This window comes from Heteronotia binoei, chromosome 7 (genome assembly GCF_032191835.1).
Source record: "Heteronotia binoei isolate CCM8104 ecotype False Entrance Well chromosome 7, APGP_CSIRO_Hbin_v1, whole genome shotgun sequence".
NCBI lineage: Eukaryota > Metazoa > Chordata > Lepidosauria > Squamata > Gekkonidae > Heteronotia > Heteronotia binoei.
This window is the reverse complement of record NC_083229.1, coordinates 103,858,375-104,002,553: the sequence shown is the minus strand read 5'-3', so window position 1 is coordinate 104,002,553 and position 144,179 is coordinate 103,858,375.

Below are 144,179 nucleotides of genomic sequence, written 5' to 3'. Positions count from 1 at the left end.
TAGCTCTGGGCCCACAAAATAATTTAAAACAGCATCAAATAAAATCAAGACAAGTCTATTCAAAGAACCATATGTTACAAGCAGGAGATCTGGTAATACAACTAATAAAAACTCTTCAGGGAAAGGGGATCAAAAAGGCCTTGGAAAATCAAAATGTCTTTGGCAACTAAAAGCTCGTAAATTGGGCACCAGGCAAATTTTCTATAGGAAGGATATTTTAGAACTTGGGCAGCATTGCAAAAAATGGTTTGCATCTGGTGCTTACCCAGCAGGCCTGCTACAGTGTCGGCACATAGACCAGGAACTCTGATGATTATCTTAATGGGTGAGCATATTCACATGGGACCCTGGTTCTGACCATGAAAAGCTTCATACAGGTCAAATTCAGCATTTTAGAGCTCTACCTAGAAGCAATCCAGCCATTATTGTACAGTTTTTAAAACTGGCAAATTATGGTACATATAACTTGAACCCGATATCAGCCTAGAGTTGCCAGGTCTGACTCAAGAAATATCTGGGGACTTTGGGGGTTGACCCAGGAGGCTTTGGTGATGGAGCCAGGAGCAAGGGCGTGACAAGCATGACTTACCTATGAAGGGAGTTCTGGCTATCACATTTAGATGCCTTCCTTCCATTTGGAATAATGAAGGAGAGGAGCACCTTCTTTTGGGGCTCATAGAATTGGATCCCCTGATCCAATCTTTTTGAAACTTAGAGGGTGGTTTGAGGAGAGGCGCCAGATGCTATGCTGGTTAGGCACCACAATGCAGTTAGACGTCACTCCTCATTGTCAAGATGATTGTGAAGCCCTATTCCTGTGTCTGTCTGTCTTGTTGTCTTGATGATGTCTATGATCTGTTTTGGTGTGGCTTCTAGCCAGATTATGAACATATGAACATATAAAGCTGCCTTATACTGAATCAGACACTTGGTCCATCAAAGTCAGTATTGTCTTCTCAGACTGGCAGCGGCCCCCCAGGGTCTCAAGCTGAGGTTTTTCACACCTATTTGCCTGGACCCTTTTTTGGAGATGCCAGGGATTGAACCTGGGACCTTCTGCTTCCCAAGCAGATGCTCTACCACTGAGCCACCGTCCCTTTCAGTTGTTACATAACTAGCTAATTGATTGGCCAATCCTGAACGTGATCTAATTTAGAGCTTCAACTAACTCTGATCTAGATGACATGCTGTCAGAGTTAGATCTAAATTATCTACTGTCAAATGGACACAATACATACAGGTATGACTAATTAACCTGGTATCTAATTAGGTAATTGCCTGCTGTCACAGCACACTCTCAGGTACAAATCCTGATGCCACTTAAATAAGATGACATTGTCTAACACAAACATTTATACATACTGGATGAAAGATCAGTTTCTTGACAAGGGGATAGGGTGGCTGGAGGTCTCCTGGAATTACATAGATAATATAGATAAATTCCTCCAAAAAATGGTTGCATTGAAAGGTGGACTGTATGGCATTATACCCTGCTGAGGTCCCTCCCCAAACTCTTCCCTCCTCAGGCTCTATCCCCAAAACCTCCAGGTATTCCCCAATTCAGAGCAGGCAACCCTAAAAGGGGGTAAGAAAGCTACTTCCATTTGGCTTTTTTTGCTTATGAATCCATTATTCATTTGATTCAAATGGAATATAGTCCACCCCACACACAAAAAAAAATTCTGGTGAGTGTGCATAAGGCACATACTTGTACAATAGAGCAAATGAGTTACTACTCTTTTCAGAATCAACCTTTAGCTATTGAAAAATGCTAACAAAGGAGAAAGACATCTAGTTGGTAGGGCAAGTCATGAGCCTAGTTCAGCCAGATAACAGCTGCTATGGATGAATTCTAAGGCAAATACAATTGTGTCTTGTAAATTCCTCTGCCTGGTGCTAGACTCAAACTTCGTTCTCACATCTGTTAACTCTTTTTTTATTATCTGTATGCTAATTTGCTGCTATCCACAGATCTTACCAACTGTGTTAATCCAATCTTAGCTATACTTATTGCCTGGACCTTACAGTAGGCCCTGTAATAAGAGCCCTGTAAGCTCTTGGAGGATTGGCTACATCAGGAAGGTGTGCCCTAATATGGCAACGGAGTTTCTGCTGCCAAAAAAAGCCCTGATGATAATAATAATAATAATAATAATAATAATAATAATAATAATAATAATAATAATAATAATAATAATAATATTTTATTTATATCCCGCCCTCCCCGCCTAAGCAGGCTCAGGGCGGCTAACAACATCCATAAAATTATACAATGCAGTAGTTATACAAAACTTTAAAATCAACATTATCTAAAAACCATTCTAAATGTACATTTAACATAACTTGACAGTAACAGTGGTGTTCCTGGTGCTATTCTGTCAGTTTACATGATAGCGAAGATCCCTGAGGCAAAATCATTTTGGCGGATCCATTTGTTCAGCGATAATTAATCAACAAAGGCCAACCTAAAAAGGATGGTCTTGCAGGCCCTGCGGAATTGGTCGAGACTCCGCAGGGCCTGCACCTCTTCCGGGAGCTGGTTCAGTTACTTATACATTTTGACTTTAATTAGCCCTTCCTGGCAACTAACACCCTCCCATACCTATATGTAATTCTTGAGGGAGTTTATTTTAATGTATCTGAAGAAGTATGCATCAACATGTGCTAAACCACTCATTTCTTGCTTAAACCCAGCATTAAACTTTGTTGGTTTCTTCAGGCAAGGACATGGTTTGGGGGAAAGAACTTAACTGATTGGCTAGAAAGGATGGGGGGAGGAGGTCATCTGACACCACCTGGGAGGACCAACGTACTACACCTGACTCAATAACCAATGCAAAGGAGAAGTGATCGGAAAACACGCATCATGGCACTTTAGAAAGGACAAGGAATGATCTGACACTTTAGAAAGGACAAGGGGACAATCCAATTGGGAATGCTAGATTTTGGCAATATTCTGGTGTCATGCATAAGTACGTTGGTCCTCCCAGGTGGTGTCCTTTTGAAGGGCATGTTGACTCATATCCTTCTTTATATCCCCCTTTCTAGCTCCAAGGTATTTTGCCAGAGAGAGAGAGAAATGTAGCAAGGCTCCAATCAAATTATTTTACAATAGCTGAAACATTTAGGTAGTTAACTCCTCTTTATAGATAACCATCTTGAAAGACAGCCAAAATAGCACATATCCATTATTTAAATTCCTGGATATTATAAAGCTACAAATACAATAATATACTCCAAACTAATTAGTCGTTTCAGAAAGAGTTAGATATTAACTCATCCCTTATCTCAGAATGTGCCATTTCCATTATTCAATTTAATGAAACACAAATTCATCAGAGCAGTAACATTCATGGGAGGGGGAATACATATTTACAAGGGAAAATGGAAATTGCTAATGTGATGATTAAGTTATTTGAGCAGTAATTATGTAGCTAAAGGGACCTGATTTCCATAATGCACTTGCAGTCTTTTATATGGTACCCATTAAGGTAGCAGCGATATATTTAACAAGCAAAGCCAGTTATGTGCATTGGTGATATGCATGTGTGGTTTGTGTTGCCTCTTTCTGTATTTTTAATGTTGTCCTTTCCTCCTACCCCATCAGACCAGAAAGATAAGATACCATTCCATTTGGCCAAAAATAAAGTATTTGTCTTCAATGCAATTCAAGAAAACAAAGGCTAATGAGGAAAACCCTGGTATTTGCAGGTCCTGGGTACAATAGAGATTGGCCTCTCTCTCTCTCCTTTGCCACACAAAATAGAAGGAAACAAGGGTGCACAGAAGTCAGAGAAACCAATAGCACCAATAAAAAAAACAGAGGGCATTTTCGCACTGACCTTCAAGTGGCGCGACCACCCTCTTCACACTGGAGGATCTGCGCGGATTTCGCACAAGAAGCACCGGAGCACCCAAAAGAGCCGGTGACTTCCGTCGCAAAAGCCGCTCAAACGTTTTCCTGCTTCTTGGCGGTTTCCGTTTGAGCGGGTTTCGCGACGGAAGTCGCCGGCTCTTTTGGGTGCTCCGGCGCTTCTTGTGTGAAATCCGCGCAGATCCTCCGGTGTGAAGAGGGTGGTCACGCCACTTGAAGGTCAGTGCGAAAACGCCCACTGTGTCCGCAAGGCCTCTGGATGAAAGGGAAGATGCAAATCTCAACCTTCTGCTGCTTGCTTGCTTTCCTAATTAAGGCAAAAAAAAAGATGAGGTGCTGTGAAGGCCAAGAAACAAAAAGAGTAGTAAGCAACAAGAGAGTTCAAAAATGACAGTTTCTTACTGATTATATAAAATCAATAAGAAAAATCTAACGCATTTTGACAAGTCTTCCTCAGAGGCAACGCTTTTTATATTTTTCACTTCCTGTCTTTTAGCAAAATAGCATTCTTCTGAAGGGAAATTTTCTTGTAAGCTTGCCACAAAATACGTTGTTTTTCCACTTGATGTTGGTCTTTCAAGAATAAAACATCATTTTGAGTACCTTCCCCCCCACGACCTAATTAGTTTAATTACTGATAAACTAACTGGCAAGAAAGAGGGAAGGCAGCATGTTATCACCTGATCCTATCAGATCTCAGAAGCTAAGCAGGGTCGATACTCAGATGAAAGACTACCAAGGAAGACTCTGCAGATGAAGGCCATGGCAAACACCTCTGCTTCTCACTTTCCTTGAGAGCCCCTTTCTGGCATCACCATAAGTAAGCTGCAACTTGACAGAACAATTACCAACAGAATCCCCTGAAAACAAGTTCCCAACAAATAGTTGGCTTCTTGCAAAACTAAACTCGAAGTAATAGTAGGTTCAGCCAATACTCCCTTCTGATAACTGAGAGACATCCTCCAAGGGTAGAAACTCTCTCAGCAGAAGAGAGTCTTTAGTAGGGATGGGCATGGACCAGCCCTTTGTTCATGATGATTTTTGCTCATGATGAATTTTGTTAATGATGAATTGTGGGCTCTTCGTGGTTCATGAACTGAAGTTCTTGAACTGCAGTCTGGTCACAAACCTCCATAAACTTTTAAGGAAGTTCATGGGTTTGTTGAGGTTCATGGGTTTTTCTCCTCCCCCCACAAAACCACCAAAAGATTGGAAACAGCTAGCTGTGGGGGCATTTTGCTCCCACTGTTCAGCTGTTTAAAGGGGCTTTTTGGGGCAGCTAGCTAGAAAGTCCCCTTAAATGTGGTTTTAAATGCTAATAGGATGTGGTTTTAAATGCTGAGAGTTTTAAATTTGTTTATATGTATATTTTATTGTTATGACTATGTTGTACCCTGCCCTGAGCCCATTTGTGGGATGGGCAAGCTAAAAATCAAATCAATCAGCTGAGCTGTGGAAGCAGTCTCTAAACAGCTGAAACCAACTCTATGAGTTTATGATTCTAGTGTAGAAAATCAGTTTGGAGACAGGGCTGAACCAGGATTAAAGGTCTAGTGCAGAATTGGCCATGGGTTTAGAGTGCGAAACAACTGAGCTGCAGGAGCACACTTCCCCTTCAGCTTAGCTGTTTTGGGCACAAATCTCACAAACTGATGTGGACCAGCTAGCTACCTTCTCTTCTGAAGAAGAGGAAACAGAAGAGTCAGGCCCAACACTGGCGGAATGCCCACCTGAGCAGCTGGATTTAGAGGCAGAGCCAGCAAAAGATGTGTCAGGTGATGAAAGAAATGGGCAAAGGTCAGAGCACCAGTCTCCATCTGTATCTCCCAAAACAGCTGAGCATGGGAGATGTCAGGAATGTTTGGCAGCTTAGGAGAGACAGTGTGCCTATCTAATCGCTCAACAGCAGTCAGCACTAGCAGATGTTGTGGAACAGCCCAGGCTCTGGAGACAGCTCTGACTCCTCTGAGGAAGAACAGCTGGATTCTCTGCCTATCAGCTACTAGCCAGCTGCAGTTGAGCAGTCAGACAAGGAATCACAGTTGGGAGGCTATGAGGTGTGTGTTTCATCCCCCTGCCCAGAGCTGACAGTCCAGGGTCATCCAGATGCCCTGTCTCCTCCAGGATCTCCAAGTCCACAAGAGCAACATCAGTACAGGTGTAGAAGGGATTTACAGTTGTGACACAGGTCAGCATGCTTCAGAGCTCAGCACCAGCAGTTGCAGAGGAAGGAGCAACATCACCAGAGGAAACATGAAGCATCTGTTGCAGTCATGACATAAAGCTTGAAGCACATAAAAGTATGGGAGAGGAGCCTTCAGAATGGCTTCAATGAGTTCTTTTTAGACACTGGCCTGCTGCTGTATCTGTTTACTAAAATCTGGCATCTTGCCTCTGATAACCAGCTCCTATTAGCTGCCTGAATTAACTCTGTGTATGCCAGCACCTGCCTGAAGCAGAATAGTTTGAAGCTACCCCAAAATATGGAGGGAGATGCCACTTCTTCAACTGACCTTGCTGCTCAGAACCAGCTGTTGCAGACACAGGTACATCAGTTAATCAATGCCATAGCCCTGTAGCAACAGCAGACAGCTCTGGTGCTGGGGCCTGTCCCTTCCCCTCCTGGGAAATTCCCAGTTAACCCCCCAGCAACATTTGAAGGGAGTACTGAAGGGTTCCCTGCACTTCTGACACAAAGGCAGGTCTGTATGGAATTTCAGGCATGGGACTTTCCAGATAAGACCAAGGTCTATTTCATAATAAGCCTTTTCAGAATTAGCATCTATTTGATAAAGCTACCAAATGGTGAACACCCTTGCTGCTCATGAACTCTCCATTGCTAAGCAATTTTGCTGGCTTTGTGGCACAAATGAAGTGTGCTTTTGCAGACCCTCTGAAGGATGAGAAGGTCAACCAGTGTATTCTATGCCTGTGTCAAGGGGGGCACTATGGCTGACTACACCCCAGAATTCCAGTTATTGGCACAGACCTACAGTGGAATGAGACTGTGTTCATGGACCAGTACTTGGAAAGATTGCTAGAGGAGATGTTGGATGAGGTGGCCCAAGATGAGCATCCTGCAGACTTCCAAGCACTGATATTGCTCTATCTAATCATCGATGATCATCTGGATAGCTGGAAGCAGGCCTGTGAGGAAGTATGCCCTCAACTTGAAAGCCAACAACTGGTTCCAGGTTTCCCCCACTTGCCCTGCTCCAACAGGCACTGTGGCCAAAGGCATAGGGCATTTTGCCAACTGCCCAGAGAAGAAGAAGCCTCAGCTGCCAGCATTAAACCCCAGGCCCCATGTGGGCACAGTCTCTGCCACTTGGGCACATCTCAGAGCATGAAGGCCCTCCTGATACTGGCCCCCAGCATCTCCTGGTCCCAATGAAGATCTATATACCAAAGGGGTGCTGGTTATTGGTGAATGCAATTATCAACTCCAGATCCTCCCATTTGGATGCCAATTTTGCCAAGCAACACCAGGTACCATTATATGTTAAAGGGACACCTGGTACCTGATGCGCCCTTGCCTACTGGACAATTGTACTTCCTGCCAGAACCTGAGTTGGAGATCCTTTTGGAGTTCCTGGCCAAGAATTTGTAGAAGGGCGCTTAGAACAAATAACATCAGCTCAACTCCAGAAGACGGTGTTGCTAGGAACAGAAAAAATCCTGTGAAGATCCCCCTGCATTTCCCAAGAACTTGGCTAGATCTTGAATTGCAGAACACCATTGACCAGCCAAATATCTGAATGTGACAATGAAAATAACAACCAAAATAAGCAAAAAAGGGCCCTTGCCCCAAAGGATTTACACTTGAGATTTCAATAGTGACAGAACAAAGGAAGAAGAAGAAAGAGACTAAAGTGATAATTCCTTTGTTGACTTAATATACAATGGTATAAGACTTTACAGGATTGTCAATTAAATGTTGGTTCAGCAAGCTTTGGAAATGGGACAACAGATGTGTCTAGTCTATGATTCTAGCCTTTGGTTGGAAAGGGGAATATCTAGAAAAATATCCATGCTATCAGGCCCTTGAGGCTGTTTTTCATGCCTGCCAAATGCATCTCAGAATCTGCCCAGAATTATACATCCAGTCCCATGTAATCTCTAAAAATTCTACTAGACAGTGTGAAAGAGTGCTGATCTCAGGCATCCTGATTTCCATGAAAGTTGTTCAACAACAATGCCAACATAAATAAAGCTCTGCAGTTTGAAATTCTGCCTGAAACACAGAGACTTTTTCCCAGGCGAGGCCTGTGGTTGTGATCTGTGAAGTTCTTTGTTTCATTCAGTGGTGCTCTCCTCCTGCTAATGCCTAACAAAAGAAGCCATTTTGCACTTTTAATGATCAAACTCAGCATAACGAAGGCCCATTTTGTCAGTCATGAAGTTTCTTGCTTTCACTCTCATGATATCGTTTCTAATTAATGAGAAATGGACAACTATGGGATAAGAACTATTGTTAGAAATTGAAGTGATAATTTCATCAAAACTACTTCAATAAGTGGAGGAGTGGGGAAGCAAACCCCGTTCTCCCAGATTAGAGTCCACACACTTAACCAGTACATCAAACTGTCTCTCCTTCACCAAACTCAGAAAGCGTCACTTGCTACATGTCAGTCCATTGTTAAAGACAGAGATTCTAGGCCAGGCCGAAGAAGAAGAACAACAAGGCAGCGACCCATAGCCAATGGCTACAAACTCAAAACCAAGCATCCAGGCAGACTAAGTGTGCTGAACTTTCTTGATATTCAGCCTACTGAAATGCTTTTCTTTAATACTTTCTCCTCTCCTCACAGTGCAACCCTATTCATTGGTTTATTTAAAACCCTTCATGACCTGAGTCCCACATACTTGAGTCCATGCTTGGTACAGCAGTACCACCTTGTGAGGGTGGGTTTCATCCCTGCCTACTTGCAGCCTTTCTCTGCAGCCACTCCAGCCCTATGGAATAGAGGCCACATCCATCTCAACAAGATGGTGGCCCATTCCACAATGCCAGCAACACCACAGAAAAAGTTCTAGAATGGGATGAAACTGGTCTCACTCTCATATATGTAGGAACATATAAAAGGAGCCACTGAAAGGAATGGGGGTGTTGAGTGGGCATATATAGGGGTAGGAGGTCTTTCTGATATGAAGAGCTTTATTGGTCAAACTTGATGTATTAACTGAGACTGGAAACAAATACACAGCTGATGCCAGCCCTTTCAAATAGGCATGGTATGAATTAAGTGGCTTCTTCCAGATAGTAAATAGGCTGTCTGCTTTGAACCCACTGAAGTCTTTGAGCTGTCTTTAAGGGTAACCCAACATAAAGTACATTCATTCTCAAGGACCTGGTTGAATCAGCTCCCCATAGAGATCAGGGCCTTCTAGGACCTGTTATAGTTCTGCAGGGCCTTTAAAATGGAGCTGTTCCACCAGATTTTAATTGAAGAAGTGGACATCAAATATGATCAGCCCCTCCTGCTTAATCTGTGTGTTAAACTATTGGCACAAAATGGCAGGAAAATGTTGGTTGTCTGCCTATGATAATCGGAAATCCCGCTGATCAGACCCAATGATCCCTCTAAGCTGTAGAGTCTTGTGAGCAAAAATCCTACTTTGTGAGCTACTGGCATTAAAGTTGCGAGCTACTGCATAAATTAGTATGCTCTGGGGTCATCCTTCCTGAGCTAAGACAAACATCTGTGAGCTGGAGGCTAAAAATCTGTGAGCTCGCTCATGCTAACTCAGCTTAAGAGGGAACACTGATTCAGACCTGATTAGAACTTGAAGCAGACTTAGGTCAATACGATCTAAATGTTTTTGTACTATAGGCTTTAATCGATGTAATTTCAGTTTTCAGATATGTCAAATAGGTTGTGACCTGCCATGAACCCACTTCGGCTGGAAAGGTGGGACAGAAATTGATAATAAATGAATAATTAATCATAAATTAATTAATAATAAATGAATAAGGTGGCAGAGGCTGGATCAGATGAATCCAAAAGAGTTGCCAATCTGTGCCCTGATATAGATCATAAAAAGGACTCTTGGCCTGATTCTCCAACAATAGTGCTGAATCTGAGAATACTCTTAACACAGTTCGACATAGGCTGTGATCACACACTAAGTAATGTACTTTCAATGCACTTTCCAACTGGATTTTGCCAGTTCACACAGTAAAATCCAGTTTCAAAGTGCCTTGAAAGTGGATTATTTAGTGTGCGTGATCACAGCCATAGATAAAGCTACTCATCTATAGTTGGCAAAATAATTGTCTCCAAGACATTAACCTTATTGACCAGAATGACCTTGCACTGGCAAAGCATTACAAATGGAAAACATGAATGCACATTATCTTGTAAAGTGTCACTGCCAATATCACATACATGCTGTCTATTATGAGGGGTGGGGGGCATAGGTTTCGCCTGTATCCAGAAAGTTCATGCCAAAAATGTCCTTAGTATTCAGGCAGGCAGAGAACCAGAGAATGCAAGCAGATGCAAGTAGGAACTTCTTCGTCTTATATAATAGACTAAAAAAACCCTTTACCAAAAACAACTGGAGACACAACAATGATTGGTGGAAGGTGAAAGTGCTATACACAGAAGGTCTATCATAATGACCTTGTTAAATGGGAACATCTGTGTTGAAGACTCAGCAAGATTATCTGTTCAGTCCCTTTCTTTCTTCACTGACTGTCCCATTGCCCTCACCTCACGTATGTCTGTTTGTATACAGTGTTCTCCTAATTCTTCTACTGTCTCAGTGGTTTAGAAAAGACTATGATCTGAATTTGATATGATCTAGCAGCATGTTGGGGGGGGTTTACTGAAATCTAGTATTTACACATTTTCATTCTATAGTTTGCTTTGCTTTGCTGCTAGCAATCGCTTGCTGCTCTACTGAGTGGTATTGTGCGAGAGCAGGACTTTTGGTGTAGAAAAAGCCCAGCAGGAACTCATTTGCATATTAGGCCACATCCCCTGACATCACCATTGTTTTGCGCAGAGCTTTCTGCAGAAAAAGCCCTGTAGAGGCTCATTTGCATATCAGGCCACACCCCCTGACACCAAGCCAGCCGGAACTGCGTTCCTATGCATTCCTGCTCAAAAAAAAAGCCCTGTGTGAGAGTATGATTTATTGTAGCCAGCTGTCAAAGGAGTCCTTGGTTGAACCCCATGGACCCCCAGAGCAGATGCACACAAGTGAGCAGACGTTTCTTTAATTTTAAAAGTGTATATTTAGAGAGCCAGTTTGGTGTAGTGGTTAAGTGTGCAGACTCTTATCTGGGAGAACCAGGTTTGATACCCCACTCTTCCACTTGCAGCTGCTGGAATAGCATTGAGTCAACTATAGCCCTTGCAGAGTTGTCCTTGAAAGGGCAGCTCTGTGAGAGCTCTCTCAGCCCCACCCACCTCACAAGGTGTTTGTTGTGGGGGAGGAAGATAAAGAAGACTGTGAGCCACTCTGAGATTCAGAGTGGAGGGCAGGATATAAATCCAATATCTTATTATTATTACAAGCAACACATTATCTCAAAATCATACAGCAGGAAAACAAGAACACTAGGTTAACTATCTAATAGTTTCAAGGATTTGCATTAGATGGCACAAACCTTAAATCCAATAGTCAAAAGCATTCTCTATGTTGCAAGCAATTTTGAATTCAAGTGTGACATAGTTCAGGCCTTAAGTACATCAGAATCTAAATTAGCTTTTTCCTCCAGGTTCTCAGCTGAATTATATTTTTTTGGTCAAGCAACATCAGGTGATGATGACACCCAATAAGCACACGGCCTTGCTGGAATCCTCTAGAACAGTGTTTCCCATTTGCAGGGTCATGACCCAGGACCGAGCCACAGAAGCCTCACTACCAGATCACAAGAAAAGCCAAACCTAGCCCCACCCCCAGAAAAGCCTGAGCTCTGTTTGGCTTCCTTCCTTTCCCTGTCTCTGTGTTGTGCAGCGAAAAGCTAGCCTTGAAGACTGACACAGGCTGCAAAGCCTGAGCTCTGTTTGGCTTCCTTCCTTCCCCCGTCTCTGTGTTGCGAAGAGAGGAACTGGGCTGCCTCTTCTTCCTTCTCCCCCCTACCCCAGCATTTGAGAGAAAAGCTGGCATCCACTGGTACTTTAAACCCATGAAGTGTTCTTCAAGGTATGAGCTTTCATGTGCCTTGCAGTATGTTCTTTCTGTCCCTGCAAGTGATGCTCTGTCTGTATTCTTGGTGCGGGGGGGGGGGGGGGCGGGGAGCAACAGTGGGAGGGCTTCTAGTGCCCTGGCCCCACTGGTGGACATTCTGGTGTTTTTGGGGCATTGTATGAGTGAATTTTGGACTGGATAATCCACTGACCTGATCCAACATGGCTTCTCTTATGTTCTTTCTTTCCATGTCTTTCTTTTCCTTAACTTCCTTTTCATTGTTTCCCTTTCTCTTTCTTTCTTTCCTTCCATTTTTGCTGGATGAAACTTTTCTTTTCATCATACTGTTGTTGCAGACATAGGAGCTCTGCCAATGAAAAGTTGGCACCCCCAGTTGTAGCCAGGTGGCCTTCTATGAGATTTCTGTGTGAGTGAGTGAGAGTAAGAGGTGTGGGGCAGAAAGAGATTATTGGAGATTACTGCGGTATATCCCAACAGCACTGGAAGAGATGGTACTATGAACTTGGCACCATTTTACTGGTCCTGGTTTTAACAGCTGTCTGACACCAAAATTAAACTCCTCCTATAGATATTAAAAAGGATGAAAGAAGTTCACTGGCTAAGTATCTGCACAACAGGTTGCTTTTAAAGGCATGGAAAAAACAGCCAGTAAAAAGCTGTAAGCCCCTCATAAATATCCTTTTTGGGATAACTGCAGAAAAGCTTGTATGAACTTTATATAACTTGAAATTAATTCATTAATTGCAGTACAATTCTTTGCTACCTTTCACAGCAATTTCCCAGTGTTTCAGTCAAGGAAAAGTATGAAAAATAGTTGTCGAAAGATTTTCTTGAAATCAAGCAAGCTTGGTTGTAGCTTGAGGCAGGGTTCCAATAGTAGCAGCTGAAGGAAGGGTCTACTAAATGTGTTACCATATTTTGAGGTAGAGCAGCTGCCAGGACCCAGTGTGGGTGGTACACAGTGCTGACATTCCTGATGGCAATGGCACAGCACTCCCAACTGCATACACTGGCCAGTGCTGTTGAGGAAGGGGTGTGTAGTTGGGGCAGATAATTGAACATGGGCATTAGGAGTGCTTGTAAGCTGGAGAAGAACACAGATAGGTGTGTGCAGGTGTGTGGGTGGAAAGAGAGGACCCTGGGAATGTATGAAAAAAGTTTCAGACCATCTACTTTCCACCCCCATTTTGGCTCAGCATGAGTTTCAGAGAGATTTTTCTGAAAATGAAGTTACTTCAGAAGAAGAGGCAGGTTTGGGGGAATGCCCTGGAAGGGACATCACAGGGAAAAGGTGGAGTTTTGGTTCAGTGTGCCCCAGAAGTGACATCACTTGGCCCTTGACCTGGAAGTGACATCACAGGAAATGACACAATTCCTGTCTCCCAATTCCACCCACAAAGTCTCCTGGCTCCACCTCCAAATTTTAGTGGGCCACAAAGGAGAAGTGTAAAAATAACCGGGCCACGGGAAAGAAAAGTTTGGGAAACCTGCTCTAGAAAATTGCCTCACCAGCCCTGAACTCCCCCATCCCATCCAATGACTGCAGGCCCTTGTGAGAAGCTAATTACCACATTTCCAGCACTGGCCTTGTGTTGACTATGTAGGACTATGTAGATCAATTGGGAACACCTGCAGAGTGGACAAGCCCATTACCATTTAAATTAACCTTTAAGGAGGAAAAGTCAGGTGTGCTTTGCCTCCTACCTACTTATGAGCCAATACTGAAATTTAGACAGTATATGAGATTCCCCCCATTCCTTCCATTTCATTTCAGTTCCAGAATAGTTTTCTAGGTATAGTCTCCACTGTGTATACAAGTGTTACTGTGATTATTTGTACAAATGGCAAGGTTGCCAGGTCTGTGTTGAAAAATACCTGGAGACTTTGGGGGTGGATCTGGGAAAGGGTGGGGTTTGGGGAGGGGAGGGGTCTCAGCATGGTACAATGCCCTTCAAAACAGCCAATTTCTCCGGGGGGGGGATGGGAATCTCTGCCAGCTGGAGATCAATTGTCAAAGCAGGAGATCTCTAGGCCCCACCTTGAGACTGGCAACCCTAAGTGAGTTGTTGGGACACTAAATTCAAGTTTCTGCCAAGTTACTTTTACCTGACCTTTTCACATTACCAAGTATATCAGCTTTGGGATGTTGTGTCTAACCTATCTCCAGGGCCTACTCTATGAACCAAAATTTTGCCTATTAAATATGGACCCTTTTATCTATCTGCCTGAAATTTGGCAGGGAGGATACTTCAGATGAGGGGTACAATTCCTCAAAAAAACGCATATATTGGATGGAAAGTGAACAAAAAACATACAGCCATAAAGATATTTCCCATTAAAACCAACAGAAATGGATACAAAAAATAAACATGTATAATAGACAAAATTATTGAAATTGTTAAATAATAAGCCAAACAAAAATGAATATGTTTTTGTGCTCTTTCACTATGCCGCAGGAGCTGAAATAGAAACTGGCAAAGATCCCAGAACCAGGGGTCTCTCCATAGAGCATTCAGCCCCTAAAATGGTCCATGAAGGAAACCCGGTTATTAAGAAGATTTTACACATTCAGGTAAAAAAAAGATCTCTTCAGGTAAGCAGATGTGTCTTAAAACCCTTAAGGCCCCAATCTTTATTCATTTCCTCCCCTCACTGAAAACTACAAAGGAGGTCAGCTGTAATGCCCTACCAAATAAATGGAAAATTTTGCTTTCATGAAGAGTGAGAAAGCAAGATAACCTTCAGCATCCGAACTTGGGTTTACACTGTGACGCTCATGTTGTCAAGTCTTGGTGCCTGAGAGAAAGGGGAAAAAAACCCTTGCTAACCATAATAATTAGCAAGCACTCAGCATGGCAAGTACAATAACAATGTAATCATCCAACAGTCTGAACAATTTGGACTGATTTTGTATAGTATATAATTTACAGCGAAGCCTAGGAAATTGAGAGTGCACTGTCCTTGCCTCAAGAAACTCTTTCATCCTTATAGCTACATATCACAGTGCTCAGAGACAAGCATTCAGATTCTAATTTGATCCAGATGAAGAGCAACATCTGCAAAAATAGAATACATTATTCTGTTGACTTCTTTATAATTTTATCGGGTTCCAATTCAGTCCTTAGAACAGGAGTGTAACACAACCCAACAGGAGTTTCACACAGGAGACAGGAAAAGCAATGATAAACAAACTTGTTCAGTGAGAGAAACCTACTCGACACCCATTCTTCACACCAATTCCATATAGTGGGTTGGATCCAGTGCAGAAGTTCTGCTTGTGCTAAAGCTCTTGTACAAGAAAATTACCATAGTAGTCACCTGTGTTAAGTCAGACTCATTGTATCCGCACTTGCATTTCCACTTGTGTAAGATCTTGTGCAATTACCGGTATCTCTCATGCACACCCCCACATCTTCAAGCAGAACTATGCTAAGTCTTTTTTTATGTTTCTGCTTGTATATGGCTGGATCCAACCTACTTTCTTTTGGCTGTATTTTTGGGGGTTTGCACAATTTTTAATAATATACAGTTCTCTAGCTTTATTTTTCATTTGGTTGTGCCTTGTCTAATGACTGAATTTTTTTTTTGTATGCAAAATATAAGTAAGCTATCAAATAACTATCAGCAAGACAATGATTAGAAGCTGGCACAATATTAACAAACAAAAGTTCTTTGCAGCCATGCCAAATCCAAAATGTAAGCATATTCCATGACAGCTTTTATTGGGACCAACTAAAACGACTTGAAAAAGCATGCATCCAAGTTCCCCAGAACTCTTTATCAGGTAAGTAAATATGAAGTGATGCTGTTGGTGTCAGCATGTAACCTGGTTAGAGTGGCCAACCTCTAGGTGGGGCCTAGAGATCTCCAGCTATTACATGTGATCTGCAGATTACAGATGGCTGCCTTGGAGGTGGATGCTATGGCATTGTATCCTGCTAAGGTGCTTCCCTTCCCTTCCCTTCCCTTCCCTTCCCCTCCCCTCCCCAAACCCAACCCTCCTCAAGCTCCACCCCAAAATCTCCAAGTACGTATTTCCCAACCCAGAGCTGACTACCCTAAGCCTGGTTTCTGTGAGCAAACAAATAGTGTCTTGCCACCAGTGGTCCCTATAAGCTGTGGAGTCTTGTGAGCAAAAATTCTGCTTTGTGAGCTACCAGCATTAAAGTTGTGAGCTACTGCATAAATTACTTTGCTGTGGAGCCATTTTTCCTGAGCTAAGACAAAAATGTGTGAGCCAGAGGCTAAAAAACCCTGTGAGCTAGATCACCCTAATTCAGCTTAGAGGGAACACTGCTTGTCACAGAAATTACAAAGGCCAGCAATTTTCTTGTAATTCTCTGACCCCAAGCAAGATTCACAGATCTCTTGTAGAGTGACAGCAAATAAATTTCTTGGTAGGCATAGTATTAGCAGTCCTGTAGGGGAAGGCAATGGCAAACCACCCCGTAACAAAGTCTGCTGTGAAAACACTGTGAAAGCAGCGTCACCCCAGAGTCGGAAACAACTGGTGTTTGCACAGGGGACTACCTTTACCTTTAGATTTATTTAAGGGGATGCATGAGCTGTAAAGGCTTTTGAATCTTTTTGAAGTTGTGTACTTTTATCTCATGCTGTAGGTAAATTTCCACATGCACTGTCTCTTAGTAGTCCCATTCTCCTCCAGTCAATACATTCCATTTGGCTGAGTATTAATGTTAACAGACAATATTAATAGACCATACGTAAAGCTCAAATGAAACACAGTTCACCACTGTCAATTTCTTATGATTGATGTGCTCAGTTCTGCAAAGAAAATAAATTCAGCCTTGATGACAGTCATCATCACCAATGGTTGATGTTTTCACCAAAAACAACATTCTGTAAGACTTACTGGGTCAAGCTGGCATATGACCAAGCTATGAATGGATGACATAGTCCCATCCCTACAATCTGCCTTGATGTCACATCCCTCTGTTCTTCTTTAAGTGGCTCAGTTTGGGTAAATTTTTATATTCCCATTTGCTGACGGCACCAGAATGAGGACCACACAGTAGAATCTGCTCACTACCTGAGCATAATACCAGCTCTAGAGAGAAATCAAACAACATCCGACACAGAGCCCTCAGACCCCAAATCAAGGGCTCTCTGCTATTAGAGTATGTTTAATACAAAGGATCTGGTTGCTTTCCATGCATGTCTTAGAAGAAACTCATTTGCATTGCCCGCTAAAAGCTTCCCAATCCAAAGTAATCTAATTTGGACTGCGGAATCTCCTGCCAAAACTTGTATTCAGGGAGTAACCAAGAATGCTTCCCTTCCTCAATATCTCTCTTCCATTCATTATTCCTAGGGCAGGAAGTCATCCCCTTCTGCCCATCTGTTCATCTTTTACCTATCTGAGACACCCACATACACACACATCCCTCTTCTCCAAACCCTCTGGTTTTAACTCAAGCCTCTGGCCCTATGAACGGAGACAGAATTTGTTCCTGAAAGGGTGCACTCACATTTTTCTATTGTACCCTCGCTGTGTATCTTGAAGTCTTTTGTTTTGTCCTGTGTGCTTTTTATTTGCTCCCAACCATTGGTGTTCATGCAATAGCAAAAGTACTCAGCTGCCATGGATCTCACCCTGTGGACCATTATTTGCTGTCTTAACATTTGGCCCTGTGCCTGGGAAGTCAGTCCTTGCCAGACAAGGATGGAGTATAACCAGCCAAGTGGGCTTTAACCAGCCAAGCCTCCTGTCAAGTTTCTCTGGCCTCTTGCCTTTCAGTTTCTTAAGCAAAACACAGTGTGTGGGCGGGGGGTGGGGGGAGGATTTGAAATATTTACATATTAACATGGACTATATAGTGTTGGATAGTCTTGCTGTATGCTGTACTATAACGGCTTGAGTTAACTAATTATTCCCCTCAATAAATTCTCTCTAATTTTGACACATCCAAAGTCTCAATATTTGTTCCAAATGTGTAAAGGAGCTTTGTCATTAGAACCCTTTATTGCTGTTTGTATGGACCAGTGCCCAGTCTGAGTGCATTCCCTTAAATGCGTGAAAGTCATCAGTCCCTTTGGCAAAGGAGCACGAGGTGTCAGAAGGTTTTCTTCAATAAATTCAAGATAGTTAATTTTGCACTGAACTGAAAAAGTGGGCCACATTCAACCTGACTCAGGAACCTACTCAGCCACACAAACTAGCAAACATTGGAACCTGGTTATCCATAACATCTACTAGCATGCAATGCATTTTTACACACCCCCACTTTCCAAATCACTAATCAGATGTATGTCAAGATTCACCTCATCTGTGAATCTTGACATACATCTTCCTAGGTAGAAATTGAAGATTATCTATTTCCCAAGTAATGCCAGTGCAATGTGTTACTATATGATCAATGGCTACCCATATTCACCCTGAAAGTATGGTGCTCCCTTTCCCTTTGTCAACCAACCCCTCACCTCTTCATAGAAGGCCCGGCTAAGCTTTTGCTTAACCATACCGGCAACCCTTAACACAGTACTGACTTACTAGCTGCCCTTTCGAGAGCCAGTGTGGTGTAGTGGTTAAGTGTACAGACTCTTATCTGGGAGAATTGATTCCTCACTTCTCCACATGCACCTGCTGATGTGACCTTGTTCCTCTCAAGAGCAGTTTCTGTCAGAGCTCTCTTAGCTCCACCTACGTCACAGGACGTCTGCTGTGGGGAGGGGAAAGGAAAGGAGATTGTAAAGCACTCTGAGACTCCTTTGAGTAGTGAAGGGTAGGCTATAAATCCAATCTCCTCCTCCTCTCCCTCTTCTTCTTCTTCTTCTTCTTCTTCTCCTCCTCCTCCTTCCCAAAGCTGAGAGTGCTGAAAATCTCTAAACTCGGGGTACGAGTTTTTGCCTGGGATCACACACACTAAATAATGCACTTTCAATACACTTTCCAACTGGATTTTACTTTGTGAACTGAATAGAAATACAATAGAAAGTGGATTGAAAGTGCATTATTCTTTGTGTGATTGCAGAGTTCATGAGTTACTACTCACTTCTTTAGATAAAGTCAGTCCTGTCTACAGGCAACAGCACTCTGCCTGATTTTTGCAGCCTGAGATGCAGGGGATTGAACCAAGGACCTTCTTCATACAAAGCTGCTGCTCAGCCACTAAGTCATGGTCCCTGTTGTGAACTAGAAGTGTTAGGAAATTAATAATGATAATGTTCATTTATTCAATTGTGTTTCTCTATATAAAGCATACATTCAATGAGGCAACAAGAAACCCCCCATTGCAAGCATTTTCTATGAAAGCTTTGTTCCAGTTACTAGGAGCCAAGGAGCCCCCACCTTTTGTTCCTGACATTTGAAGATTAACTATGAAACAAAACCCACCAGTATAACACCTGGCCTATAAAACCAACCACAAACACAGGAGCATCTGGCTTATGCTAGTTTCCTGTGACTTGTGGTTAAGCGTTTCCTCTTAAAAGTTTATTAATAGCTTGCTAAACATATGTTGCCTATTGCTTCTTTATAGATTTTAGCTCTATATAATTTTAGATAAATATAAATGCTTTTTATTCATTTTAAGGCTTGCTAAGAAACAAGGCAGAATCAATATTTAGCATGGTAAATGAATAACTAGCAGAGACGGCAAAGTATCGCTCCTCTGACCTATTAAAACTATGTACCTATCTCTCTGCTGATAATTTCCGGCCTTTGTCTGTGGGTTGTGGTAAGGCCGTTTCCTCTGGAAAGTATCATAGCAACGTAGAAAGGAGAGTTAAAGATTTGTTTTAATTGCTTTCTATTCTTTATGGGTTCAGTTTAAAATGTATTAAGCAAAGGCATTTTTAGAATCTTAGTAAGCCAAATCAGTATGATTTTAACAAATAGGCCATTAGGGCAGGTATTAGTTGTAGAGTTATATTAGGTTTAGAACTTTGAATTTAATAAAATAAAACAAAGGGAAGATGATGCTGAAGGATGTTTACCTTATATGGTTATAGGATGTTTGTATTTGATGTGGTCATAGCCTGCGTCAGCGGCCGTAAAAGTTAGACTGTACCTCCTGCGTTCGATTGGCTATTTGCCACAGGGGAAGGTAGGGACTTTGTGACGTCGGGAATGGATAAAAACCCAGGCTGGACCACGAATTAGCCAGAGGGAGGCAGCCATCCAAACTTGATCTCCCTCTCCACTTTTGCAAAAGTGAAAATTAAAACTGTTTCTCTGAACAACGTCTCGGCCTAGTCATTGGAATCTGGAAGAAGGAGGTTTTCCTCCAAAAACCGGTTGACAATTTTCTGGTGTCAGAAGTGGGATAAATATAGGCCCCTTTTGGGGTTGGGCCTCTGGTCCATTGGAGAGCAGGGCGAACACTCCTCTCCTGTGATTTTGGAGGGATCCCCGGCCGAGTTTGGCTGCCAACTCACTGTTTGAGGCGTGGCACTCTGCTCCCCAAGAACCCACAACGAGACGTTCAGCTGAAAACAGCCCACCGGAGGAGTCTGCTGTGTGGAACCGGTGAGTAGAAAATAAAATTGGGTAGAGAAAATTAAAATTAGTTTTGGGTATTGAGGCTTGTTTGTTGGTGTGAATGGTGTGCGTGTGAATGGGATGGAAACTAAGACGTCAAAGGTGAAAAAGGAAAAGGTACCAAGGTTGGTGGGAAATTCCGTTGGGGACGCCCAGATCACTGGAAAGGAATGGCCAGGGTCAGGAGATTTCCGGAGACTGCCGATGGAAAGGCTGATCTCCCACTAGGATGGGGTCTCTACAGGGTATGAGACAAAGGAGCAGGAGCCCAGTGGGGGTTCCTGAGAAACTCCGCCAGATGTATGATAGAGATATTGCCTGCATCAGGAGCAGGAGCCCAGCCCTGCAGTGGGCAAGGGGGCACTTTACATTTGTTATGGGTGTACTTCATAGGGAAGAGAACTGATATCCCCCCCATTTAAAGGCAATTAGACAAGAAGAAACCTATGAAAGTTACACCCGTAAAGGACAGAATGTCTATCCACCCTTGATCCTCTACTCTATGTCATCCCCACTGCTCCCCCTCCTTATCAGCACGGCCAGGTACGATGAGATCTGAAAAAGGGTCAGACAGGCCTGGTGGGAAGGGACTCGGTGCCCCTGGTGAGAGGAGGGAATGGAAAAAGCAGCGACGGGGGGACATAGAGGAGGATTCACAGAAGGTACTCCTCCAGCAAGTTGGAGAGAGAGATGAATAAATTAAATACAACACTTAAAATTGTACCCCAAAAAAAACAAGAAAAAAAAAAAGAGGATTTAAAATTTAGACAAAGAAACAGAGGATTCATTGAGGCAGGTCCCAATAAATGAGGGAAGGTAAAGAATTACTTTCTGCCTGCGGCTTTCTAACAGTGCTTGGACGATGGAGAAGGGAAGGAATTGGTCCCTTCTGCCGGCGGACCTTAGTCGGTTCCGCATGCAGCCAGTACATTAGGGTACTTGGTGCATTCGAAAAAAGGTTTAGGGAAATTGTGTGTTTAATTTGTTTTGTCTGTCAGGTTAACCATAATAAAATTATAGTCTGGGGGACGCCCTTGATGACATAATTAATTGTACTGCTGCTATCATTATATTGCTGCTATAACTGTATTGCTGCTAAATATTGGTAAAAGAATTTTAGACCTCTGGTATTGAAAATTTAGGGATTTCTTTTTATAATAGGAGAGTTCGGGTACATGACCACTCTCCAGGGATTTCTTTTTATAATAGGAGAGTTCGGGTACATGACCACTCTCCAGGGAGATTGCCTAGGCTCCCGCACATGTTCTCCTCTTTCTCCTTTATTTTTTTTTTGTTTTTTTGTTTGTTTCTTGTTTTAGTCGCTTTGTCGGTTTGCCATAAAGACAATATAGCCGTATGCATTCCCCACCGGACTTCCAGAGGGAGGACCAGCCTCATTGGAGCCCTCGCCGGAGATTCAAAATGTTGGTTGCCCCCTGGGTCCACACTCCAGGTTTGCTGACCCTTTGTTGGCGCACCCCTGGACACCATGCCTACATTGTTTCCCTGTGGAAAGGGGAGCAAGGAGAGGCGACCGCTTGGTTGGTAAAAGGTCAAAATAGGAGATTGGATGAAAACTTGGGGAGATTGGATGAAAACTTGGGACCCCGCCGCCCCCGGTGGTGTTTCCTGAGGAAAATTGGGGACGACCCCCCCCTGGTTTGGAGAATAAAGAATCGAACTGCTATTCCAGGAGGATTCCCGGTGGAACCGCTTCCCTGGGCAGGGCCACCACTAAGAATCTGAAGGGGCCGGCTGCCATTGTTACCAGGTTCCCCCCCCCCTATACGATCCCCTCTGAGAGGCTTCCAATTGACAGGACCATAAAATCTGTTTTACATAATGTAAGATATTTCTTTTGTGTAATGTTCCCATTTATGTTTTAAAGTGCTTCCTGAGGAAGAATGGGGAATATCAAGCAGCGTCCACCAGCTGTAAGATCCCGAAGTGTAGGATCCCGAAGTGTATTATGGAAGAAGAAATTTGTAGTTGTCTCCTTTGTGTTTGTAATTATAATTGTTATCATTGTAATGGCTGCCAAAGAAACGCGGCCATGCTCGCCACACCCTTTTCTTGGTAAAACTGCCTGTCCACAATACTGGATTGGGTATCATGGGAAATGTTATTATATGTCTAACACTGAAAAGGATTGGAATAGTAGTGAAGCTGAATGTTCCACATTTGATGCCACGTTGGCCCTGATTGATTCGCTGGAAGATATGCATTTTCTAGTGAATCTGACTCGCCCCGTGCATCATTGGATTGGCCTCTCCAAACAGACAGGCCTAATGTGGAAATGGCAAAATGGCACAGAGTTTGATGATCAGTTTCTTGTGCGAGGAGATAATGCGTGTGCCTATTTAGATGACACTGGAGTGAGTAGTACCAGATGTTCTCTGGAAAAGAACTTCCTTTGTAGCCAGCCAGATGCCTGTGCTGGAAGCAAAAGGAGAAATTAAGATCAGAGCAGTCAAATGATTCACTTTGCTAAAAGCAGCAAGGTCATGTAAAGACTGTTCTAGATAATGTGAAATATGTCTGTGAAATTGAGTAAATTTGCCTTCACTCAGAGAAGGGGAAGTGCGGGCGGGTTTGTCTTTTGTGTTTGAAATAAAATTGTCCTGTTTAGGTCATGATGATCCGGCGACCGTGCAGTACTTGAACTTGCACATGGGTGTGTAGTTTGAGTGGGTATATAATTGCCGGATGTATCATTACTGAATAAGTATTTCTTGGACAAGGCACCTTTGGTTGAGGTGCCCTTGGGAATTAGATATTGAGATATGGATTGCGGAGTTGCTTTGGTCCCTGCTACCTAACGGTATGGAAAATGTATGGGGAAATCAAAGTTGCTCTGAGGGTTGTTCCCTTTCATTTTTGCAATAAACTTCTACGGAAGCGTAGATCAATTTAGTGTAGAATTAGAGCGAGTATTAAAGGGAAAGGTTTGGAGGCCATTGGTACTTAGAACAGTCCCTGAAGGGTTCCTGCTATCACTGTGTTCACCTGGGAAATATAGTAGATCCTATAGTGGGCCTGGCAGCCAAGGAGAGTGGACTGACTCCTGCCAATTTGAGGAAAAGGGACCGGTCGAGACTGTGTAAATGTTTGGATTGACCCCTTTGGAGTTTGGCAGGAGGCGGCTCAACCCTGAGGTCCCGGCATTTGTCCCCATTGAAAGTCAAAACATCTTCTTGGCCAGTTCCCCTCCTTTATCTTATGACCAGTCTCTTGGTCTAGCCTTCACTGCCACTATTTTTGCAGCCATCAGATTTGGCTCAACTAACTTGTCTAAATAAGTTTCTTCTTGTGCAGTTTATTGAAAGTGGTACTAGACAAGACAATCGGGAAAGATAAGAGAGAATGGCATCATCCCCTCCATCATCAGAGGCCCAGAGTGACGGATGCCTTGATTGGAGTAAGGACCCGGAAGGAGGCTGGTCCCCTGAAGTTGGTTGTAGGGGACGAGCCGATGAAGCAGTGGTTCCAGCCGAATACGACCCCGGAGAGAAGAACACTTTTGAAGGTACCTACAATCTCGAGATCAAGGGAAAGAAACGGTTCGAGACGTTTAGAAAGTTGAATGAAGCCCTAGAGTTTCAAGAAGCCTGGAAAAGCCTCCAAAGAAGGAAGAGGACCTCGAGGGGTCGAGGTAGGGCTAGGCGGCCACCATTACCACGTGACGAGTGCAGCTTTTGCCACGGAAGGGGCCATTGGATCCGTGCCTGCCCACACGCCCCTCCCCAAGTCCGAGGGAGAGGAAGAGGCCAAAGAGGAAGGGCGAGTGACAACTACTGGTGTGAGAGTCGAGAACCTAGAGTCATGAAAGTGGCTACGGAAGGGGATCTCGACCCCTACATGTGGAACCACACGGCTGGAATCGAGGTCTCACTTAGTGTAATTGAGGAGACCCCAGAGGAAAACAACCATGGAGAAGAACCAACCCCGAACCACATGTGAGTCCATAAAAGCCTCTCCGGGAAGAAGTAACGCCTTCTGCTCTGCTAAACCTCGAAGGTCCCAATTACAAATACTCCAATGTGATGCCACAAAGAGGGGACCCTCTTTGAAGCAACTTTACTTTGCTTTGTCTGCTGTTTGGTATTTAAAATAATGTGTTTCTCTCCTAGTAGAAGGTGGAAAGATCCCTGGGAGAGTTGAGTGACAAAAATTGTATCAGAAAGCTAGTTTTAGCCTGACGAGATTGTCCAGAGTTTTGTTCAAAAGGCCGTGCCTCCTGAAAGAAGAAAAACCCAGTTTCTAAAATGAAAGAGTATATGCTATCTTGACTTGTTTTGAACTTGTGCTGTTTTATTTGTGTAGTTTTAATCAAAGTTTCCTAGATAAATTTTGCAGGTGCAGTTTTTCTCGGATCTGGACTGAGCACCAACCTCTGGACCTCACTCACCGGCAGTAGTGAGGTTCCACAGGCAACTCCCTCTGGAGTCCGTGCTTACCGGAAATAGCAGGATTCCACAGGCAATCAAGACGCCCCACAGGAGCTGATTGTTTTACGCTCGGGAGAAGAAATCCCTTGAATAATAACCAGCGAGTTGAGCTAAGGAATCCATGATCGGATCAGTTCCAGGCTCAAGGACTGGAGTAATGAAATGGTGCAGCTCTTGGGCCAGGGGCAGACCTGTTCAATGGTTGCCAGAATTATTCCCAGAGATGTTTTCTTAAGTATTGGTTAATGACAATGTGTGATTTCTTGTAGAAAAGGCTACCAGACCCCTAGCAAAATGGAAATCCACTTGAGTGCGAAAGGAAGGAAATGTGAATAAATGAAGAGTTTATAAAACAAAAGGGGGGATTGTTAGGAAATTAATAATGATAATGTTCATTTATTCAATTGTGTTTCTCTATATAAAGCATACATTCAATGAGGCAACAAGAAACCCCCCATTGCAAGCATTTTCTATGAAAGCTTTGTTCCAGTTACTAGGAGCCAAGGAGCCCCCACCTTTTGTTCCTGACATTTGAAGATTAACTATGAAACAAAACCCACCAGTATAACACCTGGCCTATAAAACCAACCACAAACACAGGAGCATCTGGCTTATGCTAGTTTCCTGTGACTTGTGGTTAAGCGTTTCCTCTTAAAAGTTTATTAATAGCTTGCTAAACATATGTTGCCTATTGCTTCTTTATAGATTTTAGCTCTATATAATTTTAGATAAATATAAATGCTTTTTATTCATTTTAAGGCTTGCTAAGAAACAAGGCAGAATCAATATTTAGCATGGTAAATGAATAACTAGCAGAGACGGCAAAGTATCGCTCCTCTGACCTATTAAAACTATGTACCTATCTCTCTGCTGATAATTTCCGGCCTTTGTCTGTGGGTTGTGGTAAGGCCGTTTCCTCTGGAAAGTATCATAGCAACGTAGAAAGGAGAGTTAAAGATTTGTTTTAATTGCTTTCTATTCTTTATGGGTTCAGTTTAAAATGTATTAAGCAAAGGCATTTTTAGAATCTTAGTAAGCCAAATCAGTATGATTTTAACAAATAGGCCATTAGGGCAGGTATTAGTTGTAGAGTTATATTAGGTTTAGAACTTTGAATTTAATAAAATAAAACAAAGGGAAGATGATGCTGAAGGATGTTTACCTTATATGGTTATAGGATGTTTGTATTTGATGTGGTCATAGCCTGCGTCAGCGGCCGTAAAAGTTAGACTGTACCTCCTGCGTTCGATTGGCTATTTGCCACAGGGGAAGGTAGGGACTTTGTGACGTCGGGAATGGATAAAAACCCAGGCTGGACCACGAATTAGCCAGAGGGAGGCAGCCATCCAAACTTGATCTCCCTCTCCACTTTTGCAAAAGTGAAAATTAAAACTGTTTCTCTGAACAACGTCTCGGCCTAGTCATTGGAATCTGGAAGAAGGAGGTTTTCCTCCAAAAACCGGTTGACAGAAGGAGAATACTTTTTTAATACCATGCTTTTCTCTACCTGAAGGAGTCTCAAAGTGGCTTACAATCGCCTTCCCTTTCTCTTCCCACCACAGGCATCTTGTGAGGGAGACAGGGCTGAGAGAGTTCTAAGAGAATAGTGACTAGCCCAAGGTCACCCAGCAGGCTTCAGGTGCAGGAGCTGGGAATCAAACCCAGTTCTCCACATTAGAGTCTGCCACTCTTAACCACTACACCACTCCAGTTCTCAAGTCCATGTGATTATGTCAATCATTTCATTTTGGGAAATAGAGGAAACAAAATAATAGTTCCGCAAATATCACAATGTAAGGAAAGCCCAAGAAATGTGATTAAAAACAAATTAAAATGCATTCTTCCTAGGACCACGGATGAGAAACAGCGCAGCATTGGAGAGCACATACAAAAGGTTCGGTTGGCTGCTGCTTCTAATAGGTTTTCTTTTCTAATAACCATTAGAAGCAGCCATTAGAGATCCAAGCGCTCCTAGTTCAGTTGGGAAGGCTTTCATTTCAAAGATCTATTGTACTTTGTATTATTCACTGGGGTGATTTTTTTTTTTAGTGGAAGGCCACAATGCAATGCAATGTCAGCACAATTGACCTGAAAGCAATAAAAGCTCAATCCGGCCTTTCAAGCTTTTGTTCAGCTGCTTCCACCTTGCTGTTTGAAGTGATTGATCAAAAATAAATCAAAAGGGCAAGCAGGTTGGGCACTGGAGTTCACAAACATGGGTTCACAGCTTGGCGCCACTCAAAGGAGATCCTGATTTGCATATTATTATTTGATTCTGTCACCAAGAGTTGTAGTGACTACAGTTCAGCCACACAACAGTTCCAGTCTGCAGTGAAGCTGTATAATTAGTAGTATTAAAAGGGGTAACTGGAAATACAATATGCATTCAGTTCCAGGTAGATTGGGTGAGTATAACCCTGACTGATTCACTGATCATTCCAACTAAGTTATGGAAGACTTCCAAGGCACTAGTTGGTTCCAGCAAGGACCAATGTGCATGATTCAAGTCATGCATATTTTAAAAATAACTCAATAAATTAAATCTTGAATCTCCCTCTATTATTTTTGTGGGTTATTAATTCTAATAACACAAGCACTGCCACTCCATACTCAACACCTTCCACTGCATAAAAGTTGCATTGGTTGGGGTTGATTTAATTTTCATTCCAAATAAAAGTCCAGGCAAGGAATAAATAATAATCATCTCTCCCAGCCATGCCTTTTAAAAAATGCAATGGATAAACACTTCAGGTCAAAGTCCCAGTTTTAAAAAATTGTTTTCAACATAGTAAATCCCAGCTATTTTATAAAGGGGGCAGGGCTTCCCTTTATGTCTTGACAACTAGAACCATCTCCATGAAATTTTAAAGGAACCTGATCTGTATCTGCTTCATATGGATGAGAAGACTACATCCCTGTGTGAAAGAGATTGTATGGAAATAAATGCCACACGGGATAGATTTTCTATATAATTCCCATAGATTTAACACTATTTCTAATTATTTAAAGTAGCTTTTGTAGAAGAAAGGTGTGAAATGGTTTTAAAGGTAAATTTTAACAAGCATAGTATATAGGGCTAGCTAGGCCCCGGGCCAGACGGGGTTTCTCCTGCCCCGGAGGTTCCCAACCTGCCAGCCCACAGTGGGCCAGTATGATTCTGAGTAGATTGGTTTAGGACTTCACTGTAGGATTGCACTCCTGTGTAGGACTCCTGTGTAGGACTCCTAGTAGACTGAGAAAGAACATGCATGCACAAAATGCTGCTAATTGCATTGTACTGTAGAGAGAGAGTAATCCACTGCACAGGAGGTTGGCATCTCACAATGAACAGATCAGGTGGGACCTCTTAAATGACAAGCTATGGTTTTCCATCATGGGCCGCACACCAAAGCCATGCTATGCCAAACCCAGCTTTAGCTTTATGCTGAGTGCTGTAAAACCAGGGTTGATGTCACCGGGCCAGCTGTAAATTTTAACATACGGTAATTGTGACTCATGTTTCAGACTGCATCCTCAACAGAGTCTGGATTCACATCTCTCCCTGTGGACAGGGACAGAGATGTGACAGAGTGTTGGTTGGATGATATGAGCCATTGGCCTGATCCAACATGGCTTCTCTTATGTTCTTATCTTGCCCCTGCAGTGAGGTGTCAGAACAGTCCTTTTGGGGTGCCCAGTCCTCCAGTTCTGGCATTAAAAAGGAGGGAGGATCAGGGACCTCTGATGTCTCAGCTGTTGTAACTACCAAGTGATTCCTTGGGGCCCCTGGTGTTTGATAGTAGTCTGGCAAGAACCCTGATTTGCCTACAGCCCCTGTTGCCCCTATTCACCTGGTCCCTCAATAGGCCACTGCTCAATATCTGAGGGAGAAATTTGGTACAAAGTTCCAGATCCCCTTTACAGGTCCCCTCAGTCTGTGCTGACCTCAATTCCACCAGGCACCTGCTCTTTGTGGTGGCAGTAAAGGTTGTCAAGGTGTATGAAGTGGGCTGGGTAGCAGGCCCCTCAGAAGCTCCACCTATCCCAAATCTGGGGGTATTGAAATTTGAACTATAATCACTCTTTCAATCTCCTTGAAGTATTTTTTAATTGACATTTACATTTAACATCTGCCTGTTCTGAAGTAATCTGAACATTTAGGGAAATTTTTTTTACTAAAAAATACTTTATAAGAAAATCAAGTTTGTCTTTGCTTCCAATTCATAACTAATTTCAAGTAGAAATATTGGGGAGACAGCACATTACTTGAAGGCTCAGAGAGATCTAATTGTCCAAGAATTTTTAACAAGCTGGGTCACTACAGTACCTAGAAATTCATTTCATACAAATATTGTTGCCTTTCCAAAGACAGTGGGACACTTCATTCAGCCCTGTAATCATATCTCCTACATAAAATTTGGAACAGCACAATTTACTCAAAAATCTCCACTTTAATTGCTTCCCTTTGTGTTCACCTGTTCAGACTTTTTCTAATCCAAGATAATCAGTTACTACTTTCCTGACTTTCCCAGCTATCAACATCTCTAGAAAATTATGTTCTCCATCTGTCTAGCATCAGCTCCAACAAGCAAGAGAATAAAAGGAACAGTCCAAATGGGGAACAACTGATTTGAAATAAAGAACCAATTAACAATTAGACCGATAGTGGATAATTAGAGTTACCAGATGTCCTCTTAAGTTAGGAATATTCCTAGTTAGTAGCTTAAATAGTAGGGGTATTTAAAATGAGATCTGTCATAGTGATCACTTGTTTGAAGTAGTCAGTCAGGAAATATGTCCTCTTTTTTTGCTTTTCAAACTATGGTAGCCCTGGGATGGTATCAGCATACTATTGGCAAGGAAACTCATACTATAAATTTGGAAAGTACATGTTTTGCTCCCATGTGCAAATTCAAACCACTGAGTTTTTAGTGTTCGATATGAAAAGGAAATCAAACCCAGTTGCAGGAGGACCAGAAGTTGCGACAAACAGATGCTAAAATAATGAACCTCCATGTGCAGATGCAGTGCCCAGGGACAACAATAGGGGTTGGCCTTGTCCTCTGTGCCCCTGCTTATTCCTCGGGCATTTGGCTGATCACTGCGGGAAACAAGATGCTAGACTGAAATGGAATTTCTGTCTGATGCAGCAGGGCTTTTTCTTATATTGTTATTTTCTTCTCTTTGTGCAAATGTGCATTACAAAAAGTACAGCCAGCTGAAATTGTTGGAAAGGTGCTCCTTTATTAGCAAACTGAAACACACTGACACCCTCTATCCAGCTGGGGAAAACTCCATATATTTCCAATGTAATCTGGGATACATTTTTTTCAAGTCCTTTCAAACACTGTCTATCTTTGTTGTTGACTAATTGGGTTGGAAAATAGAGAGGAACGTACAACATTCTATCTGCCAGCAGAAGCCTAATATGCTAATAGTTTTATTTAGTTTTATTATTTCAGAAAACATGCACAACTGGATTTCAGCCTTTCGATTACATACTCTCTCTCTCTCTCTCCTTGTCGCTCTCTTTCAGCCTAATGGCTTTTCAGGTGGCAGTTACAGTAATTCAGTCTTGCAAATAATTCAATCTGGCAAAGACATGTGTAATAACTATAGCAAGGCTTGCTTGCAGAAGTAGGTCACCTAGCCATATAATGCTGCTGCTGGAGACTATGGTGGGAATTGCTGTTGAATGTAGACTCACACTGGGCTTGAGGAGCTCCCAAAGTTCACTCATGCCATCCCTCCTGCATCGTAGCATCTGCCGGAATCTATTTTTAGACATCGAAAGCTCAGGCAAAATCTACAGGGGTGAACACTTGATAAATGGCAAGGTAAGCACAAAAGGACCTTAACGCCTTGTGCAGGAGCTGACATTTTTGGTTAAAAATAGATCTGGAGCTGTCTAGGAACATAACAACCATTGGAGCTGGCTCAGGCTAGGAAAAGGAGAGATTTACAGCATAGCCCTATAACAAACATTTCAATGGAGACAAAAGCCTGATATTGGGTGCCTGGAAGCTAGGGGTGCCAACCTCCAGGTGGGAGCTTCTTTCTGGCTCCAGAGCACTATGCTTTACTTTCAGGCTGAGAAACTAAGGCTGTAGTCAGAGAAGAATATTTTTCCTCCAGATAGTTAAAGGTTATCATCACTCATCTCACCGAACACATTCCTGCTTCTTTGTTTCAAATAGCCATTTGACCAGTGCTGTCAATGGTCTTGGGATATGAAGCTTCTCTCAAACCATTTTAAGCTTTCTTACAAACTATCATCTGACTCCAGCTGTGGGCCAGTGGTACACGATATGCAGAAAGGCCCAGGTTCAGACTTCGGCATCTCCTATAATTAAAGGCCTGCAAGACCAAAGTGCTGGGAAAGACCGTGTTCTATCTGAGACTCTGGAGAGCTGCTGCAAGGAGCTATTTTTTATTTTTCACATATAAAGCCATGTATACTGCTTATGAAAAAGGAACAACATATACACAATGCTAAGTGGATCTACAAAATCCACAGATTAATGCTTTCTGGATATTTTACAGTTTTACTTCGGGTAGAAACAAATATAGGAAGACTCTCTGTGCTTTCCATTTGTCCATGCTGAGTTCATGCAGATATAAAACTCATTTCCCCTTTCTTCTTTTTTCCTCCACCTCTAGTTTTCATTTCTGCTACACTGTAGTATTCTAACAGGGGGGAAACTGTATATTGCAGTATGTTGCACCGATGGCAGTGGCAAAAGCAAATAAATTAATCTGCAAGGACTCAGGAGAAAGCAAATTTGCAGAAAAACTGGTTCCACATGTGTGGAATTTTTTAGCAAAATGATTGATCTCCCTAGTATAATGAGTGACCCTTTGCACCGGCAATTCTATATGTACTGCTGAAGAAAGATTGCTTTTCTTCCCCCTAGTGTACAGATTATTCTGTGCTTGTCTCTAGAGTGAAGCTGTATCCTAATGGAGGACAAGCCTTGAAGGACAAAGAAGGCCTAAAACCCTTTTTACAACAGCAGCCTCCAAAAGTGATGGCTACAATGGCATCATCTATTTGGTTATATTTTGGAGTACAATATTCCCCCTGTAAAAGTCAGCACCGCAAGGGATCAATTTCTCTTCTGCTCTCAGTACCAAAGTAGAAAATGTATCAAATGAGTACTGGCTTGAATCTACATATAACTATGGTCAGCCAGAAATCTGCATACATTTCATTTCAGCAGTGCATATAAAGGTTTGCACATAAAACTTAACATAAAAGCTGGCACATAGATTAGCAGGACTGAATGCATGCCTTTTTTTCTTACTAACTGGCTGTCATTAGTAGGTAGAGGTTGTGGAGGGGAAATTCTGTTCTGCAGGATTCCTAAAACTGTTGCAATGTAGCTTTCTACACAGTACGTAAGAACCAGAGTTATCATCATTTTCTGCCTAAAATTTGAAGGCAAGTTTGGATGTTTGGATATTCTTTCATGGACAAATTCCAAGGGAAGCTAAAAGACTTTGGGTTAGATCCAACCAGCTTTTTCACTCAGTCTCACCTAATTCCCCTATTTACTGCAGTCCTCGACCCTCATAATCCCAACATTTTTTGAGTGGTCAAAGGCGACCCCACCCCTTCTTGCTTTTTCACCAGCAGAAAAACTGGTTTGAGTCAACCCTTTCAATCAGATTACAAAAATTGGCAATAGCATTCTGTGCCTGTTTAACAGCTCTCCTATAGCAAAGCTCTAACTATACCACACTGCCTCATGTGTATCTAGTAAATACAAAATAAAAACTGCCTTCTCAGATTACAAGCAGAACAAAGTGTGCAGACCCCTGGAGACATGCTACAACACTGTAGAAGAGCAAGATGTGTGCATGTCTAATTCCAAGAAATCAGCATGCTAGCCTCTAGGCTCTAGGTCAGTTCTGCTGTGGAAGCCAAGAGGAAACCTCTGCTTTGTTTTGTTTTTTACTGGCCAATGGAGCTGTCCTATATCCTTCTGTCAAGATGCTTTATATGCTAGTTTGACTTTTCTTCCACAGAACAGACCAAGTGTTGAAGAACCTGTGTTAAAAGATCAGTTCACATTCAGGAAAGCTGCCAAGAAACATCAGGGGGGCCCCAAACAAAGTTTTCCACTAGGCCTTCCCTCATATCATTCATATCCAACCATCATATGATGACAAAACCACAAGAATTGCTGTTAGTAGATAAATAGGCTAATTGTTTCTATGTGCACTATACACTTTTTCCTTTACACATTCATAATCCATGCATTCTCCAAAGCAGTCTTCATTTTTATCCTCACAAAAGCCAAGGTTAGGCTGAGAGAGAGTTCCTTAAAGGAAAAAGGTTGCATTTCTCCCCTCTCCCTTTTAAAAAGACAGAGAAGTGCAAGCACCAGTCATTTCTGACCCTGGGGTGATGTGGCTTTCACAACATTTTCACAGCAGACTTTTTATGGGGTGGTTTGCCAATGCCTTCCCCAGTCATCTGCACTCCACCACCACCACCCCCAGCAAGCTGGGTACTCATTTTACCGACCTCGGAAGGATGGAAGGCTGAGTCAACCTCAAGCCGGCTACCTGAACCCAGCTTCCACTGGGATTGAACTCAGGTTGTAAGCAGAATTTAGGACTGCAGTACTGCAGCTTTACCATTCTACGACACGAGGCTCTTTCACCCTTTTAAGGGTATGTCAAATATATGATCCATACACCAATGGTTCATTGGTGCACTCCCTAGGCCCCAAAATTATGTCCCTCCAAGACCCTTCCAAAATATACAGTAGCCTTCTAGGACAGAGGCATAGACTAAACTGGCCTCTACCAAATAATCTCCTATTTTGACTTCCACAATGAAAAACAGTGATTTCATGGGAAGAAACTATTTCCCCAAATATGTTTTGGTAATGAGAAAAGTATATCTTTTTTAAAATCCTGGTGTTCGGTATTTTTCCTCTTTCTGCTATCACTCCAGTATTGTTTCCCCCTTTTGGTTCCAGTTTCCTTCTTTCTGGATTGGCCACAGGTGGACAATCCCTGCAAGGAATCATGCAGCAAACAGGATATTCTGTATTATGCTATACAGTAAATCATATTTGGCTAAACTATGACATCACTGAGGGCAAAGTCAACTCAGAGAGAAAATAACAATTCTGGGATCAACTACACAGAGAGACCCAGCCACAAAGTTATCTCGAGGATCATATCAAGCATAGCCTTCACTGTGGGCAAATTAAGCTAATACAGAAAGAGAACAAAAAAGAGGAATGAAAACCAACAGGCAAATGTTTTATCAAGGACTGATCACAGAGGAGGGGAAATGATGACATGTCAATCTTGTTTTCTGAAAGAATGAGCTCTTTCAGCTTAGCCATGATCTCTTGGAAATCGAAGCAGATAATCTCAATGTCCCTCTTTATATGACGGTCCAGTAGTGTTTTCTGCTCCTCCTCTACTGTTAGTCACAACTGCCTTTTCTTTCACCATGAGACAATCCTAGGAATGTCAAGGAGGATGTTCAAGAGCAGCAGGCAGAGGACATAGGCCCTTTCTTCACTAGCCGTTTGATCCTCTCTTTGTGTGCATTCCAAAGCTACCTTCTACATTACATTCCGCCTTCAGTTCTGTCTTGCCTTGCAGTTTCTTCTAGCTTCTACATTTGTTTTGTGTGAATATATACCGGCACCACTTTCACCCTGCTTTTGACCCATGGTTCTCAAAACTTGTTTTGGCCTGGAGCTTTCTCCAGATCAAGATCTAAGTCTTAATTGTAGAACTTTTCCTTTGGGTTTTTAAACTCCTCCCCAAACCTCTGTAATTTGGATTTAAATGTAAGATTGTTGTGTTAATTTACATCTCAGTGTGTGTTCCATGGCAATCTAGTTTCTAATTTTAATTTGTATGGGGATTGCAGTTCAGTCTTGACATTGGCCCCATTTTTAACATGATGAAAGAATCTGTAGAAGTTTTCAATGAGTGAAAACATTTGTCACTTTTAAACTAAGGCAAAGTTAGTTTTGTTGAATGTATTGAGTTTAAGGGGAATATTTGCAGAGGCACTACCATCTAGCTCACAGCCTATAGAACCACAGAATGCTAGTTTTAAAAGAAAAATATAGCCAGAAGCATGTTAAACAATGCAAACACAGAAGTAAAAATCCATGGTTAACACTGTTTCATTTGGAAAAGTGTGAAACAAATTTTTAAAAGCAGAATCAATTTAGGTGATGCATATCTGTAGCAGGCGGATTGAGTACTCACAAAATCTGGATCAAACCTGAGTGTAGAAATGGCCATAAAGCCAGCAGGGCTGGCTGCTCCACCACATAGGCACAGAAGAATAGGCAGAAACTACCTACTTGCCCAGATGACAGGTAGGCACTTCCCTGCATTTACAGCTGCAGGTAAGACACCAGTCATAGACTGAAATCCCACCTCACCTTCCATAAAAGCAGGCCTCTTCTCAGCAGGGGTCATTTTGTAGGGAAAAAATGTGCCGGAACTCATTAGTACAACTTATTTGCATAACTCATTTGCATATGCCACATACCCCTGACATCACCGGATGGTGTACTAAATTATAAAAGCTCACCATCTACCCTAAAATGTTTCTTGAATTATAATTGTCATAATAAAACCTTATTCCCATCATACTTTTAAAATTACTTTCTTCTTTGTGGCCACAGTAGCACGATAAAGATTTCCATCTGTCTGCTTTATAGACTTTGGTTATTTTCCCATTTTTTTGCGAGGGGAAATATTAGAAAGTTTGTCAAATCTTGGAGTTCAGCAAAATTTTCTCCAGGGCGAGGGGGGGTTGAACAATGAAGCCTAGACGCAAGTATTTGGGGGAGGGGGTAAGAAAGAAAGAACACAATAAAATTTAGAGGTTCCAGAGCTCCACTCCTGTGAGCTCCTGCCCCAAATGAGGCCTGATTCTCACTGTCGTGGCCACAGCCTCTCAGCATCAAATAATGGGGAGGGGCAAGAAAACCAGTGGCTGTAAACACCACTTGTTCATTCTTTCTGAGTAAGCGGTGGGATCAGGACCAAGAAAAGGCACTCGACAGTGGTGGCTAGAAGGAAGCAGAGCAGGGCCAGCTAGTGGTTACCCTCATGTGCCCAACTACAAATTGCCCACTGATGCTGGCCCAGATATCCTTCAGACTGTGACATGTTCATAATTTCAGCATTCCACTAAGCAAATATTAAAGCGCTTCTATTTTCTAATCCAAACAGACAAATCAAGAAGTATAGAGAGCATCTCATACATGAGCCTTTTTTCATCTGAATGCTTTTCTATTTCATTTCTTCCCTACTGTATAAATCCCTTTTTTCCCCCTCCCCTCTAGCACCATAAATGGCTACCTTTTGTCTGTAGCCTGAGGAGAATGCATTAAAAACAGCCCTAATGAGAGAGGCAGCCAGAAGCAAGGGCACATATAAAAAGATAATTACTGCTTAGATTATGACTATCAACTTTTTATTGACATGAACAAAAAAAGTGATATCTCAGAGATATTATATAAGCATTGTCTTTCACAATGAAGCATGACAGCACCAAATTTAACTCTCAGTGGCTTGTGGCATCAAATTATATGGGCTTTTCTTTCCACAAAGAAAATTGTGAAGCTGGAAATTAGAAGATATGCAAATCTTATTCACATGACACAAATGAGGACTGCATTATTTTACTTTCTTGAGAGGAAAAGACTAAAAAGCAAATAACTACAGCACAGTGGGGATCAAAGTGGGGAGGATAATTATTTCTCTTGTATCCTTATCTATATAATATCACATAAAACAACAGTTTTGCATACTACAACCTCCAGGATAAATAGGAAGGACAAGTGGTTCATATTTCCTTTTCTGCACCTCTTTGGTAAAATCCCAGATTGTGGCTTATACATTTCCCAATACAGATCTTCTGTTTTGAAGGCCCTCATACATTTCCACAGGGAGAGATGTGAGTCCATATTCTGACATCACAAAGAAAAAACACCTGTGTAATATTCAAGAAACAGTTATAGCATCCAAAGATGAATCAGCCTGTAGCATTTTATACGGGTTTATTCATTTATGTTTTGACAATTATTGGTGCCTACCTTTCTCCTTACCGAGTCAAGACCCATCCAAAGGAGATGACATTCGGGGCATAGACAGCACCCAAAGATTGTTCCAACTCCTGCAGTCAAGGTGTGTGATGTTCCAAACCACAGCAGTCTTTCTACACAAATATCATATGTCATAACTTTTAAAGCCCTATGTGGTCTGGGATCATCATATCTGTAGAACTGACTCTTCCCATATGTTCCCCAGAGAGCCTTGTAGTCCTCTCAACAGCATCTTCTGGTGGTTCTTGACCCCAAAGACATCTGTTTAGCCTCGGCCAGGGCCTTTACAACCCTGGCTCTGGCCTGGTGGAATGCTTTTCAAGGTGAGATCCAGGCCCTGCAGGAGCTGTTACAATTCCACAGGATTTGCAAAACAGAGGTGTTCCACCAGGCCTTTGGTTCCACCAGGGATGCAGCAGACATCCCTGCCCACCCTCACAACCGTTGCTTCTCCCCTCTATGGAGATAGATTATAGGTGATCAGTATCTATTGCCTGATCCTGGCCCATCTGGCATATGTTTGGTGTAATGGTTAAGTGCACGGACTCTTATCTGGGAGAACCGGGTTTAAGAACATAAGAGAAGCCATGTTGGATCAGGCCAATGGCCCATCCAGTCCAATACTCTGTGTCACACAGTGGCCAATATAATTCTCCAAATAGCAAATTACTATGGTGGTTATCATTTCATTTGTTTGCTTGAAACATCCAGATGTATTTCCAACAGCCACTGAGGATGTTGGTGAATGTGTTTGCAAATAACTTAGGAAATTAGTTTCTAGTAAAATTGTACTGTTGGCAAACTATAAAACAGGAGACATAAAAATTCTCCAGGCTGAGATATTCACATAAACACTCTTGATGAGTAAACTCAATTGAGGACAGTCCACAGTGAATACAATGCCTCTTTTACAACCTATCTGAAAGGTGACATTTTGAACAAGGCAAGGAACCACACTAGCCCAAAAAGATAGATGTGTGTTCAAAGAATTCTTTTATGGCATTAGTTCTTCTGACTAAGTGCAAACTGCCTCATCTGGACCTTTCTGGCACTGTAAGTATTGCTGGCTATTTTTTTATGTCCGGGGCTAAGCCATAATTTTTCAAGAGCAGTCTCATTAGGCCCATATAGATCTATTCATTCTGTCTAACGCACCACCAGCAGCAAATAGGATGTACAAGTATGTCAATCAAATGGAATTCAGCTGCATTATGTTACCATGTCACGAGGAATGTAACATCAGACAAGGTGCTTCTAATTGTTTGTTACAGAACACTTACCTGATTTTGAAATGTGATGAAGTGGTTGTGGCAGTGTAAGTGACAGATAGACACTACCTAATTACATTGTGTTTTATCACGACTGGGAAGGTAAATTAATAAATAATTTACTACACTCAACCACTTCAATAGGGGCTTGATTTCAAGTGGTAAAAACCCACTTGTAAAATATTGCTGGAAAAATGGGTGGCTGTTCCAGTGGCTAGGCACCCAAAAATGTTTTCAAAAATGACCTGTGACTTTACAGAATGGAGCATACATATTAATTTGACTAAGCTAAATGGATGCTCAGTTTGGATGCAAAGGGAAACCATAAAACATGCTTTGAAAAAAAAAGCCTCTGTGGATTTTATTTATCAGTTAACTAAATGGATCTGATAGAAGAAATAGTCAATGAGGCATACAGGTGAAAGAGTCTGTAAAATTAGCAGCAATCTCCAGCAATAATACCAGAAACAAAAAATACAGATTATAAACTATAAATGAAACCACCAAAGATACACCGTCAGGCTGATAGCCCAATCATGGGACAAGTTCAGAGTAAAAAGGAATCCCGATGAACATTGAGAAAGTGGAATCCCTGCCCTAGAATCATAGAGCTGGAAGACACCTCTAGGGTCATCTAGTCCAACCTCTTCTTTTTTTGATGGCATTTGAACTCTTGTTGGAGGCAATCAGACAAAATAAAGAAATGAAAGGAATTGAGATTGGCCATATTCACCACAAATTGGTGGTTTATGCAGACAATCTTACTCTTTTACTCTCTTCCCCATTACAATCGCTCACTGCTTTAAACAAACTTTTTGACAATTTTTGTTCAATCTCTCGAATTACCTTTAATAATAACAAATCTGAACTCTTTCTCATAAATTTAAATTCAAATTTAGTACAAGAAATTAATAAACTAGGACACAGCAATTGGACAAAAACTTCCTGGAGGCTTCTGGGAGTTCATATCCCAAAAGAATTTTCAAAACTAAATTCAGTTATGCCGATCTGCACAAAAGTAGTATCCGATATATTACTTTCTACCCATTCCTCCCCCCGTTACTTGACCCCCGCCGGTGTTATTTACTTAAAGTACTAATGTTTCAAGGTACCCTTAACTAATAAAAACAAAAATTAATATTCTTCTTTTTTCTAAGACTTAATCATTATCAAAAATTGTCCAATGTCCTTTTATTTTCCACTCTTTTTCTACATATCTTCTAAACTTTTTCCACTCCATCTTAAAAACTTCTAAATCATAGTCTCTTAAAATTCTTGTTAATTTGTCCATTTCACTTCATGTCATAACTTTTACAATCCAATCCCATTTTTTCTGGTATTTTTACTTGCTTCCACAACTGCGCATACAGTGTTCTAGCAGCTGAAAGCAAGTACCAAATTATAGTTCTATCTTCTTTTGGAAATTTTTCCATTTGTAATCCCAACAGAAAAGTCTCTGCAACTTTCTTAAATTCATATCCCAAGATCCTAGAAATTTCTTGTTGAATCATCTGCCAATACTTTTTTGCTCTTTCACAAGTCCACCACATATGGTAGAAAGAACCTTCATGTTTTTTACATTTCCAACATCTGTCTGGCATCTTATTATTAATCTTTGCCAATTTCTTAGGAGTCATATACCATCTATACATCATTTTAAAACAGTTCTCTTTAATACTATGGCAGGTCAAAAGCTTAATAGAGTTCTTCCACAAATATTCCCAAGTTTCCATCTGTATTTCTTTATTTACATTAATTGCCCACTTAATCATTTGAGATTTCACTACTTCATCTTCCATAGACCATTTTAAAAGTAATTTATATAATTTTGAAATTAATTTTTCATTGTCTCCAAGCAGAACTTTTTCCATTTCTGTTTGCTCTTTTCTTATTCCTTCAGTTTTAATGTTTTAAATTGTTTACTGTCTTTCACAATCGGAATAGTTTGAAACAAATACATTATTCTTGGTAGAATATTCATTTTAATTGCGGCTATTCTACCCAACAGTGGCAAATTAAGTTTATTCCACTTTAACTTATCTTCATCCATTTTACGCCATAGCTTCTCATAATTATTTTTGAACAAATCAATATTCTTCATTGTTATCTCCATGCCCAAATACTTTACCTTGGAAGTAACTTCACAGCCCGTTAGTCTCTGCAATTCTTGTTGCTTATTTATTTGCATATTTTACATAGAAGTTTTGATTTTTCTTTGTTAATACAAAGTCCCACCAACTCCCCATATTCTTGTATTTTGGCTAACAACAAAGGTGTGACTTGTATGGGGTTTTCATTTATAAACATTATATCATCTGCAAATGCTCTGTATTTGTAGGTAAATCCTTTTACTTTTAATCCTTCTATTTCTTTATCTTCTTGAATTTGCATCAGTAATATTTCAAGAGTCATTATAAACAGCAGTGGGGAATGTGGACAACCTTGTCTTGTACCTTTACTAATTATCATGTCTTCTGTAAGATCAGCATTTATACATAGCCTTGCACGTTGTTCAGTATATATTGCTTTTATCATTCTTATAAAGCTTTCTCCCAGCTTCGTTTTCTCCATTACTGCAAACATAAAATCCCAATTTAAATTATTAAATGCTTTCTCTGCGTCCGCAAAGAATAATGCTACTTCCTTTTCTGGATGTCTTTCATAATATTCTACAATATTTACAACAGTTCTGATATTGTCTCTTATTTGGCTTTTGGGAAGAAACCCCGCTTAATCTTCCTTTGTTAAATTTATCAAATATTGTTTAAACCATTCTGCCAAGATTCTTGTATATATTTTATAGTCATTATTAAATAATGACATTGGTCTATAATTTTTTATGTTCATAACATCTCTATCTTCCTTTGGAATCAACTAAATAACAGCTTCCTTCCACATATTTGGTATTTTCCCTTTTGTTCTTATCATATTCATCAATTTCTGAAGTTTTGGGATTAACTCCTCTTTGAGGGTTTTAAAAAATTTAGCTGTATATCCATCTGGCCCAGGTGCTTTTCCATTTTCCATTGCATTAATTGCTGCTTCAATTTCTATTTTTTCAATTGGATCATTCAAAACTTTTTGCATATTTTCATATGCATATGAACATATGAAGCTGCCTTATACTGAATCAGACCTTAAGGTCCATCAAAGTCAGTATTGTCTTCTCAGACTGGCAGCGGCTCTCCAGGGTCTCAAGCTGAGGTTTTTCACACCTATTTGCCTGGACCCTTTTTTGGAGATGCCAGGGATTGAACCTGGGACCTTCTGCTTCCCAAGGAGATGTTCTACCACTGAGCCACCGTCCCTCCCCTAATTTTATCTTTTTTTATTTTATTTTTATCTTTTGTAAGTACTCATCCATCTTTTCTTTCCTTATTTTAACACCTTTAAATAACTTGGCATAATACTTAAAGAATTCTCTTTTTATTCCTTCTTGATCTACTACCTCCCTTCCATCCACCACAATTTTATTAATAATTTTACTTTCTCTCTTTTTCTTCAGTTGCCAGGCCAAATATTTTCCGAGTTTGTTTGCTCCCTCGAAAGATTTCTGCTGCAATCTTTTCAGATTCCATTCCAGTTTGTTATTTAACAAATGTCTCATTTGCGTTTGTAATATTGTAATCTTCCTTATAATTTTCTTTTTCCCTGGCCTTTTTCTCAGTTCCCCTTCTTTTTTCTTTATTTCATTTTGAATGTCCAACATCTGTTTTTCTTTTGCCCTCTTATCTTTGTTATTCAATGTAATCAATATTTCTCTCATTACTGCTTTATAAGCATCCCAGACCATCTGAAATTCTATATCCTCTTTATCGTTTATTTGGAAGAAAGCTTTAGTTTCATTTTCTAGAGATGTCACTATTTCTTTATTCTGTAGTAAATCTTCATTTAATCTCCATCTTCTTGAATTTTTTTTTGTAATTTTGTAATCCATAATATTGGGTTCTGATCAGCAGTTATCTTTGGTAAAATCTCTACTTTTTTAGTTATGAGGCCCAAATCTTTAGTACCCCATAACATGTCAATTCTGGAATAAGTGTTATGTCTCACTGAAAAAAAGTATAGTCTCTTACTTCCGTTGAATTTTCTCCATATATCTTCCAAATCTTCCAAAAGATTTTGGCAGTTTTCCTTCCTTGTTGTTACTTTTTTGTCCAGACCTATCCATTTTGTTCTGTATTGTTCCGTTAAAGTCTCCCATCATCAATATCTGGTCATAAGTCACTTCATAAAGCTGTTGGGTAGTGTCTTTGAAAAAAAACATCTTTTGAGCCATTTGGTGCATACAGTCCTAATAACAACATTTTCTTTGCATTTATCATTATCTCTACCGCCACATATCTTCCATCCTTGTCTTTAAATATCAATTTTGGCTCTAATTGTAGATTAATATAAAAAAATCACTCCACTTTTCTTTTGTTCCGCCAATGAAAAAAATTCCAATCCTAATTGTTTATTCCATAAATATTTGTAATCCTTTTGTTGTATATGAATTTCTTGTAAACAAATTATATTGCAATTTTGCTTTTTAATCCAATGAAATGTTGCTTTCCTTTTTTGCGGTGAATTTAGTCCATTTACATTCCAAGATAATAATTTGTAATCCATTATGGGGCAAAGTCTTTATTCTGTTCATAGAAACTACACAGATCATGTGCATTCGTAATTGTAATCCTTCTTCCATGTAGCTCAAAACTCAAACCTTCAGGTATTATCCATCTGTACCTTGTTCCATTATCACGCAGTTTCTCTGTCAGTTTCTTGTAAGATTTCCTGTCATTTATCACTTGGATTGGCAACTCTTTCATTATTCTAACTCTACTCTCTCCTACTGTCAGAATCTTTTGAAAACTTTGGTTCAAGATTTTTCCTACCATTTCTTTTGTCATAAATCTTATTACATCTCTTGGCAGTTTTTTGTTCTTGGCATATGAGTTGACTCTATACATAAAGTCATACATATTTCTAGTCCCTTCAGGATCTTCCTCCAAGAAGTCAGCAATTATTTTCACAATATATCCCTTTAAGTCAGTTCCTTCCTTCTCAGGTACTCCTCTCAGAAGAATTTGGGTTTCCATCCGTCTGCAGTCATGGATTGTCACCTTCTCTTGCAGCTTTAACAAGGTAGAAGCATGCACTTTAACTTTCTCCTCTACATCCTGGACTTTTTCCTTAACCACCGCCACCTCATTTTTAAAGTCTTCCATTTCCTTTTTAAGGTCTCCAATGTCTTTTTTAAGTTCTTTTTTACAAGCCGTTAACAACTTCTCAACTCCTTTCATTATCCTAGCTTCCATTGCTTCTAGTTGGTCTTGCATTTTTTCCAAGGAAAGAGCTCTTGCACGTGTTGCTTTTGATTCTGACATTAAAATAGCCCACAAAAATTTATGCGTCTTAAAATCAAAATCCAAATATCAGATTCAATAGCTTAATACCTGCCCTTTTAAATGAGCCTAATTTTGCTGTTCCTTGATCTTCCTAGGCTCAAATATTTTAAAAGTTTTATTTTTTTTCAAAATGGCGAACGCAATTTCTCTAGAGTAAAAAATCCTAGTGTAGGCCTTCTTCTTGTTTGTCTCTCTTCTCTTATTACTTCCTTCTTTGCTAGGAATGAAATCACGTTTTCAATGGTATCCAAATCTCGCGATCTTTGTTAGTCTCTCTTCCCTTATTACTTCCTATTTTGCTAGGCATAAAGTCCCGTTTTCAATGATATCCAAATCTCATGATCTTTGACGTACTTCCTGTTTTGCTTGCAGGAAATGCAAAGCTGTGACGATGATACATTCTTCAGTGACCGCAAGTAATCCAAACAATAATTTCTTTCCCAGTTTTTAGCAATATCCTTCTTTTAACAAAGTTCCAAATTCAATCTTTTTTTTTTCTTCTTCTTCCCCTCTCTCTAAATCACTCCTTCCCACCTTCCAAAATAATTTTATTTGCATTAAAAAAGTTCCAAAGCGACAGATTGTAATCAGTACTTTTTCACTGATATCCAGCTTAACATCGATCTTTCCAACTATCAGATGTTCACCAGTCCCAAAGAAGATTAGGATCTTGCCAAGATTATGCCAATTGAATGGCTCTGAAAGCCTCTGTAGATGATGAAAATGCCACTCTTCTCCAGGAGCCCCTCAAAGCTTCAAAAGAGCCCCCAACGGAGCTCTCCATCAGCCAAGGTAAACCCCCTCTGAGTTCTTGTGCGTATCTTGGACAAATCTCTAGCTGAGAGATGTAGGTAGATGTAGGTAGAAGGCCAGAAAGAGCCTTTTCCTACCCCGAACAGAGGCTTCAGTCTGTCTTTGTTAAAGAGACAGGTCAGCTCACCATTTCCCTAATCCCGGATTCGTGGTGACTGATGGTGGCTCCAACATCAAGGTGGCTGTCCAGCGTTAGGGCCTACAACGCCTTCCTTGCGTGGCCCACCTTCTCCACCTTCTGGTTAAGGATGCATTGGGCCAGATGAAAAGCCAGGATAGGCAGTATCTAGCCGCGACCCATGAGTACCGACTTCTGCTGCACATCACGGGTCACTTCTCATGCAGCAATACGGACTTGTATCTGCTGCGTGAGAAACAGACACTGACAGGCATGCCAGGGCACTGCCTGATCGGTGACATCAGCACACGCTGGAACTCCACCTGTGCCATGCTGAAGCGCATGATGGAGCAGAGAGCAGCTTTGGATGCCTTTGTCTCTGAGACGAGGGTCTTTTGGGATGAGAACTGTCTCACCCAACAGGATTGAGTGGTCATTTCTCAGACTGTGGAGGTTCTTGTGCCCTTCAAGACCCACACAGAAATGCTCTCATCTGACACGGCGAGCATCGCACTGGTCATCCCCATGGTTCAGATGGCCCGTGAGGACCTGGCCTCATTTCTAGTGCCAGCTCAAGGCCATGCAGACGTTCTTCCAGTGATGCGCGCCCTGGTTGTTAGGCTGCAGGAAGGGCTTCAGGCCCACTTTCAGACTTTCACCCAGGATAAGGTTTACATGATGGCGACCATGTTAGACCCACGCCTTAAGGGCACAGTCGCTGAGCGGGCCAACGAGCTCAATCGCTGGCGAGACGAGCTCTCCCAGAAGGTCAAGTGTTGCAGAGTCGGGGGGGTCCAGTGCCGGTAACTGAGGAGGAGGGGGGTGGAAGCAGCTCATCTGCCACTTCCAGTGCTGTTCATCCCCAAACTCCCCTGCTAGGCATTGTTTCCCACCAGACTTATGCCAAGAAGAGTCCTGAGATGACACTCATCAGGTGGCTCGCTGGCCCCTCTGAGAGCGGTAGGCCCCTGAGAGCAGAGACGGGTGCTGCAATGGTGAGGGACTATCTTTCGGAGTCCAACAAGTCGCAGGAAAAGTCTCCTTTGGACTACTGGGTCACGAAGGAGGGGGTCTGGCCAGCCCTCTCCTCTGTGGCCAAGGCGTTCTTCTCATACCCACCGACGAGCGTGCAGAGCGAGCACATCTTTTCGTATATGGGCGACATTGTCTGCCCACATCGCAATCGCCTGCAACCCTGGACAGTTGAGCAGTTGGTCTTCCTGAAGGTCAACTTGCCTCCGTTCGGCTCCCCGAACATAGACTTTGAGAGTGAATGAAGTGAGCACCTACTTGTGCCTGCATCCTCTCTTGGCCCGCGCTTGGAAGGTGGTTGTAAAACGCTCTCCCACTAAACATACACAAGAGTCCAAAGACAGCCCAAAAACTCACTCACAAATTGGCAGTGCCCCCCCCCATCCATCCCCAAATCAAAAGTGAACGCTGGTTTAAAATCTGCAAAACAATCCAAATTTCCCCAGTCCCCATCCACACATGCCTAATAATACTGAAAGGGCCATTGCAGGCCCCAGCTGTAACTGACAGCACTCACAGGCCCAGCCAGGATAACCCAGTTTTTTTTTTCAGGAGCAGGCGGAAGAAAGAGGGATGTGCCAGTGATGATGACAGGCAGCCAGCAGCCATACCAATGCTGAGGTCCTTCTAATGGGACAGTGGTTGCTGCTGAGCTGAGAAGGAATGGTTGTCTTCCTCTCACACAATCTGAGGCCCTCCCAGTGATCTTCCTCTTTTGGGGTGCAACTCTGGCTCGCCTCCTCGTGCGTGCACCCTGGGTAATGCAAAAGAGCCTGGACCAGCCAACCATCCATCACTCAAGGTAAGTCTAAATGCTTCTTGCTTTGTGTCAGATACAGAATGATGTTTTGCTAGGTGTGGTCCACCGCTTCTCTTGTTTGAGGGTTGTGTTGTTTGGGGCAGGGCTGGAGAGCTGGCATCTGTAGATAGTGTGTTCTGTGGCAGGGAAACTGGCATCTGGGTGAGAGACCCAGAACCAGCATGCTTGTTGTGCTTGGCTAGCTCTCCTCACGTTGTTTGGGGCAGGGCTGGAGAGCTGGCATCTGTAGATTGCACTTCCTGTGGCAGGGAAGCTGGCATCTGGGTGAGAGACCCAGAACCAGCATTCTTGTTGTGCTTGGCCAGCTCTTCCCGTGTTGTTTGGGGCAGGGCTGAAGAGCTGGCATCTGGGTTTGCTGCAGCCAGATCTGCAGAGCAGACCTTGAGCAGATTGTGTTTTGTGTGGCAGTGACGTTGGCAACTGGGTTTATATTGGTTCCAGGCCAGCAGGGTTCATAGAGTAGATAGATGGATGTAATGCATTTGGGTCCTATGGAAATTCTCTGGTGTGAAGTTAGGTTTGGCTTTGGGTGCCCCAGGAACTAGACCCCATGGTCCATTTTTTTTTTTTTTTTGGCCTTGTGGGTTTTGTGTGGGACAGTGCCCTGAAGCTGCACAGCAGTTTGGGGGGATCTCCTCAAAACCCCGTTCCCCAGAGCCACTTTTCCCACAACAATTACAGTGGGGGAAGTGGCTCTAACTGGTTTTTTCTCACAATTGGGAACAGTGTTCCTTTTGGGGTGCCCATAGATGGGTGCAGTCTTTTTGGGCCAGGGGGGTTGCATGCGGGGGAGTCCCCTGAAACTGCCCTACAGTTTTGGGGCCTCTCCCTCAAACCCCCCTCTGGCCAGAGCCACTTTCCCCACAGCAATTATAGTGGAGGAAGTGGCTAATTGGGCTTTCCCCAGCATTGGTGGCAATGGGCCTTTTGGGGAGCCCAAAGACAGGGACCCCCTGGCCCAATCTTTTTGGGACTTGGGGGTTTTGTAGGGGAGAGTCCCCTGAGAGCTCTCTGCAGTTTGGGGGGCTCTCCCTCAAACCCCCTCCCCTGCAGATGGCTTCCAATATACCCTATGTTGCCATTGATTTCAATGACTATAGGGTATAATGGGGCCGTATATTCGGAAATAGCCGCACATCTACCGTATATGCGGCTATTCTGAATACCAGTATTCGGAAATACATGGTATTCCAAATTTTTTGGCCCCGTGTATTTCCAAATCCATGTAATCCGATTTTTTTTTTTTTTTGCACACCCCTAGTTGGACGCTCAAGACTTTTAAGTTTCTCTGGTGTGAACAGATTTTGCTTTTCTTTCCCCCTGTATTTTATATTATAACATTTACCTTTACTGGAATTATCAAATTATTAGATAATAACAAAAGATTTATACTATAAAATTTTAAAATGGATCATATATAGCTTAGATAAAACAACTTATGTAAAGAAAATACTGTAGAATTATCCTTCTATTTTTGGAAAGTATTTTATGTAAAACAAGGCCAGAATGTATTGTGCTTTCATCTTTCTTTTCCCCTATCCACCAATCTTTTCTGAAACTAATAAATCTTTTGAAAACTGCAAAATGATGAGAAGTTCTCATTGTAAGTGTCCACTCATCGAAAATTCAGTAGTTGTCTCTGTATAAATTGTAAGGGGCCAAGGCAGAGAATCTGTGCATGTTTGACTCACTGAATTCTGGAGGATTTTACTTCTGAGTGAACACGGATAGGATTATGCTTCCCCAAAGGTTACACCCAGGGGTGGAATTCTAGCAGGAGCTCCTTTGCATATTAGGCCACAGACCCCTGATATAGCCAATCTTCCAAGAGCTTACAAAAAAGAGCCTTGTAAGCTCTTGGAGGATTGGCTACATCAGGGGTGTGTGTCCTAATATGCAAATGAGCTCCTGCTAGAATTCCACTCCTGGCTACACCTCAAAAAGCAAGACACTCAGTCTACTAATCAGACACAAACCTACCTGTACAATCCAAGCAAAGTGTGACATTGTTCAAAAAGCAAGTTCAGAGTAATCAGTGTATCGTGCCACAGTTCACTAGGAAACAAATTAGAAAAATGTATATGTTTTCCAAGAGACTGAGCACAAACCTTTAAAACCTGTCAGATGTTTTTTTGAAATGCAAACTTGATTCACCACCTCTCTTCTCAAACAAAATAGCCCTACATTAAAAAGACATGCATCTTTTCCCATCCACATTATACATGGGATCACAATCCATCATTCTTAAATACCACACTGAATTTACTGCTTATTAAGAGACTGGGTATCATCCCTCTTCACAGTGGGACTTCTTGTCACAAGTCTATGTATTTATCATGCACTTCTAACATATTAGAAAGCAGTTGATCATCATAAAGACAGCAGACCCGAAAGCTGAGACACGGGCAATAGAACTATGGAAAAATTAACTTGTTTGAACTACAGAAAGAACTAGGATAGTACAAAAATAAATGCCAAGATTTCCCCCAAGCACCTTGCCAATAATGTGGCAATGGAGACCTGACCTGATGAAATTACCATGGGAGATGAGAAGGTCACTGAGTCTCCATGGCCATTCATTTGTTGTCATCTTTTACCAAGCCTTCCACTTTGGGTCACCAATTATTGTCAAGTATAAAAGCTGCATCTGACAATCTGTCCCTTGGGAAATGGTCTAAGTCCACTTCTTTCATTGCCCCCCAGTTTATTCAGTAGCCATCAGATTATAATGAGTTTTGCTCATTTGCTAACAACTCATGTTGGATTTTTAAAAGTGACCTGAAGGTGAAAGGCACACTCTCCTAAGCCACTGAATACTCTACAAATTGTGTCATGTATTAAACAAGCTCATGCTGGTGTTATATTTATTTAGTGACCTCATGGTGGAGAGAATTCTTTAAGTCCTGCCAGAAAGAAACCTGTAAGTTCACAGCAGAGGTGTCAAACATGAGGCCTGTAAGCCAGAACTGGCCTGTTCAGGGCTCTTATCCGGCCTGTGAGCAATTGGTGCAAGGCAGGGAATAGGAGGCGATAGGCTTCCCAACCCTCCCGCCCTGGTGGGGGACCCCCGAATTTGCAACCTCTTCCCCCGCTCTCCAAAAATCCAGAAGCGGGGGGAGGGGGGGAACGGTGCAGTGAATGCAGCCCCTGCCTGCCGGGATAAGGAGCGCAGCAGCAGGGCCCGTTCTCCTGGGGCAGCCCGACGAGGAGGCTGGGGAGCAAGGAGAGGTGTTCCGCTGCTCAGCCAGCAGCTGCGGCCCAGCCCTTTCCAAGCCACGCTGCCTGGGTCCAAAGTTGCCAGCCTCCTGGCCGTCCCTTTAAATGTGATGGCGGTTTGCGGGGGCGGAGGGATACGCACGCGAGGGCGTGAGGTCGACAAAGGTTCTGGTCTTGCTGTTGGGCGTGAGAAGAGCGGGGAAGGGGCGGCGACTTAGCCCGAGGCAGAAGGAGACGGACACTGGCCAAGAGCTGAAAGGTCGCAACGCCTCCGTGGTGTCTTTGCAGGTTGGAGATGGCTGCAGGGGGGAAGGATGGGAGCGGCTATTTCAGCGCTGCTGAGCTGCGTCACGTCATAACCAACCTGGGTGAGAAGCTGACGGACAAGGAAGTCTGTGGCACTCATGCTCCATCGACGCTTTAGCGGTTTGTGGCCATTCTTTGCCATCTCTCTCCCCCCCCCCCCTTTACACAGGACTATGTGAACCCTTCTGCCCCCCCTGCCATGTTTACATGCTAGCACCCATGGTGGGTGCAGCTGGGACAGGGGGAGATCCAGGTGAGAAGGGGTGAAGCAGTGCTAAGATCCTAGCAAGTGGGAAGCCTGGAGGGGGGGAGTGGTGGGGGAGCCCTCTCTCCTCATTGGCTCCGTCCCTGGCTTGCACCTGCCTGTTTGCTCCTCAAAGGCCATGTCCCAGCCAGCGCGTAATCTTTGCATCCCATGGACTGTCATGTGCAGTTGACTGCAGTTGTCTTCCTGGGAGTATCTGCATATCTTGGGTATATTGTTACTGTTAACTTCCTAATTAATGGCCATGCCCCCCTTCCCTTCCTTCCCAGTGGCTTCAGGGAATGCTTCTGTTCCATTCCAGGTGGTGTAAGGTTTTTTTTCTCTCTCTCTTTTTTTCCCAATAAAGTCTGTGTGTTTCAAATGTGATGGCCAGAACTCCCTTCGGAGTTCAATTATGCTTGTCACAGTCTTGATCTTAGCTCCACCCCTAATGTCTCCTGGCTCCACCCCCAAAGTCTCCTGGCTCCACCCCCAAAGTCCCCAGATATTTCTTGAATTGGACTTGGCAACCCTAGGAGGCGAGAAGGTGGAGCCACTCGGATTATGACTTCAGTATAGCAGAACAACCCGGGCAGTCAAGCAAGAGCTCCTTTGCTTCAGATGCAATCTTGCTGGTAAACTGGGAGCCACCCCAGGCTCATTCATGCTAGCTCAGGGTTCCCAGGTGAAGTCACATGGCTCTCCACTTGACCTGCAACTCCAGGTCAGATGGCCGTGGGAACTGTGTTTGTAGACAATCTTCTGCCAGGGCCTGCTGGTGGGCAGCACTGCTGTTATAGTCACAGACACATCCCATGCTGCAGCTGTGCTTTGAACCATGCGGGGGGGGGGGAGCATTCTTTGGTTGTTTCTTCTGCACATTTAGGGCCTATTCCTGCTGCTGAACATGCAACTCAGCAGCTCAGCCTCCCTCCTCCATAGACCACCTGGCAGCCTACTGAGATAGGCAGCTATCTTATGGGGAAACAGTGCCAGCAATCTTCAGTTAATTTGGTCCCTAGGTGGCCTGGGACCTCCACCGCATAGTTGACCTTGTGGACATAGTGCCTTAATCAGACAATTGGTGCCCTTCAGCCTGGAGTGGCTGCTGCAGCATGAGGATGGTATAGCTCACCAGTGATCCCTGGCTTGAATCCTTGACATTGCGGGGGCCCCAGTGGATCACCCAGTGGATCACTCAGTAGCCTTGGCTGGTGGCAGCTGCCAGTACACAAACATCTCTGGCTTTCAGACTTTGCTCGGTGTGGGTCCCACTGTGCATGTGGCTTCACTCCTGGACTGCTGCCTCCCCCTGTTATTTCAGGCAAGGGGGTTAGTTCAGCCAGTCTTCCAGGTCCCCTTCCATGGTGGCTTGGGGACAAGTGGGAGCTCACAACACCTAGCCACTTTGCATTTTTTTCCTGGGGCCTGGGCTCACAGCTTTGGTGGTGGGAGCTGACTGGGGAAGGGGTTTGCTCCCCCTCCAAGCAACATGGGTGCATCTCTCCAATCTGTTGATGCAGGTTTTCCCCTGCATTTCCCCCCTGGCCATGGAGCCTTGTGGTGAAAACACACCAACTCTTGGATGTGAGGGCAATCTGTCTGTGACATCTGTCACCCCATTGATCACCAGGGTTGATTCGGCTGATCTGGCTGGCTAGGTGGTTGTCCCCTACCTCCCTCACTGCTCCACTTGTGTCCCTCCTGAAGCTGTGCACTCGGTGGAAAAGGATGACCATCCCAGATAGAAGGAGTACCGTTCTTTGGTCAAGGGTATCCAATAGCTGTGCTCCTCTGCTAAAACCTCCAAACAAGCTCAACACTGTACCCCCTTCCTTGTCTGATGAAGTATGCATGCATACGAAAACTTATATTCTGAATAAAATTTTGTTGGTCTTAAAAGTGCTACTGGATTCCTGCTTTGTTCTATTGCTTCAGACTAACATGGCTGCCCACCTGGATCTAAGCTCACCAACTCAGATCTTTCCAGCTGCTGTCCCTTATAAAGTTTTATTTCTCCAGTACTTGGCATTACATTTTATGGCACACATGGCCTGACCAAGTGACAGTTATGTCAGATCTGGCCCTCATAACAAATGAGTTCAATACCTCTCCTCCACAGTTTCATTTTATAGTAGTGACAGAGAAACTCATAATTTATAGGATATCCCCTGCTCATTCTTCTGGCATTTAATTCTATAAGACCCACAGCATAAAACATAAGATGTGAAAATCGGAGAGTATAAGCTGTCTCTTGAGGTCAAATATATAGTTGTTCCCAAGGTCACATTAGTTACTTGAGAGCCATAAGACTTTACCAATTAAAAATGATACAGCTATTTCTCTCGATCAGTTAGTCACAGAAGAATTATGAGAGAGTCCCAACCAGCTTTTCCATTCAAAATTACCTAACACCCCACATTACTACAACCCCCTCACGTTTTTTGTCTGTGCAGGTCTCATGATCCCAAGCATAGCTGTTTTGGTGGTCAAAGGGTGGTTGGATGCACAATCTCCCTGTCATGTTTTCATTTCTGTCTTTTTATGAAAACATATGGAAAACTCTTTCAGTGGTAATCCTAGTCATCATTTTCTTACCTTGAGAAGGAGAAATGCACCTCTGATCTGAATATATAGGGATAAAAATGTGAGGCTACTTGACACTGTGAACATGGTATAGTGAAGTTTTATGACCTTTCACAAGCAATGCTAAGAATGCCTTTTTAGGTCTTAAATTGGGGTGGGGGGGATTGAACTTGCAAATATGGATTTTTGTAATATAAAGAAAAGAAAAGGTTTTTATACCCTACTTTCCTCTACCTTGAGAATCATCAAAGTGTCTTATAATCACATTCCCTTCCCCTCTCACCTTGTGAGGTAGTTGGGGCTGAGAGAGTTCTGAGAAAACTGTGACAGGCCCAAGATCACCCAGCAGGCTTCATGGGAAGGAGCGGGGAATCAAACCCCATTTTCTAGATTACAGAATGTCGCTTTTATCTGCTATACCATGCTGTGAGAAGCAGCAGGTTTTAATTCTAGTTGTAATCCTTTAGCAGCAATGTGTTTCTCAAGCCTTTTAAGATTCATATCAACTACATGTTAATATAGAATCTTGCTATGGGCTTTCCACCTGGAAAGAAGCAGGCATAAAGTGCATCATTACTAAAAAGAGAGGTTCCAGTAATCAAACCTGTCCAAGTACCACAACATCTGCATAGAAGGCCCACCCCCTTAATCCTAAAGGTGCGGGGAGATGCTGTGGTTACACATAATGGTAAGGGGAACAGATTCTGAACATACCAAGAAAGCACCATGTTTTTATTTAATATACAATAGGATCTGATAAAACCCAGCATTGAAAAGAGTGTCTGTGGACAATTAAGCCCCATGCTATATCTAAGAGCAAGAAAACAGATTCAGATCCTACAAGTTTTGCCACTGGGGCAAAATGGAGATGGGGGCTATCTTGTCCTACCACCCTCACTACAATCCCTGTCCTGCTTGGCTATTCCCCCACGAGTATCACAATTTCTGATGTAGTCTTTCATTGGCCACCCTATCCCCTATTTCATGCCAAACAAAAAGCTGGTAGGATTCAACCTAACAATATTTGTATATACCTAACATATATTACTATTCCATGAGCATGCAGATGCAGAAGTGCCATAAATTCCGTGAAAATCATATTTTAACTCAAATGTTGGGTCTAATTACATATTGCAAGGGAGATCAGTCATCCGATCCTTAATAAAAACAGCTGTGGTGCATAATACATTTTTTAAAAATGGATATATTTTCTTCCTATTGTGGCTAACAGCAGCTGTGGAAAGAAGGGTTGGTTTCAACCAGAAAATGCAAGAGTGGAGGATTAAGCCATTTCTGGATTTGCCAGTAGTTTATTGAGCTGTTAACATTCTTTGTTGCCACACACAAACACTTGCAGCTGCCTTATGCTGAGCCAGAGCATTGGTCTCATAATGTCAGTATTGTCTCTTCTGACTGGCTGCAGCTATCCAGAGATTCAAGTAAAGAGCTTTCACATCACCTATTACTGGATCATTTCTAACAGAAGAAGAAGAAGATGATGATGACTACGAAAACAACAACAACATTGGACTAATATCCTGCCCTTCACTCTGAATCTCGGAGTCTCAGAGCAGTCACAAACTCCTTTACCTCCCCACCACCACCACCCACACAACAGACACCCTGTGAGGTAGGTGGGGCTGAGATAGCATTCACAGAAGCTGCCCATTCACGGACAACTGCTGCCAGAGCTATGGCTGACCCAAAGCCATTCCAGCAGCTGCAAGTGGAGGAGTGGGGAATCAAACCCAGTTCTCCCAGATAAGAGTCTGTGCACTTAACCACTACACCAAACTGGTTGGAGACTGAACCTAGCACCTTCTGCATTCAAAGGAGGCGCTCTGCCACTTAGCCATTGTCCTTTCCCTTAATGACAAGGCCTTCTGACAAAGCCACTTGGGCTCTGGAACTGTCAGGAATGCAGAACAGTTGTTGTTTTTATTAAACATTTATTTTAAAATGTTTCTTTTTAGTAAAGTATTTTGTTTAATGGATTGATGCCTGGTCGCTGGACAGGATTCATGTGGATTTCATTCTTTCTGTTGATTTCTCCCTTAATCGCTGGGCTGTTGTTTTATCATTGTCATTTATTTATCATATGAATATTTAAATTTTGTCTGGTCTTTTTTTTGGAGCAGGAGCTCCTTTGAATATTCGGCTACACACACCGATGTAGCCAATCCTCCGAGAGCTTACAGGGCTCTTAGTACATGGCCTACTGTAAGGTCCAGGAGGATTGGCTACATCAGGGGCATGTGGCCTAATATGCAAAGGAATTCCTGCTAAAAAAAAAAAGCATTTTGTATGTATTGAAGCTACTTCCCATATTAAAAAGCAAAACAAATATTTTTAAATAAATAAAGATGTGTAGGATTTCAGGACAGGTCCTATTAATGAATCTTAAATGTGCCTAATAATACTTGGGTGATAGTGTCCTGATCTAATGAAGTGAGCCCCCCCTTTCTGTTTTCTCTGTTCTTCCATACTATAGTGTTTAAGCATACAAGAAAGGGCCAGTTAGGGAACCATTGTAAGCACAAAATTTTTTAGCCTAAAACAACATTTAAAAGTACCAAATTGTGGTTTCATTGACTTTATATACCTTGCAATAGTTTCTTTTTTTCTCATATGGATTGTGCAGATTGCTTTTACAAAGTGAAATGGATTATTGAGGCTTGCTTCATCATGGTATTTCCAATAAGCATACCCAATTTAAAACACACAGTTAAATCTTCCACATATAGTACTGCATGCATTAATTTTATGAAGCTCAGACAAAATTCAGCCCATACTAACAGAAATAAAAAACAAGACTTCAAAGCAGTATTAAAGGTCTAGGCTGCTAGTAAGTTTAAGCGATAGTGAAGCTGATACAATACAATATGGTATAATACAAAAGATTAAATTTCTATGAAAGTCCACCATGAACATGTATTGATTTAAGTTAAACATCTGGCAGTCCAGTACACTGTCAAATGTAATGGATTTTGACATACATCGATTTTTGCAGCACAAAACAGAAGAGGACATTGCAAAAAGAAGAATTTCACTTGGTAGACAAGAATAGTCTTTAGTGCTGATGTTATTGTAAAATCAGGAACTGGAGATAGTCCTTAACATTTTAAGTAATTTGTGCTTTTAGAGTTCTTTTTTTTTAAAAGACTCCTACCAGTCTGGTTTTCGCCCGGGCCATGGGACGGAGACGGTGCTGGTCGCCCTGGTGGATGACCTTCATCGGCATCTGGATCAAGGCGGCTCGGCGGTGCTGATGTTGTTGGACCTATCGGCAGCGTTCGATATGGTCGACCATCGGCTTCTGGCGTGCCGCCTTGCCGACGCAGGGATTCAGGGGCTGGCCTTGCAATGGCTTTCCTCTTTCCTTGACGGTCGGGGACGAAGGGTGGCGATTGGGGAGGAACTGTCCCAGAGACACACGCTTGACTGCGGGGTGCCTCAAGGGGCGGTACTTTCCCCGATGTTATTCAACATCTATATGCGCCCCCTTGCCCAGATTGCCCGAAGGTATGGGCTGGGCTGTCATCAATATGCTGATGACACCCAGCTCTATCTGCTTATGGACGGCCGGCCCGCCGGCGTTCCAGAAAATCTGGACCGGGCGTTACAGGCAGTGGCTAGGTGGCTTAGGCTGAGCGGGCTGAAGCTGAATCCGGCAAAGACAGAGGTCCTTTGCTTGGGTCGCTGCGCCCCGGGAAGGGAAATCCCCCTGCCAGTTTTTGACGGCGCGCCGCTGACAGAGTCGGGCAGGGTCAAGAGCCTGGGGGTGCTATTGGAGCCTTCTCTGACGATGGAGGCTCAGATAGCAGCCACTGCCAAGTCCGCTTTCTTTCACCTTAGGCGGGCGAGGCAGTTGGCCCCCTTCCTGGAACGCGACGACCTAGCAACAGTGATTCATGCTACGGTCACCTCGAGGTTGGACTACTGTAATGCCCTCTACATGGGGCTACCCTTGTGCCGGACCCGGAAGCTGCAGTTGGTGCAGAATGCTGCTGCCCGGCTGTTATTAGGGCTCCCAAGATGGGAGCACATCCGGCCGGGGCTCCGGGATCTGCACTGGCTGCCAGTAATATTCCGAGTCCGGTACAAGGTGTTGGTCATTACCTTTAAAGCCCTATATGGCCTAGGACCTGCCTACCTTAGGGACCGTCTCTCCCCACATGTTCCCCAGAGAGTACTACGCTCGGGTTCACAAAACCTGTTGGTAGTCCCCGGGCCAAAGGAGGCCCGTCTAAAATCCACCAGGGATCGGGCCTTCTCAATAGCGGCACCTTACTGGTGGAACCAGCTGCCGGAGGAGGTGCGGGCCCTGCGGGACCTAGGGCAGTTCCGCAGGGCCTGTAAGACAGCCCTCTTCCGGCAGGCCTACAACACCTAACTGAAGACGAGAACATCTTGGATGGAACAAAATGCTTTTATAGACCGCTGGTTTTATTTTTATCTTGTTTTATCAATTGTGGTTTTAACTGTACTTGTAAATGTTTTAAATTGAACTATGTGAATTATTGTGTTGTGAGCCGCCCTGAGACACTTCGGTGAGAAGTGCGGGATATAAGTCCATAAAATAAATAAATAAATAAAATACCAGTTCCCCAAAAGACTATGAGTGACATCTAAAAAAAAATATATCAAACTATACTCTGTCATTAAGAAACTTCCCTACTCTTCCCTTAATTCCCAGCCAGAAAATACTATCTATCTATTTATCTGTCTGTCTGTCTCATACTGCTTTTTATTAGTTCTAAGCAGATTAGTCGGAATCGACTGTGCGACTGAACAACAAAAAGATTACTAAAATATTTAAAAAGCTAGACCCCAATCATTTGAATGACTGGAAAAATCTTTCACTGAGGCATAAAATTTCGCAGCTAAAAAAGCAATAGGTCTGCTACTGACTTCTACTAAAAGAGGTAATGTCTCCATATGATCTATATTTTGGAGCAAAGGAAGAACTAAAAGATTTCTAGGCTCAGAAAAGTAATTACATTCAAAGGTCACATGCTATATGGTATCTACACTACCTGTACCACAGTCACATACTCTATCAGAATATAGTATGTTAAGATACCTCCCTTGCAAAACTCTAGATGGTAGCCCATTTAGGTGACCAACATAAAGACATACCTATAGCGAGGAACATTCAAATATGAACAGTAATCAGGAAGCTCTTCAGATGGAAGAATATCAGCAAACTGAGTAGAAAAAAATATGTTGTTCTCTACTGATTGTACTGTTATAATCAGACTTAAATAGACATTTCTTAATCATTCTCATGACTTCCTATCTGGTAACTGAATAAAGGGAGTTCAAGGAAAGACTGAGGAGCTGTAGTCATTGCTTGACAAGTTTATCCCATTGGGAAACATAAGGTAGCTTGTACAGTGGGATTAGAATACTGGATCTCAATCAAAGCCAACAGTCTCTTGTTAATAAATGTTAGTTTTAACTTGCCCCACAATATAGCATGGGATACAGTATCAAAAGCTGCCTTCAAATCCATGAAGGCATCAGCAAGGATCCCTGACTCTTAGTTATATATTTGTTAAGAACTGCAAAGTCAGAAGATGACCATCTGTACCACCCTCTCGCTTAAATCCAGCATGTTCCCTTCCCAGGATTTTATTAGTGTCCAGACAGTCCAAAAGTCAATATCAAAGAGACAGAGCATAAGAGAGCCAGTTTGGTGTAGTGGTTAAGTGTGCGGACTCTTATCTGGGAGAACCGGGTTTGATTCCCCACTCTTCCACTTGCACCTGCTGGAATGGCCTTGGGTTAGCCATAGCTCTGGCAGAGGTTGTCCTTGAAAGGGCAGCTGCTGTGAGAGCCCTCTCAGCCCCACCCACCTCACAGGGTGTCTGTTGTGGGGGGAGAAGATATAGGAGATTGTAAGCCGCTCTGAGTCTCTGATTCAGGGAGAAGGGCGGGGTATAAATCTGCAATTCTTCTAAAGCTTCCTAAAAGGCTGATTGGCCTGAAGTTGGATGGATCCACTTCGTCTCCCTTCTTATAAAGTGGTATTATGATAACATGTCTCCAAGTGAGTGGCATAACCCGCATTTATGTGAGTCAATATATTTACCAATATATCTTTCTACCATGAAATATTGACTTTGAAGAGTTCTGGGAGAATTAAATCTGCACTGAGGGTCTTCTTATTCTTCACTTGAGAAATTTAAGAAAACTAATATCAGCTAGTCAAATAGAGGGCCACTCTGCTAGTTCAGCTAGGTTCCAGATACTAGCTGAAATAACAGAGGTCTTGCATTGTTTCCAGAAGGTACTCAAGCTTGGATCAGAGTTTCAAAATCGGGAAACAGCTGCTAAGTTGCCTCCTGCTCCTACTTTCCCAGTTCAGCTGGAAAAGAGCCAGCTTCTCCCTCCCCTGTTATCAGTCCTAAACAAGGCTTTTTTGGAAGAAAAAGCCCAGCAGGAACTCATTTGCATATTAGGCCACACCCCCAACACCAAGCCAGCCAGAACTGCATTCCTGTGCATTCCTGCTCAAAAAAAAAAGCTCTGGTCCTAAACCTTGAGGCAAATAGCAGATGTGCCACATACCAGATGGGGAGTAGGATGGATGATACCGCAAGATTTAGAATGGACCTGAGAACTTGTGTTCTATTCTAATAGCAACTTTCATGGCAACCTGACAACTCTAAGAACATTCAGTAAACAGTGGCTGGTATCGGCATGAACCTGATCAGGTTAGACCCTTGGTTTCTACACAAGTTCTATCTAAATTTTCCCCTACCTTCCCCAGGAGAGTTACATCAGATCTTTATGAATAATTACTACTCCAAAGTTGGGCTCTCTTTTAAGAAAGCACTTAGGACAGTATACCCTAAGTGCATGGCCACCACTGTGTGAGGGAAGTCTTTCCAAACTCTCTTGTACTAACCTCTTTTCAGGCAAGACATCTAGGCCAACATCTTGGAAACCTTAATATATGGATATTGAACTGTAGTCTCAAACTCTTCTCAAAGAAGTGTTTCAGCATCATAGGCACCACTTGGTAAATGGGGCTCCAGGAAATCAGTAACAACATCTGCAACAGACCATCTACCTCAGACGTTTAGTTAAGCCAGCAGTTTCAATTCCATATTTTAAAAGTCAGTCACAAAATTCTGCACTGAAAACCTCAGGTGCAAAATCCTGAATCCTTTTTTCCTCTGAAATATTTCAGTTGTAGCATCTGTCATTCTATCTCTTGTTAATCTGCCCTAGAGGCCAACTGTGTGGGACATTTTTCATTTGTGCAGTTTACACCTCCTGTGCATTGCACTGACTGGAGTGCAAGGTTTAAGTGGAATGAAAATGAAAACTATTTATTTATTTCATTAAATTCATTAACTGCCCTTCCCTGCAAACAGGACTCAGGGCAGTTTACAACAGCGTATACACAATAAATAATTTATATTAAAACCAATCCAGATTAAAAAATCCCTGTTTACAAAGTGGCAAAAAAGTGGCATGAGAAGAAAACAGTTTGTTTTGTGGGTATTATCTGTGCTGCTCAGAGCTTTAAGTTTCATTTGAACCACAAGCAGGGAGGGCCCAACTCACCCAGGCATGAATTTTTCAGTGGCAGGTGGTGGGGAGGGAGGGGAGAGGCAGCTGGAAACAGCCAGGGTTGTGGAGGTGGGAGCCAGCTGCGTTGGCAGTTAGGAGGTGGGGCTGGATTGCAGAGCAATGGGAAAGATCAGGCCCTTCCCTCCTCGGGCTTCAGTGAGAAGGTCCAGGTGAGTCTGGGGGGGAACGGGCCTCCCAGTAGGAAGGGGCTTACTACACTCTATAGCTCCCATTCCTTTGTCCTGCCTCTTGTGCTTTTGTGGTATTATCTGTGCTGCTCAGAGCTTTAAGTTAGGTTTTAATCACAAATATGGGAGATGCTATCCTAGTTGGCTGTTTTAAAAGATGCTGTGCATCTTAACAAAGTAAATAAATCTTGATTAACCCTAAGGATCTGTTTTTAATACAAAACAAAAAAAAACAAAAATGGAGGAGGTAGTATTTAAATAAAGCCTAAGAATTGTAGTATAATTTCCTAATTTCGGCTAGTCACATTTGGATGGTGTGGTCAGCTGCGCAAGTCCAGCTGTTGCAGTCTTAACAAAAATAAACATTTTATGGTCCACCATATGTCTAAATTTGTAACACTTGCTGGTGTAATTCAGGTCACTCAGAGTTCAAACAAATTTACAAAACATTTTTTTTTCTTGATGGATCAAATATGAGCACTGTGTAAAATGCTGGTATTGTAGCAATAATTAATTATACCAAAGGAGGTACTCCTCCTTGTTAGCTGGCCTGTTAGAAATTGGACTGATAACTCTGATCTGAGTTTGTTTGTTTTGCCCTAGAAAAATAATAAACACAAATTTATATTTCAGAAGTTAAAAAATATAAGGGGGGAGCTCCAAAGTTTCTCTATTGTGATTATTTTTATATATTTCAATAATTCAAAATTTAAAATACTGGAGGAAGAAGTCAGGAACGAAGAGGGAACTGTTGTAGAAAAAAAGGGGAAATTGTTTTTCCAATACAAGTTACAATAGTAGTACTGGAAAACCCATGGGCATATTGCATCTTGACTGCATAAAACATAACCACATCCTGCCGAATACGCAGGATGGGAAACCAGCACTGGCTGGACCCATAAATGAATGACCTTTAGCAAGGGCTTTTTTTGTAGCAGAAGCTCCTTTGCATATTAGGCCACACTAGGGTTGCCAAGTCCCATTTTAAAAATATCTGGGGACTTTGGGGGTGGAGCCAGGAGACTTTGGGGGTGGAGCCAGGAGACACTGGGGTGGAGCTAGGGGGTCCAATTCTATGAGCCTCCAAAGAAGGTGCCCCTTCATTATTTCCAATGGAGGGAAGGCATTTAAAAGGTGTGCGGTCCCTTTAAATGTGACGGCCAGAACTCCCTTTGGAATTCGATTATTATGCTAGTCACAACCTTGCGCCTGGCTCCACCCCCAAAGCCTCCTAGCTCCACCCCCAAAGTCCCCAGATATTTCTGGAATTAGACCCGGCAACCCTACTTGTGCGTGTTCGGGGTTGGGAGCGCCTGTTCTCTTCGATCCGCTCTGCTTCAATCAAGGGCAGCAGCCAAGTTAGCATCAGCTGAGGCGCAAGTCCCGCAGTCAACCCACAAAGCTGCCGCTGTAACTCGGCGCGCCCGCTCCTCTTGCGCCTTCGGGTCCACTCGGTTGGGAACTAAAGCAGCGAGACTGCCGCTTTGGGATTGGGGGTCACGTGGAGCTGCATGACTCCTCCCCTCCCCCCCGTCCAGGGCGTTGCGAGAAAATCCGGGGGGGGTGTTAGCTGGGAAGTTGCGAAAGGCCTGCGACGGAGAAGTTTGCTTTTCTTTTTTTTTCTTTTCTCCTGGTTTGCGAGTAGTGCCAGGCAGAGGCCGCTTGGCAGGCGACTGGGCAGCCAGCGGAGCGACGCTAATTCTCCCCAGGAGGCTAATCGGGTGGAGGTGGCGGGCAGAGGGGGGGAGGAAGAAGGGCAGAATCGCGCCCGGGATCGACGGACGGAGCCCTCCCTGAGTTGCTGCTGCTGCTGCTTTGCACAGGCTCGAGAGGGAGAGCGCACGCACCCCGGGCAGAGGCTCCGCGAGAACAACTTTCCTCCCAAGGGAGCTTTTGCAGCCCAAGACCGGGGCTCCTGGAGGAGCAGCTGGGGGGGGGCAGCGACGTGGTGGCGGTGTTGCCCGCTCCGGGATGGGGCGCCCGCCGTTTCCCCCCTCCCCCCGCTTCCGTTTTTTGGGGGAGCGGGGGAAGAGGGTGGAAATCCTGGGGTCCCCCGCCAGAGCGGGAGGGTTGGGAAGCCTAGGCCACACGCCCTCCCCCCCCATGTAGCTAATCCTACAGGAGTTTACAGGGCCTACTGTAAACTCCAGGATTGGCTATAGCAACGGTGTATGGCCTAATATGCAAAGGAGTTCCTGCTACAAAAAAAGCCCTGTCTTTAGAGAATGAGGGCACATTCCAGACAATGAATTATGGTTATGGCAAATGCGGGAAATATATACATCCATGGCAGGGAAATATATACATCCATATACATACATACATGGCAGCCATGTATTCAGTCCCAATATGGAGTTAACAAATGGTGTCTCTGCATTAACACTAACAGACGAAAAACACAGTAGTGGTTCCCAAACACTACTAAACTGATTGCATGGGATGTTTTAACCACCCTTAAATCATTTTAGATTGTACAGTAAAAGCTATCTTGGCCTTCAAATGGGCAATTATCCACTTGCAGTCTAACTGTCATGGAATGGTTTTTGTATACTAATACACTATTTATCAGGAATAGGCCTTAGAATACAACATTTGAATAGAATATATTTGAAAACAAATCTCAAAAAATCCAGAATATGCTTTATTTTGATATACTTATTAAGAAAGAAACTAAAAAGGCCAGGCAGAGTTTATAATATACATTTCAAAGGAGTGGCATGAGTCAGAATATTAGTTAAAGCCATCAGATGCAATGTTTTGTTATTTAGATGTGGATATCTGTATCCTAAACAGGGTCATACTGGACAGTGTACCCACACAGAGATTTGAACACCTGCCTGGTAATACATCTACTCTTTCCTGTTTAATTAGCCAAGGCCTGTTGTATCTTTTGTTAGTTTTTTGATACACACAGAAAGAAGCCCTTTCATTCCTCTTTATCAGTGCTTCCCAAAAGCCAAGACAGGTGCTTGGGGATTAAATCTTTTTTTTTCCCCTCAAAGAAAGGAAAGTGGGGAGATATCAATCCTCAACAGTTAAAATCTAAGAGCAGGGAGCAGGTGCAGAGATGTTCCATGCATCTAGTTCATTTCCTGGCTATTTTCTGAAGAGGGCCAAATATTAGCCTTTTTACTTTAGAATGACATTGGCAGCACACAGTCTCCGTTAAACACAAAGGCAGCCCCAATCTGTTTAATGCCAGGATGGCAGCCTTCAATCCCATGGCTACCGTGGTAACCAGACCTTACTTCTGTCATGGCTGCCTTTATTGGCTGTCAGCAACATGAAACAAAGTGCTGCTTGCTTGCCGTTCCAGTGACTCACACATCAGAAAAATCCTGTCTGAGCCTATCTTAATGAATTAATAGTTGCTCCATTAGAGAAGACAGAAATTGCATCTGACACAAAGCCAGGTTTTCTCCCTTGGTTTTCACTTTTGATTTCCTTTTTTCCAGCTACATATGCCCTTCACACAATCCTTTACATTACAGACTCAGTAAAATCAGTCAGAGATTTTCAAATAATTTAGCCTCAAAGCTTTAGAGGTTGTTATCGGGTGTCTCTGGATATTTCCTATGGTTGGGGCCTGATTAAAAAGATACAAATGTACTGTGCCCAACCCAGCTCAAGATTCCAAGTTGTCTTCCCCACAGAGTTGCCAGATTTTTTATATTTGAAATAATCAGTCAGAGATTAAATATTTTAATTTTTTGGAAGGAGGGGGAGTCAGAGAGAGGAAGAGAGAAGGAGTGTCAGTGAAGGATTAGGCTGGGTTTGTATCAAAATCTGATCCTTCACCAGCACCCTTCCTCTCTTTCTAACAAGAGCCCCAAGAATCATTTCACCATAGGAAAGTGCCTTAGACCAATACGGTTGCTACACACCTCAATCCTCAACATTAACTTGCCCCTATCACCTCATGCAGTAGTGAATCCACTATATAACCTGTCACTCATATCTAACTTTTTCCTCTCCCCACACATAAGCACTCATACCAAAAAAGAAAGAAAGAAAGAAAGAAAGAAAGAAAGAAAGAAAGAAAGAAAGAAAGAAAGAAAGAAAGAAAGGAAAAGAAATCCCAACCCTTTACACTCCATTCCATTTCCCTTGCAGCACAGCCAGAGAGAAATTGTTCACCAAAGCTAACCGAGAAGGAAATGAGATGAACAATGAGAGCAATTGCTCACCTAGGCAAACTGAGAAGCAAATGAGATGGGAGGAATCTCCTTTTGCAACTCTCTGTTGATAGAGGTGCTGCTACTTGAAGGGTGGTTAAGGAATACTTGATTTGGAAAACTCCATTGCAACAAAATATCCTTGGTGAAGCCACAACAGCAGAACAGAGAAAATGAGCCCCTCTTGAACCATCCAGCACATTCTACTACTCTTGCCTTATACTTGCTGACCACACTAGCTCTCCCCACCCCCCTTATAGGGATCCAAAGCAGCTTACAACATCATTATTGGACTGACAGTGAGTGACTGAGTAGCCGATCATTGCCCAATGATTTCCCATGGGACAGGGGTAAATCAGACTTGGGTCTTCCAGATCTTAGTCCAACTTTCTAGCCACTAGACCACACTAGCTCTCTATCATTGTGTTGCATTGAGTGTTGCTGGACTTATGTAGGAAAGTGCAAATGATATTTTGAGGTGGAGGCCTTAGATTCTTGAGAATGTACAGAATTTACATGCACATATCCATACGATTTCCCCCTAAATGCAAATATAGGCAAAACTTTTCTCAGAGGCCAGAGCACACCTTACAGGTTCTACAAAGATGCCATCACAAAAGGCCATTCAGACTGCTGGGAAATGTGCCCTGCATGCACTTTAGAGATTTGCTACTGGAAAGTTCCCAGTTGCTATTTAATCTGGTCCCAACCCATCCTAGGATGAGGTAAGTATGGGTGGGACTTGTGGGCAGATGTGCATGTTTGATCGCACACATTGAATCCAGAGGGGAGGCATGGCTAGGTCAGGCCAAATCTCTTGTGTGATTGCACCCAGTGAAGAACCTTGTGCTGTGGTGGCAGCTTCTGCCAAAGCAACACTTTTTAAAAAATTGCAGAGCAAATAAAAATCACCAATGGCCAATCAGAAGCCTTACTGGACAAAAGCCCCGCCTGATCCCACCCACTTTTTAAAAACCACTTGGTGGGTGCCAAAAAAAGGTGTCAGTGGGCACCATAGCATTCACAAGCATCTCACTGAGGACCCTGCATTATGCAAACACTGAATTATATTTATTTACAACAAAGCACAAGTATGGTGTCATTTACGGTCAAATGTATGCTTGGGAGATAGCTCCAAGAATCATGTACAATACACAAGTTCATACAATTCTTTTTTCAAACTTACAGAATAATAGTGCTTCAACATGCAAGTAGACTGGGCACTATCATATGACACATAATCCCCTTTTAGATCCTAATTATGAAATGTAATTTATCTAGTACACAATGGAAAAAATACACCTAAAAGGAGGTAGGTCAGCTTACCCTTTTGGCTGTCTTACATATGAACTAATGATACAATACCTGCACAACATAAAATTCCTTTCGGCATGGTAAACTTGAATAGTCTTTACACAACAATAGTTCACCTCTTGAACTCCGCTGTGTGGCACTGACTTCCTTGCAGTATATCAAACCTTATTAGAGGAAAGACTTGTCATCCCAAGAGAAGAGTATTGTACAGCAGTAAATTCTGTTGTATAGCAGTAAACTGCAACAGTAACAGGGTTATACAATGGCAATACAGTCTTTGGTACTTAGCTGAAAGGCTATGGATTTCAATGATTCTCAATCCTACTGACATATTTTGCAAACGATGGTTTCCTATGACTCTGTGGCTAATTTCTCTTTCTCCAGTAAATTAGAAAGCTACAAAACATGGCATAGCATTCAGCCGTTGGACATTTTTTATCTGCAACGATGCTTCTAAATAGGTATGACCCACAAGCATTTCCTGAATTTGTAAAGCAGACTTCCACTGGCTATAACATACGCAGTCTGTTTTTTTTAAAAAAAATATGCTCTTTTTATTTTCTAATCACACATTAATCTAATCATACATGCCAATAGCTTACAACAAGCTGAAATACAGATGTCATGAGTGAAAGCACACCTAGCTTGGGCAGAGAACAGATCTCATCTATGCAGAAGGCATCAATAGACTGTTCTACCCATAGTCCCACTCCATCCTTTCCCCACTCCTAAATTGAAGCCTTCTACCAAAAAAACCCCTCCATGCATTGACTGAATGTGTAGAAGAGAAGAGCAGGCACCAGTACACTGGCTCCACCCTCTGCCTCCATGTGGTCACCGGCTCACAAGCAATGTTCAGCAACATTTGGAAAGCAGTGTTCCTGATCACAGGGAGGGAGCATATGTGGGGAAACTGCCTCCACATTTAGGTACCATGCTTTATATAGTATATGTGATCTGAAATGTGTATAATGCATGATGTTCTTGCCTGGCTCATTGCAGCCTGTAGGACTGAGCTTGGGGACTCGGGAGCAATGGGCAATAGGATCCAAATCCCTGCTGTCCTGCTCCAATCCCGGGTCCCCTGCTGGTTTGAATGGTCCAATAGCATGCTAGCGCAGGAACCTTGAGTGTATATATGGTCGGTCCTGTTGGCCCAGTAGCCGGTCTTAGAGCACAGCCCTATACCATGCTGTGATAATAAAAAGAGCTATGATCACTACCACCTCCCCTCTTCATTGCATCGAACCCACTATATTATACTTTACAAGCTGGGAACCATGTGAAGGCAAGGGGCTGTCATGCCTGTTTCTTTAAACTCTAAATTCATACCCCTCGGCCGACTGTTTTCTGTTTCTTTTAGCACTTACCTCTCAGCTAGGCTTGCTTCGAGGTATTAAAGCTACAGAAAAATGGTGAAAACACCAAAGGATGTGGTAATGGATAGAAGGCAGTGGGCATCTATTCATTAGATCGATTGGCCTCCCCTACTATACTATCCTACTGAGCTGATTTGCTGTACTGTCCTGCTGCACCATCTTATTATATTGCCCTGCTGGACCATTCTGTTGTACTGAATATTGTAGTTGTTTTTTTATTATGATGCTGTTGTGATCTTACTTTTTATTATTTATGTTGTACTCCGCTCTGAGCCCTCATGGGGGAATGGGCAGAATATAAATAAACAAATAATAATAATAAGGAGGAACAGGTCCACTTGCCTCATCTCTACGCTCAATTACTATTTGAGAACTGATTTAGTCTCTGTTTTCCTTATGAATGGTAAGACATTCATTATTCACAAATTCAGTAATTATTCACAATTACTAAAAAAAAAATCCCTGAAAATCTTGTGCAACATGTAACAGAGTGGATAGAAGGGCTGAGAGCTGCACCAAGATACTTTAGGCCTCTCTGGGGAGAAAAATGACCCCCAAAAAGCATAAAGCATAAAGAGAGGACCACTTAAGAGATGGCCAGATATATTTTAGATTATTTTTATAAGAAATCCTTAATGCTACATGTTATTTAAGAAGGCACAGGGAGACTAGCAGTGAGCCTCAATCCATCTCTCACAGTGACGCATTTTCTTCTGGGTCATGATATTTCAAGTGAATAAATGTAAGGTTTCCAGTAATGGCAGGTTTCAGGGGGTGGGGGGAATCTGTTGCCATGGAAAGTATATTCACATTTTTCAAGTAGGTTATTCCAGCTGGCTGAAACTAACTTGCTTTCCCCCTCCCAGTATGGAGATAGTTTTCTGAGACTGAAATGCCAAATAGGCAGTAAGTTTGAAATGTCTCACAGAGACACACACACACACACACACACACACACACACACACACACACATATATATATATATATATATATATATATATATATATATATATAAAGTGTTACATTAGAAATGGTCATCCATATCAATAGGCCCCCATCAACAGGAGACAATAGGGACCTACTGTTTTATTTAAGAATTTCTTCCTGAGAAAACCACATCTGACAAAATGGTTTTCATGTTATGGGCGTTTAAGAGCAGGATTCCAGAAACAAATGCTATAGTAAGGGACCCTTTGTCTCCATACTTTTTGGACATTTTACTTTTTGGAAACAGAATTACACCCTTCTAAACCCATTGATTTCAATCGATTTGGAGAGTAACTCTGCTTAGGGATTGCCCTATAAAGTATTCAGGTTTCAATCAATGAATAAAGATGAGCTTTTAAATATATTATTTCTTTCTATTTTCATATTTGAATGTGCATGTGCCCATGCACATGTGTATGTGCACTGGAAGTTATGTCAACCTCTGGTGACTGACCCCTACTAGGGGCCTGGAGGATATTTAGGGAGGTGGCTGAATAAAGCCTGCCCCCACCACCTCTCACCTCTGGTATTCCAAGCAGGTCTGGGCCCTCACTGAATTGTTAACTTTTCGTAGGGCCTGTAAGATGGATCTATTCTGCCAGGCATATGGCTGAGGCAGCGGGCTTCCTGCTTCATCGGCTGGTACTATGTGGCGATCCATCTGTGCTATGACATAAACTTATTTTATTCACTATCCTGGTTCATATAAATATGTGCCCAACTGAGCTGCCATTTTATAATTTTATAATTATAATTTTATAATTTATAATCTGTTATGATCTGTCTGGTTTTAATTACCATTTTACATTGTTTTTAGAATGTTGTTATCCGCCCTGAACCCATTCTTGGGAAAGGGCGGACTATAAATTATCTAAAATAAATAAATAAAAACTTTCCAGAGACAACCCTGCTTATCTTCCAAGACCTGACAAGATCAGGCTTGTCTAGGCTATCCAGGTCAGGGCAATTTTTAAATATATTCTTGAGGAGAAATTGTAATCAGTGCAGGAAAATTTTCACAGTACAAGCACAGACAAATTTTGACTGTTTAATCCTTCCTTCCTATGAACTTCCTCTTCTTAGTATTTATGTATTAGCATAGGCCATCTGGCAGCTTGGCTTCACACAGCAATGCCTTCTAGTAGCTCCAGAGCACAAACAATGCCTGAAATTCAAACCCAATAGCACCTTAAAGATCAACAACACTTTCCAGGATGTAAGCTTTCATAAGTCAAAGATCTCTTCATCGGATACTTTTTTCTTGCATCTGAAAAAGTGAACTTTGACCCATGAAAGTTTATATCCTGGAAAATTTTGTTGATCTACTGGACTCCAGAGTTGTTCTGCCATTAGAGAATAACACAGCTACGCAGCTAAAAAAAAACAACAACTGCTTATTCATGGGCTTTTCAGTAGTAGCTCCAGTGTTATGGAATACTCTCTCAGAGGCCATGAGAAGATCCCCATTTCTTCTACAGTTCCAGAAGGAATTTAAGACCAAACTTTACAGAAGGGTTTTGACTCATCTGCCAGAGTGTTTTAACACTCTGCCTGTGAAGTATAAATGCCCAAACGTGTGGGGATGCTGCTCCAACATCCAATTCTGGGGGGGGGGGGGGGGGGGAGTGAAATGTTAGAAGGAAGCACAGCAGGTATTATATCAGGTCTGCCTGAGGGAAAGTGCAAGGATTGCTGCGACTGGATTAGATGACCCTGGAGGTTCCTTCCATCTGTATGATTCTTCAGAGACCCCATAAAGAAATGGATGGTAACTGCTAATATTTCTGTGCGTTGGTATTTTGCTCATGAGTGGAGTTTGCTTTCGACTGACTTTCTGGGTTTATTTCAGACAGCAGAAGCACTGATAATTTCTTATCCATCAGATCTATCTTGCTTCTAGTCTACAAAAAAATGGCAATGATCTATCACTCAGCATAGGAATAAGAATGTATCTTTCTTGCTGTTTCAAAATCAATCCTGACGAAATAACTCAGACATCACTTTCACTTTTTAAAGAGCAGAGCTAAACTCAACTGATAGCCACATTTACAGGAAACTTATTTATAATCAGAGTTTTGCAGTCAGTTACACTTCCATTTCCACCTGTTGTCCTTATTAGAATTCCAGGCAGCAGAGCCATTTAGATCTTTTGAAGAGAGACCTTAGCTAGGCTCCTTTGCCCAGACCATACCCTCCTGTCTGCTTCTCCCCCTGTGTCAACAAGCTCCAGCCATACTTCCTTTTCTTCTTGCTCTTTAGTTGCTACAATAATGTGAATGAAACTCAGATATCCCTTTTTTCCAGGTAAAGCAAAAAGATTACCACAGCCAGGCCTCAGATTCAGTGGAAGTTCACAGGAGCTCAGCTCTTGAACCTTTCTGAGAGTTGCTCCTCCTCCTTCTGAGAGTTCCACCTCCTTGTCCATTGAATAGAATTGCAGCTACATAACAATCCCTGACCAGAGCAATAGTGAACACCTACATCTGCATCAGACCAAGTTGATGTTGGCAATATGGATGCCTTATCCCATACAACTGTCAAAAATCAAAGTCAGGAAGCTCTGTCCTATGGTGCTACTGTGCCACTTTCAGGCCAAGCCTTCAACAATTTACACTATGGAGAGGGAAAAAGCCTTAGCAGTCAGAGTTCCTGACAAAATCCATAGTATGTTACATATTGGCTCTGTTCACACAGCGTGTTGAGTCCATGTTAAACTGACCCACTTCTGTTCCAATTATCTTTACTCCGGATATTATCATTTAGACTGCCATACTACAATTCGAATCACCCTGCAGTGAAACTGTCTTCTGCCATCTACACAACGGCACCATGCAGTTCTTTTTTTTGTTTCCCCACTATTATGTGCAAATGTGCATAATGCACAAGAGCACATTGCTCATATGCGCATAGGTCAGAAAACATTATGTGGTTATGCGGTTATGTGCACATCACTAAGTAGTAAAAAAAAATGGCAGCTGTAAACCAGATGTCTGAGGCTCCTTTTGCTCTTGGACAGCCTTCAGACATCTGGAAGTTGGTTAATATCACAGCAGAACTATCCAGATGGAGAAAACTACGAGGTGAAATCAGACAACTCAAAAAACACCACAAAGGAGCAGGTAACAAAATAATCCAGTTCAGAGAAGGATTGGGGGGGGGGGGCGACAATGATTGATTACCGGGAGGCAGATGTTGCTGTCTGATCAGCCACTTTTAATCCGGTAGGAAATAACAGCGACAACTGATTAAACTGTACGTCTGAATGGGCCCATTGTTTATTTGCAGTAATGTAATATTGTTTGTGAGGTATACTGATTAATTCTGCTTTGGATTTTATCACCAGGTCCAATATTTTCCCCTTAGAGCAGCATTAAAGGCCCCAATTAGACCTAGCACTGTTCTTCCAGATAGAAGGCTGGCTATAGACTTTAAAATTGAATTTGTTGCTGAAGTTCAGTTCCCATAGAATCCCCTAGTGGACTGCCAACATTCGCATGTCTTGTTACTGCAAATAGGAACAGAGGAGGTCATTTTGTATGCCCGTTGAAAGAGGGGAATGGGATGTTGACAGCATTAAGGCCCACGGGATTTCTACATCCTTGAGCAAGATCAACATCACTTCAGTGATCCTGTCTGCTCCCCTAGTTCAACTTACCTCAGCTCCTTTGGGGAAACTAAACTTTAGTTTTTTGTTTGAATTGGTCTCCACCACACACAAATATCACATTTGGGAAGTAGGAAAATGTGGTTTGGTTTATGGTTCATGGAGTGCCCAGTTTGTGAGCTGTGAACTGTCATGAACTTTTAGCCACCAAACAAACTGGTTCAGTACATGAGGTTTGTAACACAGTAGAATGGCCCTTGGCATGCTAGATATACCAGACTCATAGGGAATCTTTGGCTGATGCTCCTCTACTTGCCCACCAAGTTTGGTGATGATTGGATTTACATGGCCTGTGTTACAGCACCACCACCACCCAACACACACACAAGAAGGTGCCCCCAATAAAGTACTTTCTGAGGAAATGACAGGCACATGTTCAAGAGTGCATAGAATGGACCCTGTGCAAGCTAGAGATATCAACCTCACAGGGGACCTTGTCTTGATGCTCCTTTACATGGCCTCCAAGTTATGTGCAGATTGGATTTAGGAGGTCCAAGTTATGCCCCCCCCCAAAGAAGATGCCCCCAGGAAAATATTTTTTGAGGAAATGTCAAGTGCAGGTTCAAAAAGCCCTGTAATATAGCATGAAAGTCTTGTCCAGGTTCTAACTTTTATAGATGTACCTTGCCTAATCCTCAGAAATCTAAAAGGTCCAAAAGCTCAGGAGGTTGTTGTCTCCCAGCTTTTCTGGATCCTTTGATGGGAAACTATGGAACTGGTTTTGCTTGCTAGAGAACTTAGCTGTAGTTAAAAGGGCAAGAGTCTTCCCCCCTCTACACACACACACACAATGATTAACAGGACAGACCAAGAGAAAATTATTGGTCCAGATTATCCAGTGAGCTTCATGGCAGAATGGGGTTTTCAGTCCAAGACCAATTTCGCACTCAGCTTACCCCGCGGTCACGTTCCTCTTCTCTGCGCAGCATCCATCAAATTTCCCACTATCTGCACCGGAGTTACAGGAAGTGTTGTGGCTTTCGCGCAGCAAACGGAAACGGCTAAAAACCAGTTTGCTGGCTTTCATGCAGCAAACGGAAACCGCTAAAAACCAGTGTTCTGATGGACACTGCACAGAGAAGAGGAACGTGACCACGGGGTAAGCGAAGTGCAAAATCAGTCCAAGTCTCTGCAGTCCTAATTCAACATTGTAACCACTACACCATACTAGCTCATCCAAATAACTGGGACATACTTCCTTTTTTGAGTCATTCTGATTTTGCTTTTTTGAAGCATGTTGTTAAAGCCCACCTGAAGTTATCCTCATGCAGTTGTCTGAGGGATTTTCAACGTCAAAAAAGTCTGCTTATCTTCTGAGGTAAAAAAAAAGTCACTCCTCTCTTTTTTTCTATATTTTCACTGATCATGTTTGCTCCTATATGCCCTTACACCAGGGGTGTCAAACATGCAGTTTGGGGCCAAATCAGGCCCCCGATAGACTGTCATCTGCTTCCATCTCCCTCTCTTTTGCTTCCTTCTGCATAACAGCTTGCTTTTCAAGTCTTGCTCAATTGCACAGGAGCTACCTAATCTTAAATAGATACACACATGGCCTGGCCCAACGTGGCTCAGGCTAACCCGACATGGCTCAGCCCAACAAGGTCTCAGTTATGTCAGGTCTGGCCCTCATAACAAATGAGTTTGACACCCCTGCCTTACACAATCTGGCTAAAAATTGTGCCTTAATCTTTTCTGCACTGTGTGATATCCATGACCTCTTTTGCTGCTGCAGCCCAAGTACAGCTGGAGAGTTGAGCCCAATTGTTTAATCATTTTGATAGATGATTTCATAATACATTTATCAGATATTGATGACTGGCTGAAAACACCTGCTTTACTGGCACCACAGCTATCTGCTCAGTCCAGACAAACGTTGACTGTCACTCACCACCCCTCACTGCCAAGTATTTAAGGCTGGCTAATGGATAACTTTAAACTCTGCTGCTTTGGTCCTTCCATTTGCTTACTGAGTGGGGAAATATGACAGGTGGTATTTGATTTAAGCCACCTGTCTGCAAGGAAAGCCAATATTGACTCCTGTGAGGCAACTCCATGAGGACATTGTCCTGCACACACTTTGTTGAAACACATGAAATAAGTCCAAGAACAAACTCATGCTTCCAACGAAGCTATGGACTGCAGTGGGTGGATTATAAAGGATAACTTCCTTGAAGAATGCCCTTAGAAGCTGTAGCTAAGAGTTACAACTCTGACTATGCAGAGGGTTCACTTTCAGATTTCCAAAGGCTTTACAGTAATGCCATTTAAAAATGGTATTTACCTCTGCCATCCTCTCAGTTACCACTGTCTCAGAGAAACTACCAATTTGTTTCTAAATGCCATTCCGCTGTACTGATGACTAGCAGCAAGGTCTTTGTCTCTGAATGTTAACTGATCATACTGGCAGGTAACAAAGGATGAACTTGCCATAATTAGGGATAGGCACGAAATTTCCCATGACCCTAAGTTTATAACTAAAATCACCTGGGTCACTGTTCACAAGCTGAGATCCATGTGATCTTGCCTCAACAGCTGTCCCACAACCTTCCATGTATTTTTGGAGGTTTGGGCATCTCGTGGTGGGGCATGTTGGCAGCATCCATGGCAGATACCTCGCGCTGATCAATTATGATAATCAAAGCAATAGGGAAGATGGATTTCTGCAGCCCTGGAAACACCACTAGTGGCTCTACAAAGCTCAACAGGCAACACTGGGTGCCAGTCAGAGAGCTCCCATTCTGCTCTATAGGAGTAGAATGATATATACCCCCAACTCACATGCAGTCATTGTTTTCCATCAGCAGCATTAATTAGAGGCAGCGGCAGAAACGGAAGGGAACTGGAAGTCATTCCTTCTGTGAAAAGTGGGGTTAATGTTTTTATTATTTAATAAAATCTTTGAAATATGAAAAAAAACAGTGGGATTGAGGGTGTTAGATGCTTACTCGGGGCCAGTGTTCCCTCTAAGCTGAGTTAGCATGAGGTAGCTCACAGATTTTTAGCCTCCAGCTCACACATTTTTGTCTTAGCTCAGGAAGGATGACCCGAGAGCACAATAATTTATGAAGTAGCTCACAACTTTAATAACAGTAGCTTACAAAGTAGAATTTTTGCTCACAAGACTCTGCAGCTTAGAGGGAACATTGCTCAGGATTCTGAGATACCTGTCCTTCTGCTCACACTGAGCAGAGTGGCTACGTTTCATTGGTTCCTTGACTGAGGACCCTCCCATTGGGCTTTGTGACTACTAGCTCTGGCTGGCTGGGATTGTGTGAGGTGGAGTGGACTCAGAGCTCTGAGCCACCTGTCTCTCTGCTCATTCTGGGCAGAGGGCTTTAAGCTGCTGGTTGCCTTGTCAGAATATGCCCCCTCTTCATACTTACTTCTGAACACCTCTCCCTGGCTTGGGTTGCATTTGGTGCTAGACTCTGCCTCTGAGACACCTGCCCTTCTGTTCACACAGCATGGAGCAGGTAGAAGGGCATCCTGGGGAGGTCTGCTTTGAGTGTGATGCCTCTAGCTTGGAGGAAGACCATTTGACACACTCTTCTTGAACCTCAGCTGTGATTCTCCCAAAGAGCACTTTCCTGGGGGAACCTGCATTGAGGGGCTGTTACTTGGTCCCCCACAGCTAATCCCCACCAAAATTAGAGGGCAGGTATAGAGGCATTCCGGGGAGGTCCTCTGTGAGTTTGATGACTCTAGTTTACAGGGGGTCTGTTCAACACATTCCAAAACCTGTGGCTATGATTTCCTCAGAGAGCACTTTCCTGGGGGTACCTGCTTTGGGGAGATGTAATTCACACACACACACCCATCCAATCCTCACCAAACTTGGAGGACAGGTAGAGGAGCGTCAGCTGGAGACTCACTGCAAGTTTGGCATCTTTAGCTCACAGGGGGCATTCTTCTGTATGTCAAACCTTGTAAAATGAACCAGCTTGGTAAACAGGAAAGTCCATGAAGGTTCATGGTTTGTGTGGCCTGACAAATACAAACAAACCTCCATTTTCCCAGTTCTTGCCTATCCCTTGCCATAATCACCCAGCAGTCACATTTGCTGTTTGCATTTTGCTCAGCAAAAGTCAAGAACATAAATAAAGGACTGGGAAGTGCTGCTGGGCAGCAAGTTGCACCCAGCTAGGCATAAAGTATACAAAAAAGGAAAAGAAGCATCCCATTTGGCAACAGTCAGAACCCTTAATGACTAAATGACTTCACAGAATACAATTTCTCTTGTTACAAATAACAGAGTTACAGCCAGATTATTCAAGCCATGACCTGGGTTGCCTCAAACAGGACATCAAGATTCAATAAATGTCTCTCTGTGGATTGTTCTTTCCTAGAAACAGAAAATGAATTAAAAAGGGGGCAGATGCTAGATGTCAGATGTTCACCAGCATCAGACTGTTTGACTCTCTACCACACAGCTGCTAACCTAATACAAATGACCATGGCTATCTTCAAGTGGAGTTTCCCTCCATCTTCTGTCTGCTATTTGCAGTGTCTGCCAGCCAACCAGTATCTTCTGCTTGCTATGGGTAATCCATCATTGTTACTTGTACAATTTAAATCTCTGGATGCTTCTAAGTAATATATCAGTTGTGCCACAGACACACACACACACAAACTTTTTTTCTCAATACATTTATTTGAGCACTAATATATGAGGGAAACTTAGGCAGCTTGCTGCCACAGTTGTATGTACTTTTTAAAAATCACTTACATATCCTTTCAGTTAGTAGCACATTGCCATTTCATCTGAAAGACGGAAGGGAAGCTTGCCCCACCAACACACTGAGAACAGAGAAGTGCCTACATATCATATCAGCACCAGATTGTTTAATGATTGTTTTAATTACTGAATTTTAAATTGTCGTATTAATGATATGCAAGTTTTAAATTGATTGTTTTCATTTTATTGTTGTGAGCCGCCCTGAGCCTGCTCCAGCGCAGAGGGCAGAATATAAATCAAATTAAATAAATAAATAAATTGTAATTTGCTTGTACAGTATACATTTTCCTTTGGAACTTTCCAGGTAGGTTTTGTATATAAAATACTTCCTATTTAACCGAGGGGTCTTGTTGTTCTGCTGTTCTCACTACACAGTATGGTATGAGAAGCGGGTAGTTTAGATCAATACAACTAATTCTCAATGTGGCCAATCTGTGGATACTTAAATCCAGAGATTGGAGCCATGAATAGACAAGACAGAGCTTTCTACAAAGCTGAAAAACACCCCAGATTTTGGTGGGGGGGGCTAAAATAAAATTTTAAAACTACATTGGGAATTTTAAGAACCCAAAATAATAGAAGCAGCACCTATAGCTTTAAAGAATAAATGCCCTCAGTGGCTTCTCCTTCTCTCCTGCTTCCTTCTGCAGTACAGCTTGCTTTGCCAGGCTCTCTCAATCACATAGGAGCTACAGAGCAAAGCTTCTCTTCCCTCCATTGGCTGAGGCTCATCCCGGGGGAGGAAGAAAGGGAGAGGAGGGAGAAAAAGAGTAAGAGCTTGCTTTGTCAGGTTCTCTCAATAATACAGCAGAGCTGCTGAGCCAAGCTCCTCTGTTGTCCATTGGCTGAGGCTCCTCCCCCTCTTTGTCTGTTGGGAAGAAAGAGAGAGGGCAAGAGAACTTACTTTGCACAGTTCCCTCAGACACATAGGAGAAATACAAAACACCTTTAAGACCAATGAAGTTTTATTCAAGGTATGAGCTTTTTGACTTGCTACAGAGAAAGGGGGGGCTTGCTTCCTCATATTTTCCAAGTTGTCATGGGAAAGGAGCGGCTTGCCATTTACTTGTAAAGGACAGGAGAAATCCCACCCCCAGCTCCCATTGCCCACTGGAACTCCAGCAGCTGGTGGGAGGGAAAATAAAATATCACTGTCTAATGATGGCATTACAGCACATGTGGGGGGAAACACAGAAGTGATCTCATGCCTCTCTAGGAATTTCTGGAGACTCTATGGTAAAACCGTCGAGAGGCATGTCACTTCCAGGTTTTCCCAGACGTTATGTAATATTATCACCCAACTGCACCTCCCCATATCCCTGTCATTCTTGGACTCCCATAGCTGGCACACCTAGAAAGGAGACCATCTCCTAAGAATAATCACTCACTGATAAACACTATAATAAAATTTAATAAAAATAAAATTTTATTTATATCCCACCCTCCCCGCCGAAGCAGGCTCAGGGCGGCTAACAACATCCATAAAATATACAGTACAATAAATATACAGGCTTTAAAAATTAACATTGTTTAAAAGCAAGCTGGATACTCATTTTACCGACCTTGGAAGGATGGAAGGCTGAGTCAACCTTGGGCCGGCTACCCGAATCCAGCTTCTGCCGGAATCAAACTCAAGTCGTGAGCAGAGAGTTCAGACCATAGTACTGCAGTATTCTACAACCAGAGTCCATATTCCAAGAAGATTGGCATGCCTTGCTTTATTGATGTCTGTTTTAATCTCCAATGCAAAGGTACCAATTTTATTAGTCATACCTTGGAATTTAGGGAAAATCTCAATATTAAGTCAAAGTTATTTTTAAGCCATTAGTTAGAGTAAGATCAATTTTTAGGCAAAGAAAGCAATTGAAAGGACCGGATCTACATGTTTTTTGAGGAGGGGGAATTAAAAAATGACAGCCCCTTATGGCTCCATTCTATCTTATGGGCCCATAAAGTAGAAAGGACTCCATACCCAGTGTGGTGCCCCCCCTCTGGTGGCACCCAGGACAAGCGCCCCCTCTGCTCCTCCCTAGATCCAGCCATGGCAATTGACTATCTGCCATATAAATTACTAGAATGTCCTTCTTGTTTGCTGGCTTTTCCTTCCTGTCTGTTCAGAACATCTGCTAAACTACATCTTCTTTTCCTGTTTCTAGAAACACACTGAGCCTCTGTTGAAGTTTCTGCTCTGCTGCATATATAGGAAAGGGGCATAAATAAAACAATTCTATAGTCCATAAGAACATAAGAGAAGCCATGTTGGATCAGGCCAACGGCCCATCACGTCCAACACTGTGTCACACAGTGGCAAAAAAATTTATATACACACATACACTGTGGCTAATAGCCACTGATGGACCTGTGCTCCATATTTTTATCTAAACCCTTCCTGAAGGTGGCTATACTTGTGGCCGCCACCACCTCCTGTGTCTTTAGCATATAAATTTGTCTTTAGCATATAAATCATTTGTCTTTAGCATATAAATCAGGACCGACCTGGACTGTGTACCATCCTAATGTGAATCACACCACTGGCACCATTGCCATTTTCTTTAGGACAGAGAAAAAGAAAATATGAAAAAGAAATGGACAAGCAGGTAGAAAGTAGAACACAAAGGAGGAGGAAAAAGGCAGACTCATCATTTCTCAAATTAAAAAGTATTTTTCATGTTTTAGTTTGGTGTTAAAAAGGAATCCCAAACCTGAAAAGGCTGCGAGACCAGTTGTTTCCATGTTCCTTTGCTTTTTATGGGTGAGCTTATTGATTCCTTTTTTTTTACCTGCCTTGGGAACATCCCTAGGTGCATCTGAGGCTATGGCATGGGCCAGCTAGACTTTGTATTGCTAGGACTGGTTGCATTACAATATGAGGTGGCAGCATTCTAAGACCAGTGAGAATTGTGTATATTGTGTATAGCCATTAGCTGTTACAAAACATAACACAAACACCAAGTTCCCAGATAACATCTTAAAAGGGCCTACCTCAAGAAGTTACAACATTCAATATCACTCTTTTTTTTATCTTCTCAGCTGCAAGGGTGAACAAAGAGACTCCATAGGATACATGAGCATCATTAACATTCTAAGGCTCCATTTGCTGAATCAGATGTTATGCTTATCCAGGGTTTTTTGGTTTTTTTTAGCAGGAACGCACAGGAACACAGTCCCGGCTGGCTTGGTGTCAGGGGTTGTGACCTAATATGCAAATGAATTCCTGCTGGGCCTTTTCTACAAAAAAGCTCTGTGTGGAACAATGGTGACATCAGGGGGTGTGGCCTAATATGCAAATGAGTTCCTGCTGGGCTTTCTCTGCAAAAAAAGCCCTGTGCTTATCTATATATCATTAGCCACATGTGGGCACCATCTGCAGATAGGTAATTCCACAGATCATGGCCACATGGAAGACAGATTTTTCTACACACCTGAAAAACTCCTCAGGTGTGCAGAAAAATCTGAAATAAAAAAAATGTAAATAGGGTTTAAATCCCCCCAGATACATTTGTGTTGCCTGCACCTGTCTACTCTTACCAGATGGGAAGCTGGAGGACACTGGCAGGTGGACCAAGAGGTTGAGGAGAATTCCAGCAACCACACTGGACCCAGCCACAGCAGCCACATCAGACTCAGCCACAATGGTGGAAGATGTGGGCAGCCACCCCAGTCTGGGCAGCAGCCATGGAGGATGCCAGAAACCATGCTGGGTTTGGCTGTGGCACTGGGAAGAGCCATGCTGGGCTTGGCAGCACTGATGGACTCCATGGCATTATACCCTCCCAAAGTCCCTCCTCTCCCCAAACCCGCCATCTCCAGACTCCACCCCAGAACTGGCCACCCCGTCTGTTGATGAAATAATTTTCTTCCACACAGCATAACTTAGTGGTCCCACCCTTGCTCTCCACATGCATATTCATTATCTTCCCCTTTCTATGAATCTCTGAAAAAGGCTACAGTCTCTTGGACTGAATATATTGGGTTATACAAAGACTGGTTCAGGTCAGAAATCTGATAGCTTTGTGGCCTTTCTCTATGACAAGTTGAACAGTTTTGGCAGACAGTCAGCAGACAGCAATAGATTGGTCCACTAGGATCACCTCTCTGTCCAAGCCAAATGGATTATGGACAATTACCTGAAATTACTTCCTCTGTCTATTAACTACAGTTGCCAGACTCCAAGTGGGGCCTGCAGCTCTCCCAGATATATCCTGCCAGCTCTGGGGTGCAAAATTCCTATAAATTTGGGGAGTTGAGCCTCAGGAGGGGAAGGACCATAGCAGCATCTAGTGCCACAAAGTCCAGCTTCCAAAGTTGCAGTTTTTTTCAGGAAGAACTGATCTGTATCGTGTGTTAAAAAAGGTAAAGGTAGTCCCCTGTGCAAGCGCCAGTCGTTTCCAACTCTGGAATGTGGTGCGCAGGCTATTTCTAATTCTGGAAGATCTCTGTGCCCCACCTGGAATTTGGCAACCATATTATATAATATCTACAGAATCTACAGAGCAGTTTTGGAGGGTGAACTTTATGTCATCATATCCCCGCTGAAATCCTTCCCCTCCACAAATTGTTCCTTCTCCAGGCACCCCCACCAAATCTCCAGGAATTTCTCAAACCAGACTTGGAAAGTCTACTAGAAAATGTGTGCTATGCAGGAAAGCTATTTTCTATTTCCTACAGAAGCTGGTGGTCATAGTCAGAACCTAATACCGCCAGACTAGACTGAGATATCGTAATAGTTTTTAACTTGATAAATGTATTATGGTTTTATATGTTTTATGAAATTGATTGTTTTTATGATATTGTAAGCCGCCCTGAGTCCGCTTGCGGAGAGGGCGGGATATAAATATAAAGTAATAAATAAATAAATAAATAAATAAATAAACCACAGAGCTCCCAGTTCATCTTGCAGTACCTGACAGGTAGAATACTCAAATAAATTAAGCAGCCTATTGATTTTCTAGAATATTCAAACGAAGAGTAGAATTGTAGGCCATGTTATCAGACGTGCAACAGTCATTAGCTGATTTATTCCCTCAACAAATCTGAAAACAAGAAAAAACTAGGTTAGCACCCACCCTTAATAGAAAATTTCAACTGGCAGCTCTGAAAGGACCCTCCACCTCTTTCTGGGTAAGATAAAACAGCAGCAGCAGACACACGTTCCTCATCACCACAGTCCCGCCAGTGAATCTGAATTTCTAAGGGAGAGAGGGGAGGGTGGGCTGCCTGCAGCTGCTGTTCTCAGTTCCATTGTGTTAAAAATGTCAAAATCTGTGGGGGGGGGCGGTCCTTGCCATTGGCATAAACATTCCCTCAAAGCTTCAGGGAATTTGTACTGGTTGTGTACATGTGTGCGTTTCTTCTCATTTTCACCTTTGCAGTGTAGAGAGTGAGGGGATGTTATCTTAAAAGATCCTGATGTTGAGACGGTTGTCAAGCTGTCCAGGATTTTCAACAGAGAGGCATATATTCATAGCAGTTGAGTCTTTTGTTGTAGGGGGATGGGGGGGGCGGCGTGCTGAACACCCCCTAAAAGAAGTGGCAAAGCTCAAGCTCAGCACTTTGCTTTTATGTTTGTGAATCACAAAGGAGGTGTTTATCAGTCTCTCCCTCCCTTCTTTTCTCCCCAACCCTCCCCATCCTCTATAGCATGAATTCCCACGTGACAAGACAGTTGCACACAGAGAAAACATGATAGATCACAGCAATACCGGGAAGAATTCAAGGTCTGTTCCATTTTAATAACAAGATGTCATTGGGGACTTTTTGTGCACAATGGGAATGTACATGAGTGAAATGGTGGCAATTATATTATATAGGGTATTAAATCAAGGAGACACAGAATGCCTGCCAGAGTTGCCTTTCCACCTATCGTGAGCGGTGCAGTTCCCAAAATGGGCTGACTGCTATTGTTATCATCCCATCTCTTGACTCTGCTTCATATTCTTACTAACCTAGCCACAAAGCAACAGTGTGAGGGGGATGGTGTAGGAGAAGGGACAGAATATGCAGTTCTTCCAAGCATAGTACTCAATAGAGATGATGTATAGTAAATCAATCATGATGATTAACACAGTATTCAAATGCCCTGCTTTGGTAAATTAAATGAAACCACCACATTCTGTCTTTTAAAAAGGCTGCCTTTAACTGCAACAACTTGTAGAAAGTATGCCATAGAGATCAAAAGGCATTCTCAGGGCCTGTTCCTGATCATCAGTCCATGCCCACCTCAAGGGCACTTTATTGATTTAGGCTTGCCAGTCCCCAGGTCCCAGCAGGGAATCACCTAGTTTTGCAGACTCCTTCTAACCGCCAACCAGCTGGCCAACGGGGAAACCACACTCCAACAGCCACGATGTGCCCTTAAACCTCAACAGGCTTAAAAGAAGCTTGCAAACTGCTTCTGTTTTGCACTCTGTGTGTGTCTTTAAATCTTAGCTGGAAGAAACTGCATGGGCAGGGCAAGCAAGCAAACTGATTATGGAATGGAGGAAAACTCCACCCCCTAGACTGCTCTTCTTTCATTTTCATGTTAGTCTGAAGAAGTTGGTTGAAATACAGCAGAAGGTTACATTCAGCAACTCCCATGAGTAAATTGCCCCTGTGAGATCACCATCCTCGGCTTTATTATGGTACAGTGTTATATTCTTTGTAACAACATCTACATCTGACACAAAGCCCCATGAATAAAATGCACCAATGCCACCTATAGCTGCTAATAATATGAATGGGCCCAACTAATTGTGTTCTGCCTGTCAGTGGTTCATGTGCAGAGTGCAAAACAGAGAACTGCCACCAGGTCGACACGAGGAAAGAAATTGAGCCTCACACCAGCACCTAGTATAAAAGTAGTGTATTTACAACTATATACAAACGGTGCGGTGAATAACATATATTATACTGAGTGACAAAGTGCTACACCAGGAACTCACTCTCACCAGAGAGAAATACTGTCTGGCACTGCAGTCCATATATACAATGGTCAGCCAATCACAGCAGTCCACACAAATGCTGACTCCAGCAGGTGCTTTCCCCAGATACAGTCCAGCTTCAACCGGCCTTCTTCCAAGGTTGCTCTGACCTGAACTGTCAGATGCTGTCACTGTAGATCCACCTGCTGCTCCATGCTGCATCCATGCTGTGGACGGAGGACTCATACACTAACACTGCCTCCCCCTCCCACCCAACAAACCTGATGTCCAAAAGTTGACCTCACCTTGCTCACAATGCCTGTTTCCTCTTGAGTCAGATACTGGACCTTCACATTTTAAAATAAGTATTTCCACTAATCATGCACCACAACAGTTAGTGGTATCCAAGCTCACAATTTGTGGACTTGCTTAGATTTTGTATGCTCTGAGTAATACACAATTTCAAAACAGATAACATTACATATGATGAGTCTCCTCACTCAAGTTATTACTCTGGCTGCTGCTGAAAATGAAGTGAACATCAAGGTGGTGTGTCACTTTTAACAAACTACATTCAGCATGTATCATATAAGGCAGACCAGGCCAGTAGCCAGTTTTGAACATAGTCAGAAGGTGATTGTTTTATCTGTCTGGTTAACAACTTGGCCATAATATTGTGTATCAGCTGAAGTCAGCCCCACATACAAAGCATTACTGTAGTCTTTGGCCTATTATGCACAGGTGTTTTCCCTCACTTTCACCATGCATGTCTGTCAGGTTTTCTTTTTCATTCTGCATTGCTTTTCCCTTCTTCAGCATTCAATTCACTTTTTGGTCACTGTTTTTAGTCACTGAGAGTACTTTTGTGCCAGTTTTCCCCTTGTTTAGCTTCCAAGCTGAAGGTCATTTAAAAGCACACAGATTCCCTCAGATTTCTCCCCCACCCTTTTGCCACCCCTCAAAGGCCATATGCATGTTGCCCCAGTTAGTTGCCTTAGTATGTAGACAAGAATGCATTAATACTGATTTTTCTGACCTTTTCCAGTGGGCAACAGCCACTGGAGTGCTGTCCAAAAAAAAAGAATCAAAACCATTGTTGCTGAGGACCCATAACTAATGTTCTGATAACATGTCTAACTGAGAGTAAATAGAGCTTGAAGAATCTCTATCCTTTTTCAAAAAACATACCCATGGCAAAACTGAGCAATCAGAAGATTATGTCATGAGCCCTGAAGAGGAGGAGCTGGAAGGGTTAACAGACCTGGAAGAGTTGCCAGCCAGTTCCTCAGCTGAACAAACAGCAGCTGGCCCATCAATCACTCTCCAGGCACCAGTGTCAACTGTTGACGATCAATCTCCTCCAAGCTCTCCTCCTCCCATCTCAAGAGTTTGAAGCAGGCTCTGGAAAGAACTTTCAGAGTGAAGATATGAGGCACGCCGATGCTTCAGGTCTCATGGCCCTGAGTTCTAGTAGAGTCACTGCCACCCAAGGAGCAGGCTTATTGAGACTCCCATATAGCTCCCACCCAAGACCTGGTAACCTTGTGGAAGCAACAAGTCTATTCTCTGGCTTGCATCTATGCTGCTTCCTGATTCCTGATCCTGACCTGCTTGATTTCCTTGGCACACTGACCTTTTGGCTTTTGGACATTGACTTCTGATTCCGGTTTGTGATTCTGCATTGGTGACTTGGCTCTTGCTTGACTTCCTGGACTTTGACCTTGAACTGGCTTTGAACTCCTGGCTGCCTGCACTCTGAGAATGTGACAGATTATTGCAAATCCTGATGTGCTAAACTGAGGTGAAAAGGACAGTGACCCCCTACTATAACACAACTGTCCAGCTACAATAAACCATGCCACACAAAAAAATGGAAATTTCAGTGCCACCACAAAATGTCTGGTTTTTTTTCCATTGGCATGCAGAATACATATTCTGTGATTCCTAGGAGAAAGGTTGGAGAAAAAAGAAATACTCTCCAGCTACAATAAACCATGCCACACAAAATGTCTGTTTTTTTTTTCCATTGGCATGCAGAATACATATTCTGTGATTCCTAGGAGAAAGGTTGGAGAAAAAAGAAAGGTGCAGAGTGCACATACTTGACTTAAAATAAGCTGTGTGTGCATTATAGGCCTTAGTGTTGCTAAAGCATGAATCATTATGGGAAAGATCATCCTCTTCTGGTGGTGTTGCCCCCTGGTATACTAACTGAAAATGGTAGAAAGTGCTTCAAGCTACAGTAGCCACTTACACATTCATAAACCATGTAGCATATAAGAGAATCCCCAAGCGAGGAACTTGACCTTTAGGGAGAGCACAACCCCATCCAGTATTGGTTGAACACCAAGTCCATATTCTGTCTTATCTTTTTCATCTCTACCATTACTGATTCATTGCCTCTCCAGGAATAAATGAAAAGAATATTGTCATCTGCATATTGATATAATCACATCCCAAGTCTCCCAAGAGCTTTGTGCTAGATGTTAAATAGCAGTAGGACAAATAGAGTCTAGCATAAATGTCTCAGCACTGAACAACAATGCAACCTAGCACCACTTTCTGGAACTGACCCATTAGTTAGGATCAGGATCATTGGAGCACAGGGTCCCCAATGCCGAAGTCTGGGGTACTATAGCTGATGGCTGTGAAAGTTACCAAGAGAATCAACCACATCATACTCCCCTATCTATTCCCTAATAAGTGTTTGTCCATCATGGAAACTGACACTTCTGGTTCTAAACCAGGTCAAAACAAGATTGAGTCAAGACTAAGGGGCTAGTGAATTTTCTTGAATAATGTCTACATTTGGGTCTCTATCATCTTGTCCAATGAGGAGGACATTACTAACTTATGGTAGGGAACACGTGAGGGTCCAAGGAAAGTTTCTTTTGAAGTGAACTGCTTCCATCAATGCAGTAGGGACCATTCCCGCTCTCAAAGAGGAATTTACCCAACTGCAGCTAGTGCAGAATGCCACTGCCCGGCTGTTGTTAGGGCTCCCTAGACGGGAGCACATTCAGCCGGGGCTTCGGGGACTGCACTGGCTGCCGATAACATACCGGATTCGGTACAAGGTGCTGGTTATGACCTTTAAAGCCCTTTATGGTCTGGGACCTGCCTACCTTAGGGACCGTCTCTCCCCACATGTTCCCCAGAGAGTGCTGAGGTCGGGGTCTCAGAACCTCCTTACAATCCCTGGGCCAAAGGAGGCCCGTCTGAAAGCGACCAGGGACAGGGCCTTCTCAATTGCAGCTCCTTGTTGGTGGAATCAGCTCCCGGAGGAGGTGAGGGCCCTGCGGAGCCTTGAACAGTTCCGCAGGGCCTGTAAAACAACCCTCTTCTGGTTGGCATATAATTAATTGTGATCAGAATGCCTGAATATTAAATCTCGAACATCAGATTATTGAATACTGGAAAATTTGAAAAACTGATTTAAGGAAACGTAGCATAGTGTACATCGATGTGAGTTTTATGTATTTTTAAGGTTTTTATGTATTTTATTGTATAATTATTAACATATTTAAATTGATCCTTGTTAGCTTTTTTTTTTTTGTAAGCCGCCCTGAGCCCGCCTCGGTGGGGAGGGCGGGATATAAATCGAATAAAATAAATAAAAAAATAAAAAATAAACTGGTCATTCCCTTTCCTAGCTAGATGGACAAGGGTTGAAAGTACTGGTAATAGGCCATAGTTCTTCAAACTCTATGTCAGCATCCTCAGGTTGCAATAGTGTTCCAACGAAAAATGACAGTAAGGAGTTAACAGACATCCTGCTCTCTGGATTTAAGTTGACATGGATTCAAACAATTTACCTGCAGAATGCTTAGCAAAAATGTCATGGCAGGCAACCAATGGCTCTGGAAGGTCTCTTGAGCCTCAGCATTCAAAAACCTCCTCAGAAAAGGTCTGCTGGATGGCACTGGGCAGATGCAATAATTGTACAGAAACATATCAGCACCACAGAGTAGGCCTTCAAACAGACTGTACTTAGTCGGATTGACCCATTTGCATTCTAGTCATCCCAGCTGCCTTATTGCCTTCGTTGCTCTCCTGTCCCAGGAGTCCATCTGTCACTATTATTATGCGACTTCATATCTGCATTTAGTTGCATGCTGAATATAAACCAGGACATCAAGGGTTGGCTGTCCATTACTAAAAGATTACCAAATTTATATACATTGTGATTTCGCAGAGATTTAAAACAAAATCTGATCTTGGACCTCAGGTTTCGTGAAAACAATACTTGCATTGTTTTGTGAAAACAACCCATACAGCATTTTTCAGAACATCTCAGCAACCTCTGCAGCTACCCTGTAATGTGCAAATATTTACTAACCTCATATTGGAGATGGAGAGGCAGATGAAGAGGTAGATGGCTTAGCAAACGTCTTCTAGCGAGTTCATGGTTCGTCTTCTTAGCCACAAAACTTCATTGGAAGTAGTAGGGAAAAAAGGCTAGAAAATGGCATATGGACAATTATTTTAAAAAATATTGGGCATATTCTTACTTCCATCATGTTTAATATTAATATGACTATCATTTCCCCCTTTTCTTTCCCAGTTTCCTCCCTCTGAAATCATGGCCCAACCACTGACCCATAAAAAGCTATTGCTAAGTACCACTGCGTTTTCTTGCTTTTAAAAAAAATTCTATTGCATGTTTTAAAATAAAAAGAGGGCAAATTATCTTCTCATAAATGGCCTGTACTGTGAGCTACGCCAACTGAAGTGTCTCTTTATATTTGCTTCTTTTTTGTCACCAATAAAGACATTGCTAGACAGGCACTAGACAGAAGTAATTAAAACTCTGGCATGTGCAAATATCATCTCACAGTCAGCCGTCAACCCACTTACACGAAATGTCTGCACAAATCAAGCAACGTGGTCGACTTTCTATAGCAAAGTCTTAATGAACAAACAACATAAACACATTTAATTTTTGCTTCAAATGTAACAATGCAGGATAGTATAGCAATGAAAAGCAGGTTCATGTCCTACTTTAGGTAGGAATGATACAAGAAGGCCACCCAAATCTCATCATGACCTGGATCTACTGTGTCTTAATATAGAAAACATAAACATTCTGCTGGGGATTTATGGTCCTGGTGAAGAACTGTTTAATCATACAGCAGCTTATCTATGTACAATGAGTGGGGTAATTACAGGTACACCTGCTTGATTGCATCATCGATGCTTTGTTGTCAACTTAAAAACCTCATGGCCATGTATAAATGACCTGAAGAAAGAGGGTTTCCAGATCACAGCATATTCTACAGCACTGCATTGAGCCCCTCAGGCTTTCAGTTTGAAAGCCATGGGCTCTGTTATCTCCAGAAACATCCTTTGTGTACCGACATCAAGAAGAAGAAGACCATAGATTTATATCTCGCCCTTCTCTCTGAATCAGAGGCTCAGAGCAGCTTACAATTTCCTTTATCTTCTACCCTCACAACAGACACGCTGTGAGGTGGATAGGGCTGAGAGAGCTCTCACAGAAGCAGCCCTTCCAAGGATAACTCTGGCAAGAGCTATGGCTAACCCAAGGCCATTCCAGCAGGTGCAAGTGGAGGAGTGGGGAATCAAACCTGGTTCTCCCAGATAAGAGTCTGCATACTTAACCACTACACCAAATTGGTTCTCAGTTCCCTCTGGTCCTAGTTCCCTCTGATGGGTAAAGCTGAGCAGTTCTGGTTTGAATCACAGGATGGTTCTGTCATAACTGAATGTTCCTGTATATAAAAAATACTTCCTACATAGAAAACTAGGCATTATCAAGAAGGGATCTAAACTAGATTTCCTTGTGGCATCTAGATTTCTATGCACAGGGGTTGTATAGAGGAACATTCAAGCATGTAAGATAGGACTGCCGACCTCCAGGTGGGACCAGGAGGATCTCTGCTGGGATTACAGCTGATTTCTAGACTATGAAGATCAGCTCCCCCGGAGAAAATGGCTACTTTGGAAGGGCAGACTCTATCGCATTATACTCAGCTGAGGTTCCTGCCATCCCCAGGTCCCACCCTCCCCAGGTTCTACCCCCCAAATCTCCAGGAATTGTCCAGCCCAGAACTGACAATCCAAAGTGAGACCTGACCTGAATTTGTACAAACCTCAGTGAGAAGCAGGTAGTAGAAGCCTGAATTCACTGGATTGCTAGCTTCATAAAGGTCTCCAGCTTTCTACATACATGCTAGACCAGACCACAAAAGAACTGTAGAGTGTGTCCCAAATGGAGAATAACATTGATATTTACTTCTTAATTTAGATTAGCCTCCAAATCAGGTAGACTGTCATATCTGACTAAATATAGTGCCTACCAGTGGCAGCTAAATGTATGCAGGTAGGAATTGCCAGCCCTAAAAGTCATCTGACTTAACCCACAATCAGATCAGGTAGGCTCTATCTGAGGCAGTCAAAGCCTTCCTGGAACAACTCCCAGATATCTTAACATCATCAATTATAGCATGTTTTAAAATAAAACAGGGCCAATTATCTTCTCATAAATGGCCTGTACTATAAGCTATGCCAACTGAAGTGTCTTTTTATATTTGTCTGGAATTCAACAGACCCTGCCTGCACTTTTAAAATGTTTCTGCCCATTCTCCAGGAAACAGAATTTCTCCCGGCCAGTCTTAGTCCTGGGAACAATCAAGTGAGTTTCCTTGGCCAATCACATTGTCTTTCTTGGAAGGGAGGGGAAATTTAAATTGCAGCCATCCATTATGCTGGCCATTTTGCTCTGCATGCGTGCTGCGCTGGCTGTTCCTTGCATTTGGGGAGAGACACCTTGCATGGATTATGCTAGACCCAAGCAAGACGGATCTTGCCTAGACAGCACTTCTCAGCAAACTGATTTGATTAATTTATTTTTACTACTGGCTAGCCTTTCCTCCATCCTTTCTCTGGGAGAGGGTTAGTAAGGGAGAGGGGGTCACATTTGGTCTCAGGTGGTGTTTGGAAGAGGTATTACTTTTGTTGTTGCTTTGGGTTCTGATCGGTATAAAATGTTGTTTTCTTTGATCTTCTGCCTTTTTATAATTTTGAAAAAGATTGTGTCATTTGTCATATGGCATCAAGCTCCATGCCTACGGTAGCAAAGTAGCATCTACAAGGGAATATTAGATATCCCACCAATATAGCAACCCACTGCTTCAGCAGCATTTAAAATGTAACTAAAGAATGGAAAGGGAGGGAAAGAAGGAGCTCTAACTTTTGTTCCATGTTTATAACTAGGGTTGCCAGGTCTTACTCAAAAAATATCTGGGGACTTTGGGGGCGGAGCCAGGAGACATTGGGGGTGGAGGTAGGAGCAAGGTTGTGACGAGCATAATTGAACTCCAAAGGGAATTCTGGCCATCACATTTAAAGGGACCACACACCTTTTAAATGCCTTCACTCTTTTGGGAATAATGGAAGATAGGAGCACCTTCTTCTGGGGATCATAGAATTGGACCCCCTGGTCCAATCTTTTTGAAACTTGGTTGGTTGTTCTTTGAGGAGAGGCACCAAATGCTATGCTGAAAATTTGGAGCCTCTGCCTTAAAAAAACAGGGGCACCCCAGAGCCCCAGATACACACAGATCAATTCTTCATTATACCCCATGGGGATCAGTATAATATATATGGTATAATGGAGTGCCCAGCAGACATTCAAACCCACCCGCCACATTCTGATAACCCTGAAGTACCCTCTGAGGCTGCCATTTTTTCCCAGGGAAAATTATCTTTGTAGTTCAGAGATCAGCTGTAATGCCAGGCTATCTCTAGGTTTGCTACTAAGTACATTCTATGCGGCAGGGCTTTTTTTGTCAAAAAGCCCAGCAGGAACTAATTTGCATATTAGGCCACACCCCTGACACCAAGCCACCCAGAACTGCTCAAAAAAAGCCCTGCTGTGTTGTCAACCAGAATAGCAATGACAGGGAGTTGAGAGTTGGGGAAGGGGAAGGAGGTGGGGGAAGACACCAATAAAGGCAAATCCTGAATGGAAGACAGCAAGATGAAAGAGAGGGGGAAAGTGTGGCAAAGACAGAGAGAAGGAAAGGTTGTTTTATTTTGCCGCAACACACTAACATAGCTACCCTTTTGTAAGAGCTGGATGAGCAGACAGCTGGGTAGAACAAAAGGAAGAAGGAAACAGTGGACTGCAGGAGACAGCCTTGTTTACAGGCTGCAGCCTGGCAATTACTGAAGAAACCATCAATTTTGCTTGATGGTCTTGCCTTGCTCCAATCCTGGCTTGATTGATGGGCTTTGCAGCATCTAGTGATGGGCAAGTGTTTGCTTCAGCTTCCTTGTAGTAAAGTTTGCAAAAAGGCAATCAGAGCTGCTACAGTTTACTGGGCTCTGCTTTCACTACCTCCCTAGTGGCTGCAGTCCAGAACTACATCGTTATAATTTTTATTTGAATATTTTATCCCACTTTTCTCCTACAAAGAAAGATTTTAAGTGGCCTTTAAAAATCAAAACAGAACAATGCAAACAAAAAAAAAATCACAATCCAGTCATAAAACAGAAGCAGCCAGGAGGTGGGGCTAAAAAACCAAAAGAACTCTGCCCCAGGTGGAAGAACTCTGCTCCTGACAAGCAGCAGCCTCAGGTAAAGCAGTCAAGGTAAAGTAAAAGCAAAATAAATTAAAATGCATTTGCTGAATGCAGCATGACTGGCCTCACAGACCCTCAAACTGACTTGGTCCCCTTGAATTTTGCCCCACACACACACACACACACACACACTGGTAGCCCTGCCAGCTCCCCGTTGCAAACAGAAGGTTGCTTTTTTGACTAGACCTGTATCTGTGGAGAAGCAGCAAGCTCAAGGGCTTGAGCTATCCGCAGTACCTCCTTGAGAAATGCGTGAGCACCACCTTGCTGAGGTTTATTTAAATTGAAAACTTTTCCTCCTGTCGATTAGCTTCGGTAATTAATTTTTGACTTTTAAAACAATCAGTTGTTGCCTAAACAACCTGAGCCTTTTCGCCCAAACCATGGAGGATTCTTTTTCTCGCAGGGCAACAGTTTGGCAATGGACTGTCACAAGCTAAAAAAGCAAATACAGCTATCTGATTAATTGCCTCTGACCTCATAAATACTACACTGAGGGGAGGGACTCTAATGGAAGTTCCTGAGGGCAAATTGCACAGTTCACCTCATTCATTTATATCTCTGGCTGACAGATGTACATTATGAAATGTCACTGAATATGCTTGGCAATAAATGAGGTATAACATTAGCATCTTGATTCTGTTTTCCTGAAGGAACACTTTTTGCTAAATGAATCCAGCGTACGGAAAAACATTACTCCTCAGCATATACTCTGGCTTTCTCTTCCCATCAGTCTCAACACAACACACAGTAGCCTTTTCAGAGGGGAGCGAGGAGGCAAAGACTTGGCAAATTAATAAACCAGGCCTGCTCTTTTGTGGTTATGTGCTTCCATTGAAGAATCACCGTATTGTGTTGGTGAATATTAGTCAATGCCAGGCACACGACTGCATGGCTGCAGTGTCCCTGCAATGCTTATTATCTCTACGACCATGCTGTGAAATGGAAGTTAATTAAATCAGTGAAAAAAGGCATTGCTCCCACCCCACAAAGTAAAGAGAGGGAGAGGGAAGCTATAAATCAATGGCGATAGTCAACATACAGTATCAATGGCGATAGTCAACACACAGTATCTCCCTGACCCTTTGTACTTATTTAGACACACGTTTACATTGCCATTTGAGAAAGATAACATTTTGCATTAAAGCTTGGAGAAGAGTGGCCGATCTCCATAATGGGCTTATATGAATGAAATTATGCACTGCAATGCACTTTTATAAAATAAGACTGGTATGTCTTTTCACGTTCCAGCGATACCTTAATTCCCACTATAAACAGAAAAGACACTGAGTGCAAACATTAGACTTTCCCTGGAGGCAACTGATGCAGTTTTATAAAAAGTCAGTTGTGCTAGACCATTGGCTGGTGTCTATTTCTTCTCATATATTGGTTTCTACATTCAACAAAATTGCAATACATTTTTAAAAGAAAAGCATTAGTATATTAAGGAGAAACACTCTAAACTGTCCGTTAGAGGTGGTGTAAAATATAGATTCAACCACTTCAAAATAATAAATAGTTAATTATCAGGATACTATTACTAAAAAGCCCAAGCTGCACAACCCTTACAAAGAATCTTCTCCAAAATATATCTGTGATCTTCTGGGAAAGGAAGACTGTGGTGGAACAGTCCTCCAAGATTTTCCCAACACCTGGAGAGGCTTTTCTCTCTCTCTCAGGTAACCACTGTCACCACCTGACTTTTGTAAGAAATGACCTGCTGGAAGAGTATTTAACACCTCCACATCTTTGTTCCCTGCTTGAGGTGGGGGGAGCTTGACCATTTTTGTAAAGGTGGGCTGAGGTAAGGTCTGGAAAGCAGTTAAACTAACTTCCCACCTTCCTGCCTGTTCTCTGCCCAGAGAGGGCGGGGGGGGGGGACTTTAAAAACTCAGAGTGAAGGTTTTGTGCACTAAAAATCTCCAAATAAAGAATGCATTTTTTCACAAAGACCTATCAAATGTTAGATCTTGGGCAGTCCAGATAGGGCCTTCTCAGTGGTAGCATTGAAACAGCCTCTTTGAGAAGCTTACCAGAGTACCAGACAACATTTTCAAACGCTTTCATCCAAGTTTTCTAAACACAATAATCTTGGCTTTTTATGATGTCTGTTGTTTCAGCTGGATTAAAAGTTATCCATCTCTTCAGGCACTTTTTAATATAAAGCAGTTTATCAATATTATAAATAAAATATCCATCCAATCAACACCAGGTACTTAGGATGCACAAGGAGCATAAAAGTGATGAGGCGCCACATAGGTGTGGATTGACCATTAATATTGGTGGTGGGGTAAAAGAGAGTTAGGTGACTCTGGAAAAGCAGGTAAAATTGGTCAGAACAGGCTTTGCTGGAGCAGGGGCATGGAGAGAAGAGGAATGTTTCTCGGTGAGTAGAGAGGTAGAAGGCTGCTCAGTCATAGGGAGCTGCAGGCAGAAGACATGAAAAGGAGATTGGAAAAATCCTATATTAATCAAGATCCAGCCTCCCAGTCTGACAGTTATTCTGGTACCTAGCTGTCTATGCATTCCAATCCATCAGGCTTTGGGTATGAGAGCCAGGCTGAAAGAAAAGTGATGAAAGCATTGGAATGCAGCAAAGGGAAGTATGGAAGGTTCAGAGTGGACTCCTCTCCTGCACACTCTGTTTTGATATAAACACAGACCGATTTCCTACTCACCTTATGCCGCTCTCACGTTCCTCTTCTCAGCAGGGCTTCCTTCCAATTTCACATTATCTGCCCCAAGTCTGCAGCTACTATCAGTTTTTTCATGCTGCAAACAGAAACCTCCAAAAGCAGTTTCTGTTTGTGGTGTGAAAAAGCCGATGCTAGCTGCAGCCCCGGGGGCAGATAGTGTGAAATCGGAAGGAAGCCCCGTTGAGAAGAGGAACGTGAGAGCGACATACGGTGAGTGGGAAATCGGTCACATATATGTATGCTTCCTGTCCATCCCAGGAAAGGAAGACTCTAACATAATTACATGCCAGTGCACCACATCTCACTGTTCCTACAAGGGAGCGGGGCTTTTTTGAGCAGGAACACAGTTCCGGCTGGCTTGGTGTCAGGGGTGTGTGACCTAATATGCAAATGAGTTCCTGCTGGGCTTTTTCTACCAAAAAAGCCCTGCAAAGGAGGATTGCCTCTAAATGGGAATGCTTTTCCCAAGCTGATATTCCTGCTGTCTTTCAGATATGCCAAGTCCTTCCCTGATAGAGCCACAGGTTTGCTGATCTAAATCTTTGCATATGACTACTCTCAAGTCAGTTCATGATGTTTCTTTCTTATAGAGTCATCCAGAAATTCCTAAGAAGATGCTTACTGGATCACATACAAGATCTTCTTGTGTAATTCACTGAATGGGTATGTATTAGTTTGTACTAAAAAAAAAAGAGAGAAGAAAGCAGAGAGGCCCAGCTTTCTTTCCAAATTGCTTCCCTTTTATTAACTTTGTTGAACAGAATATGATAAAGATGAAAATACATGTGGATTATTTTCTGTGACATGCTATCTGTCCCTCGAAATGTAAAGGATGTTTTTTCTTATGTTAAGTTTTTTCTCTTATCGTGACTTTGATAAGCTTGTCAGCTTGCAGATTTCATAATTTTTAAAAAATGTGTATAGGGTAATCACTAGATTCCTAGCAAAGATAAATCGCTAATGAGTTATCTGCACATCCATGTTATCAAATAATACAGCTAATATTTTTGGACTAATTTTCAGACTAGCAAACATTTTTAGATCCACAGTGCTCCAGCCCAGTGATTCTCAAGCTGGAGAGTGATTCCCAAACTGGGGAGCCAGTTTGGTGTAGTGGTTAAGTGTGTGGACTCTTATCTGGGAGAACTGGGTTTGATTCCCCACTCCACCACTTGCAGCAGCTGGAATGGCCTTGGGTTAGCCATAGCTATCACAGAGGCTGTCCTTAAAAGGGCAGCTGCTGTGAGAGCCCTCTCAGCCCCACTCACCTCACAAGGTGTCTGTTGTGGGGGGAGAAGATAAAGAAGACTGTAAGCCGCTCTGAGTCTCTGATTCAGAGAGAAAGGCATAAATCTGCAATTCTTCTTATCTTAATAATCATATGAACAAAGTTTCCCCAAGGATAACAAGGCTGAAAAAAGTCAGTCTGCACAGCCTTTAGTTCTGAGACAACTGGATCAAACGAAATAGAAGAAGAAAAGCTTCTTGTTCAGAATGTGGGTTACTCCAAAATTCCATAATGGACTAGTTTGCACTATTTGTTGGGAAATTTTATGAGGCAAATTGTTTAAACTTTCCCAGACAGTTCAATGGACCGCTGGATCACAAAAGAAATTGAGAGATCTTTAGTATTGAAAAATATATATTTTATTTCTAAAGGAATAGGGTCACTGGGATGAAAATAATAACACTATAGACTACATCCTTACTCTATCACTTAACAAGCTTGGTACTCATCTCTCCCCGGATCCAAAACTGTCAACTGCTCTTTTAACATTGTTTTCAACCCTCTGCTTAACATTCCATCAGCTCTCATCTCATTGGCAGTGAGCCAGATATCCCTTCCTGAGTCAGCTCAGCAATACAAACTGGTAAACATATTTAACCCTATCATGACTGAATTTATGTAAGTATTTATTTATTATTTGCATTTAAACCCCACCCTCCCCAGTTGTGCACAGGTTGGCTAACAGCAAGTAAAACAATAAAACAACAATGTTACATTGTTACAATAAAGCATTGTTAAAAATATGACAATATAAAATTAAGATATATAATTTGTGGTTCCAAGATGGCGCTAATAGCGCGAGTCATTAAAATTTGTTGATGTTTAAGCGCTTTATTTTTCTGTCTGGTTTGGAAGCAAAGTTTTTGCTGTGGGATAATGGATACTTAGCACCACTGTCAGATGTTAAAATGCCTCTGGTTAGACATAAAAGCTGTCTAAACAGGTCTCTTACAGGCCCTGTGGATTGTGGCAAGTCCCACAGGGCCCTGACCTCTTCAGAGAGGGCATTCCAGAGGGTAGGAGCAGCCACTGAGAAAGTTCTTGCCCTTGTGGTGGACAGACGACATATAAATACTCAGAATTCCAACACTATGAGTGCTTCATCAAGACCCATACTCTGGCTGGCAAAACTCGTACCTTTGCAGAGAAACTGGTTTCACACTTTCAGAATCATTGTTCTGGAGAGAGCTTTCTCCTCCTCAAGTGGTTGAACAGGCATATCACTGGAACCAGCACATTTATTTTTTTGGCTTTAAAAAAAAAATCTCTTGACTGTATCTTTCAGCCTGCAGACTGTGTGGCAGGTGCTTTAAGAATCACAATATTGTTTCCTTGGTGTTTTATTTGCCCTGCAAAATAGCCTTCAGGAAAAGCTGAGCCAAATGGTGATGAATATTTATACTGCTGTGGTCCAAGGATACAGCTGCCAAGTACATGGGCCATCTAATCATCAAGACTTGAGTTCCTCTCTTTGTAATTCTCTCCCTGGGAATGGCAGCAACCTAACCCCCATAGCACAGAGGAGGCACTTTCTTTTAAAGAACAAAACACTAATTTGATCAGTTGTAATTAAAGATTTTTTTGCTACTAACACAGCTGTTTGGTATCTGTTACTTAGGTCTAAATCCTTCAAGGACTGTTCTCTTCTGGAATGAGATGACTATTGAACACAATTTAGAATTCGATTGAAACTAAAAAAGTTCAGAAATATACCATCCCCACACTCACTTTCAAGGTCAGCAGTATGCAATGCATAGCCCCATGATGTTCTGTGATACTAGGCTTTCCCTCTCTCTTGGGGATATAATAGTTGCAGGCGGTTCCTTCATTTACCTGCAGTTGTGCCATTCCCAAGAAATTTAAAAAACAAATTCCAGGCACATGGTGAAATTTGACACCTGGTGAGTTTTAAACCAGTCTCTTTACTTACTTGGTAGAAAAAAGATAAGAAAAAAGGTATGCCTTAGGGCATAAGAACATAAAGAGAAGCCATGTTGGATCATGGCCCATCCAGTCCAACACTCTGTGTCACACAGTGACCAAAGAAAACCAGGTGCCATAGGGAGGTCCATCAGTGGGGCAGATGGGCCCTGCAAAATAGTCTTCTGGTGTGTCCTGGCAGTGAGGCCAGGACACAAGGGCCACACTACTAACAGTCCATCCAATAAACAGTTAGATACCTAAGTATGCAAACAAGCACCTTGTCTTCAGAATTTTATGCCGCTTCTGGACAGCTCTTAGTTGTCATGGCTAAGAGACATTGATACAGATGTTCTGTGTGAATTTGTATGCCCCCCCCTTTAAGACCTTCCACAATATTTGTATGCCCTTTTTAATAAAATCTTCCAGAGGAGGTAGTTGGTTGTCTCTTGCAGGAATAGTAAATAGGAATCATCTTAAAGACTATCATAGCATAGTAAGGATCCACTGATTGCATCTGAAGAAGTTGACTCAGGTCCATGAAAACGTATGCTGGAATGAAACTTCTTCAATTGCCGAAAAGTAGCAAGACTTCTGTCCCATTTATAAGAGATTAACAACAGTGTATACACATTTCCTCCAATCTGGGGGAAATAGCAATGCTACCTGCTAAAAAGTCTGCAAGTGTCTACATTTCAGGCAGAACCTGAAAGCAATGCCAGAAATGTCTACAGGTATATATCAGCTGTAAATTTACTAACATATAAAGTGAACCATTGGTTTTATGGTGATTTACACAGAGCATTTGGACCTGTAGTCAGTTTATAGTTATAGTCTCATAGCAAGATTTTGTCAGCTGTTTTGCTAAGAAACACATAAAATAGAACTATTCTCAATAAGTTTGAGGTCCAAGTAGCTCGTTTTGGTGGCAGTATGTGCTGCTGTAGCCAAAAAACAAGAAATTGTGATTGCATGCATGATCCCTCCTGTATCAATATGCATACTCCTATGTGAAACAGAAGTTAGAGCAGGGAAGAGTGGAGTCAGCCTGTGCCATGCAAGTGCACTTGAGTGGTGTTTGACAGGCCAATCACTGATGCAGTGCACACCACAGCCAATGGGAAAGCCAGACTGGGCCAATTCCATAGGGTTTTTATATATGTAAGATGCTCTTGGACATTACCCATGAAAAAATGCCACACTACATAAAGTTAAAGCAAGCAGATTGTCGCAACAGAATTAGGGAGGAGGATTGTGGCCAACTTTGGTCTACCTTCAGTTTCACTTCCAAAATCTTCAATGTTAGATTTCAAGCTCTAAAAATGGCTACCCAGTTGTATAATCTCTACAGAGCAACTCTACAGAATGAAAGCTACAGCTAACCCAAACTGCTGGAAAAGTTGTGGACTAGATGGTTATTTTTGTATATGTGGTGGTCCTGCATTAACATTTATAAATTTTGGAACCTGATACTAAAAGAAATAAAGGAGATTACTGGAGAGTCTCTCCCAGCTCTCCCTGATACAGCACTCTTGGGCTGGTGGCCTAAGATCAAGACTAATAAAACAAATGTAGACAAGCAGGGCTTTTTTTTGTAGAAGAGCCCAGCAGGAACTCATTTGCATATTAAGCTATACCCATGACACCAAGCCAGCCAGAACTATGTTCCTGCTCAAAAAAAGCCCTGCAGACAAGATTGCCCCTTGTTGGCTGTATCAAGACTGGAAATCGCTGCACATTGGAAGGATCAAAACTCTGCCTTCAGTTCATGCTTGGACATTCTGACTGTGGGATTATTTGCCCCCCAAGTCAGAATGAAGAGTCGGACACAATGCATTGGTATAAATAATGGGCCACTTTATTAATCATCATAATAAAACAGCAAGGGCACCCAAACTGCGGCCTGGTCAGGGCTAGGGGTCTCAACAGACCACTCCCCTGCCATTCGCAGGCGAGAGACCCAGCCCCCAGCCAGAGCTGTGTGACGCAGCTCCCACCAGGTCGGCCCAGCTGGGAGGCATGCCCCAGAGGGCCCAACCACCAGACGCACGTCTCAACGGAAGGCACCCTCTAGTCGAGCCTCCAGGACAGTCTGCATTCTCTCCACCCCGGGTCATCAAACCCCAAGGTTGATCATGCCAGACCCCAAATTCCCCAAAAGGGGGATGCTTCATGGTCCTCCCCTAGCTGCATAGTACCCTAATCCAGAAAAACGTGCCAAACTAAAGTGACCAACCTATTTAACAGCACCTCCCGATAGCCAAATCCACAATCCACTGTTTTGCTATGTAGGGTAGGCAAAAAACACACCTCAACAACTACCAATCAGCTGGGGAGCAAAAAATTCCTACCCGGCCCCCCAAACATGAGACAACCAGCAATCGCTTACATAACAAACAGGGCTGGCGGGAAGGCCGATCGTCGTCAAGACTGAAGCAGGGAGCAAAGGTCTGGCCGTTACAACGGCCTGGCCCTGCCCCCTCAAATACGTGCCCAAACGGGCTGTAGATCCTCCCTTCCCTCCCAGGGAGGCAAACCTTGCTACTGCATCCTAGCAGCATTGCTGCAGGCTGCAAGCATCGAATCCTCACGAAGTAAAATCTCTACTAATAGTACCTATGCTCTGAGAGAACGCGCTCACGATAAATTCACTACTTTCTGGTTCCAAATTGTAAAATATCTCACTAAACATGATGTTCTCCCCCAAAAAACTATTTCTATCATGATTTACTTTGTTTCTAATTTGTCTTAGGCTCACTTTCACTCCTTTGGTATCAGCACAAGTAATTACAATTTCTCAATTGTTTAACTTGATTATTGACTCTATTTATTTATTTTATATTTTACAACGTTAGATATGCTCTTTATACACAACTATATTGAAACTTGTTGATAGTATATACTGGTTTTTTAAATACGCCTACTTGTACTAATTACTCCTTGGAATTATTTAAATTTTACGGGTTTTATCAGCTACCTCTTTGATCTTCATTTTGGTGGTTTTCATTGATGTGATGATTCATTGGGTGTTGTCATTGTGTTTTACAAAAATGTCAATAAAAATACTATTTACAAAAATAAAAGGGAGTGGGAGCAGCAACCATTTTCTTTTATAACCATAACTGTATCCTAGAACATCTTTTTTTATACAGAAATACAAGCCAAATGCCAATATTCTGCCCCATAAATCCGTCACATTCAAGCATGGCCAAGCAAAAGTACTTGTGATCCTTCTGCGATAAGAGCTGACCTGGCATTCTGAGGCAATGAAGATGGAATAGTTTAAAACGCAGCTGAAGAATTACAAAGTAAGTGGTTAGAGCAGGGGTGTCAAACTCATTTGTTATGATGGCCGGATCTGACATAAATGAGACCTTGTTAGGCAGGGCCGTGTGTGTCATAAAATGTAATGCCAAGTAGGGGATATATAAATTTTATAAAGGACACATTCAAACACAGTTAAAGATACTTTTATCTCTCCCATGTGATCGAGGGAACTGGGCAAAAGAAGTTTATTCGATTTATATTCCGCCCTCCCTGCCAAAGCAGGCTCAGGGCAGCTCACAGTACACAGTAAACCACAATAAAACAATTTAGATAAACATTAAGTTAAAACAGTTTTTAAAATTTAAACAATTTGGTGCCAATTTCCATTTAGTTACAGATGGCATTCAATGCTCTGACTCCTTCCCTCCTTCCCCAGGGGATGAGGAGGGGGTGGAGCTTCAACCAATAGAAGGAAAAGAGGCTTAGCCCAGTAGCTCTGCTGTGCAATTGTGAGAGCCTGGCAAAGCAAGCTCTCCATCCTTCCCTTCCTCCTTAAGGGAGGAGCCACAGCCAATGGAGAAAATAGAGGCTTTACTCTGTAGCTCCTGCGTGATTGAGCAAGCCTGGCATAAGCAAGCTGTGACACAGAAGGAAGCAAGAGAGAGGGAGAAGAAAGCAGACTTGTTCGTGGGCCTGATAGGAACCCTCTGGGAGCCTGATCCAGCCCCCAGGTCGCATGTTTGACACCACTGGGTTAGAGTGTCAGACTAGGATCTAAGAGACTCAGGTTAAGACCTCCACTCTGCTATGACCTTAGGCCAGACAGCCTCGGGACTGTTGCGAGGATAAAATGGAGGAGAGGAGAACAACATGAGCCACTTTGAGTTCCCGCTGGGGAGAAAAGCAGGTTATAAATTCAGGGGCTGGCCTTGCAGTGGCTTTCCTCTTTCCTTGAAGGTCAGGGACAAAGGGTTGCGATTGGGGGGGAACTATCCCGGAGGCGCTCACTTGACTGTGGGGTGCCCCAGGGAGCGGTTCTCTCCCCGATGTTATTTAACATCTATATGCGACCTCTTGCCCAGACTGCCCAAAGGTATGGGCTGGGGTGCCACCAGTATGTTGATGACACCCAGTTCTATCTACTTATGGACGGCCGACCGGTCTGCGCCCCAGATAACTTAGATCGGGCATTACAGGCCGTGGCTGAGTGGCTCAGATTGAGTGAACCGACACTGAATCCTGCGAAGACAGAGGTCCTCTGTTTGGGCCGTTGGGGGCCGGGGGGGGGGAAATCCCCCTGCCAGCTTTTGGCGGTGTTCCGCTGAGGCCGGCGGACAGGGTCAAAAGTTTGGGGGTGCTACTGGAGCCGTCCCTAAATATGGAGGCTCAGATAGCGACCACTGCCAAGTCCGCGTTTTTTCATCTTAGACGGGCAAGGCAGTTGGCCCCCTTCCTGGACCCCGACGACCTAGCAACAGTGATCCATGCTACGGTCACCTCGAGGTTGGATTACTGCAATGCCCTCTACATGGGGCTGCCCCTGTGCCGGACCCGGAAATTGCAGCTGGTGCAGAATGCTGCGGCCCGGCTGTTATTGGGCCTATCAAGATGGGGGCACATTCGGCCGGGTCTTCAGGCTCTGCACTGGCTTCCAATAATATACCAAGTCCGGTACAAGGTGCTGGTCATTACCTTTAAAGCCCTATATGGCCTGGGACCTGCCTACCTGAGGGACCGTCTCTCCCCACACGTTCCCCAGAGAGTACTGAGGTCTGGGACTCAAAATCTTCTCACCATCCCCGGGCCCAAGGAAGTGCGCCTCAAAACAACTAGAGACAGGGCCTTTTCCACAATGGCCCCTATGTGGTGGAACCAGCTACCGGAAGAGGTGAGGGCCCTGCGGGATCTTACTCAGTTCCACAGGGCCTGTAAGACGACCCTCTTCCGGTTAGCCTACGCCTGACTGGACAAATGTAGCTCTCTAGATTCCAGATTTTTGTGATTATACGGTATAGTTTTAATGTATAATGTAAAATTTTAAGGTTTTTAGGTTTTAAATGCTTGATTTTAAATGTATTAATTTGTTCCAATTTTATTGTTTTATTGTTTGTTGTAAGCCACCCTGAGCCACTTGTGGGAAGGGCGGGATATAAGTTACGGAATAAATAAATAAATAAATAAATGCCTGTTTCTCATTGCAGGCCCTGGGACCACCAAGGTCAGTGGAAAACTTTAGCGTCTACCTCACTGGTGAATGACCATTTACCTCTTTCCCATAAGAACGAATGAATAACTGCTATGCTTTCATTAACAGAAAACAAATCATTATGCTTTAGGAAAATGTTGTACTAAGTGCCTATGAGGGGATGACTTACAGGTTTGCGTGAGACCTACTCCTTCCAATATGCTCAGGAAGCTGTGGCTCATATTCACTTTTTTAAAAGAATCAACATGCTGCGTTTCATCTGTGAAATTTATGCTACAGATCTTAAGAGATTTATGTCACACTTGACTGAGGAGGAGAGCATAAAAGAGCAAGATCATTGAAATGCCTCTGGGCTAAGCATGTTAGCATCTTATGTCAGTATGACTTGTTCGTCAATATCTGCGTCTAGACAGTGAAGACTGTCAGTGTGGGCCTTTCCTCAGACAGAAGAGATGCATAGAACCATCTGTCAAAAGCCTCTGATTATATGGCACATCATGTCATGAGCTCACAAAGAACAGCCCCCATATACTTATCAGCCTGTCAAAGATGATGTTTAGAATTCAATGTGATGCCAAACTTCAAAAAGCAGAGAATGGCCCATCATTCATTGTGACCCTTGACGTGGCATTAAGAGTATTCCTTTAGTGCAAGAAATTACTGCTGCAGCCTACAGTGTTGGATTGTTTGTCACCGGAGTAATTATGGTAGCTGTCATTTACAGTAACTTTAGAGCTTGCCAGTTTCAGCATTACTTACAACATTTATATTTAGAACCTATGTTCCTGTCTTGAAATGTAATGCCATTTATATCCAAATGGTCTACAGAAAACAGGTTTGAAAGACGCACATTTTCCATTAAAAGGACTTGAAAACAATCTAGACTGTTCAAATTGACCATTGGGCCCAGAAGAAGAACTGAGGTCATCATTCATCCAAGACCATTCTGCTTTTTAGGAAGTCCTGTAGCATCCACAGCTAACATCACAGCCACACTACTCAGTTACAATACAACATTCCAACTGCTTTAACTTTTTCCTACCTAGCAGCACCTGATTGGCCAAATGTGACCAAGGTCATCTATTAGCTGCCATTTCTCACTGTGTCTTGGGTTCCTTGCCTTGTTTTGCATAAAACCACTCGTGCTTTACCCATTCTCTGCTGTGATTCTGTGCTCCTCCTCCTGCATCAAATTAGAATCTGTCTAGTCAAGGGCTCGGTTTCCAATAAAGGCAGATCACATGCTGTGAAAAGCTGACAAGCAACCAAGTGTGGAACTCTTGACTCAACAATAAAGTAAGTCACCATAGACAACAACTGGCCACTGTTGTTTGCTGCCTTTTTAAGAGGCTATCCATGTAGGCCTCACAGTAAAAGGGACTCAGTGCTTCTCAGTCTTCCTGCTAGGATTCTGTCAGTGGGCTGGGCTTAATATCAATCCAAAGAGAATCAGGACGAGCTCTAGAAATAGCTTAGTTACGTATTGTTATTCCTTCTTCCAGTAGCCAATTACCTGATCTGAAGAAAGAAGGGAGAAGGAGATGATGATGATGGTGATTATATTGGATTTATATCCCGCCATATGCTCTGAGTCTCAGAGCAGTCACAATCTCCTTTATTTCACACACACACACACACACACACACACACAAAACAGATACCCTGTGAGGTAGGTGGGGCTGAAAGAGCTCTTACAGCAGCTTCCCTTTCAAGGACAACCTCTATGAGAACTATGGTTGACGCAAGGCCATTCCAGCAGGTGCAGGTGGAGGAGTGGGGAATCAAACCCATATAAAGGGGCTTTCAGCCAAAAGGAACTGGGTGTTTGTTATTGCTCCACTACACAAAAGCCACTGCTGTCAACCTTCCATCATTCAAAGTAGTATAAAGTGCCAAAAGCACAAAATGCCCTGACCTGGATAGCCCAGGCTAGCCTGATCTCATTAGATCTTGAAAGCTAAACAGGGTTGGGCCTGATTAGTATTTGGATGGGCAACCTCCAAGGAATACCAGGGGTGTGTCGCAGAGGCAGGCTATGAAAAAACCACCTCTGAAACATCTCTTGCTTAAAAATAAGTCTAGCTCACCACCTAGTGGTGCATAACGCTAAAAGAGCTAGAACTTCTGACTGCCAGACAATATTAGGATCTCCTAGTTATACTACACATTGCTTTATGATGATTATAATTAGCACAAAACCAGAATGAGAAGTATGCTCAGAGGCAGTAACTCTGAAGACTACCTAATCGTTTTTTGGGAGGAGTGTATAATATTTTAAAACTAACTTTTAAAACTGACATTGTAATTTTCTAAACAATTTTAATGTTTTCTGTTAACCTAAGACAAGTAAATGGTTAAATGAGACCCAAAGATAATAATAACCTGCCCTGATACCTGTGCTTCTGAAACAGTAACTCCCAATAATTCACAGAAAAATTATATTAAAAATTCACTAAAAAGCTTATAAATGACTGTGTGCTCTGCAATAAGTCTGACATCCTGCTCATCTTCACATGGAAAATTGATAGGGCTGCTGAGCTCCTGCCAGGGGTGGGGGAGCTACATCAGATCCGGCCGAATTGGCACATTACCGGCCGGTCTCAAATTTACCCTTTTTGGGTAAAATTATTGAGAGGGCAGTAATGTTACAGTTACAGAGCTTTCTGGATGACGCTTCCGTCTTAGATCCCCACCAGTTTTTGCCCAGGTCATGGAATGGAGACAGTGCTGGTCGCCCTAGTGGATGACCTCCAGCGGCATCTGGATCGAGACAGCTCGGCGGTGCTGATGCTGTTAGACCTATCGGCTGCGTTCGATACGGTCAACCATCAGCTACTGACCCGACGCCTCGCCGACACAGGGATTCAGGGGTTGGCCTTGCAATGGCTTTCCTCTTTCCTTGATGGCCAAGGACAAACAGTCTCCATTGGGGATGAACTGTCCTAGAGGCACCCAATTAATTGTGGGGTGCCACAGTGGTGGTGCTCTTCCCGAAGTTATTCAACATCTACATGCACCCCCTTGCCCAGATTGCCTGGAGGTATGGGTTGGGTTGTCACCAGTATGCTGATGACACCCAGCTCTATCTACTGATGGATGGCCGGCCTGACTGCATCCCAGAAAATTTGGACCTGGCCCTGCAAGCCGTGGCAGAATGGCTCAGGCTGAGTAGGTTGAAGTTGAAGTTGAATCCAGAGAAAACGGGTTCTTTGCCTGAGTCGTGGCGGTCTGGGAAGGGAAATCCCCCTACCAGTCTTTGATGGTGCGCCATTGAAAACGGCATGCAAGGTCAAGAGCTTGGGGGTGCTGCTGGAGCCTGCCTTGTCAATGGAGGCCCAGATAGGTCCATTAATAATATGCCAGGTCCATTAATGCCAGGTCCATTAATAATAAGACCTCCATCCTTCGGGAATTCTTGCTTGAGCAGGACATGGACCTGGCATGCGTGACCAAGACCTGGGTGTGCGATGGGGCGACCGTAGCTCTCTCCCAGATGGCCCCCCCAGGATACTCGGTCTTTCACCAGTCACGGACTAGCAGGCGGGGGGGGAGGGGTGGCATTGTTCATACTAGAGGCTTACTCCTTCCGGGCTCTCCCGGCCCCGGAGATCAAGGGCATTGAATGTGCCGGTCTGGCGTGGGACATTGGGGAGGGGTTGGCGATCTGGCTGGTGTACCGACCGCCTAACGCACCGGCTAGTGCCTTACCATCCCTGATGGAGGCCGCAGCAGGCTGGGCATTGGAGCACCCAAGGCTTTTGATCCTGGGTGACTTCAATGTTCATGCCGATGACGCGACCTCCAATCAGGCGATGGACCAGGTGTCTTCCATGGCGACACTAGGACTCTCCCAAATAGTTACAATGCCCACCCACCAGGCGGAGCACATGTTAGACTTGGTCTTCGCGGCGGGAGTTCTAGTGAACGATCTTGCTCCTATAGCAGTGCCATGGTAGGATCACTATGCCCTCAAAGCTCGCGTGGATGTCCCATCTCAAGCCCGTTTAGGCAGCGAGCATATTTTAGCTCACCCACGGAGCCTGATGAACCCGGAACGGTTCCTGATGGCCCTGCGGGCTCCCTGGCCCCCTGGCGATTCCTTAGATGAACTGGTGGAGTCCTGGAATGACAGGGTCTCCAGAGCCATTGATGAGATCGCACCTAGGTGTCCTCTGCGCCCTCGTTTAAAGCCGACACCTTGGTATAACCAGGAGTTGCGGCAATTAAAACGGGGACTCAGACGACTAGAGAGGCAATGGCGGCGTACTCGAGACGAAGTGACTAGAACATCTTATAGAGAGTTTATAGTCCTATGAGATGGCAGTCAAGGCCGCAAAGAAAACATACTTTGCGGCTGAGATTGCATCTGCAACTTCGCGCCTGGCACAATTGTTTAACATAATTCGGACTCTTACAACGCTGCCACAAAGCGGACCAAATTATAATGAATTGGAGATTGGCTGTGAGGCTTTTGCGAATTTTTTGCGGATAAAATCGCATCGCTCCGCTACGACTTCCCTGCCATATTAGATACAGCTAGCGAACCCGAGGCTCCGTGCCTGTCTTCGGATCGTGTTCTGGTCGGTTTTGGTGCTCTCAGCCTGGAGGAAGTTGACAGGATCCTCTTATCTGCACGCCCAATAACTTGTAATCTGGACCTGTGCCCCTCCTGGCTTATTAAGACCTGCCAGAGGGAGCTCAGATATCCTGTACAGGATATCATAAATAGATCCCTAATGGAAGGGCATTTTCCATCAGCGCTTAAAGAGGCGGTGGTCCGTCCCCTCTTGAAAAAAACGTTAGACCCGGCCGAATTGGCACATTACCGGCCGGTCTCGAATTTGCCCTTCTTGGGCAAACTTATCGAGAGGGCAGTGGCATCGCAGCTACAGGGCTTCCTGGAGGACGCTTCTGTCCTTGATCACCGCCAGTCTGGTTTCCACCAGGGCCATGGGACGGAGACAGTGCTGGTTGCCCTGGTGGATGACCTTCAATGGCATCTGGATCAAGGCAGCTCAGTGGTGCTGATGTTGTTAGACCTATCGGCAGCATTCAATACGGTCGACCATCGGTTGCTGGCTTGCCGCCTTGCCGACACGGGGATTCAGGGGCTGGCCTTACAATGGCTTTCCTCTTTCCTTGATGGTCGGGGACAAAGGGTGGCGATTGGGGACGAACTGTCCCGGAGACACACGCTTGATTGCAGAGTGCCTCAAGGGGCGGTGCTTTCCCCGATGTTGTTTAACATCTATATGCGCCCCCTTGCCCAGATTGCCCGAAGGTATGGGTTGGGTTGTCATCAGTATGATGACGACACCCAGCTCTATCTACTTATGGACGGATGGCCTGCCTGCGCCCCAGAAAACTTGGACCGGGCATTACAGGCGGTGGCTAGGTGGCTTAGGCTGAGTGGACTGAAGCTGAATCCGGCGAAGACAGAGGTCCTTTGCTTGGATCGTCGTGGCCTGGGAAGGGAAATCCCCCTTCCAGTCTTTGACGGGGCGCCGTTGACAGTGGCGCACAGGGTCAAGTGTTTGGGGGTACTATTGGAGCCTTCACTGACAATGGAGGCTCAGATAGCAGCCACTGCCAAGTCTGCATTTTTTCATCTTAGGCGGACAAGACAGTTGGCTCCTTTCCTGGATCTAACAACGGTGATTCATGCCACGGTCCCCTCGAGGTTGGACTACTGTAATGCCCTCTACATGGGGCTGCCCTTGTGCCGAACCTGGAAGTTGCAGTTAGTGCAGAATACCGCTGCCCGGCTGTTATTAGGGCTCCCAAGATGGGAGCACATTCGGCCGGGGCTTCGGGATCTGCACTGGCTGCCAATAATATACCGAGTCCGGTACAAGGTGCTGGTCATTACCTTTAAAGCCCTATATGGCCTAGGACCTGCCTACCTTAGGGACCATCTCTCCCCACATGTTCCCCAGAGAGTACTGAGATCGGGTTCTCAAAACCTGCTTGTAATCCCTGGGCCAAAGGAGGCCCGTTTGAAATCTACCAGGGATCGGGCCTTCTCGGTAATGGCGCCTTGCTGGTGGAACCAGCTGCCGGAAGAGGTGAGGGCCCTGCGAGACCTTGGGCAGTTCCGCAGGGCTTGCAAGACAGTCCTCTTCCGGCTGGCTTACAACTAACCGACACTGGGAATTTTAGATAGTGGTAGTGTGCATTCTGACAGACCGCTGGTTTTTATGTTTTATTAACTTACTGTTTTAAACTGCTGCTAATTCATTCATTAACTTTCATTCATTCACATTTTATTTATATCCCGCCCTCCCCGCCGGAGCAGGCTCAGGGCGGCTAACAACAAAAATTCAATACATACATTGAGTTATAACTAACAATATAAACCAACAGATAATTAAAAAACTATTAACATTCTAAAAACAATAAGTTAAAATTAATATGTTAATATGTTGGTGCTATTCAGATGGTGAATTTACTTAGCAGTTTACTCAGTGAAGGCCATTCAAAAGAGGACGGTCTTGCAGGACCTGCGGAACTGTTCAAAGTCCCGCAGGGCCCGCATTTCTTCTGGAAGCTGATTCCACAGCTGTGGAGCCATAACGGAGAAAGCCCGAGTACGGGTACTCTGGAGTTTTACATCTTTTGGCCCGGGAATAGTCAGCAGGTTCTTCCCTGCTGACCTCAGTGCTCTCTGGGGTTCGTACGGGGAGAGATGGTCCCTGAGGTAGGCAGGTCCTCGGCCATATAGGGCTTTAAAGGTAATAACCAGCACTTTGTAACAAATCCGGTATATAACTGGCAGCCAGTGCAGTTCACGCAGCCCCGGCTGTATGTGCTCCCACTTTGTTTTAATGTTTTAAAGCCAAACTTATGTTAGATTTTATATGCTGTAAGCCGCCCTGAGCCACTCCGGTAGGAAGGGCGGGATACAAATTGAAATATAATATAATATAATATAATATAATATAATATAATATAATATAATATAATATAATATAATATAATATAATATAATATAATATAATATAATATAATATAAACAAACAGACAGACAGACAGCAGCCACTGCTAAATCCGCCTTTATTCATCTTAGGTGGGCAAGGCAGTTGGCTTCCTTCCTGGAGTGCAATGACCTGGCAACAGTGATCCATACAACGGTCACCTCGAGGCTGCGGGAACTGCACTGGCTGCCAATAGTGTACCGAATTTGTTACAAGGTGCTGGTTATCACCTTTAAAGCCCTATATGGCCAAGGACCTGCCTACCTTAGGGACCATCTCTCCCCATATGTTCCCCAGAAGGTACTGCGATCTGGTTCTCAAAATCTTTTGGTAGTCCCCAGGCCGAGGGAGGCCAAACTGAAAGTCACCAGGGAAAGGGCCTTCTCAATTATAGCTCCCCACTGGTGGAACCAACTACTGGAGGAGGTGCGGACCTTGCGGAGCCTTACCCAGTTCCACAAGACCTGCAATACCACCCTCTTCCAGCTGGTTTTTGTCTAATATGGAAGTTACTCTAGAAGAAATACCGTCGCCACCGAAAAACTAAGATGGATAACACCGAGATTTTAGCACCAAATTAACTGATGGTTTTAATTAGATTATTTTAATGTAGGATAATGTAGGATAATATAGGATTTATAGGATTATTTTAATGTAGGATATAGGATTTGTAATATGTTTTGTAATCACCTTGTTTTAACTGTTGTAATGTAATGTAACTGTTGTAATGAGCCTGCTTCAGCGGGGAGGATGGGATACAAATTAAAGATAATAATAATAACAACAACATTATTATTATTATCCTCCAGTTTGAAGGGCCCCAAGCAGCCAGCAGGGAGCAGGCCAGGTTATATCATTGCGCCGTGTGCGCTTCACACGAGAGAGAGAGAGAACAGTCCTCCACCACAGCAGCAGAGGGACTTGGCAACCCTAACAGACCGAAGACTTCTTGAATATGTCCTCTGTTCAAAACAGACATGCTCATTAGTATCTTCTAAGAAATCCATCAGCGCTTTTAGCACAAAACTTAACACAGTCTGATAAGAGCCAGAGACAGGGAAACACAGCTGTAATCTAAAATGCTATATGCATCAGCATCGTATTGGGAGTTATCATTTCAGGACAGGAAGTCATTGTGTGTGTGTGCAGATGCAAACATTCCTCATCATGATGGAGAATGGCTTGACTTCTGTTTTGACAGAATTCCAAAGGCCCATCGAAACCCAGCACACCCCTAAGGCCTTGGTTGTAGATAGCATGTTCTAATATGAGAAAACATCTGTGAACTGGGCAGCTAGCTATCCGTTATGAGTTGATAAGCTGTTAGAGAAGAGCCCAGTGACCAACAGTGGCCTCCTGAACAGCTTAAAAAGTTCATGTTCTTATTTCTTCTCCACGTGTCCTGAGGAGAACTGAGTACAGAGATGACCTAGGGTTGCCAGCCTCAGCTTTTTTCAATGGAAGTGGCATCAAGTACTGACATAATATCAGTATACCCCCATCATTTCCCACCATTTTCTCCTATCAGCCTTTGGAATGGGAATTGCTGGGAGGTCTCCTGCTACAGCTGTAGTTACAGCAGGAGACCTGGGCCCCATTCATAGCATCAATCTATCCTTTCACACATAATGTGATGTTCCTTCTTCAATGAACACTCTTCAGCATGCGCACTGGCCCCTATTACAGGTGCACAGGTTCTTTGTAGCCTACTACAGAATCTTTCATTTTGCAGGATTATGCTCCAGTATTGATCAAATTATGACAGGATGGGTCTTTTCTAGAAAATTATTTGAAATGTTTGAGATAAACTCTTTGAAATTAATGTTAGATTAAACCATAATGTATAGTTAATATCTTACTCTCATTTTTCCTCTAAGAAGCTTAGGGAGGTACTGTATGTACGGTACTCTCCCTTCCATTTTATTCTCACAACGTCCCTGTGAAGTAGGTTAAGATAAGAGAGAAAGAGAAACCATCTCAAGATGGCCCAAAACGTGCACTTCATGGCAAAAAAAAAAAAAGGCTGTTTGCACAAAAGGAAACATTCCAATCCAGCAGTACACAGCATTGTCTTTCTAATAGGCCAATAATAAAAGATGCACTGAGCATCAGTGGGCAGGGGGATCCAATATACTCTTTTCCACATAAGTAAACCTTCCCACCTCTGTTTCAGCAACCTCTCCACATGGATACAAGAACTTTATTTTTCTAAGAGACCTTATAATTCTCCAAAACTCCTTTGAGGTCATGTTAGGATACTACACCCTGGGAACAGAAGGTTCTCTCTCCTGCTACAAAGAACAGTTAATCTTGTGCTAAATGTAATTGCGTGGGATTGTGTACGCACTTTATTTACCTATTCCTGATGACTAACTTTATAAGTTCCCAGTTATAAGCAGAGCTCCTGGCAGGTGGCATACAAAACTCTATTATACAAAAATCTTCCCAGAACAATAATTCAAGTTCTGCTTATTGAAGGAGAGTGCATAGGGATAAAAAGGAAATGGTTGTGACCCATCTCTGTTTTGTTGTTTTCCGAACACATTCACGAAAAAGCTTTCCACAGCCATGTCTAGACAATTCCTCTTAAGTTACATGAAATAACATTGTCAGGAGGCAAGGATCATAGTACTGTACCAAGTGAAAAGATGGGCATCTCTAGATGTTCATATCACTCAATCCTGTGCTTAATTACCTTTGATAGCTTGTAGTGACTAGCTACCGGATGCCCACCCACCTGCTTAAGCAGGGGAAAAGGGAACATTTGGCAGCTTGAAGAAGTCATCTGGGGTTTTGTACTTGTTTGGCAAGGAGAAGCCAGGGCGGGGGTAGACAGTGTATGCTGCTGCACTCCTGGGAACTAATGTTGCTCCTGCATAACCTTATGCTATTCATATATATTATATAATAGAGCCCCATGGCGCAGAGTGGTAAAGCTGCAGTACTGCAGTCCTAAATTCTGCTCATGACCTGAGTTTGATCCCAGTGGAAGCTGGGTTCAGGTAGCCGGCTCGAGGTTGACTCAGCCTTCCATCCTTCCGAGGTCGGTGAAATGAGTACCCAGCTTGCTGGTGGGGGAAGTGTAGATGACTGGGGAAGGCAAGGGCAAACGACCCTGTAAAAAGTCTGCCATGAAAACGTTGTGAAAGCAACGTCACCCCAGAGTCAGAAATGATTGGTGCTTGCACAGGGGACTACCTGATAGATAGATAGATAGATAGATAGATAGATAGATAGATAGATAGATAGATAGATAGATAGATAGATAGATAGATAGATAGATAGATAGATAGATAGATAGATAGATAGATAATTTTAGAAAACAAAATAATAGTATAGAAGGGATACAAAAAAGGAAAAAGAGGGATTATATCAAATAATTGTATATATCAAGGACAATTACATATTATAGAGCAGAGGTGTCAAACATGCAGCCCAGGAGCTGAATCAAGCCCCTGGAGGGCTCCTATCAGCCCCCTGAGCAACTGGCCGTTGTTTGCTTCCTTCTCTCCCTCTCTGTTACTTCCTTCTCCATAACAGCTTGCTTTGTAAGGCTTGCTCCATCACACAGGAGCTACAGAGCAAAACCTCTATTTTCTCCATGCTGAGGCTCCTCCCTTGGGGAGGAATGGGGGGGGAGGCAGAGTTTGCTTTGCCAGGCTCTCTCAATTGCACAGCAGAGCTACTGAGCCAAGCCTCTCTTCATTCTATTGGCTGAGACTCCTCTCCCTCCTGGTCCCATGGGGAAGGAAGGAAAGAGCCAGAGCTTCCTTTGCCCAGTTCCCTGGATCCCATGGGAGAAATACAAAGAAAGCACTTTTAAGATCAATGAGTGCTAATGTTTTAAGCATGTTTTAAGGTTTTTTAAAAAAATATATATTTAATTGTGTTTGTCTGTGTCCTTTATAAAGTTTATATCTCTGCTACCTTATCTTAAATAAGTAGCCACATGACCTGGCCCAACATGGCCCAGCCTGACAAGGTCTCATTTATGTATGTATGAGTTCAACACTCCTGTTATAGAGTGTATAAAACTGAAAGTATTTCTCCCCAAGACTCTCTTCATTATAATTTTAAGACATTATCTATAAAATACAATGGTCCTTACTTCTGTTGGAGTACATTTATATTCAATATTTTAAATTTCATAACTGATCTTTTTTGCAACAACATTATTAGTTCCATCATTACTAATGTATAAGCTGCCTCTCCAGAGAGCTGCTCAAGACAGTTCACCAAGTAAAACAATACAATAAAATAAAAAAGCAACAGCATAAAAAGTACCAATAACAGAAAAACAAGCCCCCACGCTATAACAACATTCAGCAGCCTAAAATGGTAATGGTGTTCATTTTAAAACGGCTCCACCTTCTTACCTTTCCCCAGCTTTACAGTCACTATATCTTCGTGCATATGGGTTGGTGGGATCACACTGGGAATTTGGTATGCATGTGGGGTGGGCGCATCGCATGCCTTGGTCATTCAGGCAGCCAGGAAATGCACCCTGCATGCATTAATCTGGTCCCAGCCCATCCTAAGATGAGGTAAGGATGGGTGGGACTCGGGGGCAGAAGTGTGCATGTGATCATGCACATTAAATCTTGGCATAGCTAGGTCAGCCAAATCTCTTGTGTGATCTCACCCTGTGTGTGGGGGGGGCGGGATGTATTGGTAATGTCTTGTATTTCTCTGTCCCAGCTGCAACATATTGACTGCCCTGGTAGAGAAACCGAGAGTGTCGTAACATTACAATACAGGCTGCGATTTGACAAATGACAAGCATAAAGGAGCATTTGACAGAGGGCTGAAAACTTTGGGAGACCATTTGTTTTCCATGTACAGTTCCACTATGCAGTGTTGCAAAGCCACAACTTCAGATAAGTGTTTAAAGTTTATGATGCCAGGATGCTCCCAGAGTTCTCTTTTTCCTTAAAAATGCCAGAGTAATTTCTAACCCTTTCCCATGCAGAATTATAATGGTAAGATAAGTATGGTGTATCAGAATATTTTTTTTTAATTGAGATACTCAAATATTGGCTGTTTATCTCCTTACATATACTTAACCCATTTTCACTATATTTTAATGTATTCTTTTTTTCTAATGGCAAACTAGAATGTTTATAATGTATAAAATGATGTTTATAATGTATGTTACATGTTAAAAAGTAAATTAGGTGGGCAGGAACATCACTAGGAAAAACATGTCTCAATTAACAGGCAGCTTTTATTGGTTTACCACGCAAATGCTATCCAGACCAAATGTTCTTTCAATTTGTTTCTTTCACTATTTTGCCATTGGATCACTTTGCATTCTTAACCACTGCACACCAGCTATATGTAGTTCTGCTCACAGTACCTCATTCCTTGGAGGAGGAGGAGAGGAAGAGGAGGAGGAAGAAGAAAGAAGAAGAAGAAATTGGATTTATACCCCACCCTTCACTCTAAATGGTTTTCAATCTCCTTTACCTTCCACAGTCTGCACAGTCAGCCAGTACACCAAACTGGCTCTCAGAAGTATGCATGCATACAAAAGCTTACATTCTGAATAAAACTTTGTTGGTTTTAAAGGTGCTACTTAACTGCTACTTTGTTCTATTGCTTCAGATAAACATGGCTGCCCACCTAGTAAGGTATGCAGTCTGCACATTTACCTCTATGGTTTCACAACAAAAGTGCCTACTGGCTTACTTCATTTAAAAAAAAAAAAAAGATTAAGAGGACTTTTAAAGAAATTAAAGCTGGGGATTTGTACATTGTTGCACTAGAATATTACAATACTATAGTTACCTGCCATTACCAATTTTTTGTTAAAAAAACCCTCCTTGATGAAGGGAAAATAATAGCAAAGATTTCAGGTTTTCACGGCTGGTAACATCATTAGGGTTTGTAGAATCTTTCGGGATCAAGTGCCGTGTTCTACTGGAGAAAGTTTTCCTTCCAGACGTTTCGTTCTCAGCTGCGGAGAACATCCTCAGTGGCGTTGCAGCCGAAGCAGGCACTCAGACCTTCTTGGCTGCTGTGCATTGAGTGGGGCCAGGGCTGCTGGAGAGCTGCTATTTGTAGGCTGGAGGGGGTGTGATGAAAGGGCAATTGGTTTGTGGATGTGCCCATAGTTTGGTGGGGCTTCCTGGAAGGGAAATAATAGCCACAGGGGGCTGAGGCAAGGAAATTGCTGGGAAAACCATTGCGTGGACACTGTTGAGAGCTCAGCAACAAGAGTTACAAGGAGAACTGCCTCGTTTGGAAACAGCTTGGCCAACACTGATTTCACATTTTGATAAAGTGGGCACAATGCTCCTACACAAGGTGAGTGAACAAATAGAAGTTGCACCTTTGGCGCTATGAGCACTGAAGGAACAGCATTGCACCAGTTGCAAACCCAGGTGTCACACTGATTTTAACAGCCCTTCCATGAACCAAAGAGTGAGTAGGATACTAGCCCCAAGGACTAAATTATTGCAGACGCAGACACTCTCCATGCTTCCCTGTTACTCCCCATAAACCCCAATTTTACTACCAAGCCATTTTCTCGAGTGTTCTTCATTCCCAACACCAGCACTGCCCCCAGCAGTTAATCATACCCAGTGCTTTTTCTCCTGCTTAACCAAGACATATTTATCGCAGCCCATAATGTATTCTTGTCAGGTTATAACCCAGCAGCAGATAGTTTGTCTCTTTGAAACATTATTTTGCTTCCAAGGAACTGGCAGTGTTCCCTGCTTCAGTTTAATCCCGACTCTTGTCAGAGCCCTTACATGAACCTTCCAGTGTGTCCTTGTCCCTTCTTCTTCCAAAGGAAAACAACCAATTGCATACACATCAACATACAGCCATACACTAGATAATTTGTTTTCCCAAATTCTGAAAAAGCCTTGGGGATACTGAGCAGCTGATTTTGTGTATTTTTTACAAGCACATTTTGACAAAAGGCACAGTATCTGGTTTCCTCATTATCAGGATTTAACTACCAGAATGACTGAAAGCAGTCACCTTTGAAAATGAAGAAACAGCTGACATTTCCCTTGTCCTCTTTTCCTGACAAACCTTCATCTGTGTCACCCAGAATCTCAGACTCATCAAGCCAGAGTTCTCAAGTGACTTATAGAAATGAACCCAAAACATCATTTCAATTACAGATCGGCATGAGCAGGCTCATGAACCAGAATTTGGGCCGAACTTAAGACAGGTTAGAGCTCAGGAACTGATCTTCAGGGAAACTGAAGCTCAGGAACTGATCTTCCCCAAACATTTACTTTGGGTTGGTTCAGTTTGGCTGTTTGGGGCCAGACATTCAACCCTTTGGTTTTGCTTCCCTTCCCCCTTCAAACGGAGGAGGGAAACAAAACCAAAGAGTTAAATCACAGCCAGCCATTGAAATAGATGACCAACACCCACTCAGCTGTTTGGTTTAAATGGTTGTGAGCCAATAAACCCCCTTTTGAAGGAGGAAAGCAAAATCAAAACGCAGCCCTATAAACCTAATTGCTGATTGGTTCAACTTGCAGTCTTTAACCCTTCCCAGGTGATCCTTGCCCCAGGCCAGCCATAGCCATGAGAAAGGAGGAAGGGAAATCTCTTAAGGGTGGTTCCCACCCCTTTTCTCCCAGCAGCAGCTCACCACTGTTGGGAGAAAGGGGGAACCGAACTCGCCAGACCAGACCAGCTTGGTTTAAGGTGGGGTCCTTTTGTCTAAGTTTGGTTCAGGGTTCAGTCCATGGGCCACCCCAAACCAAACCATCCTTTTTAGGTTTAGGCCCAACCCTAATTTCAATTCTTTCTCAAAATGCAGACAGGTTTCTTGTAAAAATTAGGCCAAAACAAAAATGGAACAAAGGCATATTTCCTTCACTGTGTACTCTCAGAGAACGTCTAGTGAGCCATGAGCTGCCCTGAGCCGCATTGGTCGGGGAGGGCGGGATACAAATAAAATGTGACTGACTGACTGACTGAGGAACCAGTGAAATTATTAAAGGGCTCTATGAGCCTAGAGTAGCCCACCAAAAAGGATTACTGCCCCCTCCCTCTTTTTGCAATCAGCCTCTTTGTGTGATCAAACAAATTACTCCCAATGCAGACCCAGCAGGATTTCGGACCTTCCCAGGAGGTTGGCTGTTATATCTCTGCATGAAAAAGTGCTCTAGGTTAATCTGCCACCCATCAGGAGGCACATCCAGCTCAGGGACTCATGCAGAAATTCAAGTAGGTCATTCATACTGTGTCAAACCTATGAAGGGAGACTGGGACAAGCTCCCTATTCCTAGGTAGCTGCACCTTACTGTGTAAGTTAAACAGCCCTGCTAGACTAAAACCAATGTTCCTCCTAGTCCTGGATCCTGTTTTCCCCAGTAGCCAATGAGATGCACTAGGAGAAACCAGCTTCCCCCTCAATGATAAGGTTGCCAAATCTGGGTTGGGAAATTCCTGGGAATTTGGGCACTGAGCCAGGGAAACTGTAGGGAACGAACTTCAGTGTAGATGTGATGTCTAGCATCTACCCTGCAAAGCTGCCATCTCCTTCAGAGGAAATGGTCTATGATCTATGAATATGTCTGATCCCTTTTTAAAAGCTTTCTGAACTAGTAGTGGCTGCCCATCACTTCATCCCATAACAGTAAGTTGTAACCACTTAGGTCTACATTTCATGAATAAATACTTCCTTCTTTCTGTCCTGAGGCCCCTTCTATTTAGTTGGGTGCCTGAATTCTAGTATTTTGGTAGAAGGAGAGAAAAGGTCATTATCTCCACTTTCTCTCCATCATAAGTAATCCTAATAAGCTCCTGCCATATCAACCCTTTCCCCCCTAAAGTGAAAATTACCCTTTCCCAATATGAAAGGTCCCCCAGTCCCTTAATTGCTTGTGCTATACTTTCCTGCTCTACTGTATCCTGCAAGGAGATCCCTGTGTCTGCAGTGTTCCTGTGACTTTTTCACCAGATCCCTGTATGATTCACCCAAAACCCATCACAGTATAATGGGGGTGTGATGAAGAAGAAGAAGAAGAAGAAGAAGAAGAAGAAGAAGAAGAAGAAGAAGAAGAAGAAGAAGAAGAAGAAGAAGAAGAAGAAGAAGAAGAAGAAGAAATTGGATTTATATCCTGCCTTTTACTACTCAAAGGAGTCTCAGAGTGGCTTACAATCTCCCTCCCCTCCCCACAACAGGTAGGTACAGCTGAGAGAGCTGTAACAGAAACTGCTCTTGAGAGGAACAGCTCTGTGAGAACTTGTGACTGACTCAAGGTCACATCAGCAGGTGCATGTAGAGGAGTGGGGAATCAAACCCAGTTCTCCCAGATAAGAATCAGCATACTTAACCACTAAACCAGACTGGCTTCCAATGAGCCGAGGGAACCATTGCCAGGCTGTGTTCTACCCAACCTCCTATGTATCATTATCTTCCAAGGAGGCTAGTTCTAAGTCTGCATCAGGACTTCCCAGTCTGCTTTTTCCCTTATCTATTCACTTCTTGCATGGGCTTTAGATGCCTTCCTGATGTGAGCCACACAGCCTCCATGTGGGCTCTGGTGTGGTGGCACTTCAAGCCCAGCTGTTTGAACATCTGCCAGAGGACCTTAGGGTTGCCAACTTCAGGTTTGGAAATGTCTGGAAATTTGAGGGCAAAGCCTGGGAAAGGGTGAGTTTGGAGTGGGGAGTGAGCTCATCCAGAATGTGATACCACCCTGTGAAGCAGCCATTTTCTCCAGAGGAACTCAACTCTGTAGTCTGGAGATCTGCTGTGATTTCAGGAGAACATCAGGTTCCACGTAGAGAATGGCAGCCCTGTTCCCAGAGCACTCCATGTTTCAACATTTATTCTTACAGCAGCTAATAAATGTAAAACTTTTGGACTGTAATAGCAAACTGAGTTTGTTGTTTGTAATTCTGAAAACAAAACTATGCCTCAACTGTTAAATCTTTGGAAAGCATTCATGTAGGCCAATGTTTTCAAACCTCTGCTTTCAGGAAAACCTTTCCACATTGGCTAACATTATAAAGAAACACTGGCAAGGGATTCTACTATTCCTTTTGACTACCCTTTAATAAGCTTCTAGAAAGTTCAGCTAAAGTCAGCAGTACTGGTTTACACGTAAATGTGTCCAGGATAAGAATATCAGATATGTCGGCAGACCAAGAAGTATCTTGGGATTAAGTAAACTAAACAATGTTCTGTTCCATTGCTTCCCTTCCCACAGGAGCAATATACTCAGCAAATTTAATTCAAATGGAGAAAAAACAATTGCGGCACTGGACATCTTGTCTTCCTTTAATATTGGGTGCTAATAAAACATCTGGAAAAGTATTTACCAATTAAATGACATAATAAAGAAGACAGAAAACTAACCTAGCCCTTTTTGGTTTTGCCATGGTTATATTGGTTATACTAAAAGTGAAATATAATAATAATAATAATTTGACATGAAAACACAGACGCTTTAGGCAGTATTCCAAATCCTCCATGGGTGCGGTCACACGTCACATTAAAAGCGGGTGTGTAGCGGGTGTGTAGCGCTCAAACCGCTGAATATTGATTTGATGCAGGGCCGTTCAGATGAGCATCCAAAAATGAGACTCATTCTGTAGTTGAGCGATCAGACATCCAATACTATCACGCTCTTTTCTGGAAGCATGCGTGATCAGATGGTGATTTCTGGGCCCAACTGTTTGGAGGTGAGAAATCAAATGTTGCTTCAGAGGCGGGGGGGGGGGGGGAGTTTCCGGAATTAACGTTGCCGATTCAAACCAGGGAACTGCCAGGAATTACTTTCCTAGAAATTGGCAGTGACAATGATATCTGGAAATCCTCCACATTGGAAAAAAAAGATTTTTTTTTCCTGTTCTGAATAGTGGGATAACACACACACACACACACACACCCGCCTCCGATCCTGTGTTGATTGGAGAAGAAGCGTCACCTCAGATTCCCGGATGATCTGGCAATGTGCATGTTTGCTGGGGCTTTTTTTTAGAAAAAAAAAAAAAAAGGTGTGAGGGGCGGTAAACATTACAAGGGGCAGTATCGCACGTGAGCTGTCCAAACAGGAAAAAGTCAATCTTGTGCCGCTTTTTTGAAAAAGGTTCAGACTTTCTGCACTGTCAAATTAATGTGGCATTGATCCGCAGCAAGCCAGGATGACTCTAGATGACACTCAATTGCCAGATGTGGATGTCTGGATGAACACATTTAATCCGTCAGCGAGACAGAGCTGTGTCGCCACTAATGGTACGTCTGACTGCACCCCATGTTTCCCTGTTAAATGGAAAATGCTGCTCAAGCAAATTGCAAAGATGATCTGACTCCAATGTTAACATGGGAAAGAAATTTTACTCACAAAAATAGAAGCACATCTTACATGACATATGTATGTAGGTACATTTAACATATGTTGAACTGATTAACTTTAAAAAGGTTAAGTTGCTACAGTTCCAAGCCCATGTAAGAAAGAGAAGAGAGGTCTTATATAATATTTAAAAAAGAAAAAACACCAGAAGGCAAGCAACAGCCAAAGTGCCTCAACTTATACCCAATGAGAGGGTGGGGCCAACTGCCAATTGTTAGTGAGAGAATTCTCTTAACTGTTTCCCTCCCAGATCTTCTGGCATGCAGAGTTGCAATATCCAATAGGTTAAGGGCCAGAGAGGAGGAGAAGTGCAGGCAAAATTCAAGGCATGCTTTTATGCTCTTTTCCCACTACAGTATATATATATATTGCCCACTTGTGAATTCTTCCTGAGCAACAGCGAGTTCCTACAAAAGACCAGCTGGTGGCAGTGGATGAACACAAAGAGGGAAAGAAAAGCCCATCTGGGTGTTGGAAACACTAAGTGGGTGGCACGTTTCAGGCAGAAACTGTGGATGATCACTGTTGCCCAGATGCCTTGGAAGGCAAGACTGAATAGTGCTTGCTGGTCAGAGTGGGGCTGTTGTGCCCCATAAGCCTGTGTTCTGCCACAGTAGGGGCAGCATCGTGCAGAGAACAGCATTTGATTCTTCTGCTTCTCCAGGTCTCTACTGAAGGCCATGGAAGTACAGCTGATGCAGATTTTTGGAAAATCCGGCTGCCTATTGATATGGTAGGAAACACAGACATACTTGAAGGAGATTATAATATCCAGACTTCAAAAGGACACCAATGTAATTATACTTGTTTGTAATGAAACCCATTCTTTAGCCCGCCTACAGGAAGTTTCATTATCATAGTACTATTCTGCTCACAGAAAGAATTTCCTGAAGATGATCTTTTTATAGACAGTAACCATAGCAACAGGTTTCTCACTGCCAAGGGTGCAAGACTGCTTGTGCACTGGGAAAAAGCCATTGAAGAAATGCTGTTTAAGCGTGCCCACTGATCATAGCAGTAACATGAATACATATTACGTACCTCAAAAGAAGAAATGTATAGACTTGCTCATGGCTGATTACGATAGAAACTCCAAGAACATGTTCCATAGATAAAGGCCCCCAAATATTAGCTAAAAACCACAAGACATTAGCTTGAAAATTCTTTCCCACAGATATTTATTGTGACTGCTATTTTTTACCCTTTTACCCTTTTCAGATATGGAACTGAAGCTGAGGACTCATCTCAATGATACAGGTGACACAAGCCATGACAGCTTCATAGCCACACTGTACACTAGAGACTCACCTTTAAAAATCTTTTAAAAGGCACTGGATCAGCTGATGCAGCTCTGAGTATTGCAAGGAAGGAGCAGTTAGAGGTTCATTCCCTATGCCATTTTTGACAGCGGAAATTAGGTTTGCTGGGTCCCCTCTGGCCACTGGGAGGCGATGGGGGAGTTAGGGTTGCCACATCCAGGCTGGAAACTCCTGGATATTTAGGAATGGCGTCTGAGGAGGACAGAGCCCTCAGTGGGGTACAATGCCATAGAGTCCAATCTTCAAAGTATCTATTTTCTCCAGGGGAACTGATCTCTCTCTTCTGGAGAGGAGCTGTAATTCCAGGGGATGCCCTGATTCCACCTGGAGGTTGGCAACCCTGTGGCCATAGAGGAACTGTTTACCCCTTTGTCAGGCTCCATGTGTTCTCAGTCACATGATCTCAGGACATATGGAGCCGGAAGGTCCCCCCCCCCCCCACAGCCATTTCCACTAAGGAAAATGGCAGGGGAGGGAAGGCAGAAGTCCTTCCTCCCCCTTGCAGTGTTCAAGTCTTGCCATGAAATCATAGAATTAGAGACTTGGAAGGGGCTATACAGGTCATCTAGTCCAAATTCCAGCTTAGCCTAAAGCAGCCCTGTCAAGTGTTTGTCCAGTCACTACTTGAGGACTGTGACAGGCAGCTCACCACCTAGAGAAAGACAATTCCACTGCTGAACTATTTTGTAAGAAAATGATTCCTAATATCCAGCTGGTTCCTTTCTGACTGTAATTTAAACCTATCATCACAAGTTCTATAGTCTACTGCCAACAGGAACAACTCTTTACCCTCCTCTGACAGCCTTTCAAATACTTAAAGAGAACTATCATGTCCCCCCTCAGCCTCCTCTTCTCCAAACTGAACATTTCCAAGTCCCTCAGCCTTTCCTTGGTCTCATCCTTGACACCTTTGCTGCACCATATCCTTTCTGAAGTGAGGCATCCAGAAATACACACAGTATTCCAGGTGCAGCCTGAAAGTAAAACTATGACATCTTATAATTTGGATGTTATGCTTCTTATGGTGACCTTGCCCACTTCCCTCTCTCAGAGGCAAGATTTCCTTTCCATTTTTTCTCTCCCTTTCTAACTGAGCTGCCCTGTTTATCTATTTTTTTCTTTTCTGGAGAATTATGGCTGTTAAGCCACTGCAGTGGCACTAAAGGCTTTTTAAAGTTCAAAAATAAAATATTTTATTCAACATAGAGAGGAAAGGTCAAGTGAAATCAGGGGTAAAATTTCTGAGGTATATCAATATAGGCACAGACCATAATTCATATGTTTCAAGCAGTTGAGAGTTTCTTAAACTTTTCATAGGCGTCTAACAGATGGCCAGCTCAGGGTGGCATCAAGCCAACCCAGAAGTGAGCTGGCTAGAAAAGGAGCGCCCAGAAGCATCCCGATGGGCTGTGGAAGAGGGACGGGGCACGGACTCCCCGGGGAGCATCTGGAGCACTCACACACCCCATCCGCAGCTCCCTGGGCACTCTCCGGATGCTTCCTGGCTGTGCTCCCAGTAAGTCAGGGACAGCTTGGGGGCGGGGCAGGGATAGCAGTGTTTCCTAAACACTCCAGTATTCTTGAGCATATTTGGCTCTTTTGTCTTCCAGAAGGCAGGGGTACTCTATTTAGTACCCAGACTCCTTCACTAAACACACCAGTATTCTCCTTGTTTTAAATGACTCCTCAGGATTTAAAGGCACTTTCTAAACATGCCAGACCAGGGATCTCTTCACTCTTCTGAGCTGTCTCCCTGTTTTAACTGGGTAGGGAAATTCTTCTCTCACTAGAAGATCTATCTCCTTTTTTAGCCCAAATGGAAGTCTTCAACTAACTATCCACTCCTCCTGCCAACCTTCTTAGTACTCCATCTGTGTTAAACTGCTCTCAGTTAGGGCTAAGCACAAACCCTGTCAGCACTAAACGCTTCACTGTCAAGGCTAGACTCAGACTTATCAGTACTAGACTCAGTAAGGGCTAAATTCAGACTCTGTCAGCACCCAACTCTCCTTCATCAGGCTGAATTCTCCTCAGAATTCAGTTCAGAAGTCTTTCTGTGCTCAACTGGTGCTAACCAATCAAATTCCTTGGAACAGCCTGTCAATCAAGGATCTCGTCTCTATGAGGAATTAACCGTTCATATTACCTGTTTACATTGCACTTATAAGATTTTTTCTTGTTGATATACTCCAAGGCCACATTAGACTTTTTTGCCACTACATCACACTGCTCATATTTAGCTTACAGCCCACTCATACTTCAAGATCTTGGGGTACTTCTTGGCAAGGTTTTAGCACCTAAGCTACTCAGGAATTGATGTTGTTAGTTCAAAGCAAAACACTTTGCAACAATGCACAGCATCAATGAGCATTTGGCCAAGGAATACACTTACAAATTCTGAGCTATGAGGTAAAGTATATTGCAAACTTTTTGTTGTTCTTGTCTTGATTTAGCAACTACCTTTGGACCTGTTAAACATTTTGGATCTGTTCATTCAGAGAAGAAGACCTCAACCATTTTATAAATTAATTATTTTGTGTTTAGTTATTATATAGATATCTTTTTTGCAATGGTTCTAAACACTGGTACCATTGAGGTGCTATAGCTACAATCCAAGGCCAGAAAAAAACAGGCTGCAATTAAACAAGGGATGAGGAGTGAAAGCAGTCTGACTTTGTTCCTGCTCACAGGTGAGGTCTTCTTTCCCAGAGCCCCAAGAGTGACTTTATCTAAGTGATATGTCAAGTGGTTAATATTAATAAGGTATCCTTTACAATACCTGTTGCATTAACCATCACCAGTGGTCTGACCTAGCCTCAGATCGCAAAGCATGGAGGCACACCATCCACCAGGCTGCCTCTTCCTTTGAGAACGCACGCATAGCTGGTCTTGAGGACAAAAGGAGATTGAGGAAGAATCGTACTGCTACAGCACCAACCCCAAATCAGACTTTTCCCTGCAGCCACTGTGGCCGGACCTGCCTGTCCCGCATTGGTCTTGTCAGCCACCAGCAAGCCTGCAGCAGACGTGGACTACTGTACCTTTCTTAAATCATCATTCGCGAAGTCAAGCCGAGAGAGAGAGAGAGAGAGAGATCCTTTACAATACAAACCTAAACAGAGTTATAGCCCTCGAAATCCATTGTAATAAATGGCCTTACTGACATGTAGTATCTCAGGCTATGTGATTTCAGGCAATAAGAAGCCTTTAAGTGAAACTTTAAAAGGTCACCATTTATCCCTGCAGTTGGCATCTGTAGATCAGATGCAGCAGTGTTCCAATCCAGTATGGTAGTTAGTTTAACCCCAGATTTTACAACAGCACATGCCATTCTTAGCCTATGAAGTATTCTGGGCTATAGCTAAAATGCTTTATCCATTTTTTTAAAAAAAGACTACATTGATACACAGCTAGCAAGGCAATCCACAAACTGATTGTGAGATCCAAGAAGTAAGTGCCAAGGAGAAAGAGTTTTGGAAGCCAGCTTGGGATTTGGGAGAACAGAACCAAAGCTACCCAGAAGAGACAGAGGGGAAGAAATGTCATGATGGAAATGATTAAATTACCCCCTGCTGGTGGACATGCTGTGCTTTGTTGTTCATTTTCATTTTGTTTGGTTCATAAATGGCTAGAGTTAAAAGGGGGGGGGGGGAGTAATGAAGATGCTTTCTCCAGTCGTATTATGATGTCTGGAGGGAAGGCGTAAAGTTGACTGGTGAATGTGAGAAAGTCTCATGACAAAGAAAGGAGAAAACATGAAAAGGATGAGGCAAGGAGAGATAGCTCCCTTGCAGTCCTCTCCAACTTTCTCATCCCCTCCTCCCTCCAGCCCCCAGAAGGGTTATTACATTTCCAGCTAGAGCACAAGCTGTGCTTGCACAACACCCGACAGGAGAGCAAGGAAGAAAAACTGCCCCCTTTGAATCAAGTTGATTATATCCCCTGGCAGCCTGACAGCCAGCTGTGGCAAGGACAGGGCAGGTGCCCCTGAGGAATACTCCAGTTGCAAAGCAATGACACAAAAATGCCATTTTGCTAGAATCTGACATCAACATGGTTCTTCCTCCTTTTCCAGCTACTTCCTTTCATCCTGGCTTCCTCCAGTAACTTTACACACATTGTATGGCAGGTAGCACTATCAAAAATTATAATTTTTATCTAGCTCATGAAAACTTAAACCAATGGCCAGTTTGCACAATTGTTTCATTAGACAGGGACAAAAAAAAAAGAGTGCATCTTACTCTCTCAAGACAAACAGCCAAGGATCTGTTACACAAAGGGAGCTGTGAACATTTCATTGGATTAATGGCAGTGGTGACGGGGTGCTGAGCTGCTGAAAAGGATGGGGTGTGTGTGTGTGTTGGGGCTTAAAGAGTGTGCAGCCTCATGGGTTAATTTGCCCTCCCCTGTTCCTAGCAGGGTCAAAAGGATTACTGGGAACGAACTGGACTGTGGGCCATGCACCTATGGCAACAGAAATCACAGAGAGGAATTTTGTCCTCTGTAGGCCTATTGTGTATGTGGACCAAAGTGAAGACTTATTTGGTGTTCCTGAAGGGCTCATTGGAGCCAGAAGGACTGAGCTTGGGGACTCGGGAGCAATGGGCAGCGGGATCCAAATCCCCGTTGCCCTGCTCCAATCACGGGCCCCCTGCTGGTTTGAATGATCCAATAACGTGCTTGCACGGGAACCCTGAGTTGTATATAGTTGGCCCTGTCAGCCCAGTTAGCCAGTCTTTTGAGTGCAGCCCTATACCATGCTGTACGTAATAAAGAGCTGATGATCACTACCACCTCGCCTCTTCGTTGCACTGAACCCACTATATTATAAGGCCCCGATCAGGAGCAGAGTAGAGAGGCTACACAGATGAACTACAGGGAAAAGGCCATGTCCAAGTGTCAGTGATGCCAAATAGACCAATGCTGTTCTCTTAGGGAAGTAGGCGCCTTTCCTGCCTTAGTCAACCCCTCCCCCAACCCAACCATGAGCCTATGCATGCCGAAATGTGAACAGAAGTGAATAAATTATACAGACAGAGCTGGAAGGAGCCATATGGGACATCTACTCCATCTCCCTGCTCAATACAATCTTAGCCTAAGGCAGCCCTGACAGGTGTTTGAGCTTGAAGACTGACTGGGGGGCGGGGCTCACCATCTCCCTAGGCAGCTAATTCCATGGCTGAGCTACTCTTACTGTAAAAAAAAAAAATCCTAATATCCAACCAGTGTTTTTCCACCTGTAATTTAAACCCATTATTGAGAATCCTGTTCTGTACTGCCAAGGGGAACAGCTCTTTACCCTTCTCTAAGGGACAGTCTCCCAAATACATAAAGAAAACAAACATGTCCCCCCTCAACCTCCTCTTCTCCAGATTGAAAAAGTATAATTGATCATTTATTCTCAAGTGCAAACTACTCCAAAGCTTTGGTATCTAATGATGGGGTATCTTGCTGTTTGGTGTGGACTGTCCTTCTGGATTACTGTATATCAAATTAATAAATGAAATGCTGCAAAAACTTGGGGCAGTGGAAGTGCCCTGTTGGACACTGCAGAGGACATCAAGGTGTGGTCCATCCTTGAGTATACTCCTGATTTTCAGAGTTTTCATGGGTCAAACAAGATGGGATATTGAGAGATCAGTGAATGAATCTTCTGTTCTCTCAACCTCCCTACCATCCCCCCGTCCCATGCTGTTTGCCAGGCCATAACTTTACCCCTGCCATGAGGTTCAATATCACAACATCCAAATCACAAAATGTCAATCTTTCTATACATTGTTTTGGTCAGGCTGCACCAGGAGTATTGTACGCAGGACCGTAGCTAGAACATTTTGGGTGGAGGGAGTTTCAGTTAATGCAATAAAAGAGTGTGGCTTTATCAGCAATTAGCTTTACTGAGAGGTAGTTCTAATCTCCAAAGGGGTCTGTCCCATCAGCACAAACTATTGCTACAAATGTTACTCCTTCTATAGCAAGGGTGTCAAACATGTGGCCTGAGGGCCAGCAGGGTGGACAGCCCCATTTGCACTGAGAGCTCCTCGAGAGGAGGCCTTGATGCAAACTCCCCACCCCCCGCTAAGCTTTCTCGCAGTGCGGGAAAGGCCAGCAGGGGCAGATGGCCCGTTTGCACTGAGGGCTCCTCGAGAGGAGACCTTGATGCAAACTCCCTACCCTCCACCCTCCCACACACTGGGCTTTCCCACAGTGCAGGAAAGGCCAGCGGGGGCAGATGTGCTCAACTGGTGCTTACCTTAGCTGATCTCTAGTTCTTGTATACAACATTTCATCACATTAGGCTCAGATATTCTTAACCTCCACTAAGGTAAAGTTGCCATTAAACTGATTGTCAATACTTCCCCATCTGAGCCAAAGAGATGTTGAAGTCTTTTGGGCAGAGGAGAAAGGGAGGGAATAGTCAGAGCAAAACTCCAACATGGCGTCCTTTTTAAAAAGTCCAGGGGACAAAAACTTGATGGCCATTCTATGGGAGTCAGTAACTGGAGCCCTTCAGGACACATCGGAGCCCCTGGTTGGCTGCCCAGCTTTCAATTGCCGGGCAGGGGTGTCGGACTCATTTGTTATGAGGGCTGGATCTGACATCAATGAAACCTTGTGAACCAGGCCACATGTGCCATAAAATGTAATGCCAAGTAGCGGAGATATAAACTTTATAAAGGACACAGACAAACACAAATATTTTTTAAAAAAACTTAAGATACCTGAAAGATTCGCACTCTTGCAGTATTTTATTTATTTAACAGTTTCTGATAACTGACACCTCTTGCTCTGAATTATTGCATCAAAAAATGGAAACAATGTCTGTGCTGTAGCAATCTTGAGTATACTGCTCAGGTGTTGTTTAGGTGTGTATCTGTAAGTTGCAAACCTACTTTAACTTTATTGACATTCATTACAGAAATCTCATGCTTTGAGCATAAAACTGAGGGGGAAACATGAAATGACTGGGCATTGTGAGCCATTGTACATAAGTTGTTGCTGACCTGGTCAGCAACTTTGTACATAAGTTGTTCTGGCCTGGTCAGCCAATGGAGAAAACAGAGGCTGAGGCTTTGCTCTGTAGCTTCTGTGCGACTGAGCAAGCTTGGCAAAGCGAGCTGTGATGCAGAAAGAAGCAAGAGAGAGAGAAGGAAGCAGATGACAGTAAGTTGCTCACGGGCCTGATAGGAGCCCTCCAGGGGCCTGATCTGTCCTGAAGGGCTCCAGTTACTGACTCCCATAGAATGGCCATCAGGTTTTTTTCCCCTGGACTTTTTAAAAAGGACACCATGCTGAAGTTTTGCTCTGACTATTCCCTCCCTTTCTCCTCTGCCCAAAAGACGTCAACATCTCTTTGGCTCAGATGGGGAAGTAATGACAATCAGTTTAATGGCAACTTTACCTTAGTGGAGGTTAAGAATATCTGAGCCTAATGTGATGAAATGCTGTATACAAGAACTAGAGATCAACTAAGGTAAAAGGGATCTGAAAAGATAGAGATGAAAGAAACTTTATCCTACTTTGGTTCATATGAATACAAACCAGATGGAAATATCTCGTTGGACTCACATAACCTTTTTTCTCAATCAGCAAATAAACCTAAATATTACTATTAAAGAGAAAAGTGAAAAAATGGATGACTCTGGTCATTTAAAAGGAACACATACCTAAAATACAACTAAGAAATGCCTTCACGGTTTTTCCAGCAATAAGAACATAAGAGAAGCCATGTTAGATCAAGCCAATGGCCCATCCAGTCCAACACTCTGTGTTACACAGTGGCAAAAAAAAAATTTATACACACACACACACACACACACACATATATATATATATATATATATATACACACACACACACACACACTGTGGCTAATAGCCACTGATGGACCTCTGCTCCATATTTTTATCTAAACCCCTCTTGAATGTGGCTATGCTTGTGGCCACCACCACCTCCTGTGGCAGTGAATTCCACATGTTAATCACCGTTTGGGTGAAGAAGTACTTCCTTTTATCCATTTTAACCTGACTGCTCAGCAATTTCATCGAATGCCCACGAGTTCTTGTATTGTGAGAAAGGGAGAAAAGTACTTCTTTCTCTACTTTCTCCATCCCATGCATTATCTTGTAAACCTCTATCATGTCACCCCGCAGTCGACGTTTCTCCAAGCTAAAGAGTCCCAAGCGTTTCAACCTTTCTTCATAGGGAAAGTGTTCCAGCCCTTTAATCATTCTAGTTGCCCTTTTCTGGACTTTCTCCAATGTTATAATATCCTTTTTGAGGTGCGGCGACCAGAACTGCACACAGTACTCCAAATGAGACTGCACCATCGATTTATACAGGGGCATTATGATACTGGCTGATTTGTTTTCAATTCCCTTCCTAATAATTCCCAGCATGGCGTTGGCCTTTTTTATTGCAAACGCACACTGTCTTGACATTTTCAGTGAGTTATCTACCACGACCCCAAGATCTCTCTCTTGGTCAGTCTCTGCCAGTTCACACCCCATCAACTTGTATTTGTAGCTGGGATTCTTGGCCCCAATGTGCATTACTTTGCATTTGGCCACACTGAACCTCATCTGCCACGTTGACGCCCACTCACCCAGCCTCAACAGAACCCTTTGGAGTTCCTCACAATCCTCTCTGGTTCTCACCACCCTGAACAATTTAGTGTCATCCACAAACTTGGCCACTTCACTGCTCACTCCCAACTCTAAATCATTTATGAACAAGTTAAAAAGCATGGGACCCAGTACCGAGCCCTGCGGCACCCCACTGCTTACCGTCCTCCACTGCGAAGACTGCCCATTTATACTCACTCTCTGCTTCCTATTACTCAGCCAGTTTTTGATCCACAAGAGGACCTGTCCTTTTACTCCATGACTCTCAAGCTTTCTAAGGAGCCTTTGATAAGGAACTTTATCAAAAGCTTTCTGGAAGTCAAGGTAAACAACATCTATTGGGTCTCCTTTGTCCAAATATTTGTTCACCCCCTCAAAGAAATGTAACAGGTTAGTGAGGCAAGATCTTCCCTTACAGAACCCATGCTGAGTCTTCCTCAATAACCCGTGTCCATCAATGTGCCTACTCATTCTGTCCTTGATAATGCTCCGGAACAATGATCCAGATTGATAGAACTTTCAGCCAATACTACAATTTCCCATGTGCTGAATAATCTCGTCGGTTCCATTTCAAAGAGCTCAGTGAAAAAAATAAGAAATCTTTGAACTTTAGTCAAGGACAACAAGTCCTCTGGAAAAGCCATCAATACGCTGCTCTATTATGCAACCATCCCTGAAAGCATTTCTGCCCTTCATATAATGCTGAGTAAATAAGAGGCAGCATGTGAAGGTCTCTCCTAAATGGCTGAATTAATAGTGTGACTCTGTTCTCAGGTTATATCTGCTGGGCTTGATAGGATTGTTGCTATACCACCCCTAGACACACAACACTATGTCAGCATTTTTTTAAAAAAAAATTATGCCCCTGTAATAATGATCGTTGCACCAATGGGAGACTACCACCAGCATAAGTGTTACACCAGCATGGGGCAAACACTCGAAAGAGGTTAAGAGTACTGTAGAGGAGGAGTAGAATCCTAAACTTGGCCAACAAATCCCACCCCCACCCTCCATGACAGAGGATGTAGCTTTTATTGCCAGTACAAGTTCAGAAGCCTTTGTAGGAGAAACAGAGCATCCACACTGCAATTTTTCCTGCACTTTTCATGCCTCGGCCCCATGGCCACCATTTTTTCTCACTAAGTTTGCCAGGTTCCTCCTGGCAACCACTGAGGGCTTGACTATGTCACCAGCAATGTGGCAGCATCATTTCTGGAGTGCACTGGAACAGATGTTGCAATGTCAAGGTGACACTCTGATATTTGGGCAAAAAACTCTAGATCAGTGTTTCCCATTTGCAGGTCGTGACCCGGTACCGGGCCATGGAAGCCTCACTACCGGGTCACAAGAAAAGTCAAAGCTAGCCCCGCCCCCAGCAAAGCTAGCCCCACCCTGTCTCTGTGTTGTGTTCCCGCTCCCAGTGTTTGAGAGAAAAGCTGGCATCCATTGGCACTTTAGACCCATTAAGTGTTCTTCAAGGTATGAGCTTTCATGTGCCTTGCAGTAGGTTCTTTTGGGGAGATTTTCCCGGGAGGCCTGGGCGGCAAAGAAGGGTGTGTGTGTTTTTTTCAGCCGGGAGGGGTGGGGAGTGGGCATTCCAGTAGCAGGGGTTTTTTTTACCAAATGACCCCTGGGCAGAATTTTTTGTGAGGAAGGCTTTTTTTTCCCTTTGCCTTCCTTTTTTTTTCTTTCTTTCCCTGCAAGTGATGCTCTGTCTGTATTCTTGGTGCTGAGGGAGGGGGGGGAGCAACAGTGGGAGGACTTCTAGTGCCCTGGCACTACTGGTGGACATTCTGGTGCTTTTTGGGCATTGTATGAGGGAATTTTGGACTGGATAGTCCACTGGCCTGATCCAACATGGCTCCTCTTATGTTTATGTTCTTTCTTTCCATGTCTTTCTTTTCCTTTCCTTCCCTTTCATTCTTTCCCTTTCTCCTTCTTTCCTTCCATTTTTGCTGCATGAAACTTTTCTATTCATCATACTGTTGTTGCAGACATAGGAGTTCTGCCAATGAAAAGTTGGCACCCCCAGTTGTAGCCAGGTGGCCTTCTATGAGATTTCTGTGTGAGTGAAAGTAAGAGGTATGGGGCAGAAAGAGATTATTGGAGATTACTGTGGTATATCCCAACAGCACTGGAAGAGATGGTACTATGAACTTGGCACCATTTTACTGGTCCTGCTTTTAACAGCTGTCTGACACCAAAATTAAACTTCTCCTGTAGATATTAAAAAGGATGAAAGTAGTTCACTTGGCTAAGTATCTGCACAACAGGGTCCTTTTAAAGGCATGGGAAACACTGCCAGTAAAAAGCTGCAAGCCCCTCATAAATATCCTTTTTGGGATAACTGCAGAAAAGCTTGTATGAACTTCATATAACTTGAAATTAATTCATTAATTGCAGTACAATTCTCTGCTACCTTTCACAGCAATTTCCCCATGTTTCAACCAAAGAAAAGTATGAAAAATAGCTGTCAAAAGATTGTCTTGAAACCAAGCAAGCTTAGTTGTAGTTTGAGGCAGGGTTCCAGTAGTAGCAGCTGAAGGAGGGACATACTAAATGTGTCAGCATATTTTGAGGTAGAGCAACTGCCAGGACCCAGTGTGGGTGGTACACAGTCCTGGCATCCCTGATGGCAATGGCAACAGCACTCCCAATTGCATACACTGGCCAGTGCTGTTGAGGAAGGGATGTGTAGGTGGTGCAGGCAATTGAACATGGGCATTAGGAGTGTTTGCAAGCTGGAGAAAAATACTCAAACAGATAGGTGCATGCAGGTTTGGGGGTGGAAAGAGAGGACCGCCCACTTTCCACCCCCATTTTGGCTCAGCATGAGTTTCAGAGAGATTTTTCTGAAAATGAATTTACTTCCAAAGAAGAGGCAGGTTTGGGGAGGTGCCCTGGAAGTGACATCACAGGAAAAGGTGGAGTTTAGGTTCAGTGTGCCCTGGAATTGACATCACTTGGTCCTTGACACCACAGGAAATGACATAATTTCTGTCTCCCAGCTCCACCTCCAAAGTCTCCTGGCTCCACCCCCAAATTTTAGTGGGCCATGAAGGAGAAGTGTAAAAATAACCGGGCCATGGGAAGGAAAAGTTTGGGAAACCCTGCTCTAGAGTAAAAATGGCTTCTGCCATAAAGTTTTTGCCCAAATACTAGAGCACCTCTGTGACACCACCAACATGATGAAGTCACTTCTGGTGCATGCTGGAAGTGATGTCACAATGTCACAGTGATATAGCCTGGGCCTCTCTCCTTGTCCTGGTAAGTCCCCACACTGGCCAGCTGTTTGGGGGTGGGGAAGCAAAGCCTGGAGGCAGGGGATTCCCTACCTCCAACAGCAGTGCTGGAAACCCTACCTCCCATATACCACTGGAGAGCTTTTTCAGGCAGGAGGCTGAGCCAAGGAAAATGGTGCCAATGAAGGTGGGACCTGAAAAAAAAAGGCACTCTTCTATCCACATGGCATACAAACCTGCCCTGACCATGATATTTCCCAAAAGGTTGTTCCAAAGTAGGAAGAAACATGGAAAGTGGACAATAGAGGGATGATGTTGTGCAGATGTTCCCCAAAAAACCTCTCTAGTTTGGATGGCATCCAGGGCCGAGGTCAGACGTACATAAACTGACAAGATGGGCATGGATGAAAGCCAGATGCATGTTGGATTTTATGCGGTTGTCCAAACATCAGCATCTGGCAATGGTCGTTGTCTCGTTCGTGTCCCAAACTGCCACGACTGAGACGCGGACTTTTTTGATAGTACATTAAACCAGAATAAGAATGCTTCTGATGACTCCAACACGTACTTTCTATGTTTGAACGCTCCATTGTAGCCAACTCGTCGCAAGAGCACATCCGCTTCCCTGCGAGAGCCCACTCCAAATGATATCATTATGCCAGCAATTGTTGACTCAGCCTTCTAACCTTCTGAGGTCGGTAAAATATGTACCCAGCTTGCTGGGGGAGAAAGTATAGATGATTAGGGAAGGCAATGGCAAATCACCCCTGCCATGAAAACATGCCAAGGTCTGCCATGAAAACTTTGTGAAAGCAGCGTCACCCCAGAGTCGAAAACAACTGGTGCTTGCACAGGGGACCTTTCCTAAATCGGGGGTGGGGGGAGGCAGATCGCCCACCTTTGCCATCTCCCCACCAGGTGGAGAGATAGCAAAGAGAGTTGCCGTGCTCCCCCCCCATTTAAACACCACAGCAGGATGTTTAAATGGAGGGGGGAGGAAGATCCCCCACCTTTGCTGTCTCCCCGCCAGGCGGAGAGACAGCAAAGAGAATTGCCGTGCTCCCCCCCATTTAAACACCAGGGCAGGGTGTTTAAATGGGGGGAGGAAGATCACCCACCTTTGCTGTCTCCCCGCCAGGCGGAGAGACAGCAAAGAGAGTTGCCATGCTCCCCCCCCATTTAAACACCAGGGTGGGGTGTTTAAATGGGGGGGTGGAAGATCACCCACCTTTGCTGTCTCCACGCCAGGTGGAGAGACAGCAAAGAGAGCTCCTGGTCTTCCCCTTCCTTTCTGGGTGCTTAAATGAGGGGGGGCAGATTGCCCACCTTTTCTGGCACCTTTTTTAAAAAAAAAAAAAAGCCAAGCACTATACCCCACGTACTGCGCTTGCGCGAGTGTGGAATGCCATCTCAAAAAATGAGGTCCGGTTGAGACCTCTGATCAACCAGCGACAGGACCAACGCTGCTTAGAACTGAAGGATGGAGGGATGTCTGATCAGGAAATTCGTTGTAAAAAAGCTGTGGGGTATAATAGTGACGGGTTAGGGATGGATTTAATGATGAGTGTGACCACGGCCCAAAAGAGGTAGCATAAATTCAAACCCTCTTAGAAGAGAGCTCCAGGCGGCTGCCCCCACCTTCTTTTTTGGCCTTCATTGCCACAACACAGGATAAGATTCTGACTTACTCTGCAGTGAATTGTGGCACTCTGCTGGGACCCACAAGACCATCAACAGAACCAAGCTTACATAAAATCATACAGCATATAATATATAAAGGAATGTTGCTTACCTGCCCACCTAAGCTTGTAAATTAGCCAGCATCAAAGAAATGACACATGGATGTTTACAAAGACATCCCTTATGAAGATATTGTGAAGATTGTTTCAAAAGCATGGATAACCCTTGCATAACCAAGTCTCTTGCCCTTCCAGTCTGGATAACCCTTGCATAACCAACTCTCTTGCCCTTCCAGTCTTTTGGTTATATTGGAATATGACCAGTAAACATTTGTGTTTGTGTGCACACATGAAGAGCTTCTTGGTCACAGTCCTATGTGACCACAAAATATTTTTTTATTTCATTGTATTCTGCTTTCTTCCCCAACAAGGAGCCAAATCAGCTTACATCTTCCTCCTCTCTTCCATTGCATCTTCCCACCTACCCTGTGAAATAGATTAGGCCATGAGAGTGCAACTGGACTAGGGTTATTTGTTTGTTTCACTGAACTTCTATACTGCCCTCTCTGCAGAGTGGGCTCAGAATGGTGTACAACAATGTCATCCAAAAACATAAAAACAATAAAACATTAAAAAAAAATAAAGGTAGTCCCCTGTGCAAGCGCCAGTCGTTTTCGACTCTGGGGTGACGTTGCTTTCACAACGTTTTTCACGGCAGACTTTTTTACGGGGTGGTTTGCCATTGCCTTCCCCAGTCATTGAGCTGGGTACTCATTTTACCGACCTCGGAAGGAAGGAAGGCTGAGTCAGCCTGGAGCCAGCTACCTGGACCAGCTTTTGCTGGGGTTGAACTCAGGTGGTGAGCAGAGGGCTCCAACTGCAGCACTGCAGCTTTACCACTGTGCACCACGGGGCTCTTAAAACATTACCACAGTCTAAAATACTAAACCATAACTTCCTTATATCTGCATGGCACCAGAATACAGAAGTTATGGCTCCTAATCAACTGTAGCATGTATGGGGGGGGAGAAGTGAGAAAGCAACAGATAAACCACTTGTTGTTGTCCTCAACCTTGGTAGAACTTCTCCAACTTGCAGGCCTTTTTTAATATTCCCTATGCATATCCAGGAAGAGCCCCGTGGCGCAGAGTGGTAAAGCTGCAGTACTGCAGTCAGAGCCCTCTGCTCACGACCTGAGTTCGATCCCAGCGGAAGCTGGTTCAGGTAGCCAGCTCCAGGTTGACTCAGCCTTCCATCCTTCCAAGGTCGGTAAAATGAGTACCCAGCTTGCTGGGGGGGGGGAGTGTAGATAACTGGGGAAGGCAATGGCAAACCACCCCGTAAAAAGTCTGCCATGAAAATGTTGTGAAAGCAACGTCACCCCAGAGTCGAAAACGACTGGTGCTTGCACAGGGGACTACCTTTACCTTTTTATGCATAATTTAAATGTATTGTATATTTTTATATCAGTGCTGAATGTTAAGCCACATTTTATGATTGTTTTCACCCTAACCTCTTTGGTTACCTTTACTGAATTACATTGCTTTTGTCCCCCTTTTTTTGTCTTGTCCACTCTAACTGCTGTACTACATAACACATTGAGTTACATAATACAAACTAGGGTCTTGTAAATTTTTAAATTATCTTTGGTAGCCACTTTGTCAAAGTCTTTGGGAAAAGCAGGATACAAATTATCTAAATAAATAAACAATGCAATGTTTGCAAACCATCTATTCCCCCAAGATTAGCTATTAGAAAACTAATGGAGTATTGGATAATGAGATCTACAAACATCTTCTTGAGAGGGAAGATAAAATGTCCTTCCGCACTGTTTGCCATCTTGCAAAAACTAATTATGCATGCACATTTACATTTCAAACAATGAATGATTACCTCATTTCTCCTGCTGTTAACAGAGACAGGAACTGACATAAGGTGTTTACATCCCTGTTTATTTTCAATGTGGAAGTCTAAACACCAGGCTTTTATGCTTACACTTGATCAAAGCAGCCAACAGTGACTTAGATGACTTAGAGCAGGGGTGAGGAACCTTTTTTCTACCAAGGGCCATATGGATATTTATAACAACATTCGTGGGCCATAAAAAATTATCAATATAAAAAACAGTGCTCTGCCAAGGGAGAATGATTCAGGCCTGCAAAATTAATGCAAATGATTGTTTTTCTTTTTGAAGTCATGTGGGGAGAGCCTAATCTGGCACACACACACACAGCCCACCGCCCTAGGCAAATGCATAGGTCCAGGGCTTTATTGTAAAAAAAGCCCAGTAGGAACTCAGTAGCATATTAGACCACATCCCCTAATATTAGCATATTAGGTCACACACTCATTAGCATATTAGGCCACATCATCTGGGATAATCAAGTGCAAACTGAACTGTGACAGTAACTTTTTCAGGTCCTGCAGCAATTCTAGCCAGCCAGCCAGGCCCCAGGGAGGCTGCCGCACAGTACATCTGGGCCCTGTGATCCCTGCCTGGCCCTAGGGAGGCTGCTGCACAGTACAGCTATACCCCACAATCCTTGCTGGCCAGGCAGGCCCCAGAGAGGCTGCCACATGGCTTGATTCAGCCCAGCAATTCCCGAGGGCCACACCAAGTGACCTCGAGGGCTGCATACGGCCCTCAGGACAGAGGCTCCCCACCCCTGACTTAGAGGATGTCAGGAAAGGCTCCATAGTTAGAAAAGCCAAAGAAAAATCACTGCAGATACTACATATCTTTATGTACTCCATGTTTGATGAACAGAAACACACACACCCCTCCAATACACTCCCTCCTAAGCAGAATTAGCCCACCCCCCAAGTCCAGGGAAGTCAATGGGTTTCACAAACTAGCCATTGTTAAAATAAGTCATAGTTCCTTTTTACAGCTGAACCAAGGTTAACAGCTATACCAGAAGTTCATCTTTACTTGTAAAGCTGCCAACACATAATGGCAACATTATTAAACACCCAGTACTGGTACACAGTTTAGGTTCTTGATGTTAGAATCTTGGAGTAAACAAATTTGTTTCCATTTACTTATATACGGCATGAACAATGACAGATTTATAGATCCTAGGATGCAATCTATCACCTTGTAGAACGGGAATAAATCATGCATACAAACTGCATCCCATGAAATGCAATTTTAAAAATGTTTTCAAATGGTAAACAAATGAGGGAAGTGCGCCAAAGACATATGGCCATTTAGTATAGAGCTAGGGTCGCCAATCTCCAGGTGGTGGCTGGAGATCTCTTGGAATTGCAACAGGAGGAAATGGCTGCTTTGGAGGGTGGACCCTATGCTATTATACCCTGCTGAGGTCTCCTGCTCCCAAACCCCACCCTCCTCAGCCTCCACCCCCAAATCTCCAGGTATTCCCCAACCTGGAGCTGGCAGTCCTATCTCGGGTCTGTACAAATGATCTCCCTGCTCCAGTTATTATCAGGGAGTCTCGTTGCTCTATAGAGACAGAATTAAATAAGCATGAGTCTTGTTGGCACCTTCAAGAGGAAGGAAATTTTATTCCAACATAAATTTTTCCCCATTAGAGCCCACTTCTTCAGGTACAATGAGTGGACCTTCCCTATGGTGTCATTTCATGTAGAAAGTATGAAATCATTAGGGTGAAGAGGCCAAGACATTCTGGAAGTATAAGAAAAATATAAAATCCACTAGATATGCCAGGTCAGGTTACACCTTTGCAAGTTTTGCAAAGTTAGTTAAAAATTATCCCAAGTCCTGGTTCAGCCCTGGCATGGAAATAGCTACCAATTCCTCTTGTTTATCTCTTTTTAAGTGTACATATAAGAGCAGATGGGAGCTAGTCCTTAATGGCTAAATTTACACTGGCTGGATAATCTGGTTTATGAACATATGATGCTGCCTTATATTAAATCAGACCCCCAGTCCATCAAAGTCAGTATTGTCCAATCAGACTGGCAGTGGCTCTCCAGGGTCTCAACAAGCTGAGGTTTTTCACACCTATTTGCTTGGACCCTTTTTAGTTGGAGATGGTGCGGATTGAACCTGGGACCTTCTGCTTACCAAGCAGATGCTCTACCACTGAGCCACCATCCCTCCCCTCCTGATTTCAGTCCTGGTTCCAGAAACGGAATTTATATTGAACCCAGGGTCGCCCCTCTCTTTATCCCTGATCAAAATTTGCTTTTACACTTACCCGTGTCAAATCCTGTTTTACACTCCAGTTGTTCCTAGTTATCTGGATCCCCATTTTCCAAGAGTTAACTGCCCCGGTTGACTAGTTCTGGGGTAAAGCAAATCTAAAGGCGAAAGGGGAGGGGGGTTGTCCCTGGTTTCAGTGATGTTTATGAGGCCCTTGAGGCTACTGGAATATGAGGGTTGGTTGCTTGGATTAATGTGCTGAAACCCTCCAAGATTATAGCCTGATACAAAATAAACATATTATGTGTCACCGAAGCCCAGCATACCACACTCTTATCTTAAGCACCGCAGATCACACTGCTATCTTAATTTAAACTAGACTGTCCCTCTTCAGGGTTCTCCACTGGCTGCTTTATTACCCTCAGCAGCTGAGATCTGAGGTAAGTGATTGAATTTAACAGTTCCAGTAAAAAAACAAAAATAGACAAAGACTGTACTCTGTGTGTGATAAACTGCTTCTAACAATGCTATTTCCATATAAATGTGAAATCTGGTGTTCTGCTACATTCAGTGGGAAAGCTGTTCCATTAAAATTCCCAGAAAAGGGCCAATCAATTTTTGCTGAATCTTTCTCTCACTTTCAGAGTGAAAAATCATTCTTCTTAATACAATTGACTGTATGTGTTTAGCTCTCCTTATCATCTCATTTCTTTAAAACTGCTTTTTAAAAATAACCCATATATATTATTCTGGAATTCACTCAAACAAGTGAAAATCAAAGAGTTGGACCCATCCGGCCTTTCCACTGGGGAAAAGGAGAAGAGGAGGTACCCTTTAAATACCAAAAAGTGGTGTGGGGGATCTAGGGAACTGCATGGACAAAGGCCAGGTAGAACGAGGACATGAGTAAGGAGGTGAGAGACTGAGTAAAAAAAACCTCACTGGCTCTAACCCCAAATCCTCCCAAGTTTATCTAGTAGGGAAATAATTGGATATGCTTGTAAAAAAGTTACATGCTGCAGAACATGTTCCCAAATACTCAAGGAAACACATGTATGTTCTATCAGTGGTATAATCTTCTGATTCAAACCCAGTATTGATGTCATTGCATCAGCACAGTGTCCTAGGATTTCCCCACTATGTGATAAAAACATACGGAATCGTTGAGTGCTTTACCTGATGTGATTATGTCACTTCTAGGTTTGCACCAGAAGGGACGCTGCAGTATTGCCGTGTATGGTGATCTCACCCACTTCCCTCCCTTATGCACAGGATTTTCCCTTTGTTTCTTCTTTCTTGCTTGCTTGCTGAGCAGCCCCTACATCTATTTTCTTCTTATTGGTTGGTCTATGGCTCTCCCACCCTGTCACATTATATATTTTGATGCTGACTCATCTGACTTCAGGGAAGAGGGAAAAACACACCTGCTAATATTCTACTCCTGTGATTGCATGTGAGAGGCTTTTGAAAGTTCAAAAACAAACAAAACATTTTATTTAACTTGGAGAGGGAAAGGTCATGTGGAATTAGGGTAAAGATGTATGAGGTGAATCAATTATAAAAACTGAGGTAACTTTGTGATCACACTAAATCCAGCTAATATGTTGCCAACAAGTATTTTTGTTTTTGAGGAGAGAGACTTTCTTTTCAGTTTTTTATTTAACTCGCAAGCAAAGGTTTCTGAGTTTCACTGACACTTCATGTTTAGAAGGCAGGAATGTACAACAAAGTTCCCAAAATCCTTCTCTGTGCAGACCAGAGATCACTCCTCTTTTAAGAATTATTTCCCTTTTCACTGGACAGGGATTACTTCTCTTGACTAGAAGCTCTGTCCCTTTTTGGCTTGAATGGGGATCTTTCATGATCCTCCCACTCCTCTTTGCCTCCTTTCCAGTCCTCAGTCAGCGCTAAACTGTCCCTTTTACAACTGTCAATCCCGGCTGTGATTTCTTAACTGATGCTCTCCACAGAATTCTGTTTGAACAGCCTGTCACTCAAAGGTTGTCAGACTGTGAGACATCAACCATTGACAGTCCATCACACCACGACACCTATTTCCCCTCATTTCCCTCCCACCCATTTCCCTCCTACCACTCTATATCACTATAGTGGGAGACCTGACAACCCAAGCACAAACCATTGCATCAGTTTCCATCCATCTAGTTTTCTGCCATTATTACTTACATCTCTTGCAGAGTCTTCTCCACATTAACTCATCTGCTGATACAATGGATGACCACCAAGCAACCAGAGTGGCTAGTGGTGATTTTGATAATGCTCACTCAGTTCACATGCAGACCTGGTCAAGCAGATAGGGAACACAACCAAGTACTTAACTATATCACCTGCTCTCTAGCCACTGTTTTTGCACACTGGTCCAAAGTATAGCTCTCATGCCAAACTGAGGTGCCCCCAGGACAATCACACAGGCAAACACCAGGGCCAGGCTGCACCCCAAAACAATTTTTGGACAACCCCAAATCACATCTCCGCACTCTGGAGACTGTCCCCTACAAGACGACATAGAATGGTGCCTGATCCAAACACTGGTTCCAGCACCACAAGCTTTTATGGAGCGTCACCCTCTATTTCAAAGACTGGGAAAAGGAACTGGAACAACTGCACGGCCTCGACACTCCAAAATAAGGTTTAGACTGCCACACATCACACACCTCCACTTTGAGGGGACTCTCCCCTTCGACAAGACATATGGTGTTTCCTGGTGACAATTTCTACAAAGCAGGGGGGGGGGCGGTGCCCAGAGCACCAATATGTTTGAAACGGTGTGTGGTCCCAATATGGCTTTGTCTGGTCCAAAGACCTTGGGTCTGTTCCAAAAGTCAATTTCTACTCGTTAGTAGCAAAGAAAAACAACCTTCAGCACCCAGCATGGATAAGAAGAGAATCAAGAAAAACTATTTAAACACACGATGCTTATAACAAACCTTCCAGTATTGTGCAACAGCAATGAGACTTAAGTTACAAGCAGGCTTGTAAGTCCTACGACAAAGTCACAACTTGTTACCAAAGGATCCTTGGAGCAAGCCTGTGGAAAAGATCTGCCTCAGCAGGAGTTGCTTCCACCTTCCTGCAGGGCTTACGACG